The sequence below is a fragment of the Lagopus muta genome, unplaced genomic scaffold, assembly GCF_023343835.1.
Source record: "Lagopus muta isolate bLagMut1 unplaced genomic scaffold, bLagMut1 primary scaffold_121, whole genome shotgun sequence".
Lineage (NCBI taxonomy): Eukaryota > Metazoa > Chordata > Aves > Galliformes > Phasianidae > Lagopus > Lagopus muta.
Window position 1 is genome coordinate 1 of NW_026040187.1, and position 107,566 is coordinate 107,566.

The following is a 107,566-nucleotide window of genomic DNA, read 5'->3' on the forward strand; positions in this document are numbered from 1 at the left end:
TGGGGCACAATGGGACTGAATGGGGCACAGTGGGACACAAAGGGACACTATGGGACACTATGGGGCATAGTGGGACACTGTGGGACTGAATGGGGCACAATGGGGCACAGTGGGACTGAATGGGGCAACAATGAGACACAAAGGGACACTATGGGGCACAATGGGACACTATGGGGCACAGTGGGACTGAATGGGGCAACAATGAGACACAAAGGGACAAATGGGGCACAATGGGACACTATGGGGCACAGTGGGACTGAATGGGGCAACAATGAGACACAAAGGGACAAATGGGGCACAATGGGACACTATGGGGCACAATAGGACACAGTGGGGCACAATGGGGACACAATGGGACACAATGGGGCACAATGGGACAGTATGGGGCACAGTGGGGCACAATGGGGCACTATGGGGCACAGTGGGACTCTGTGGGACTGAATGGGACACAATGGGGCACAGTGGGGCACAGTGGGGCACAGTGGGACTCAGTGGGACTCAATGGGGCACAGTGGGACATGAAGGGACACAAAGGGACTGAATGGGGCACAATGAGACACAAAGGGACACTATGGGGCACAGTGGGGCACTATGGGGCACAGTGGGGCACTATGGGGCACAGTGGGATGCTGTGGGGCACAGTGGGACTGAATGGGGCACAGTGGGGCACTATGGGGCACAGTGGGACACTATGGGACACCATGGGACACAGTGGGACACAATGGGACACAATAGGACACAATGGAGCACAATGAGGCAGAATGGACACAATGGGACACAATGGGGCACAATGGGACACAATGGGGTACAGTGGGACACAATGGGGCACAATGGGGTACAGTGGGGCACAATGGGACACAGTGGGACACAATGGGACTCAGTGGGGCACAATGGGACACAATGGGGCACAAAGGGACACAGTGGGGCACAATGGGACACAGTGGGGCACAATGGGACACAATGGGACAAAATGGGACACAATGGGACTCAGTGGGGCACAATGGGACACAGTGGGACACAATGGGACACAATGGGACTCAGTGGGGCACAATGGGGCACAGTGGGGCACAATGGGGCACAAAGGGACACAATGGGACACAATGGGGCACAGTGGGACACAATGGGACACAATGGGGCACAGTGGGACACAATGGGACACAGTGGGGCACAATGAGGCACAATGGGGCACAGTGGGACACAGTGGGACACAATGGGGCACAATGGGGTACAGTGGGACACAATGGGGACACAATGGGGCACAATGGGACACAGTGGGACACAATGGGGACACAATGGGGCACAGTGGGACACAATGGGACACAGTGGGACACAATGGGGCACAATGGGACACAATGGGGCACAATGGGGCACAATGGGACACAGTGGGACACAATGGGGGACACAATGGGGACACAATGGGACACAGTGGGACACAATGGGGACACAATGGGGCACAATGGGACACAATGGGGACACAATGGGGCACAATGGGGCACAGTGGGACACAATGGGACACAGTGGGACACAATGGGGACACAATGGGGACACAGTGGGACACAATGGGACACAATGGGGCACAATGGGGCACAGTGGGACACAGTGGGACACAATGGGACACAATGGGGCACAGTGGGACACAATGGGGCACAATGGGACACAAAGGGGCACAATGGGGCACAATGGGGCACAATGGGGCACAAAGGGACTGAATGGGACACAATGGGGCACAATGGGGCACAAAGGGACACAATGGGGCACAATGGGGCACAATGGGACACAATGGGACACAGTGGGACACAATGGGACACAATGGGGCACAATGGGGCACAAAGGGACTGAATGGGACACAATGGGGCACAATGGGGCACAAAGGGACTGAATGGGGCACAATGGGGCACAATGGGACACAATGGGACACAATGGGACACAATGGGGCACAATGGGACACAGTGGGACACAAAGGGACTGAATGGGACACAATGGGACACAATGGGGTCACAAGAGGCACACAATAGGACCCCCCAACCCCCCCCCCCATTTAACCCCTCCCTGCCCCCCATCGCAGGGCATTGGCTGCTACATGTTCCGCATCGACGACGCCGAGGTGGTGGGGGGCACTGTGGGGCACAATGGGGTTACAGTGGGTCTGAATGGGCCCCTATGGGAGTCATTGGAGTCACACCAGGGACACAGTAGGACCCCCCAACCCTACCCCATTTAACCCCCTTGCCCCCCATTGCAGGGCATCCATGTTCTGCATCGATGCCACCGAGGTGGTGGGGGGCACTGTGGGGCAGAATGGGACACAGTGGGACACAATGGGACTCAGTGGGGCACAATGGGACACAATGGGGCACAATGGGACACGGTGGGGCACAATGGGACACAATGGGGCACAATGGGGCACAGTGGGACACAGTGGGACACAATGAGGCACAATGGGGCACAGTGGGACACAATGGGGACACAATGGGACACAGGGACACAATGGGCCCCTATTGGACTCAATGGGGTCACAACAGGGACACAACAGGACCCCCCCCCCCAACCCTACCCCATTTAACCCCCTTGCCCCCCATTGCAGGGGATCCATGTTCTGCATCGATGCCACCGAGGTGGTGGGGGACACTGTGGGGCAGAATGGGGACACAATGGGCCCCTATGGGAACACAGTGGGGTCACAACAGGGACACAACAGGACCCAACCCGCCCCATTTAACCCCTCCTGCCCCCCATCGCAGGGCATCGGCTGCTCCATGTTCCGCATCGATGCCACCAAGGTGGTGGGGCACAATGGGCCCCTATGGGGACTGAATGGGGCACAATGGGACACAATATGGACCCCCCCTCCCCCTTTAACCCCCCCCTTTAACCCCTCCCTGCCCCCCATCGCAGGTCATCGGCTGCTCCATGTTCCGCATCGATGACGCCAAGGTGGTGGGGGGCACTGTGGGGCAGAATGGGGTTACAGTGGGTCTGAATGGGCCCCTATGGGACACATTGGGGTCACACCAGGGACACAATAGGACCCCCCAACCCTACCCCATTTAACCCCCTTGCCCCCCATTGCAGGGCATCCATGTTCTGCATCGATGCCACCGAGGTGGTGGGGGGGCACTGTGGGGCAGAATGGGACACAGTGGGACACAATGGGACTCAGTGGGGCACAATGGGACACAATGGGGCACAGTGGGACACGGTGGGGCACAATGGGACACAATGGGGCACAATGGGGCACAGTGGGACACAGTGGGACACAATGGGACACAATGGGGCACAATGGGGCACAGTGGGACACAATGGGGACACAATGGGGACACAATGGGACACAGGGACACAATGGGCCCCTATTGGACTCAATGGGGTCACAACAGGGACACAACAGGACCCCCCCCCCCAACCCTACCCCATTTAACCCCTCCTTGCCCCCCATCGCAGGGCATCGGCTGCTACATGTTCCGAATCGATGCCACCAAGGTGGTGGGGCACAATGGGCCCCTATGGGGACTGAATGGGGTCACAACAGGGACACAATAGAACCCCCCCCCCAACCCTACCCCATTTAACCCCCTTGCCCCCCATTGCAGGGCATCCATGTTCTGCATCGATGCCACTGAGGTGGTGGGGGACACTGTGGGGCAGAATGGGACACAATGGAGCACAATGGGGCACAATGGGGTACAGTGGGGCACAATGGAGCACAATGGGACACAATGGGACACAATGGAGCACAATGGGACACAATGGGACACAATGGGACTCAGTGGGGCACAATGGGACACAATGGGACACAGTGGGACACAATGGGACACAATGGGACACAATGGGACTCAGTGGGGCACAATGGGACTGAATGGGACACAATGGGGCACAATGGGACACACTGGGGCACAATGGGACACAATGGGACAAAATGGGACACAATGGGACTCAGTGGGGCACAATGGGACACAATGGGACACAGTGGGACACAATGGGACACAATGGGGACACAATGGGGCACAGTGGGGCACAATGGGACTGAATGGGACACAATGGGACACAATGGGGCACAATGGGACACAATGGGACACAATGGGACACAAAGGGACTGAATGGGACACAATGGGGCACAGTGGGACACAATGGGGCACAATGGGACTCAGTGGGGCACAATGGGACTGAATGGGACACAATGGGACACAATGGGGCACAGTGGGACACAATGGGACACAGTGGGGCACAATGAGGCACAATGGGGCACAGTGGGACACAGTGGGACACAATGGGGCACAATGGGGTACAGTGGGACACAATGGGGACACAATGGGGCACAATGGGGACACAATGGGGACACAATGGGACACAGTGGGACACAATGGGGACACAATGGGGCACAATGGGACACAATGGGACACAATGGGACACAATGGGACACAATGGGGCACAATGGGGCACAGTGGGACACAATGGGACACAGTGGGACACAATGGGGCACAATGGGGCACAGTGGGGCACAATGGGGCACAAAGGGACACAATGGGACACAATGGGGCACAGTGGGACACAATGGGACACAATGGGGCACAGTGGGACACAATGGGACACAGTGGGGCACAATGAGGCACAATGGGGCACAGTGGGACACAGTGGGACACAATGGGGCACAATGGGGTACAGTGGGACACAATGGGGACACAATGGGGCACAATGGGACACAGTGGGACACAATGGGGACACAATGGGGCACAGTGGGACACAATGGGACACAGTGGGACACAATGGGGCACAATGGGACACAATGGGGCACAATGGGGCACAATGGGACACAGTGGGACACAATGGGGACACAATGGGGACACAATGGGACACAGTGGGACACAATGGGGACACAATGGGGCACAATGGGACACAATGGGACACAATGGGGCACAATGGGGCACAGTGGGACACAATGGGACACAGTGGGACACAATGGGGACACAATGGGGACACAGTGGGACACAATGGGACACAATGGGGCACAATGGGGCACAGTGGGACACAGTGGGACACAATGGGACACAATGGGGCACAGTGGGACACAATGGGGCACAATGGGACACAAAGGGGCACAATGGGGCACAATGGGGCACAATGGGGCACAAAGGGACTGAATGGGACACAATGGGGCACAATGGGGCACAAAGGGACACAATGGGGCACAATGGGGCACAATGGGACACAATGGGACACAGTGGGACACAATGGGACACAATGGGGCACAATGGGGCACAAAGGGACTGAATGGGACACAATGGGGCACAATGGGGCACAAAGGGACTGAATGGGGCACAATGGGGCACAATGGGACACAATGGGACACAATGGGGCACAATGGGACACAGTGGGACACAAAGGGACTGAATGGGACACAATGGGACACAATGGGGTCACAAGAGGCACACAATAGGACCCCCCAACCCCCCCCCCATTTAACCCCTCCCTGCCCCCCATCGCAGGGCATTGGCTGCTACATGTTCCGCATCGACGACGCCGAGGTGGTGGGGGGCACTGTGGGGCACAATGGGGTTACAGTGGGTCTGAATGGGCCCCTATGGGAGTCATTGGAGTCACACCAGGGACACAGTAGGACCCCCCAACCCTACCCCATTTAACCCCCTTGCCCCCCATTGCAGGGCATCCATGTTCTGCATCGATGCCACCGAGGTGGTGGGGGGCACTGTGGGGCAGAATGGGACACAGTGGGACACAATGGGACTCAGTGGGGCACAATGGGACACAATGGGGCACAATGGGACACGGTGGGGCACAATGGGACACAATGGGGCACAATGGGGCACAGTGGGACACAGTGGGACACAATGAGGCACAATGGGGCACAGTGGGACACAATGGGGACACAATGGGACACAGGGACACAATGGGCCCCTATTGGACTCAATGGGGTCACAACAGGGACACAACAGGACCCCCCCCCCCCAACCCTACCCCATTTAACCCCCTTGCCCCCCATTGCAGGGGATCCATGTTCTGCATCGATGCCACCGAGGTGGTGGGGGACACTGTGGGGCAGAATGGGACACAATGGGCCCCTATGGGAACACAGTGGGGTCACAACAGGGACACAACAGGACCCAACCCGCCCCATTTAACCCCTCCTGCCCCCCATCGCAGGGCATCGGCTGCTCCATGTTCCGCATCGATGCCACCAAGGTGGTGGGGCACAATGGGCCCCTATGGGGACTGAATGGGGCACAATGGGACACAATATGGACCCCCCCTCCCCCTTTAACCCCCCCCTTTAACCCCTCCCTGCCCCCCATCGCAGGTCATCGGCTGCTCCATGTTCCGCATCGATGCCACCAAGGTGGTGGGGCACAATGGGCCCCTATGGGGACTGAATGGGGTCACAACAGGGACACAATAGAACCCCCCCCCCAACCCTACCCCATTTAACCCCCTTGCCCCCCATTGCAGGGCATCCATGTTCTGCATCGATGCCACTGAGGTGGTGGGGGACACTGTGGGGCAGAATGGGACACAATGGAGCACAATGGGGCACAATGGGGTACAGTGGGGCACAATGGAGCACAATGGGACACAATGGGACACAATGGAGCACAATGGGACACAATGGGACACAATGGGACTCAGTGGGGCACAATGGGACACAATGGGACACAGTGGGACACAATGGGACACAATGGGACACAATGGGACTCAGTGGGGCACAATGGGACTGAATGGGACACAATGGGGCACAATGGGACACACTGGGGCACAATGGGACACAATGGGACAAAATGGGACACAATGGGACTCAGTGGGGCACAATGGGACACAATGGGACACAGTGGGACACAATGGGACACAATGGGACACAATGGGGCACAGTGGGGCACAATGGGACTGAATGGGACACAATGGGACACAATGGGGCACAATGGGACACAATGGGACACAATGGGACACAAAGGGACTGAATGGGACACAATGGGGCACAGTGGGACACAATGGGGCACAATGGGACTCAGTGGGGCACAATGGGACTGAATGGGACACAATGGGGCACAATGGGACACAATGGGGCACAATGGGACACAATGGGACACAATGGGACACAATGGGGCACAAAGGGACTGAATGGGACACAATGGGGCAGAGTGGGACACAATGGGACACAATGGGGCACAGTGGGACACAATGGGGCACAATGGGACACAATGGGGCACTGGGGCACAGTGGGACACAATGGGACACAATGGGGCACAATGGGGCACAGTGGGACACAATGGGACACAATGGAGCACAATGGGACACAATGGGACACAAAGGGACTCAATGGGACACAATGGGGCACAATGGGGGCACAATGGGACACAATGGGACACAATGGGGCACAATGGGACACAATGGAGCACAATGGGACACAATGGGGCACAGTGGGGCACAAAGGGACGCAATGGGACTCAGTGGGGCACAATGAGACACAGTGGGACACAATGGGACACAATGGGAAACAAATGGACTGAATGGGACACAATGGGGCACAATGGGACACAATGGGGCACAATAGGACACAGTGGGGCACAATGGGATGCAATGGGACACAATGGGACACAGTGGGACTCGTTGGGACACAATGGGGACAATGGGACACAATGGGGTCACAACAGGGACACAATAGGACCCCCCCTCCCCCTTTAACCCCCCCCTTTAACCCCTCCCTGCCCCCCATCGCAGGGCATCAGCTGCTCCATGTTCCGCATCGATGCCACCGAGGTGGTGGGGGGCACTGTGGGACACAATGGGACACAATGGGACACAATATGACCCCCAACCCCCCCCATTTAACCCCTCCCTGCCCCCCATCGCAGGGCATCGGCTGCTACATGTTCCGCATCGACGACGCCGAGGTGGTGGACGCGACGATGCACGGCAGCGCGGCGCGCTTCATCAACCACTCTTGCGAGCCCAACTGCTACTCGCGCGTCATCCACGTGGAGGGCCACAAGCGCATCGTCATCTTCGCCCTGCGCCGCATCCTGCGCGGCGAGGAGCTCACCTACGACTACAAGTTCCCCATCGAGGAGCCCGCCGCCAAGCTGCCCTGCAACTGCGGGGCCAAGCGCTGCCGCCGCTTCCTCAACTGAGGGGGGGGAGATGGAAAAGGGGGGGGGAATGGGGAGGGGGGGGTGTTGAAGAGGAAGAGGGGGTTGGGAGGGGGGGGGTGGGAAGGGAGGGGGGGCGGGCTTGGAAGCAGTTGTGGATCGGCGGCCAGCCGGCGTTGGGATCGGACTTTGGCTTGTGGGGTCGCCCGGTGGATAATGGGATCGTCCAGTGATCATTGGGATCAGGCATTGGCTGATGGAATCGTCCAGTGGTCATTGGGATCGTCTACTGCTTTATGGGATCGTCCGGTGGTCATTGGGATCAGCCACTGATTTGTGGGATCACCCAGTGGTCATTGGGATCAGCCACTGGTTTATGGGATCATCCGGTGGTTAATGGGATCAGACTTTGGTTTGTGGGATCGCCTGGTGATTAATGGGGCCGTCCAGTGGTCATTGGGATCAGCCACTGGTTTATGGGGTCGTCCAGTGATCATTGGGATCAGGCATTGGCTTATGGAATCGTCCAGTGGTCATTGGGATCGTCTACTGCTTTATGGGATCGTCCGGTGGTCATTGGGATCAGCCACTGCTTTATGGGATCGCCCAGTGGTTAATGGGATCAGACTTTGGTTTGTGGGATCGCCCAGTGATTAATGGGATCGTCCAGTGGTCATTGGGATCAGGCATTGGCTTATGGGATCGTCCAGTGGTCATTGGGATCAGCCACTGCTTTATGGGATCGCCCAGTGGTTAATGGGATCAGACTTTGGTTTGTGGGATCGCCCAGTGGTTAATGGGGTCATCCAGTGATCATTGGGATCAGGCATTGGCTTATGGGATCCTCCGGTGGTCATTGGGATCGTCTACTGCTTTATGGGATCGCCCAGTGGTTAATGGGGTTGTCCAGTGATTAATGGGATCAGCCACTGCTTTATGGGATCGCCCAGTGGTCATTGGGATCAGCCACTGCTTTATGGGATAGCCTGGTGGTTAATGGGATCAGACTTTGGTTTGTGGGATTACCCGGTGGTTAATGGGATCATCCAGTGATCATTGGGATCAGGCATTGGCTTATGGAATCGTCCAGTGGTCATTGGGATCGTCTACTGCTTTATGGGATCGTCCGGTGGTCATTGGGATCAGCCACTGATTTGTGGGATCGCCCAGTGGTCATTGGGATCAGCCACTGCTTTATGGGATCATCCGGTGGTTAATGGGATCAGACTTTGGTTTGTGGGATCGCCTGGTGATTAATGGGGCCGTCCAGTGGTCATTGGGATCAGCCACTGGTTTATGGGGTCGTCCAGTGATCATTGGGATCAGGCATTGGCTTATGGAATCATCCAGTGATCATTGGGATCGTCTACTGCTTTATGGGATCATCCAGTGCTCATTGGGATCAGCCACTGCTTTATGGGATCATCCAGTGATCATTGGGATCAGGCATTGGCTTATGGGGTCGTCCAGTGGTCATTGGGAACAGCCATAGGCTTATGGAATCGTCCAGTGGTCATTGGGATCGTCTACTGCTTTATGGGATCGCCCAGTGGTTAATGGGATCAGACTTTGGTTTGTGGGATCGCCCAGTGGTTAATGGGGTCATCCAGTGATCATTGGGATCAGGCATTGGCTTATGGGATCCTCCGGTGGTCATTGGGATCAGCAACTGGTTTATGGGATCATCCAGTGGTTAATGGGGTCATCCAGTGATCATTGGGATCAGGCATTGGCTGATGGAATCATCCAGTGATCATTGGGATCGTCTACTGCTTTATGGGATCGCCCGGTGGTCATTGGGATCAGCCACTGCTTTATGGGATCGTCCAGTGATCATTGGGAACAGCCATAGGCTTATGGAATCGCCCAGTGGTCATTGGGATCGTCTACTGCTTTATGGGATCGTCCAGTGGTTAATGGGATCGTACAGTGATGATTGGGATCAGCCACTGCTTTATGGGATCGTCCAGTGGTCATTGGGATCAGCCACTGCTTTATGGGATAGCCTGGTGGTTAATGGGATCAGACTTTGGTTTGTGGGATTGCCCGGTGGTTAATGGGATCGCCCGGTGGTCATTGGGATCAGGCATTGGCTTATGGGATCCTCCGGTGGTCATTGGGATCAGCCACTGGTTTATGGGATCGCCCAGTGGTCATTGGGATCAGCAACTGGTTTATGGGATCGCCCAGTGGTCATTGGGATCAGCCACTGGTTTATGGGATCATCCGGTGGTTAATGGGATCAGACTTTGGTTTGTGGGATCGCCTGGTGATTAAGGGGGCCGTCCAGTGGTCATTGGGATCAGCCACTGGTTTATGGGGTCGTCCAGTGATCATTGGGATCAGGCATTGGCTTATGGAATCATCCAGTGATCATTGGGATCGTCTACTGCTTTATGGGGTCGTCCAGTGCTCATTGGGATCAGCCACTGCTTTATGGGATCATCCAGTGATCATTGGGATCAGGCATTGGCTTATGGAATCGTCCAGTGGTCATTGGGATTGTCTACTGCTTTATGGGATCGTTCGGTGGTCATTGGGATCAGCCACTGGTTTATGGGATCGCCCAGTGGTTAATGGGATCAGACTTTGGTTTGTGGGATTGCCCGGTGGTTAATGGGATCGCCCGGTGGTCATTGGGATCAGGCATTGGCTTATGGGATCCTCCGGTGGTCATTGGGATCAGCCAGTGGTTTATGGGATCGCCCAGTGGTCATTGGGATCAGCAACTGGTTTATGGGATCATCCAGTGGTTAATGGGATCATCCAGTGGCCATTGGGATCAGCCATTGGCTTATGGGATCATCCAGTGGTTAATGGGATCAGACTTTGGTTTGTGGGATCGCCCGGTGGTTAATGGGGTTATCCAGTGATCATTGGGATCAGGCATTGGCTGATGGAATTGTCCAGTGGTCATTGGGATCGTCTACTGCTTTATGGGATCGTCCGGTGGTCATTGGGATCAGCCACTGCTTTATGGGATCGTCCAGTGATCATTGGGAACAGCCATAGGCTTATGGAATCGCCCAGTGGTCATTGGGATCGTCTACTGCTTTATGGGATCGTCCAGTGGTTAATGGGATCGTCCAATGATGATTGGGATCAGCCACTGCTTTATGGGATCGTCCAGTGATCATTGGGATCAGCCACTGGCTTGCAGGATCGTCTGGTGGTTAATGGGATCATCCAGTGATTAATGGGATCAGCCACTGCTTTATGGGATCGCCCAGTGGTTAATGGGATCAGACTTTGGCTTGTGGGATCGCCCGGTGGTCATTGGGATCAGCCACTGGCTTGTGGGATTACCCAGTGATTAATGGGATCACACATTGGCTTGTGGGATCATCCAGTGGTTAATGGGGTCATCCAGTGATTAATGGGGTCAGCCACTGCTTTATGGGATCGTCCGGTGGTTAATGGGATCAGACATTGGCTTATGGGATCATCCAGTGGTTAATGGGGTCATCCAGTGATTAATGGGGTCAGCCACTGCTTTATGGGATCGTCCGGTGGTTAATGGGATCAGACATTGGCTTATGGGATCATCCAGTGGTCATTGGGATCAGCTGTTAGTTTATGGGATCGCCCAGTGGCCTTTGGGATCAGCTGTTGGTTTATGGGATCATCCAGTGGTCATTGGGATCAGCCATTGTTTAATGGGATTGTGCAGTGGATAATGGGATCATCCTTTGGTTTATGGGATCACCCAGTGGTCATTGGGATCAGCTGTTCATTTGTGGGATCTTCTAGTGGTTAATGGGATCAGACATTGGCTTATGGGATCATCCATTGGTTAATGGGATCGTCCAGTGGTCATTGGGATCAGCTGTTGGTTTATGGGATCGTCCAGTGATCATTGGGATCAGCCATTGTTTAATGGGATTGTGCAGTGGATAATGGGATCATCCTTTGGTTTATGGGATCACCCAGTGGTCATTGGGATCAGCTGTTGGTTTATGGGATCGTCCAGTGGTTAATGGGATCAGACATTGGCTTATGGGATCATCCATTGGTTAATGGGATCATCCAGTGGTCATTGGGGTCAGCTGTTGGTTTATGGGATCATCCAGTGGCCTTTGGGATCAGCTGTTGGTTTATGGGGTCACCTGGTGGTTTTGGGATCACGTGCCATCAGTGGGATCTGCTGCCGTTCTTGGGGTCCCCCGTTGGTCTTTGGGGTCGTCCCTCAGTCTTTGGGGTCAGCCATCATTGGGATCCCCCATTAATCACCGGGATCAGCCATCAATTAATGGGGTCCCCTAATAATCACTGGGATCAGCTATCAGTTAATGGGATCCCCCATTAATCACCAGGATCTTCCATCCGTCTTTGGGGTCGCTCATCAACGGGATCCCCCATTAACCACTGGGATCGGCCATCGATTAATGGGATCCCCCATTAATCATTGGGATCATCCGCCGTTGTTTGGGATCAGACATCAATTAGTGGGGTCCCCCATTAATCACCGGGATCATTCGTTGTTCTTTGGGGTCGCTCATCAATGAGATCCCCTATTAATCACTGGGATCAGCCATCAATTAATGAGATCCCCCATTAATCACTGGGATCAGCCATCAATTAATGGGATCCCCCGTTAATCATTGAGATCAGCCGCCGTCCTTTGGGATCAGCCATCAATTAATGAGATCCCCCATTAATCACTGGGATCAGCCATCAATTAATGGGGTCCCCCATTAATCACCGGGATCATTCATCGTTCTGTGGGGTCGCTCATCAATGGGATCCCCTTTAATCACTGGGATCAGCCATCAATTAATGAGATCCCCCATTAATCACTGGGATCAGCCATCGATTAATGGGATCCCCTATTAATCACCAGGATCTTCCATCCGTCTTTGGGGTCGCTCATCAACGGGATCCCCCATTAACCACTGGGATCGGCCATTGATTAATGGGATCCCCCATTAATCATCGGGATCATCCACCGTTCTTTGGGATCAGCCATCAATTAGTGGGGTCCCCCATTAATCACCGGGATCCCCCATCAATTAATGGGGTCTCTATTAATCACTGGGATCATCTGCTGTTCTTCAGGATCGGCCATCAGTGGGGTCCCCCATTAATCGCTGGGATCATCCACCATTATTTGGGATCAGCCATCAATTAATGAGGTCCCCTATTAATCATCGGGGTGGCCCATCGTTCTTTGGGGTCAGCCATCAATTAATGGGATCCCCTTTAATCACTGGCCATCAATTGGCCATCAATTAGTGGGGTCCCCTATAAATCATTGGGATCATCCATCGTACTTTGGGATCAGCCATCAATTAATGGGATCCCCCATTAATCACCGGGATTGGCCATCGTTCTTTGGGGTTGCTCATCAGTGGGATCCCCCATCAATCTTTGGGGTCGGCCATCAATTAATGGGGTCCCCCATTAATCACTGGGATCATCTGTTGTTCTTCGGGATCGGCAATTAATGGGATTCCCTATTAATCATTGGGATCCCCATTCAATTAATGGGATCCCCCATTAATCATTGGGATCGGCCATCAATTAATTTGATCCCCCATTAATCATTGGGATCATCCGTTTTCCTTTGGGGTCGGCCATCAATTAGTGGGGTCCCCCATTAATCATCGGGATCGTCTGTCGTTCTTTGGGGTCACTCATCAACGGGATCCCCCATTAATCATTGGGATCAGCCACCAATTAATGCGATCCCCTATTAATCACCTGGGTCGGCCATCAATTAATGGGGTCCCCCATTAATCACTGGGATCGTCCATATTCCTTTGGGATCCACCGTCAATTAATGGGATCCCTATTAATCACTGGGATCATCTGCTGTTCTTTGGGATCAGCCATCAATGGGATCCCCTGTTAATTATTGGGATCAGCCATCAATTAATGGGATCCCCCATTAATCACCGGGATCATCCGCCATTATTTGGGATCAGCCATCAATTAATGGGGTCCCCTATTAATTATTGGGATCGTCCATCGACCTTTGGGATCTGCAATCAATTAATGGGATCCCCCGTTAATCACCGGGATCTGCCATCAATTAATGGGATCCCTATTAATCACTGGGATCGACCATCAATTATTGGGATCCCCTATTAATCACCGGGATCATCTGCTGTTCTTTGGGATCAGCCCCCAATTAATGGATCCCCCATTAATCACCGGGATCGACCCCAATTTATGGATCCCCCGTTAATCACTGGGATCGGCCCCCAATTAATGGATCCCCCATTAATCACCGGGATCAGCCACCAATTAATGGATCCCCCGTTAATCACCGGGATCGGCCATCAATTAATGGATCCCCCATTAATCATCAGGATCATCTGCCGTTCTTTGGGATCAGCCACCAATTAATGGGATCCCCCATTAATCACTGGGATCGGCCATCAATTAATGGGATCCCCCGTTAATCACCGGGATCGTCTGTCATTCTTTGGGGTCGCTCATCAATGGGATCCCCTGTTAATCATTGGGATCAGCCCCCAATTAATGGATCCCCCATTAATCACTGGGATCGACCATCAATTAATGGATCCCCCATTAATCACCGGGATCAGCCACCAATTAATGGATCCCCCGTTAATCACTGGGATCAGCCACCAATTAATGGGATCCTCTATTAATCACTGGGATCGGCCATCAATTAATGGGATCCCTATTAATCATTGGGATCATCCGTCGTCCTTTGGGATCAGCTATCAATTAATGGGATCCCTATTAATCATTGGGATCGGCCATCAATTAATGGGATCCCCCGTTAATCACCGGGATCGTCTGTCATTCTTTGGGGTCGCTCATCAATGGGATCCCCTATTAATCATTGGGATCAGCCACCAATTAATGGATCCCCCGTTAATCACCGGGATCGGCCCCCAATTAATGGGATCCCTATTAATCATTGGGATCAGCCATCAATTAATGGGGTCCCCTATTAATTATTGGGATCATCTGCCATTCTTTGGGATCAGCCCCCAATTAATGGATCCCCCGTTAATCACCGGGATCGACCCCCGATTACCGGATCCCCATTCATCACCTTTGGGGCCCCCCGCCGCCATTTTGGGGGCCGGCCGCCATTTTGGGGCCCCCCGCCGCCATTTTGGTTCCCCCCCCCCCCCCCCCCCCCATTTTGGGTCCCCGCTCTGTAGATGCTGTGCAGCCCCTTTTTTTCTATGCACTTTTGGGGTCAGATTTGGGGTTTTTTTTTGGGGGGGGGGGGGGGGGGTGTTGTAATTTTTTGGGGTCGTTTTTGGGGTTTTTTGGTTGTTTTTTATTTAAGGTGGGGGCGGAGCGGCCCCAAATAAAGAGGAGCTTTGGAGAGCGGCGTGGGGGGCTGCGAATGGGGGGTGGGAGCCCAAATCCCATCGAGGTCGGCCCCAAATCCACCCACATTGACCCCAAATCCCATCAAGGTCGGCCCCAAACCCCACAGATCCACAACATTGACCCCAAATCCTACAGCATTGACCCCAAATCTCTCAGACCCCCAACATTGGCCCCAAATCCCATAAATGTCAGCCCCAAATCCACCAATGTTGACCCCAAATCCCATAAAGGTCGGCCCCAAACCCCACAGATCTTGACCCCAAATCCTACAGCATTGACCCCAAACCCCACAGATCCACAACTCAGACCCCAAATCCCACAAATGTCGGCCCCAAATTAACCAACATTGACCCCAAATCCCACAACATTGACCCCAAACCCCACAAATATTCGTCCGAAACCCCACAGACCCCCAACATTGACCCCAAATCCCAGAAAGGTCGGCCCCAAACCCCACAGATCTGCAACATTGACCCCAAATCCCACCAATGTCGACCCCAAATCCCACAAATCTTGACCCCAAATCCTACAGCATTGACCCCAAATCCCTCAGACCCACAACATTGACCCCATATCCCACAAATGTCAGCCCCAAATCCACCAACATTGACCCCAAATCCCATAAATGTTCACCCCAAATCCCACAGATCCACAACATTGACCCCAAATCCCATAAAGGTCGGCCCCAAACCCCACAAATCTTGACCCCAAATCCCCAAATAACGACCCCAAATCCCACAGTATTCAACCCAAATCCCACAACAACCCCAAACCCCAAAAATGAGGACCCCAAATCCCCCAGCATTGACCCCAAATCCACAACTCTGACCCCAAATCCCACCAATGTTGACCCCAAATCCCCCAACATTGACCCCAAATCCTATACATCTTGACCCCATATCTCACATCGACCCCAAACCCCACAAATGTTGGTCCCAAACACCACAGACCCCCAACATTGACCCCAAATCCCAAAGCGCTGACCCCAAATCCACAACTCTGACCCCAAATCCCATAAATGTCAGCCCCAAATCTCCCAAGATTGGACAAAATCCCACCAATGTTGACCCCAAATCCTACAGCATCGGCCCAAAATCCCATAAATGTTGGCCCCAAACCCCACAGATTTCACCCAAATCCTATAAATCTTGACCCCATGTCTCACATTGACCCCAAATCCCACAGCTCTGACCCCAAATCCTTCAACGTCGACTCCAAACCCCGCAAATGTTGGTCCCAAACCCCACAGATCCACAACTCAGACCCCAAATCCCACATTGACCCCAAATCCCAAAGCGTCAACCCCAAATCCTGCAGCATTGGCCCCAAATCCCACAAATGTTGACCCCAAACCCCACAGCATTGACCCCAAGTCCCAAAGTTTTGACCCCAAATCCCACAAATGTTGGCCCCAAACCCCACAGATCCACAAATGTTGACCCCAAATCCCAAAGTTTTGACCCCAAATCCCACAACGACCCCGAATCCCCAGAACAACAACCCCAAATGTCACAACATTGACCCCAAATCCCAAAGCGTTGACCCCAATCCCACAAATGTGGACCCAAATCCTAGAAATCCTGACCCCAAATCCCCCAACATCGACCCCAAATCCCCGAAATCTTGACCCCATGTCGCACATCGACCCCAAATCCCATCAATGTTGGCCACAAACCCCACAGCGTTGACCCCCAAATCCCCCCAATTTTGGACCAAATCCCACAAATATTCACCCCAAATCCTACAGCGTCGGCCAAAATCCCATAAATGTTGGCCCCAAATCTCTCAGATCCACAACATTGACCCCAAATCCCATAAATGTCAGCCCCAAATCTCCCAAGATTGGACAAAATCCCACAGATGTTGACCCCAAATCCTACAGCATCGGCCCAAAATCCCACAAATGTTGACCCCAAATCCCAAATCTCACAGTATTGACCCCAAATCCTTCAACATTGACCCCAAATCCCATAAATGTCAGCCCCACATCCACCAACATTGACCCCAAATCCCACAAATCTTGACCCCAAATCCAACAGCATTGACCCCAAATCCCACAGACCCCCAACATTGACCCCAAATCCCAAAGCGTTGACCCCAAATCCACAACTCTGACCCCAAATCCCACCAATGTTGACCCCAAATCTCACAGTGTTGACCCCAAATCCCCAAATAACGACCCCAAATCCCACCAACATTCAACCCAAATCCCACATTGACCCCAAATCCCACCAATGTTGACCCCAAACCCCACAAATCTTGACCCCAAATCCACCCACATTGACCCCAAACCCCACAAATATTCGTCCCAAACCCCACAGATCCGCAACAATGACCCCAAATCCCATAAAGGTCGACCCCAAACCCCACAAATCTTGACCCCAAATCCTGCAGCATTGACCCCAAATCTCTCAGACCCACAACATTGACCCCAAATCCCACAAATGTTGACCCCAAATCCTGCAGTGTCGCCCCAAATCCCATCAAGGTCGGCCCCAAACCCCACAGATCCACAGCATTGACCCCAAATCCCAAAGTTTTGACCCTAAATCCCACAGCATTGACCCCAAATCTCCCAGACCCACAACATTGACCCCAAATCCCATAAATGAGGACCCCAAATCCTACAGCATTGACCCCAAATCCCACAAATGTTGAACCCAAACCCCACAGACCCCCAACATTGACCCCAAATCCCAAAGCGCTGACCCCAAATCCACAACTCTGACCCCAAATCCCACCAATGTTGACCCCAAATCCCCAAATAACGACCCCAAATCCCACATTATTCAACCCAAATCCCACATTGACCCCAAATCCCAAAAATGAGGACCCCAAATCCCCCAACATTGACCCCAAATCCACCAACATTGACCCCAAATCCCACAAATCTTGACCCCAAATCCACCAACGTTGGCCCCAAATCCCACCAATGTCGACCCCAAACCCCACAGGTCTTCACCCCAAATCCTACAGCATTGACCCCAAATCCCACTAATTCACAACTCTGACCCCAAATCCCACAAATGTTGACCCCAAATCCTTCAACATTGACCCCAAATCCCACAGATCCACAACATTGACCCCAAATCCCATAAATGTCAGCCCCACATCCACCAACATTGACCCCAAATCCCACAAATCTTGACCCCAAATCCTACAGCGTTGACCCCAAATCCCAAAGCGTTGACCCCAAATCCACAACTCTGACCCCAAATCCCACCAATGTTGACCCCAAATCTCACAGTGTTGACCCCAAATCCCCAAATAACGACCCCAAATCCCACACTATTCAACCCAAATCCCACATTGACCCCAAATCCCAAAAATGAGGACCCCAAATCCCCCAACATTGACCCCAAATCCCAACAATGTTGACCCCAAATCCCAAAGTTTTGACCCCAAATACCAAAGTTTTGACCCCAAATCCCACAGATCCACAACATTGACCCCAAATCCTACAGATTTCACCCCAAATCCACAACTCTGACCCCAAATCCCACAAATCTTGACCCCAAATCCACCAACATTGACCCCAAATCCCACAGCATTGACCCCAAATCTCTCAGACCCACAACATTGACCCCAAATCCCATAAATGTCAGCCCCAAATCCACCAAGGTTGACCCCAAATCCCATAAATGTTGACCCCAAACCACACAGATCTGCAGCATTGACCCCAAATCCCACCAATGTCGACCCCAAACCCCACAAATCTTGACCCCAAATCCTACAGCATTGACCCCAAATCCCTCACATCCACAACATTGACCCCAAACACCACAACGTTGACCCCAAATCCTTCAACATTGACCCCAAATCCCACAAATCTTGACCCCAAATCCACCAACATTGACCCCAAATCCCACCAATGTCGACCCCAAACCCCACAGGTCTTCACCCCAAATCCCACAGCATTGACCCCAAATCCCACAGATCCACAACTCAGACCCCAAATCCCACATTGACCCCAAATCCCAAAGCGTCAACCCCAAATCCTGCAGCATTGGCCCCAAATCCCACAAATGTTGGCCCCAAACCCCACAGATCCACAAATGTTGACCCCAAATCCCACAGCATTGACCCCAAATCCCAAAGTTTTGACCCCAAATCCCACAGCATTGACCCCAAATCCCACAAATGTTGACCCCAAATCCCACAACGACCCCGAATCCCCAGAACAACAACCCCAAATGTCACAACATTGACCCCAAATCCCAAAGCGTTGACCCCAATCCCACAAATGTGGACCCAAATCCTAGAAATCCTGACCCCAAATCCCCCAACATCGACCCCAAATCCCCGAAATCTTGACCCCATGTCGCACATCGACCCCAAATCCCATCAATGTTGGCCACAAACCCCACAGCGTTGACCCCCAAATCCCCCCAATTTTGGACCAAATCCCACAAATATTCACCCCAAATCCTACAGCGTCGGCCAAAATCCCATAAATGTTGGCCCCAAATCTCTCAGATCCACAACATTGACCCCAAATCCCATAAATGTCAGCCCCAAATCTCCCAAGATTGGACAAAATCCCACAGATGTTGACCCCAAATCCTACAGCATCGGCCCAAAATCCCACAAATGTTGACCCCAAATCCCAAATCTCACAGTATTGACCCCAAATCCTTCAACATTGACCCCAAATCCCATAAATGTCAGCCCCACATCCACCAACATTGACCCCAAATCCCACAAATCTTGACCCCAAATCCAACAGCATTGACCCCAAATCCCACAGACCCCCAACATTGACCCCAAATCCCAAAGCGTTGACCCCAAATCCACAACTCTGACCCCAAATCCCACCAATGTTGACCCCAAATCTCACAGTGTTGACCCCAAATCCCCAAATAACGACCCCAAATCCCACCAACATTCAACCCAAATCCCACATTGACCCCAAATCCCACCAATGTTGACCCCAAACCCCACAAATCTTGACCCCAAATCCACCCACATTGACCCCAAACCCCACAAATATTCGTCCTAAACCCCACAGATCCGCAACAATGACCCCAAATCCCATAAAGGTCGACCCCAAACCCCACAAATCTTGACCCCAAATCCTGCAGCATTGACCCCAAATCTCTCAGACCCACAACATTGACCCCAAATCCCACAAATGTTGACCCCAAATCCTGCAGTGTCGCCCCAAATCCCATCAAGGTCGGCCCCAAACCCCACAGATCCACAGCATTGACCCCAAATCCCAAAGTTTTGACCCTAAATCCCACAGCATTGACCCCAAATCTCCCAGACCCCCAACATTGACCCCAAATCCCATAAAGGTCAGCCCCACATCCACCAACATTGACCCCAAATCCCACAGATCTTGACCCCAAATACAACAGCATTGACCCCAAATCCCACAGACCCCCAACATTGACCCCAAATCCCAAAGCGCTGACCCCAAATCCACAACTCTGACCCCAAATCCCACCAATGTTGACCCCAAATCCCCAAATAACGACCCCAAATCCCACATTATTCAACCCAAATCCCACATTGACCCCAAATCCCAAAAATGAGGACCCCAAATCCCCCAACATTGACCCCAAATCCACCAACATTGACCCCAAATCCCACAAATCTTGACCCCAAATCCACCAACGTTGGCCCCAAATCCCACCAATGTCGACCCCAAACCCCACAGGTCTTCACCCCAAATCCTACAGCATTGACCCCAAATCCCACTAATTCACAACTCTGACCCCAAATCCCACAAATGTTGACCCCAAATCCTTCAACATTGACCCCAAATCCCACAGATCCACAACATTGACCCCAAATCCCATAAATGTCAGCCCCACATCCACCAACATTGACCCCAAATCCCACAAATCTTGACCCCAAATCCTACAGCGTTGACCCCAAATCCCAAAGCGTTGACCCCAAATCCACAACTCTGACCCCAAATCCCACCAATGTTGACCCCAAATCTCACAGTGTTGACCCCAAATCCCCAAATAACGACCCCAAATCCCACACTATTCAACCCAAATCCCACATTGACCCCAAATCCCAAAAATGAGGACCCCAAATCCCCCAACATTGACCCCAAATCCCAACAATGTTGACCCCAAATCCCAAAGTTTTGACCCCAAATACCAAAGTTTTGACCCCAAATCCCACAGATCCACAACATTGACCCCAAATCCTACAGATTTCACCCCAAATCCACAACTCTGACCCCAAATCCCACAAATCTTGACCCCAAATCCACCAACATTGACCCCAAATCCCACAGCATTGACCCCAAATCTCTCAGACCCACAACATTGACCCCAAATCCCATAAATGTCAGCCCCAAATCCACCAAGGTTGACCCCAAATCCCATAAATGTTGACCCCAAACCACACAGATCTGCAGCATTGACCCCAAATCCCACCAATGTCGACCCCAAACCCCACAAATCTTGACCCCAAATCCCACAGCATTGACCCCAAATCTCTCACATCCACAACATTGACCCCAAATCCCACATTGACCCCAAATCCCAAAGCGTCAACCCCAAATCCTGCAGCATTGGCCCCAAATCCCACAAATGTTGGCCCCAAACCCCACAGATCCACAAATGTTGACCCCAAACCCCACAGCATTGACCCCAAATCCCAAAGTTTTGACCCCAAATCCCACAAATGTTGACCCCAAATCCCACAACGACCCCGAATCCCCAGAACAACAACCCCAAATGTCACAACATTGACCCCAAATCCCAAAGCGTTGACCCCAATCCCACAAATGTGGACCCAAATCCTAGAAATCCTGACCCCAAATCCCCCAACATCGACCCCAAATCCCCGAAATCTTGACCCCATGTCGCACATCGACCCCAAATCCCATCAATGTTGGCCACAAACCCCACAGCGTTGACCCCCAAATCCCCCCAATTTTGGACCAAATCCCACAAATATTCACCCCAAATCCTACAGCGTCGGCCAAAATCCCATAAATGTTGGCCCCAAATCTCTCAGATCCACAACATTGACCCCAAATCCCATAAATGTCAGCCCCAAATCTCCCAAGATTGGACAAAATCCCACAGATGTTGACCCCAAATCCTACAGCATCGGCCCAAAATCCCATAAATGTCGGCCCCAAACCCCAAATCTCACAGTATTGACCCCAAATCCTTCAACATTGACCCCAAACCCCACAGATCCACAACATTGACCCCAAATCCCATAAATGTCAGCCCCACATCCACCAACATTGACCCCAAATCCCACAAATCTTGACCCCAAATCCTACAGCATTGACCCCAAATCCCACAGACCCCCAACATTGACCACAAATCCCAAAGCGTTGACCCCAAATCCACAACTCTGACCCCAAATCCCACCAATGTTGACCCCAAATCTCACAGCGTTGACCCCAAATCCCCAAATAACGACCCCAAATCCCCCAACATTCAACCCAAATCCCACATTGACCCCAAATCCCACCAATGTTGACCCCAAACCCCACAAATCTTGACCCCAAATCCACCCACATTGACCCCAAACCCCACAAATATTCGTCCGAACCCCCACAGATCCACAACATTGACCCCAAATCCCAGAAGGGTCGACCCCAAACCCCACAAATCTTGACCCCAAATCCACCAACATTGACCCCAAATCCCACCAATGTTGACCCCAAACCCCACAGACCACCAACATTGACCCCAAATCCCATAAAGGTTGGCCCCAAATCCCACAGATCCGCAGCATTGACCCCAAATCCCACCAATGTCGACCCCAAACCCCACAAATCTTAACCCCAAATCCTACAGCATCGACCCCAAATCCCACCAATGTCGACTCCAAACCCCACAAATGTTGGTCCCAAAACCCCCAGATTCACAACGTTGACCCCAAATCCCACAAATGTTGACCTCAAACCCCACAGATCCACAACATTGACCCCAAATCCTACAGGATCGACCCCAAATCCCATAAATGTTGACCCCAAACCACACAGATCTGCAGCATTGACCCCAAACATCCACCAATGTCGACCCCAAACCCCACAAATCTTGACCCCAAATCCTACAGCATTGACCCCAAATCCCTCACATCCACAACATTGACCCCAAACACCACAACGTTGACCCCAAATCCTTCAACATTGACCCCAAATCCCACAAATCTTGACCCCAAATCCTTCAACATTGACCCCAAATCCCACAAATCTTGACCCCAAATCCTTCAACATTGACCCCAAATCCCACAAATCTTGACCCCAAATCCTACAACGTTGACCCCAAACCCCACAGATCCACAACTCTGACCCCAAATCCCACCAATGTTGACCCCAAATCTCACAGTGTTGACCCCAAATCCCCAAATAACGACCCCAAATCCCACATTATTCAACCCAAATCCCACATTGACCCCAAATCCCAAAAATGAGGACCCCAAATCCCCCAACATTGACCCCAAATCCACAACTCTGACCCCAAATCCACCAACATTGACCCCAAATCCCACAAATCTTGACCCCAAATCCTACAGCGTTGACCCCAAATCGCTCACATCCACAACATTGACCCCAAATCCCACAATGTTGACCCCAAATCCTTCAACATTGACCCCAAATCCCATAAATGTTGACCCCAAACCACACAGATCTGCAGCATTGACCCCAAATCCCACCAATGTCGACCCCAAACCCCACAAATCTTGACCCCAAATCCTACAGCATTGACCCCAAATCCCACAGATCCACAACATTGACCCCAAATCCCATAAATGTTGAACCCAAACCCCACAGATCCACAACATGGACCCCAAATCCCACCAATGTTGACCCCAAACCTCACAGGTCTTGACCCCAAATCCCACAGCATTGACCCCAAATCTCTCACATCCACAACATTGACCCCAAATCCCACATTGACCCCAAATCCCAAAGCGTCAACCCCAAATCCTGCAGCATTGGCCCCAAATCCCACAAATGTTGGCCCCAAACCCCACAGATCCACAAATGTGGACCCAAATCCCACAACGACCCCGAATCCCCCAACATTGACCCCAAATCCCAGAAATCTTGACCCCATATCACACATCGACCCCAAATCCCACCAATGTTGACCCCAAATCCCCCCAGTTTTGGACCAAATCCCACAAATATTCACCCTAAATCCTACAGCGTCGGCTGAAATCCCATAAATGTTCACCCCAAACCCCACAGATCCACAACATTGACCCCAAATCCCATAAAGGTTGGCCCCAAATCCCACAGATCTGCAACATTGACCCCAAACCCCACAAATCTTGACCCCAAATCCTACAGCATTGACCCCAAATCCCACAGATCCACAACTCAGACCCCAAATCCCACATTGACCCCAAATCCCAAAGCGTCAACCCCAAATCCTGCAGCATTGGCCCCAAATCCCACAAATGTTGGCCCCAAACCCCACAGATCCACAAATGTTGACCCCAAATCCCACAGCATTGACCCCAAATCCCAAAGTTTTGACCCCAAATCCCACCAATGTTGACCCCAAATCCCACAACGACCCCGAATCCCCAGAACAACAACCCCAAATGTCACAACATTGACCCCAAATCCCAAAGCGTTGACCCCAATCCCACAAATGTGGACCCAAATCCTAGAAATCCTGACCCCAAATCCCCCAACATCGACCCCAAATCCCCGAAATCTTGACCCCATGTCGCACATCGACCCCAAATCCCATCAATGTTGGCCACAAACCCCACAGCGTTGACCCCCAAATCCCCCCAATTTTGGACCAAATCCCACAAATATTCACCCCAAATCCTACAGCGTCGGCCAAAATCCCATAAATGTTGGCCCCAAATCTCTCAGATCCACAACATTGACCCCAAATCCCATAAATGTCAGCCCCAAATCTCCCAAGATTGGACAAAATCCCACAGATGTTGACCCCAAATCCTACAGCATCGGCCCAAAATCCCATAAATGTCGGCCCCAAACCCCAAATCTCACAGTATTGACCCCAAATCCTTCAACATTGACCCCAAACCCCACAGATCCACAACATTGACCCCAAATCCCATAAATGTCAGCCCCACATCCACCAACATTGACCCCAAATCCCACAAATCTTGACCCCAAATCCTACAGCATTGACCCCAAATCCCACAGACCCCCAACATTGACCACAAATCCCAAAGCGTTGACCCCAAATCCACAACTCTGACCCCAAATCCCACCAATGTTGACCCCAAATCTCACAGCGTTGACCCCAAATCCCCAAATAACGACCCCAAATCCCCCAACATTCAACCCAAATCCCACATTGACCCCAAATCCCACCAATGTTGACCCCAAACCCCACAAATCTTGACCCCAAATCCACCCACATTGACCCCAAACCCCACAAATATTCGTCCGAACCCCCACAGATCCACAACATTGACCCCAAATCCCAGAAGGGTCGACCCCAAACCCCACAAATCTTGACCCCAAATCCACCAACATTGACCCCAAATCCCACCAATGTTGACCCCAAACCCCACAGACCACCAACATTGACCCCAAATCCCATAAAGGTTGGCCCCAAATCCCACAGATCCGCAGCATTGACCCCAAATCCCACCAATGTCGACCCCAAACCCCACAAATCTTAACCCCAAATCCTACAGCATCGACCCCAAATCCCACCAATGTCGACTCCAAACCCCACAAATGTTGGTCCCAAAACCCCCAGATTCACAACGTTGACCCCAAATCCCACAAATGTTGACCTCAAACCCCACAGATCCACAACATTGACCCCAAATCCTACAGGATCGACCCCAAATCCCATAAATGTTGACCCCAAACCACACAGATCTGCAGCATTGACCCCAAACATCCACCAATGTCGACCCCAAACCCCACAAATCTTGACCCCAAATCCTACAGCATTGACCCCAAATCCCTCACATCCACAACATTGACCCCAAACACCACAACGTTGACCCCAAATCCTTCAACATTGACCCCAAATCCCACAAATCTTGACCCCAAATCCTTCAACATTGACCCCAAATCCCACAAATCTTGACCCCAAATCCTACAACGTTGACCCCAAACCCCACAGATCCACAACTCTGACCCCAAATCCCACCAATGTTGACCCCAAATCTCACAGTGTTGACCCCAAATCCCCAAATAACGACCCCAAATCCCACATTATTCAACCCAAATCCCACATTGACCCCAAATCCCAAAAATGAGGACCCCAAATCCCCCAACATTGACCCCAAATCCACAACTCTGACCCCAAATCCACCAACATTGACCCCAAATCCCACAAATCTTGACCCCAAATCCTACAGCGTTGACCCCAAATCGCTCACATCCACAACATTGACCCCAAATCCCACAATGTTGACCCCAAATCCTTCAACATTGACCCCAAATCCCATAAATGTTGACCCCAAACCACACAGATCTGCATTGACCCCAAATCCCACCAATGTCGACCCCAAACCCCACAAATCTTGACCCCAAATCCTACAGCATTGACCCCAAATCCCACAGATCCACAACATTGACCCCAAATCCCATAAATGTTGAACCCAAACCCCACAGATCCACAACATGGACCCCAAATCCCACCAATGTTGACCCCAAACCTCACAGGTCTTGACCCCAAATCCCACAGCATTGACCCCAAATCTCTCACATCCACAACATTGACCCCAAATCCCACATTGACCCCAAATCCCAAAGCGTCAACCCCAAATCCTGCAGCATTGGCCCCAAATCCCACAAATGTTGGCCCCAAACCCCACAGATCCACAAATGTGGACCCAAATCCCACAACGACCCCGAATCCCCCAACATTGACCCCAAATCCCAGAAATCTTGACCCCATATCACACATCGACCCCAAATCCCACCAATGTTGACCCCAAATCCCCCCAGTTTTGGACCAAATCCCACAAATATTCACCCTAAATCCTACAGCGTCGGCTGAAATCCCATAAATGTTCACCCCAAACCCCACAGATCCACAACATTGACCCCAAATCCCATAAAGGTTGGCCCCAAATCCCACAGATCTGCAACATTGACCCCAAACCCCACAAATCTTGACCCCAAATCCTACAGCATTGACCCCAAATCCCACAGATCCACAACTCAGACCCCAAATCCCACATTGACCCCAAATCCCAAAGCGTCAACCCCAAATCCTGCAGCATTGGCCCCAAATCCCACAAATGTTGGCCCCAAACCCCACAGATCCACAAATGTTGACCCCAAATCCCACAGCATTGACCCCAAATCCCAAAGTTTTGACCCCAAATCCCACCAATGTTGACCCCAAATCCCACAACGACCCCGAATCCCCAGAACAACAACCCCAAATGTCACAACATTGACCCCAAATCCCAAAGCGTTGACCCCAATCCCACAAATGTGGACCCAAATCCTAGAAATCCTGACCCCAAATCCCCCAACATCGACCCCAAATCCCCGAAATCTTGACCCCATGTCGCACATCGACCCCAAATCCCATCAATGTTGGCCACAAACCCCACAGCGTTGACCCCCAAATCCCCCCAATTTTGGACCAAATCCCACAAATATTCACCCCAAATCCTACAGCGTCGGCCAAAATCCCATAAATGTTGGCCCCAAATCTCTCAGATCCACAACATTGACCCCAAATCCCATAAATGTCAGCCCCAAATCTCCCAAGATTGGACAAAATCCCACAGATGTTGACCCCAAATCCTACAGCATCGGCCCAAAATCCCATAAATGTCGGCCCCAAACCCCAAATCTCACAGTATTGACCCCAAATCCTTCAACATTGACCCCAAATCCCATAAATGTCAGCCCCACATCCACCAACATTGACCCCAAATCCCACAAATCTTGACCCCAAATCCAACAGCATTGACCCCAAATCCCACAGACCCCCAACATTGACCACAAATCCCAAAGCGTTGACCCCAAATCCACAACTCTGACCCCAAATCCCACCAATGTTGACCCCAAATCTCATAGTGTTGACCCCAAATCCCCAAATAACGACCCCAAATCCCACCAACATTCAACCCAAATCCCACATTGACCCCAAATCCCACCAATGTTGACCCCAAACCCCACAAATCTTGACCCCAAATCCACCCACATTGACCCCAAACCCCACAAATATTCGTCCCAAACCCCACAGATCCGCAACAATGACCCCAAATCCCATAAAGGTCGACCCCAAACCCCACAAATCTTGACCCCAAATCCTGCAGCATTGACCCCAAATCTCTCAGACCCACAACATTGACCCCAAATCCCACAAATGTTGACCCCAAATCCTGCAGTGTCGCCCCAAATCCCATCAAGGTCGGCCCCAAACCCCACAGATCCACAGCATTGACCCCAAATCCCAAAGTTTTGACCCTAAATCCCACAGCATTGACCCCAAATCTCCCAGACCCACAACATTGACCCCAAATCCCATAAATGAGGACCCCAAATCCTACAGCATTGACCCCAAATCCCACAAATGTTGAACCCAAACCCCACAGACCCCCAACATTGACCCCAAATCCCAAAGCGCTGACCCCAAATCCACAACTCTGACCCCAAATCCCACCAATGTTGACCCCAAATCCCCAAATAACGACCCCAAATCCCACAACATTGACCCCAAATCCACCAACATTGACCCCAAATCCCACCAATGTCGACCCCAAACCCCACAAATCTTGACCCCAAATCCCACAATATTGACCCCATCTCTCACACTGACCCCAAATCCCACAACGACCCCGAATCCCCAGAACAACAACCCCAAATGTCACAACATTGACCCCAAATCCCAAAGCGTTGACCCCAATCCCACAAATGTGGACCCAAATCCTAGAAATCCTGACCCCAAATCCCCCAACATCGACCCCAAATCCCCGAAATCTTGACCCCATATCGCACATCGACCCCAAATCCCATCAATGTTGGCCACAAACCCCACAGCGTTGACCCCCAAATCCCCCCAATTTTGGACCAAATCCCACAAATATTCACCCCAAATCCTACAGCGTCGGCCAAAATCCCATAAATGTTGGCCCCAAATCTCTCAGATCCACAACATTGACCCCAAATCCCATAAATGTCAGCCCCAAATCTCCCAAGATTGGACAAAATCCCACAGATGTTGACCCCAAATCCTACAGCATCGGCCCAAAATCCCATAAATGTTGGCCCCAAACCCCAAATCTCACAGTATTGACCCCAAATCCCACTAATTCACAACTCTGACCCCAAATCCCACAAATGTTGACCCCAAATCCTTCAACATTGACCCCAAACCCCACAGATCCACAACATTGACCCCAAATCCCATAAATGTCAGCCCCACATCCACCAACATTGACCCCAAATCCCACAAATCTTGACCCCAAATCCAACAGCATTGACCCCAAATCCCACAGACCCCCAACATTGACCACAAATCCCAAAGCGTTGACCCCAAATCCACAACTCTGACCCCAAATCCCACCAATGTTGACCCCAAATCCCCAAATAACGACCCCAAATCCCACACTATTCAACCCAAATCCCACATTGACCCCAAATCCCAAAATAACGACCCTAAATCCCACAACTCTGACCCCAAATCCCACCAACATTGACCCCAAATCCCACCAATGTTGACCCCAAATCCCAAAGTTTTGACCCCAAATCCCACAGATCCACAGCATTGACCCCAAATCCTACAGATTTCACCCCAAATCCACAACTCTGACCCCAAATCCCACCAATGTTGACCCCAAACCCCCAAACCTTGACCCCAATCCCACAAATGCTGACCCCACACAATGGGGAAATTTCCCAGTTGGGGGAAATGAGGCAAAAAATGGGGGAAATTGGGGAAAAAAGGGGAAAAATGGGGGAAATGGGGGGGAAATGGGGGAAAATCAGAGGAAATGGGGAGGAAATGAGGAGGAAAAAGGGGGGAAAGGGGAGAAATGGGGGGAAATGGGGGAAATTGTGGGGAAATGAGGGGGAAAATGGGGGAAATTGGGATCAAAATGGGGAGATGGGGGGAAAATAGGAGGAAAATGGGGAAATGGGGGGGAAATGAGGTGGGAATTGGAGGAAGTTGGGGGAAATGGGGGGAAAATGGGAGGAAAGAAGGAAAAAAATGGGGGAAATGAGGGGGAAATGAGGGAAAAATGGTGGAAATGAGGAGAAATTGGGGAAATTTGGGAGAAAATGGGGGGAAATTGGAGTCAAAATGGGGAAATGGGGGGGAAATGAGGTGAAAAATGGCGGAAATGAGGGAGAAATGGGGGAAATTATGGGGAAAATGTGGGGAATTGGGGTCAGAATGGGGAAATTTGGAGGAAAAAGAGAGGAAATAAGGGGAAAATGGGGAAATGTGGGGGAAAATTGGGGGGAAAGGGGGGGAAATGTGGTGGAAAATGGTGGAAATGAGGAGAAATTGAGGAAATTGGGGGGAAATTGGGGTCTAAATGAGGAGATGGGGGAAAGTAGGGGGAAAATGGGGAAATGGGGGGGAAATGAGGTGGGAATTGGAGGAAGTTGGGGGAAATGGGGGGAAAGAATTGAAAAAATGGGGGAAATGAGGGGGAAATGGGGGAAAAATGGGGGAAATTTGGAGAAAAAAGGGAAACCTGGGGGGAAATGGGGGGAAATTGAGGTGGGAATTGGAGGAAATGAGGAGAAATTGGGGAAATAAGGGGGGAAATGGGGGGAATTGGGGTCAAAATGGGGAAATGGGGGAAAAAAGAGAGGAAATAAGGGGAAAATGGGGAAATGTGGGGGAAAATGGGGGGAAAATGGGGAAATGAGGGAAAGTTGGGGGAAAATGGGGGGGGAAATGAGGTGGAAAATGGTGGAAATGAGGTGGAAATGAGGGATATTTGGGGGAAAATGGGGGGAATTGGGGTCAAAATGTGGAAATGGGAGAAAAAAGAGAGGAAATAAGGGGAAAATGGGGAAATGGGGGGAAATGGGGAAAATGGGGAGAAATGAGGGAAATGGGGGGGAATTGGGGTCAAAATGGAGAGATGGGGGTAAAATAGGAGGAAAATGGGGAAATGGAGGGGATATGAGGTGGGAATTGGAGGAAGATGGGGGAAATTTGGGGGAAATGGGAGGAAAGATGGAAAAAATGGGGGAAATGAGGGGGAAATGGGGGAAAAGAAGTGAAAAATGGGGGAAATTGAGGGGAAAGGTGGTAAAAACGGGGGAAATTTGGAGAAGAAAGGGAAACCTGGGGGGAAATGAGAGGGAAATGGGGGGGGGGAATGGCGGAAATGAGGAGAAATTGGGTAAAATTGAGGGGAAAATGGGGGGAATTGGGGTCAAAATGGGGAGATGGGAGAAAAAGGAAAGGAAAGAAGGGGAAAATGGGGAAATGTGGGGGAAAATGGGGAGATGGGGGGGAAAAGAGGTGAAAAATGGTGGAAATGGGGGAAAAATGGGGGAAATTATGGGGAAAAATGTGGGAAATTGGGGTCAGAATGGGGAAATTTGGAGGAAAAAGAAAGGAAAGAAGGGGAAAATGGGGAAATGTGGGGGAAAATTGGGGAAAATGGGGAGAAATGGGGGAAATTTGGGGGAAAGGGGGGAAAATGAGGTGGAAAATGGTGGAAATGAGGAGAAATGGAGGGAATTTGGGGGAAATTTGGGGAAAACGGGGGGGAATTGAGGTCAAAATGGGGAAATGAGGTGAAAAAATAGAGGAAATAAGGGGAAAATGGGGAAAATAGGGGAAAAATGGGGGAAATTGGGGAAATGAGGGAAAGTTGGGGAAAGGGGGGGAAATGAGGGGGAAAATTTGGGGGAAATGAGGGAGAAATCGAGGGAATTTGGGGGAAATGGGGGGGAATTGGGGTCAAAATGGGGTGAAGGGGGGAAAACGGGGAAATGATGGGGAAATGAGGGGGAAATGAGGTGGGAATTGGAGGAAGATGGGGGAAATTTGGGGGGAAAGAGGGAAAAAATGGGGGAAATGAGGGGGAAATCGGTGGGAAAATGGTGGAAGTGAGGCGGAAATGAAGTGAAAAATGGGGGAAATGATGAGAAATTGGGGAAATTTGGGTGAAAATGGAGGGAATTGGGGTCAGAATGGGGAAAATTGGAGGAAAAATTGAGGAAATAAGGGGAAAATGGGGAAATGTGGGCGAAAATTGGGGGAAAATGGGGAAATGAGGGAAACTTGGGGGAAAGGGGGGAGGAAATGAGGGGGAAAATGAGGAAACGAGGAGAAATTGGGGTCAAAATGGGGAAATGGGGGGAAAATGGGGGAAAGCGGGGGAAATTAGGGGGAAATGGGGGGGAGATGAGGAGAAATTGAGGAAATTTGGGGGGAAATGGGGGGGAATTGGGGTCAAAATGGGGAAATCTGGAGGAAAAAGAGAGGAAATAAGGGGAAAATGGGGAAATGTGGGGAAAAATGGGGGAAATGGGGAGAAATGAGGGAAAGTTGGGGGAAAGGGGGGAAAATGAGGTGGAAAATGGTGGAAATGAGGAGAAATGGAGGAAATTTGGGGGAAATTTGGGGAAAACGGGGGGGAATTGAGGTCAAAATGGGGAAATGAGGTGAAAAAATAGAGGAAATAAGGGGAAAATGGGGAAAATAGGGGAAAAATGGGGGAAATTGGGGAAATGAGGGAAAGTTGGGGAAAGGGGGGGAAATGAGGGGGAAAATTTGGGGGAAATGAGGGAGAAATCGAGGAAATTTGGGGGAAATGGGGGGGAATTGGGGTCAAAATGGGGAAATGTTGGGAAAAGAGGGGGAAAATGGGGAAATGGGGAGAAATGAGGTGAAAAATGGCGGAAATGAGGGAGAAATGGGGGAAATTATGGGGAAAATGTGGGGAATTGGGGTCAGAATGGGGAAATGTTGGGAAAAGAGGGGGAAAATCGGTGGGAAATGGGGAGAAATGAGGAGGAAATGAGGGAAATTTGGGGGAAAATGGGCGGAATTGGGGTCAAAGTGGGGAAAATTGGAGGAAAAAGAGAAGAAATAAGGGGAAAATGGGAAAATGGGGGGGGAAATGGGGGAAATGGGGAGAAATGAGGGAAAGTTGGGGGAAAGGGGGGAAAATGAGGTGGAAAATGGTGGAAATGAGGAGAAATTGGGGAAATTTGGGGGAAAACGGGGGGAATTGGGGTCAAAATGGGGAAATGGGGGGAAAATAGAGGGAAAATGGGGAAATGGGGGGGAAATGAGGAGAAAAATGGCGGAAATGAGGGAGAAATGGGGGAAATTATGGGGAAAATGTGGGGAATTGGGGTCAGAATGGGGAAATTTGGAGGAAAAAGAGAGGAAATAAGGGGAAAATTGGGAAATGTGGGGGAAAACAGGGGGAAAATGGGGAAAATGGGGAGAAATGAGGGAAATTTGGGGGAAATGGGGGGGAAATGAGGGGGAAAATTGTGAAAATGAGGAGAAATTGAGGAAATTGGGGGGGAAATGGGGGTCTAAATGGGGAGATGGGGGAAAATAGGTGGAAAATGGGGAAATGAGGGGGAAATGAGGTGGGAATTGGAGGAAGATGGGGGAAATGGGGGGAAAGAATTGAAAAAATGGGGGAAATGAGGGGGAAATGGGGGAAAAATGGGGGAAATTTGGAGAAAAAAGGGAAACCTGGGGGGAAATGGGGGGAAATTGAGGTGGGAATTGGAGGAAATGCGGAGAAATTGGGGAAATAAGGGGAAAATGGGGGGAATTGGGGTCAAAATGAGGAAATGGGAGAAAAAAGCGAGGAAATAAGGGGAAAATGGGGAAATGTGGGGGAAATGGGGGGAAATTGGGGAAATGAGGGAAAGTTGGGGGAAAATGGGGGGGGAAATGAGGGGGAAAATGAGGAAATGAGGAGAAATTGGGGTCAAAATGGGGAAATGGGGGGAAAATGGGGGAAATGGGGGGAAAATGGGGGAAATGAGGGGGAAATGAGGGGAAATGAGGGGGAAATGAGGTGGGAATTGGAGGAAGATGGGGGAAATTTGGGGGGAAAGAGGGAAAAAATGGGGGAAATGAGGGGGAAATCGGTGGGAAAATGGTGGAAATGAGGCGGAAATGAAGTGAAAAATGGGGGAAATGATGAGAAATTGGGGAAATTTGGGCGAAAATGGAGGGAATTGGGGTCAGAATGGGGAAATTTGGAGGAAAAATTGAGGAAAGAAGGGGAAAATGGGGAAATGTGGGCGAAAATTGGGGGAAAATGGGGAAATGAGGGAAACTTGGGGGAAAGGGGGGGAGGAAATGAGGGGGAAATGGGGGGGAGATGAGGAGAAATTGAGGAAATTTGGGGGAAAATGGAGGGGAATTGGGGTCAAAATGGGGAAATGGGGGGAAAATAGAGGGAAAATGGGGAAATGGGGGGGAAATGAGGTGAAAAATGGCGGAAATGAGGGAGAAATGGGGGAAATTATGGGGAAAATGTGGGGAATTGGGGTCAGAATGGGGAAATTTGGAGGAAAAAGAGAGGAAATAAGGGGAAAATGGGGAAATGTGGGGGAAAATTGGGGGGGAAAAGGGGGAAATGTGGTGGAAAATGGTGGAAATGAGGAGAAATTGAGGAAATTGGGGGGAAATTGGGGTCTAAATGGGGAGATGGGGGAAAATAGGGGGAAAATGGGGAAATGGAGGGGAAATGAGGTGGGAATTGGAGGAAGTTGGGGGAAATGGGGGGAAAGAATTGAAAAAATGGGGGAAATGAGGGGGAAATGAGGGAAAAATGGTGGAAATGAGGAGAAATTGGGGAAATTTGGGAGAAAACGGGGGGAAATTGGAGTCAAAATGGGGAAATGGGGGGAAAATAGGGGGAAAATGGGGAGAAATGGGGGAAATTTGGGGGAAAGGGGGGGAAATGAGGTGGAAAATGGTGGAAATGAGGAGAAATTGGGGAAATTTGGTGGAAAACGGGGGGAAATTGGGATCAAAATGGGGAGATGGGGGAAAAATAGGGGGAAAATGGGGAAATGGGGGGGAAATGAGGTGAAAAATGGCGGAAATGAGGGAGAAATGGGGGAAATTATGGGGAAAATGTGGGGAATTGGGGTCAGAATGGGGAAATTTGGAGGAAAAAGAGAGGAAATAAGGGGAAAATGGGGAAATGTGGGGGAAATTTGGGGGGAAAGGGGGGGAAATATGGTGGAAAATGGTGGAAATGGGAGAAATTGAGGAAATTGGGGGGAAATTGGGGTCTAAATGAGGAGATGGGGGAAAATAGGGGGAAAATGGGGAAATGGGGGGGAAATGAGGTGGGAATTGGAGAAAGTTGGGGGAAATGGGGGGAAAGAATTGAAAAAATGGGGGAAATGAGGGGGAAATGGGGGAAAAATGGGGGAAATTTGGAGAAAAAAGGAAAACCTGGGGGGAAATGGGGGGAAATTGAGGTGGGAATTGGAGGAAATGAGGAGAAATTGGGGAAATAAGGGGAAAATGGGGGGAATTGGGGTCAAAATGGGGAAATGGGAGAAAAAGGAGAGGAAATAAGGAGAAAATGGGGAAATGTGGGGGGAAATAGGGGGAAAATGGGGAAATATGGGGGAAATGAGGTGGGAATTGGAGGAAGATGGGGGAAATGGGGGAAAATGGGAGGAAAGATGGAAAAAAATGGGGGAAATAATGGAGAAATTGGGGGAAAGAGGGGGAAATTTGGACAAAAAAGGGAAACCTGGGGGAAATGATGGGGAAATGAGGGGGAAAATGGGGGAAAGTTGGGAGAAATTGGGGAAAATGGGGGGAAAATGGGGGGAATTGGGGTCAAAATGGGGAAATGGGAGAAAAAAGCGAGGAAATAAGGGGAAAATGGGGAAATGTGGGGGAAAATGAGGGGAAATGGGGGAAAATGGGGAGAAATGAGGGAAATTTGGGGGAAATGGGGGGGAAATGAGGTGGAAAATGGTGGAAATGAGGTGGAAATGAGGGATATTTGGGGGAAAATGGGGGGAATTGGGGTCAAAATGTGGAAATGGGAGAAAAAAGAGAGGAAATAAGGGGAAAATGGGGAAATGGGGGGAAATGGGGAAAATGGGGAGAAATGAGGGAAATGGGGGGGAATTGGGGTCAAAATGGAGAGATGGGGGTAAAATAGGAGGAAAATGGGGAAATGGAGGGGATATGAGGTGGGAATTGGAGGAAGATGGGGGAAATTTGGGGGAAATGGGAGGAAAGATGGAAAAAATGGGGGAAATGAGGGGGAAATGGGGGAAAAGAAGTGAAAAATGGGGGAAATTGAGGGGAAAGGTGGTAAAAACGGGGGAAATTTGGAGAAGAAAGGGAAACCTGGGGGGAAATGAGAGGGAAATGGGGGGGGGGAATGGCGGAAATGAGGAGAAATTGGGTAAAATTGAGGGGAAAATGGGGGGAATTGGGGTCAAAATGGGGAGATGGGAGAAAAAGGAAAGGAAAGAAGGGGAAAATGGGGAAATGTGGGGGGAAAATGGGGAGATGGGGGGGAAAAGAGGTGAAAAATGGTGGAAATGGGGGAAAAATGGGGGAAATTATGGGGAAAAATGTGGGAAATTGGGGTCAGAATGGGGAAATTTGGAGGAAAAAGAAAGGAAAGAAGGGGAAAATGGGGAAATGTGGGGGAAAATTGGGGAAAATGGGGAGAAATGGGGGAAATTTGGGGGAAAGGGGGGAAAATGAGGTGGAAAATGGTGGAAATGAGGAGAAATGGAGGGAATTTGGGGGAAATTTGGGGAAAACGGGGGGGAATTGAGGTCAAAATGGGGAAATGAGGTGAAAAAATAGAGGAAATAAGGGGAAAATGGGGAAAATAGGGGAAAAATGGGGGAAATTGGGGAAATGAGGGAAAGTTGGGGAAAGGGGGGGAAATGAGGGGGAAAATGGTGGAAATTAGGAGAAATAGAGGGAATTTGGGGGAAATGGGGGGGAATTGGGGTCAAAATGGGGAAAATTGGAGGAAAAAGAGGAAATAAGGGGAAAATGGGGAAATTTGGGGAAAAATGGGGGAAAATGGGGTTAAAATGGGGAGATGGGAAGAAAAATAGAGGAAATAAAGGGGAAATTGGGGGAGAAATCAGGGGTAAAAACCCAAAAATGGCACTTTGGGGGGGGGAAGGGGAGGGGGGGCTGCCCTATATGCCCTTATATGGGCAGAAACCGTTGGGCTTTGGGGGGGGGGGGATCCCAAAAATAGGCCCCTGGGGGGGGGGGGGGGGGGACGGGGACAAAGGGACAAGGACAGAACCCCCCCCCCCCCACCCCCCCCACCCCACACCTGTCCTTTGTCCGTCTGTCCTTCCCTCCCCCCCCCCCCCCCCCCCCCGCGATCCTTTTGTCTGCTCTCATCCATCCCACTATAGAGCCTTGGGGGGGGGGCGGGGGGGGGGCAAGGGGCCCCTATGGGGTCCTATGGGGTACTATGGGGTTCTATGGGGTTCTATGGGGTGCTATGGGGTTCTATAGGGTGCTATAGGGCGCTGTGGGGGGTGGGGGCTGGGGAAGTCCTATGGGGTGCTATGGGGTGCTATGGGGTCCTATGGGGTGCTATGGGGTCCTATAGGGCGCTGTGGGGGTGGGGAGGTCCTATGGGGTGCTATGGGGTGCTATGGGGTGCTATGGGGTCCTATGGGGTGCTATTGGGTTCTATAGAGCGCTGTGGGGGGTGGGGAGGTCCTATGGGGTGCTATGGGGTGCTATGGGGTGCTATGGGGTCCTATTGGGTCCTATGGGGTTCTATGGGGTCCTATGGGGTGCTATGGGGTGCTATGGGGTGCTATGGGGTCCTATAGGGCGCTGTGGGGGGTGGGGAAGTCCTATGGGGTCCTATGGGGTCCTATGGGGTGCTATGGGGTCCTATGGGGTGCTATGGGGTCCTATAGGGCGCTGTGGGGGTGAGGAAGTCCTATGGGGTGCTATGGGGTGTTATGGGGTGTTATGGGGTGCTATGGGGTCCTATAGGGCGCTGTGGGGGGTGGGGAAGTCCTATGGGGTCCTATGGGGTCCTATGGGGTCCTATGGGGTGCTATGGGGTTCTATGGGGTGCTATGGGGTTCTATGGGGTTCTATGGGGTCCTATGGGGTCCTATAGGGTGCTGTGGGGGGTGGGGAAGTCCTATGGGGTCCTATGGGGTGCTATGGGGTCCTATAGGGCGATGTGGGGGATGGGGAAGTCCTATGGGGTCCTGCGGGGGGGTGTGCGGTTCAATGGGGTGCAATGGGGTCCTATGGGGGGTTCTATGGGGTGCTATGGGGTGCTATGGGGGGTATGGGGTCCTATGGGGTGCTATGGGGTCCTATAGGGCGCTGTGGGGGTGGGGAGGTCATATGGGGTCCTGCGGGGGGTGTGGGGTTCTATGAGGTGCAATGGGGTCCTATGGGGGGTATGGGGTTCTATGGGGTACTATGAGGTGTGGGGGGTTCTATGGGCTCCTATAGGGTGCTGTGGGGGGCGGTGGGGTTCTATGGGGTGCTATGGGGTGCTGTGGGATGCTCTGGAGACTGGGGGGTCCTATAGGGTCCTGTGGGGTCCTATGGGGACCTATAGGGTGCTGTGGGGGGTGAGGAGGTCCTATGGGGTGCTATGGGATCCTATGGGGTGCTATGGGGTGCTCTGGAAGGTGTGGGGTTCTATAGGATCCTATAGGGGGTATAGGGTTCTATGGGGTCCTATAGGGTCCTGTGGGGTCGGGGGGATCCTATGGGGTGCTATGAGGGGTTCTATGGGGTCCTATGGGGTTCTACGGGGTCCTGGGTGGGGGAGGGGGAGTCCTATGGGGGTTCCTATGGGATTCTATAGGGTCCTGTGGGGGGGCGGAGGTGTCCTATGGGATGTTATAGGGGATGTGGGGTTCTTATGGGGTTTTATCGGGTTCTATGGGGCCCTGTAGGGTCCTGTAGTGTCCTATGGGGGGAGGGGAAGTGAACGGGATCCTATGGGGTTCTTAGGGGGGGAATGGGTTCCTACAGGGTCCTATGGGGTGAGGGGTCCTATGGGGTCCTGGGGGGGTGGGGGGGGATCCTATGGCGTTCTATAGGGTCTATGGGGAGGAAAATGTGATCCTATGGGGTCCTATGGAGTCAGGGGGAGCAAGGGAGTGTGCCTATGGGGCAGGGGGTCCCTATGGGGCAGGGGGGGTCCCTAAGGGGCAGGGGGATTTCACTATGGGGCAGGAGGTGTCCATATGGGGCAGGGGGGTCCCTATGGGGCAGGAAGTCCCTATGGCACAGGGGATGCCCCTATGTGGTTGGGGTCTCCTTATGGGGCAGGGGGGTTCCTATGGGGTAGGGAGGTCTCCCTGTGGGGCAGGAGGGTCCCTATGGGGCAGGGGGTCCCTATGGGGCAGGGGTCCCCTATGGGGTAGGGGGGTCCTTATGGGGCAGGGGGTCCCTATGGGGCAGGGGTTCCCTATGAGACTGGCAGCTACCATATAGGGCAGGGATATCCCTATGGGGCAGGGGGTTGCTATGGGGCAGGGGGATCTCCCTATGGGGCAGGGGGGTCTCTATGGGGCAGAGCAGTGTTCCAATGGGTTTGGGGGTCTCCCTATGGGGCAGGGGGGTTCCTATGGGGTAGGGAGGTCTCCCTATAGGGCAGAGGGGTCCTATGGGGCAGGAGGTGTCCATATGGGACAGGGGGGTCCTTATGGGGCAATGGAGTGTCCCTATGGGGCAGGGGGGTGTCTATGGAGCAGAGGGTGTCCCCATAGGGCAGAGGGGTCCCTATGGGGCAGGGGGGTCTCTATGGGGCAGAGCAGTGTTCCAATGGGGTTGGGGTCTCCCTATGGAGCAGGGGGGTTCCTATGGGGTAGGGAGGTCTCCCTATGGGGCAGAGGGGTCCCTATAGGGCAGAGGGGTCCTATGGGGCAGGAGGTGTCCATATGGGACAGGGGGGTCCTTATGGGGCAATGGAGTGTCCCTATGGGGCAGGGGGGTGCCTATGGAGCAGAGGGTGTCCCTATAGGGCAGAGGGGTCCCTATGGGGCAGGGGATGCCACTATGGGGCAGAGCGACGTTCCTATGGGGTTGGGGTCTCCCTATGGGGCAGGGGGGGTTCCTATGGGGCAGGGGTGTCGCTATGGGGCAGAGCGACGTTCCTATGGGGTTGGGGTCTCCCTATGGGGCAGAGGGGCTCCCTATGGGGCAGGGGTGTGGCTATGGGGCAGAGCGACGTTCCTATGGGGTTGGGGTCTCCCTATGGGGCAGGGGGGCTCCCTATGGGGCAGGGGAGATGGGGGGGAAGGGAAAGGGAGGGGGGGGGGAGGTGGGTCCGTGTGGCCCCGCCCCCTTCGATGACGTCATTTTTTGGGGAGGGGGGGGGGATAAAAGGAGCCCCCCCAGCACCGACAGCAGCAGAGACTGCAGGTGGGAGTGAGGAACTGGGAGGGACTGGGAGGAACTGGGAGGAAACTGGGAGGAACTGGGAGGGACTGGGAGGAGATATGGGGAAACTGGGAGGGACTGGGAGTGTCTATAGGGAGACTGGGAGGGGATACTGGGAGGGACTGGGAGGAAACTGGGAGGGACTGGGAGGACTGGGAGGAGATATGGGGAAACTGGGAGGGACTGGGACGAAACTGGGAGGGACTGGGAGTGTCTATAGGGAGACTGGGAGGGGATACTGGGATACTGGGAGGGACTGGGAAGAAACTGGGAGACACTGGGAGTGTCTATGAAGGAGACTGGGAGGAACTGGGAGGGACTGGGAGGGGATACTGGGATACTGGGAGGGACTGGGAGAGACTGGGAAGGACTGGGAGGGACTGGGAGGGACTGTAGGGAGACTGGGAGGGGATACTGGGAGGGACTGGGAGGAAACTGGGAGGAAACTGGGCATGTCTATAGGGATACTGGGAGGGAATATGGGGAAACTGGGAGGGACTGGGAGGAAACTGGGAGGGACTGGGATGGACTGGGATTGTCTATAGGGAGACTGGGAGGGGATACTGGGATACTGGGAGGAACTGGGAGGGGATCTGGAGAGGGACTGGGAGGAGATATGGGGAAACTGGGAGAGACTGGGAGGGACTGGGAGGGGATACTGGGATACTGGGAGGGACTGGGAAGAAACTGGGAGGCACTGGGAGTGTCTATTAAGGAGACTGGGAGGAACTGGGAGGGACTGGGAGGAACTGGGAGTGTCTATAGGGAGACTGGGAGGGGATACAGCGATACTGGGAGGGACTGGGAGGAAACTGGGACGGACTGGGAGAGACTGGGAGGGACTGGGAGGGACTGTAGGGAGACTGGGAGGGGATACTGGGGATACTGGGAGGAACTGGGAGGAAATATGGGGATACTGGGAGGAACTGGGAGTGACTGTAGGGACACTGGGAGGGGATACTGGGAGGGACTGGGAGGGACTGGGAAGAAACTGGGAGGCACTGGGAGTGTCTATTAAGGAGATTGGGAGGAACTGGGAGGAACTGGGAGGGGATACTGGGATACTGGGAGAGACTGGGAGGAAACTGGGAGGACTGGGAGTGTCTGTAGGGAGACTGGGAGGGGATACTGGGGATACTGGGAGGAACTGGGAGGAAATATGGGGATACTGGGAGGAACTGGGAGTGACTGTAGGCAGACTGGGAGGGGATACTGGGATACTGGGAGGGACTGGGAGGGGATACTGGGATACTGGGAGGAAACTGGGGAGACTGGGAGGAAACTGGGAGTGTCTGTAGGGAGACTGGGAGGGACTGGGAGGGACTGGGAGGGGATACTGGGATACTGGGAGGGACTGGGAGTGACTGGGAGTGTCTATAGGGAGACTGGGAGGGAATATGGAGAAACTGGGAGGGGCCGGGAGGGGATACTGGGAGGAAACTGGGAGGGACTGGGAGAGACTGGGAGGGACTGTAGGGAGACTGGGAGGGATACTGGGAGGGACTGGGAGGAAACTGGGAGGAAACTGGGCATGTCTATAGGGATACTGGGAGGGAATATGGGGAAACTGGGAGGGACTGGGAGGAAACTGGGAGGGACTGGGATGGACTGGGATTGTCTATAGGGAGACTGGGAGGGGATACTGGGATACTGGGAGGAACTGGGAGGGGATCTGGAGAGGGACTGGGAGGAGATATGGGGAAACTGGGAGAGACTGGGAGGGACTGGGAGGGGATACTGGGATACTGGGAGGGACTGGGAAGAAACTGGGATGAACTGGGAGGGACTGTAGGGAGACTGGGAGGGGATACTGGGAGGGACTGGGAGGAAATATGGGGAAACTGGGAGGAACTGGGAGTGTCTGTATGGAGACTGGGAGGAGATACTGGGAAACTGGGAGGGACTGGGAGGAAACTGGGAGGCACTGGGAGTGTCTGTTAAGGAGACTGGGAGGGGATACTGGGGATACTGGGAGGAACTGGGATTGACTGTAGGGAGACTGGGAGGGGATACTGGGATACTGGGAGGGACTGGGAAGAAACTGGGAGGCACTGGGAGTGTCTATAGGGAGACTGGGAGGAACTGGGAGGGACTGGGAGGAACTGGGAGAGATTGGGAGGAACTGGGAGTGTCTATAGGGAGACTGGGAGGGGATACAGCGATACTGGGAGGGACTGGGAGGAAACTGGGAGGGACTGGGAGAGACTGGGAGGGACTGGGAGGGGATACTGGGGAGACTGGGAGGGACTGGGAGGAAACTGGGAGGGACTGGGAGGGACTGTAGGGAGACTGGGAGGGGATACTGGGGATACTGGGAGGAACTGGGAGGAAATATGGGGATACTGGGAGGAACTGGGAGGGACTGGGAGTGACTATAGGGTGACTGAGAGGGGATACTGGGATACTGGGAGGGGATACTGGGATACTGGAAGGGACTGGGGGGAAACTGGGAGACACTGGGAGTGTCTATTAAGGAGACTGGGAGGAACTGGGAGGGGATACTGGGGAGACTGGGAGGAAACTGGGAGTGTCTGTAGGGAGACTGGGAGGGACTGGGAGGAAACTGGGAGGGACTGGGAGTGACTATTAAGGAAACTGGGAGGAACTGGGAGGGACTGGGAGGGGATACTGGGATACTGGGAGGAAACTGGGAGGGACTGGGAGTGTCTATAGGGAGACTGGGAGGGGATACAGCGATACTGGGAGGGACTGGGAGGAAACTGGGAGGGACTGGGAGAGACTGGGAGGGACTGGGAGGGGATACTGGGGAGACTGGGAGGGACTGGGAGGAAACTGGGAGGGACTGGGAGGGACTGTAGGGAGACTGGGAGGGGATACTGGGGATACTGGGAGGAACTGGGAGGAAATATGGGGATACTGGGAGGAACTGGGATGGACTGGGAGTGACTATAGGGTGACTGAGAGGGGATACTGGGATACTGGGAGGGGATACTGGGATACTGGAAGGGACTGGGGGGACTGGGAGGAGATACTGGGAAACTGGGAGGGACTGGGAGGAAACTGGGAGACACTGGGAGTGTCTATTAAGGAGACTGGGAGGAACTGGGAGGGGATACTGGGGAGACTGGGAGGAAACTGGGAGTGTCTGTAGGGAGACTGGGAGGGACTGGGAGGAAACTGGGAGGGACTGGGAGGGGATACTGGGATACTGGGAGGAAACTGGGAGGGACTGGGAGTGTCTATAGGGAGACTGGGAGGGGATACAGCGATACTGGGAGGGACTGGGAGGAAACTGGGAGGGACTGGGAGAGACTGGGAGGGACTGGGAGGGGATACTGGGGAGACTGGGAGGGACTGGGAGGAAACTGGGAGGGACTGGGAGGGACTGTAGGGAGACTGGGAGGGGATACTGGGGATACTGGGAGGAACTGGGAGGAAACTGAGAGGGACTGGGAGTGTCTATGAAGGAGACTGGGAGGAACTGGGAGGGACTGGGAGGGGATATAGACAAACTGGGAGTGACTGGGAGCTACTGGGAGGGCCTACATTTGGACTGGGAGAGGGGACTGGGATATACTGGGATGAACTGGGATGAACTGGGATGAACTGGGATGAACTGGGAGCTCACAGCGCTGTCCTGGACCAGAATTCACCGAGTGAAAGAGAGCAGAGGTGAGGGGGAACTGGGAGCAAACTGGGAGCACTGGTGCCATACTGGTGCCATACTGGTCCTTACTGGTGCCATACTGGTGCCATACTGGTGCCATACTGGTCCTTGCTGGTGCCATACTGGTGCCTTACTGGTGCCATACTGGTCCTTGCTGGTGCCATACTGGAGCCATACTGGTGCCATATTGGCCCTTACTGGTGCCATACTGGTGCCACACTGGTGCCATACTGGTGCCATACTGGTGCCATACTGGTCCTTACTGGTGCCATACTGGTGCCATACTGGTGCCATACTGGTCCTTGCTGGTGCCATACTGGAGCCATACTGGTGCCATACTGGCCCTTACTGGTGCCATACTGGTGCCATACTGGTGCCATATTGGTGCCATACTGATGCCACACTGGTGCCATACTGGTGCCATACTGGTGCCATACTGGCCCTTACTGGTGCCATACTGGTGCCATACTGGTGCCATACTGGCCCTTACTGGTGCCATACTGGTGCCATACTGGTGCCATACTGGTGCCATACTGGCCCTTACTGATGCCATACTGGTGCCATACTGGTGCCATACTGGTGCCATACTGGCCCTTACTGGTGCCATACTGGTGCCATACTGGTGCCATACTGGTGCCATACTGGCCCTTACTGGTGCCATACTGGTGCCATACTGGTGCCATACTGGTGCCATACTGGTGCCATACTGGCCCTTACTGGTGCCATACTGGAGCCATACTGGTGCCATACTGGCCCTTACTGGTGCCATACTGGTGCCACACTGGTGCCATACTGGTGCCATACTGGTCCTTACTGGTGCCATACTGGTGCCATACTGGTGCCATACTGGTCCTTGCTGGTGCCATACTGGTGCCTTACTGGTGCCATACTGGTCCTTACTGGTGCCATACTGGTGCCATACTGGTGCCATACTGGTCCTTGCTGGTGCCATACTGATGCCATACTGGTGCCATACTGGTGCCATACTGGTGCCATACTGATGCCACACTGGTGCCATACTGGTCCTTACTGGTGCCATACTGGTGCCATACTGGTGCCATACTGGTCCTTGCTGGTGCCATACTGGTGCCTTACTGGTGCCATACTGGTCCTTACTGGTGCCATACTGGTGCCATACTGGTGCCATACTGGTCCTTACTGGTGCCATACTGGTGCCATACTGGTGCCATATTGGCCCTTACTGGTGCCATACTGGTGCCATACTGGAGCCATACTGGTGCCATATTGGCCCTTACTGGTGCCATACTGGTGCCACACTGGTGCCATACTGGTGCCATACTGGTGCCATACTGGTCTTTACTGGTGCCTTACTGGTGCCATACTGGTGCCATACTGGTCCTTACTGGTGCCATACTGGTGCCATACTGGTGCCATACTGATGCCATACTGGTGCCATACTGGTCCTTGCTGGTGCCACACTGGTGCCACACTGGTGCCATACTGGTGCCATACTGGTGCCATACTGGCCCTTACTGATGCCATACTGGTGCCATACTGGTGCCATACTGGTGCCATACTGGCCCTTACTGGTGCCATACTGGTGCCATACTGGTGCCATACTGGTGCCATACTGGCCCTTACTGGTGCCATACTGGTGCCATACTGGTGCCATATTGGCCCTTACTGGTGTTACTGGCATCTCACAGGTGTGCCTGGTGCCTTACTGGTCCCTTACTGGTGTCACTGGTCCCTTACTGGTGTCACTGTCCCCTTCCTGGCCCCTTACTGGTGTTACTGGTGTCACTGGTCCCTTCCTGTCCCCTTCCTGGTGTCACTGTCCCCTTGCTGTCCACTTCCTGTCCCCTTACTGGTATCACTGGTCCCTTCCTGACCCCTTACTGGTGTTACTGGTCCCTTACTGGTGTCACTGTCCCCTTCCTGACCCCTTCCTGACCCCTTACTGGTGTCATTGGTCCCTTATGGGTGTTACTGGTCCCTTTCTGACCCCTTACTGGTGTCACTGGTCCCTTACTGGTGTTACTGGTGTTACTGGCCCCTTACTGGTGTCACTGTCCCCTTGCTGTCCCCTTCCTGTCCCCTTACTGGTGTCACTGTTCCCTTACTGGTGTTACTGGTGTTACTGGTGTCACTGGTCCCTTCCTGACCCCTTACTGGTGTCACTGGTCCCTTATGGGTGTCACTGGTCCCTTCCTGTCCCCTTACTGGTGTCACTGGTCCCTTACTGGTGTCACTGTCCCCTTCCTGTCCACTTCCTGGCCCCTTACTGGTGTCATTGGTCCCTTATGGGTGTTACTGGTCCCTTTCTGACCCCTTACTGGTGTCACTGGTCCCTTACTGGTGTCACTGGTCCCTTACTGGTGTTACTGGTCCCTTACTGTCCCTTCCCGGCCCCTTCCTGGCCCCTTACTGGTGTGACTGGTGTTACTGGTGTTATTGGTCCCTTCCTGACCCCTTCCTTTCCCCTTACTGGCGTCACTGGTTCCTTCCTGGTCCCTTACTGGTGTCACTGGTCCCTTCCCTACCCCTTCCTGTCCCCTTACTGGTGTCACTGGTCCTTTACTGGTGTCACTGTCCCCTTCCTGTCCCCTTCCTGTCCCCCTACTGGTGTCACTGGTCCCTTACTGGTGTCACTGTCCCCTTCCTGTCCCCTTCCTGTCCCCTTACTGGTGTCACTGTCCCTTACTGGTGCTATTGGTCCCATCCTGACCCCTTCCTGGTGTCACTGTCCCCTTCCTGTCCCCTTACTGGTGTCATTGGTCCCTTCCTGTCCCCTTACTGGTGTCACTGGTCCCTTACTGGTGTTACTGGTCCCTTCCTGTCCCCTTCCTGGCCCCTTACTGGTGTCATTGGTCCCTTATGGGTGTTACTGGTCCCTTTCTGACCCCTTACTGGTGTCACTGGTCCCTTACTGGTGTCACTGTCCCCTTCCTGACCCCTTCCTGTCCCCTTACTGGTGTCACTGGTCCTTTACTGGTGTCACTGTCCCCTTCCTGTCCCCTTCCTGTCCCCTTACTGGTATCACTGGTCCCTTCCTGGTGTTACTGGTCCCTTCCTGTCCCCTTACTGGTGTCACTGGTCCCTTCCTGTCCCCTTACTGGTGTCACTGGTCCCTTACTGGTGTCACTGTCCCCTTCCTGTCCTCTTCCTGTCCCCTTCCTGGTCCCTTACTGGTATCACTGGTCCCTTCCTGTCTCCTTCCTGGTGTCACTGTCCCCTTGCTGTCCCCTTCCTGTCCCCTTGCTGTCCCCTTCCTGTCCCCTTCCTGTCCCCTTACTGGTGTCACTGGTCCCTTACTGGTGTTACTGGTCCCTTCCTGTCCCCTTACTGGTGTCACTGGTCCCTTACTGGTGTCACTGTCCCCTTGTTGTCCCCTTCCAGTCCCCTTCCTGACCCCTTCCTGGTGTCACTGTCCCCTTCCTGTCCCCTTACTGGTGTTACTGGTCCCTTCCTGTCCCCTTACTGGTGTCACTGGTCCCTTACTGGTGTCACTGTCCCCTTCCTGTCCTCTTCCTGTCCCCTTCCTGGTCCCTTACTGGTATCACTGGTCCCTTCCTGTCTCCTTCCTGGTGTCACTGTCCCCTTGCTGTCCCCTTGCTGTCCCCTTGCTGTCCCCTTCCTGTCCCCTTCCTGTCCCCTTACTGGTGTCACTGGTCCCTTACTGGTGTTACTGGTCCCTTCCTGTCCCCTTACTGGTGTCACTGGTCCCTTACTGGTGTCACTGTCCCCTTGTTGTCCCCTTCCAGTCCCCTTCCTGACCCCTTCCTGGTGTCACTGTCCCCTTCCTGTCCCCTTACTGGTGTTACTGGTCCCTTCCTGTCCCCTTACTGGTGTCACTGTCCCCTTCCTGACCCCTTCCTGTCCCCTTACTGGTGTCACTGGTCCTTTACTGGTGTCACTGTCCCCTTCCTGTCCCCTTCCTGTCCCCTTCCTGTCCCCTTCCTGTCCCCTTCCTGTCCCCTTACTGGTATCACTGGTCCCTTCCTGGTGTTACTGGTCCCTTCCTGTCCCCTTACTGGTGTCACTGTCCCCTTGTTGTCCCCTTCCAGTCCCCTTCCTGACCCCTTCCTGGTGTCACTGTCCCCTTCCTGTCCCCTTACTGGTGTCACTGTCCCCTTGCTGTCCCCTTCCAGTCCCCTCCCTGTTCCCTCCCCAGCCCCTGACCGCTGTCCCCGTTGCCCCCAGCCCGCCATGCCGTCCCCATGCCCGGATCTGGCCGAGTTCGGCGAGGCGGCGCCGTTCCTTCGCAAGTCGGAGCAGGAGCGAATCGCGGCGCAGACGCGGCCCTTCGACCTCAAGCGCGACATCTTCGTCCCCGATGAGCGCGAGGAGTTCGTCAAGGCCACCATCGTCAGCAGGGAGGGGAACAAAGTCACCGCCCAGACCGAGCGCGGCAAGGTGGGACTGGGGGAGCCCCAGAGCTGCCCCACATTGGGATGGGAGTGGGGATGGAGGGGAGGAAATGGGACGGGATTGGTTCCAAATGGTTGGAATTGGGCAAAATGTGCAACAAAATGGTCAGGATTGGGGCTGAACGGAGCCAAAATGGATCAAATCCACCCCAAAATGGATCAAATCCATCCTAAAATGGTCAGGATTGGGGCTGAACAGAGCGAAAATGGATCAAATCCACCCCAAAATGGTCAGGATTGGGGCTGAACAGAGCGAAAATGGATCAAATCCACCCCAAAATGGATCAAATCCACCCCAAAATGGTCAGGATTGGGGCTGAACAGAGCCAAAATGGATCAAATCCATCCTAAAATGGTCAGGATTGGGGCTGAACAGAGTCAAAATGGATCAAATCCACCCCAAAATGGATCAAATCCATCCAAAAATGGTCAGGATTGGGGCTGAACAGAGCCAAAATGGATCAAATCCACCCCAAAATGGATCAAATCCACCCCAAATGGTCAGAATTAGCATTTTTCAGCCCTCAAATGGCCCAAATCTGCCCCAAATGCTCATCTTAGGCCCAAATCAGACCCAAAATGGTCGAAATCCGCTCCCAAATGAGCAAACTTGGCCCAATTCTGCTCCGTAATGCCCCAAGTCACTTCCAAAATGGCTAAAATTGGCATTTATCAGCTCCAAAATGACCAAAATTGGCTCAAATCAGCCCCAAAATGACCAAAATTGATCATAATCAGCCCCTAAATGTCCCAAACCTGCCCCAAAATGGTCACAACCAGCTTTTATCAGCTCCAAAATGGACATAATCAGCACAAAATGGTCAAAAATGGTCCATAGCAGCTCAAAAATGGGCAAAATTGGATCAAATCAGCCCCAAATGGTCAGAATTGGATCAAATCCACCCCAAAATGGTCAGAATTGGGGCTGAACAGAGCCAAAATGGATCAAATCCACCCCAAAATGGTCAGAACTGGGGCTGAACAGAGCCAAAATGGATCAAATCCACCCCAAAATGGTCAGAATTGGAGCAAATTCACCCCAAAATGGTCAGAATTGGGACTTGACAGCTCCAAAATGGATCAAATCAAATCCTAAAATGGTCAGAATTGGGATTGGTTGGGAGAAAATGGGACGGATCTGATCCCAAAGGGTTGGAAATGGCCAAAATCAGCTCCAAAATGGACAGAATTGGGACTGAACAGCATCAAAATGGATCAAATCCCCCCCAGATGGACAGAATTGGACCAAATTGGTCCCAAAATTGGACCAAATCCTCCCCAAAATGGTTACAATTGGACCCTATCAGCCCCAGATGGCCCAAATCCGCACCCAAATGGTCAGAATTGGAGCAAATCCACCCCAAAATGGTCAGAATTGGGACTGAACAGAGCCAAAATGAATCAAATCCACCCCCAAATGGTCAGGATTGGGGCTGAACAGCCCCAAAATGGATCAAATCCACCCCAAAATGAACAGAAATCAGACTCAGCAGCTTCAAAGTGGCCCAGATCAGCCCCAAAATGGTCAGAATTGGAGCAAATTCACCCCGAAATGGTCAGAATTGGGCCAAATCCACCCCCAAAATGGTCAGAATTGGGCCAAATCCGCCCCAAAATGGTCAGAATTGGGACTGAACAGCCCTAAAATGGTCAGAATTGGGCCAAATCCACCCCCAAATGGTCAGAATTAGCATTTTTCAGCCCCCAAATGGCCCAAATCTGCCCCAAATGCTCATCTTAGGCCCAAATCAGCCCCAAAATGGTCGAAATCCGCTCCCCAATGATCAAACTTGGCCCAATTCTGCTCCGTAATGCCCCAAGTCACTTCCAAAATGGCTACAATTGGCATTTATCAGCTCCAAAATGACCAAAATTGGCTCAAATCAGCCCCAAAATGACCAAAATTGATCACAATCAGCCCCTAAATGTCCCAAACCTGCCCCCAAATGGTCACAACCAGCTTTTATCAGCTCCAAAATGGCCTTAATCAGCACAAAATGGTCAAAAATGGTCCATGGCAGCTCAAAAATGGTCAGAATTGGATCAAATCAGCCCCAAATGGTCCGAATTGGATCAAATCCACCCCAAAATGGTCAGGATTGGGGCTGAACAGAGCCAAAATGGATCAAATCCACCCCAAAATGGATCAAATCTGCCCCCAAATGGACAGAATTCAGACTCAACAGCCCCACAGTGGCCCAGATCAGCCCCAAAATGGTCGGAATTGGAGCAAATCCACCCCAAAATGGTCAGGATTGGGGCTGAACAGAGCCAAAATGGATCAAATCCACCCCAAAAAGGATCAAATGCACCCCAAAATGGTCAGAATTGGGACTGAACAGCCCCAAAATGGATCAAATCCACCCCAGAATGGTCAGGATTGGGGCTGAACAGAGCCAAAATGGATCAGATCCATCCTAAAATGGTCAGAACTGGGGCTGAAATGAGCCAAAATGGATCAAATCCACCCCAAAATGGACAGAATTCAGACTTATCAGCCCCAAAGTGGCCCAGATCAGCCCCTAAATGGTCAGAATTGAAGCAAATTCACCCCAAAATGGTCAGAATTGGGACTGAAAAGCCCTAAAATGGATCAAATCAAGTCATGAAATGGTCAGAATTAGGACTCAACAGCCCCAAAATGCATCAAATCCAGCCCAAAATGGACAGAATTGGGATTGGTTGGGAGAAAGTGGGACGGATCTGATCCCAAGTGGTTGGAATTGGAACAAATCTGCAACAAAATGGTCAGGATTGGGACTGAATGGCCCCAAAATGGACAGAATTGGGCCAAATCCACCCCAAATGGTCAGAATTAGCATTTTTCAGCCCTCAAATGGCCCAAATCTGCCCCAAATGCTCATCTTAGGCCCAAATCAGACCCAAAATGGTCGAAATCCGCTCCCAAATGAGCAAACTTGGCCCAATTCTGCTCCGTAATGCCCCAAGTCACTTCCAAAATGGCTAAAATTGGCATTTATCAGCTCCAAAATGACCAAAATTGGCTCAAATCAGCCCCAAAATGACCAAAATTGATCATAATCAGCCCCTAAATGTCCCAAACCTGCCCCAAAATGGTCACAACCAGCTTTTATCAGCTCCAAAATGGACATAATCAGCACAAAATGGTCAAAAATGGTCCATAGCAGCTCAAAAATGGGCAAAATTGGATCAAATCAGCCCCAAATGGTCAGAATTGGATCAAATCCACCCCAAAATGGTCAGAATTGGGGCTGAACAGAGCCAAAATGGATCAAATCCACCCCAAAATGGTCAGAACTGGGGCTGAACAGAGCCAAAATGGATCAAATCCACCCCAAAATGGTCAGAATTGGAGCAAATTCACCCCAAAATGGTCAGAATTGGGACTTGACAGCTCCAAAATGGATCAAATCAAATCCTAAAATGGTCAGAATTGGGATTGGTTGGGAGAAAATGGGACGGATCTGATCCCAAAGGGTTGGAAATGGCCAAAATCAGCTCCAAAATGGACAGAATTGGGACTGAACAGCATCAAAATGGATCAAATCCCCCCCAGATGGACAGAATTGGACCAAATTGGTCCCAAAATTGGACCAAATCCTCCCCAAAATGGTTACAATTGGACCCTATCAGCCCCAGATGGCCCAAATCCGCACCCAAATGGTCAGAATTGGAGCAAATCCACCCCAAAATGGTCAGAATTGGGACTGAACAGAGCCAAAATGAATCAAATCCACCCCCAAATGGTCAGGATTGGGGCTGAACAGCCCCAAAATGGATCAAATCCACCCCAAAATGAACAGAAATCAGACTCAGCAGCTTCAAAGTGGCCCAGATCAGCCCCAAAATGGTCAGAATTGGAGCAAATTCACCCCGAAATGGTCAGAATTGGGCCAAATCCACCCCCAAAATGGTCAGAATTGGGCCAAATCCGCCCCAAAATGGTCAGAATTGGGACTGAACAGCCCTAAAATGGTCAGAATTGGGCCAAATCCACCCCCAAATGGTCAGAATTAGCATTTTTCAGCCCCCAAATGGCCCAAATCTGCCCCAAATGCTCATCTTAGGCCCAAATCAGCCCCAAAATGGTCGAAATCCGCTCCCCAATGATCAAACTTGGCCCAATTCTGCTCCGTAATGCCCCAAGTCACTTCCAAAATGGCTACAATTGGCATTTATCAGCTCCAAAATGACCAAAATTGGCTCAAATCAGCCCCAAAATGACCAAAATTGATCACAATCAGCCCCTAAATGTCCCAAACCTGCCCCAAAATGGTCACAACCAGCTTTTATCAGCTCCAAAATGGCCATAATCAGCACAAAATGGTCAAAAATGGTCCATGGCAGCTCAAAAATGGTCAGAATTGGATCAAATCAGCCCCAAATGGTCCGAATTGGATCAAATCCACCCCAAAATGGTCAGGATTGGGGCTGAACAGAGCCAAAATGGATCAAATCCACCCCAAAATGGATCAAATCTGCCCCCAAATGGACAGAATTCAGACTCAACAGCCCCACAGTGGCCCAGATCAGCCCCAAAATGGTCGGAATTGGAGCAAATCCACCCCAAAATGGTCAGGATTGGGGCTGAACAGAGCCAAAATGGATCAAATCCACCCCAAAAAGGATCAAATGCACCCCAAAATGGTCAGAATTGGGACTGAACAGCCCCAAAATGGATCAAATCCACCCCAGAATGGTCAGGATTGGGGCTGAACAGAGCCAAAATGGATCAGATCCATCCTAAAATGGTCAGAACTGGGGCTGAAATGAGCCAAAATGGATCAAATCCACCCCAAAATGGACAGAATTCAGACTTATCAGCCCCAAAGTGGCCCAGATCAGCCCCTAAATGGTCAGAATTGAAGCAAATTCACCCCAAAATGGTCAGAATTGGGACTGAAAAGCCCTAAAATGGATCAAATCAAGTCATGAAATGGTCAGAATTAGGACTCAACAGCCCCAAAATGCATCAAATCCAGCCCAAAATGGACAGAATTGGGATTGGTTGGGAGAAAGTGGGACGGATCTGATCCCAAGTGGTTGGAATTGGAACAAATCTGCAACAAAATGGTCAGGATTGGGACTGAATGGCCCCAAAATGGACAGAATTGGGCCAAATCCACCCCAAATGGTCAGAATTAGCATTTTTCAGCCCTCAAATGGCCCAAATCTGCCCCAAATGCTCATCTTAGGCCCAAATCAGACCCAAAATGGTCGAAATCCGCTCCCAAATGAGCAAACTTGGCCCAATTCTGCTCCGTAATGCCCCAAGTCACTTCCAAAATGGCTAAAATTGGCATTTATCAGCTCCAAAATGACCAAAATTGGCTCAAATCAGCCCCAAAATGACCAAAATTGATCATAATCAGCCCCTAAATGTCCCAAACCTGCCCCAAAATGGTCACAACCAGCTTTTATCAGCTCCAAAATGGACATAATCAGCACAAAATGGTCAAAAATGGTCCATAGCAGCTCAAAAATGGGCAAAATTGGATCAAATCAGCCCCAAATGGTCAGAATTGGATCAAATCCACCCCAAAATGGTCAGAATTGGGGCTGAACAGAGCCAAAATGGATCAAATCCACCCCAAAATGGTCAGAACTGGGGCTGAACAGAGCCAAAATGGATCAAATCCACCCCAAAATGGTCAGAATTGGAGCAAATTCACCCCAAAATGGTCAGAATTGGGACTTGACAGCTCCAAAATGGATCAAATCAAATCCTAAAATGGTCAGAATTGGGATTGGTTGGGAGAAAATGGGACGGATCTGATCCCAAAGGGTTGGAAATGGCCAAAATCAGCTCCAAAATGGACAGAATTGGGACTGAACAGCATCAAAATGGATCAAATCCCCCCCAGATGGACAGAATTGGACCAAATTGGTCCCAAAATTGGACCAAATCCTCCCCAAAATGGTTACAATTGGACCCTATCAGCCCCAGATGGCCCAAATCCGCACCCAAATGGTCAGAATTGGAGCAAATCCACCCCAAAATGGTCAGAATTGGGACTGAACAGAGCCAAAATGAATCAAATCCACCCCCAAATGGTCAGGATTGGGGCTGAACAGCCCCAAAATGGATCAAATCCACCCCAAAATGAACAGAAATCAGACTCAGCAGCTTCAAAGTGGCCCAGATCAGCCCCAAAATGGTCAGAATTGGAGCAAATTCACCCCGAAATGGTCAGAATTGGGCCAAATCCACCCCCAAAATGGTCAGAATTGGGCCAAATCCGCCCCAAAATGGTCAGAATTGGGACTGAACAGCCCTAAAATGGTCAGAATTGGGCCAAATCCACCCCCAAATGGTCAGAATTAGCATTTTTCAGCCCCCAAATGCCCCAAATCTGCCCCAAATGCTCATCTTAGGCCCAAATCAGCCCCAAAATGGTCGAAATCCGCTCCCCAATGATCAAACTTGGCCCAATTCTGCTCCGTAATGCCCCAAGTCACTTCCAAAATGGCTACAATTGGCATTTATCAGCTCCAAAATGACCAAAATTGGCTCAAATCAGCCCCAAAATGACCAAAATTGATCACAATCAGCCCCTAAATGTCCCAAACCTGCCCCCAAATGGTCACAACCAGCTTTTATCAGCTCCAAAATGGCCTTAATCAGCACAAAATGGTCAAAAATGGTCCATGGCAGCTCAAAAATGGTCAGAATTGGATCAAATCAGCCCCAAATGGTCCGAATTGGATCAAATCCACCCCAAAATGGTCAGGATTGGGGCTGAACAGAGCCAAAATGGATCAAATCCACCCCAAAATGGATCAAATCTGCCCCCAAATGGACAGAATTCAGACTCAACAGCCCCACAGTGGCCCAGATCAGCCCCAAAATGGTCGGAATTGGAGCAAATCCACCCCAAAATGGTCAGGATTGGGGCTGAACAGAGCCAAAATGGATCAAATCCACCCCAAAAAGGATCAAATGCACCCCAAAATGGTCAGAATTGGGACTGAACAGCCCCAAAATGGATCAAATCCACCCCAGAATGGTCAGGATTGGGGCTGAACAGAGCCAAAATGGATCAGATCCATCCTAAAATGGTCAGAACTGGGGCTGAAATGAGCCAAAATGGATCAAATCCACCCCAAAATGGACAGAATTCAGACTTATCAGCCCCAAAGTGGCCCAGATCAGCCCCTAAATGGTCAGAATTGAAGCAAATTCACCCCAAAATGGTCAGAATTGGGACTGAAAAGCCCTAAAATGGATCAAATCAAGTCATGAAATGGTCAGAATTAGGACTCAACAGCCCCAAAATGCATCAAATCCAGCCCAAAATGGACAGAATTGGGATTGGTTGGGAGAAAGTGGGACGGATCTGATCCCAAGTGGTTGGAATTGGAACAAATCTGCAACAAAATGGTCAGGATTGGGACTGAATGGCCCCAAAATGGACAGAATTGGGCCAAATCCACCCCAAATGGTCAGAATTAGCATTTTTCAGCCCTCAAATGGCCCAAATCTGCCCCAAATGCTCATCTTAGGCCCAAATCAGACCCAAAATGGTCGAAATCCGCTCCCAAATGAGCAAACTTGGCCCAATTCTGCTCCGTAATGCCCCAAGTCACTTCCAAAATGGCTAAAATTGGCATTTATCAGCTCCAAAATGACCAAAATTGGCTCAAATCAGCCCCAAAATGACCAAAATTGATCATAATCAGCCCCTAAATGTCCCAAACCTGCCCCAAAATGGTCACAACCAGCTTTTATCAGCTCCAAAATGGACATAATCAGCACAAAATGGTCAAAAATGGTCCATAGCAGCTCAAAAATGGGCAAAATTGGATCAAATCAGCCCCAAATGGTCAGAATTGGATCAAATCCACCCCAAAATGGTCAGAATTGGGGCTGAACAGAGCCAAAATGGATCAAATCCACCCCAAAATGGTCAGAACTGGGGCTGAACAGAGCCAAAATGGATCAAATCCACCCCAAAATGGTCAGAATTGGAGCAAATTCACCCCAAAATGGTCAGAATTGGGACTTGACAGCTCCAAAATGGATCAAATCAAATCCTAAAATGGTCAGAATTGGGATTGGTTGGGAGAAAATGGGACGGATCTGATCCCAAAGGGTTGGAAATGGCCAAAATCAGCTCCAAAATGGACAGAATTGGGACTGAACAGCATCAAAATGGATCAAATCCCCCCCAGATGGACAGAATTGGACCAAATTGGTCCCAAAATTGGACCAAATCCTCCCCAAAATGGTTACAATTGGACCCTATCAGCCCCAGATGGCCCAAATCCGCACCCAAATGGTCAGAATTGGAGCAAATCCACCCCAAAATGGTCAGAATTGGGACTGAACAGAGCCAAAATGAATCAAATCCACCCCCAAATGGTCAGGATTGGGGCTGAACAGCCCCAAAATGGATCAAATCCACCCCAAAATGAACAGAAATCAGACTCAGCAGCTTCAAAGTGGCCCAGATCAGCCCCAAAATGGTCAGAATTGGAGCAAATTCACCCCGAAATGGTCAGAATTGGGCCAAATCCACCCCCAAAATGGTCAGAATTGGGCCAAATCCGCCCCAAAATGGTCAGAATTGGGACTGAACAGCCCTAAAATGGTCAGAATTGGGCCAAATCCACCCCCAAATGGTCAGAATTAGCATTTTTCAGCCCCCAAATGGCCCAAATCTGCCCCAAATGCTCATCTTAGGCCCAAATCAGCCCCAAAATGGTCGAAATCCGCTCCCCAATGATCAAACTTGGCCCAATTCTGCTCCGTAATGCCCCAAGTCACTTCCAAAATGGCTACAATTGGCATTTATCAGCTCCAAAATGACCAAAATTGGCTCAAATCAGCCCCAAAATGACCAAAATTGATCACAATCAGCCCCTAAATGTCCCAAACCTGCCCCCAAATGGTCACAACCAGCTTTTATCAGCTCCAAAATGGCCTTAATCAGCACAAAATGGTCAAAAATGGTCCATGGCAGCTCAAAAATGGTCAGAATTGGATCAAATCAGCCCCAAATGGTCCGAATTGGATCAAATCCACCCCAAAATGGTCAGGATTGGGGCTGAACAGAGCCAAAATGGATCAAATCCACCCCAAAATGGATCAAATCTGCCCCCAAATGGACAGAATTCAGACTCAACAGCCCCACAGTGGCCCAGATCAGCCCCAAAATGGTCGGAATTGGAGCAAATCCACCCCAAAATGGTCAGGATTGGGGCTGAACAGAGCCAAAATGGATCAAATCCACCCCAAAAAGGATCAAATGCACCCCAAAATGGTCAGAATTGGGACTGAACAGCCCCAAAATGGATCAAATCCACCCCAGAATGGTCAGGATTGGGGCTGAACAGAGCCAAAATGGATCAGATCCATCCTAAAATGGTCAGAACTGGGGCTGAAATGAGCCAAAATGGATCAAATCCACCCCAAAATGGACAGAATTCAGACTTATCAGCCCCAAAGTGGCCCAGATCAGCCCCTAAATGGTCAGAATTGAAGCAAATTCACCCCAAAATGGTCAGAATTGGGACTGAAAAGCCCTAAAATGGATCAAATCAAGTCATGAAATGGTCAGAATTAGGACTCAACAGCCCCAAAATGCATCAAATCCAGCCCAAAATGGACAGAATTGGGATTGGTTGGGAGAAAGTGGGACGGATCTGATCCCAAGTGGTTGGAATTGGAACAAATCTGCAACAAAATGGTCAGGATTGGGACTGAATGGCCCCAAAATGGACAGAATTGGGCCAAATCCACCCCAAATGGTCAGAATTAGCATTTTTCAGCCCTCAAATGGCCCAAATCTGCCCCAAATGCTCATCTTAGGCCCAAATCAGACCCAAAATGGTCGAAATCCGCTCCCAAATGAGCAAACTTGGCCCAATTCTGCTCCGTAATGCCCCAAGTCACTTCCAAAATGGCTAAAATTGGCATTTATCAGCTCCAAAATGACCAAAATTGGCTCAAATCAGCCCCAAAATGACCAAAATTGATCATAATCAGCCCCTAAATGTCCCAAACCTGCCCCCAAATGGTCACAACCAGCTTTTATCAGCTCCAAAATGGCCATAATCAGCACAAAATGGTCAAAAATGGTCCATAGCAGCTCAAAAATGGTCAAAATTGGATCAAATCAGCCCCAAATGGTCCGAATTGGATCAAATCCACCCCAAAATGGGCAGAATTGGGACTGAACAGAGCCAAAATGGATCAAATCCATCCTAAAATGGTCAGGATTTGGATTGGTTGGGCGAAAATAGGACGGATCTGATGCCAGAGAGCTGGAATTGGCCAAAATCTGCAACAAAGTGGTCAGAATTCGAACTGAACAGCCCCCAAATGGCCCAAATCTGCCCCAAAATGTTCAGAATTGGGACTGAACAGAGCCAAAATGGTCAGAATTGGAGCAAATCGACCCCAAAATGGACAGAATTGGGACTGAACAGCCCCAAAGTGGCCAAAATCAGCCCCAAAATGGTCAGAAGTGGAGCAAATTCACCCCAAAATGGTCAGGATTGGGGCTGAACAAAGCCAAAATGGATCAAATCCACCCCAAAATGGTCAGAATTGGGGCTGAACAGAGCCAAAATGGATCGAATCCACCCCAAAATGGACAGAATTCAGACTCAACAGCCCCAAAGTGGCCCAGATCAGCCCCAAAATGGACAGAATTGGTGCAAATTCACCCCAAAATGGTCAGAATTGGGACTGAAAAGCCCTAACATGGATCAAATCAAGTCATGAAATGGTCAGAATTAGGACTCAACAGCCCCAAAATGGATCAAATCCATCCCAAAATGGACAGAATTGGGATTGGTTGGGAGAAAATGGGACGGATCTGATCCCAAGTGGTTGGAATTGGAACAAATCTGCAACAAAATGGTCAGGATTGGGACTGAATGGCCCCAAAATGGTCAGAATTGGGCCAAATCCTCCCCAAAATGGTCAGAATTGGGACTGAACAGCCCCCAAATGGCCAAAATCAGCCCCCAAACGGTCAGAATTGGACCAAATTGGTCCCAAAATTGGACCAAATCCTCCCCAAAATGGTTAAAATTGGACCCTATCAGCCCCAGATGGCCCAAATCCACACTGAAATGGTGAGAATTGGAGCAAATCCACCCCAAAATGGTCAGAATTGGGGCTGAACAGAGCCAAAATGGATCAAATCCACCCCAAAATGGTCAGGATTGGGGCTGAACAGAGCCAAAATGGATCAAATCCACCCCAAAATGGTCAGGATTGGGGCTGAACAGAGCCAAAATGGATCAAATCCATCCCAAAATGGTCAGGATTGGGGCTGAACAGAGCCAAAATGGATCAAATCCACCCCAAAATGGTCAGGACTGGGGCTGAACAGCCCCAAAATGGATCAAATCCACCCCAAAATGAACAGAATTCAGACTCAACAGCTTCAAAGTGGCCCAGATCAGCCCCAAAATGGTCAGAATTGGAGCAAATTCACCCCGAAATGGTCAGAATTGGGCCAAATCCACCCCCAAAATGGTCAGAATTGGGCCAAATCCGCCCCAAAATGGTCAGAATTGGGACTGAACAGCCCTAAAATGGTCAGAATTGGGCCAAATCCACCCCCAAATGGTCAGAATTAGCATTTTTCAGCCCCCAAATGGCCCAAATCTGCCCCAAATGCTCATCTTAGGCCCAAATCAGCCCCAAAATGGTCGAAATCCGCTCCCAAATGAGCAAACTTGGCCCAATTCTGCTCCGTAATGCCCCAAGTCACTTCCAAAATGGCTACAATTGGCATTTATCAGCTCCAAAATGACCAAAATTGGCTCAAATCAGCCCCAAAATGACCAAAATTGATCACAATCAGCCCCTAAATGTCCCAAACCTGCCCCCAAATGGTCACAACCAGCTTTTATCAGCTCCAAAATGGCCATAATCAGCACAAAATGGTCAAAAATGGTCCATAGCAGCTCAAAAATGGTCAAAATTGGATCAAATCAGCCCCAAATGGTCCGAATTGGATCAAATCCACCCCAAAATGGTCAGAATTGGGGCTGAACAGAGCCAAAATGGATCAAATCCACCCCAAAATGGTCAGGATTGGGGCTGAACAGAGCCAAAATGGATCAAATCCACCCCAAAATGGTCAGAATTGGGACAGAACAGCCCCAAAATGGTCAGAATTGGAGCAAATTCACCCCAAAATGGACAGAATTGGGACTGAACAGCCCCAAAGTGGCCAAAATCAGCCCCAAAATGGTCAGAATTGGAGCAAATTCACCCCAAAATGGTCAGAATTGGGACTTGACAGCCCCAAAATGGATCAAATCAAATCCTAAAATGGTCAGGATTGGGATTGGTTGGGAGAAAATGGGACGGATCTGATCCCAAGTGGTTGGAAATGGCCAAAATCAGCTCCAAAATGGACAGAATTGGGACTGAACAGCATCAAAATGGATCAAATCCCCCCCAAAAGTTCAGAATTGGACCAAATTGGTCCCAAAATTGGACCAAATCCTCCCCAAAATGGTTACAATTGGACCCTATCAGCCCCAGATGGCCCAAATCCGCACCCAAATGGTCAGAATTGAAGCAAATCCATCCTAAAATGGTCAGAATTGGGGCTGAACAGAGCCAAAATGGATCAAAACCACCCCAAAATGGTCAGAATTGGGACTGAAAAGCCCTAAAATGGATCAAATCCATCCTAAAATGGACAGAATTGGGGCTGAACAGAGCCAAAATGGATCAAATCCACCCCAAAATGGTCAGCATTGGGATTGGTGGGGCGAAAAAGGGACGGATCTGATCCCAGAAAGTTGTAATTGGCCAAAATCTGCAACCAAGTGGTCAGAATTGGGATTGGTTGGGTGAAAATAGGGTGGATCTGATCTCAAAAAGCTGGAATTGGCCAAAATCCGCCCCAAAATGGTCAGAATTGGGGCTGAACAGCCCCAAAATGGATCAAATCCACCCCAAAATGGACAGAATTCAGACTTATCAGCCCCAAAGTGGCCCAGATCAGCCCCTAAATGGTCAGAATTGGGGCTGAACAGAGTCAAAATGGATCAAATCCATCCTAAAATGGTCAGGATTGGGGCTGAACAGAGCCAAAATGGATCAAATCCACCCCCAAATGGTCAGGATTGGGGCTGAACAGAGCGAAAATGGATCAAATCCACCCCAAAATGGATCAAATCCACCCCAAAATGGTCAGGATTGGGGCTGAACAGAGTCAAAATGGATCAAATCCACCCCAAAATGGATCAAATCCATCCTAAAATGGACAGAATTGGGGCTGAACAGAGCCAAAATGGATCAAATCCACCCCAGAATGGACAGAATTCAGACTCAACAGCCCCAAAGTGGCCCAAATCAGCCCCGAAATGGTCAGAATTGGAGCAAATTCACCCCAAAATGGTCAGAATTGGAGCAAATCCACCCCAAAATGGATCAAATCCACCCCAAAAAGGTCAGAATTGGGGCTGAACAGAGCCAAAATGGATCAAATCCACCCCAAAAAGGTCAGAATTGGGGCTGAACAGCCCCAAAATGGATCAAATCCACCCCCAAATGGTCAGAATTAGCATTTTTCAGCCCCCAAATGGCCCAAATCTGCCCCAAATGCTCATCTTAGGCCCAAATCAGCCCCAAAATGGCCGAAATCCGCTCCCAAATGATCAAACTTGGCCCAATTCTGCTCCCTAATGCCCCAAGTCACTTCCAAAATGGCTAAAATTGGCATTTATCAGCTCCAAAATGACCAAAATTGGCCCAAATCAGCCCCAAAATGACCAAAATTGATCACAATCAGCCCCTAAATGTCCCAAACCTGCCCCAAAATGGTCACAACCAGCTTTTATCAGCTCCAAAATGGCCTTAATCAGCACAAAATGGTCAAAAATGGTCCATAGCAGCTCAAAAATGGTCAAAATTGGATCAAATCAGCCCCAAATGGTCCGAATTGGCCCAAATGGGTCCTGAAATGGACAAAATCAGGTCCCAGACGGTCAAAATCGGAGCAAGTCGTCTCCAAAATGGTTGTAATCAGCACCAAAACGGGCAAAATTGTCCCAGATCCACCCCAAAATGGGCAAAATCTGCCCCCAAATGATCTCAAGTTGTCCTGAAATGGCCCAAATCAGCCCCAAAATGGCCCCAATTGGCCCCGAAATGGACAAAATCAGCAACAAAAGGGCAAAAATTGGCCAAGTGAGCCCTGAAATCGTCCAAATCAGCCCTGAAATGATCCGAGTCAGCCCTAAAATGGCCCAAATCAGCCCCAAAAGAGCAAAAACTGGCCCAAATCTGACCCCAAAATGGCCAAAATCCGGCCTGAAACGATCAAAATCGCCCTCGAAATGTCTGCACTCAGTCCTGCCTCACCCCTAAAAAAGCCCCAAATGGCCCCCAAAAGTCTCTTCCGTCCCCTTTGGGACACCTGGAGCCCCCCAAAATACCTCCTCCAAAATCCCATACGATACCTGGACCCCGAAAACCTTCTCCCATCACCTTTTGGGGTTCCAGGTGTCCCAATGTCTTCTCCAAAATCCCATCGGATATTTGGGGCCTAAATGCCCATCCCATCACTTTTGGTCCACCCGGAACCCCCAAAATACTTCCTCCAAAATCCTATAGGGCATCTGGAACCCCAAGCACCTCCTCCATCACCCATGGGACACCTAGAACCCAAATACTTCCTCTATCATCCATGGGACACCTAGAACTCCTAAAATACCTCCTCCAAAATCCCATGGGACACCTAGAACCCCAAATACCTTCTCCACAATCCCATAGGATATCCAGACCCCAAGCACCTCCTCCACCACCCATGGGACATCTAGAACCCAAATACTTCCTCTATCATCCGTGGGACACCTAGAACCCCCAAAATATCTCCTCCAAAATCCTATAGGGTATCTAGAACCCCAAGCATCTCCTCCATCACCCGTGGGACACCTCGAACCCAAATACTTCCTCCATCACCCATAGGAGACCTGGAATCTCCGAAATACCTTCTCCAAATTCCTACAGGGCATCTGGAACCCCAAGCACGTCCTCCATCACCCATGGGACACCTAGAACCCAAATACTTCCCCTATCACCCATGGGACACCTAGAACCCCAAATACCTTCTCCAAAATCCTATAGGGCATCTGGAACCCCAAAATACCTCCTCCATCACCAATGGGGCACCTCGAACCCAAATACTTCCCCTATCACCCATGGGACACCTAGAACCCCCAAAATACCTCCTTCATCACCCATGGGACACCTAGAACCCCAAATACCTCCTCCAAAATCCTATAGGGCATCTGAAACCCCAAACACCTCCTCCATCACCCGTGGGACACCTAGAACCCAAATACTTCCTCTATCACCCATGGGACACCTAGAACCCCAAATACCTCCTCCAAAATCCCATGGGACACCTAGAACCCCAAATACCTCCTCCAAAATCCTATGGGACACCTAGAACCCCAAATACCTTCTCCACAATCCCATAGGATATCCAGACCCCAAGCACGTCCTCCATCACCCATGGGACACCTAGAACCCAAATACTTCCCCTATCACCCATGGGACACCTAGAACTCCTAAAATACCTCCTCCAAAATCCCATGGGACACCTAGAACCCAAATACCTCCTCCAAAATCCTATAGGGCATCTAGAACCCCAAGCACCTCCTCCATCACCCATGGGACACCTAGAACCCAAATACTTCCCCTATCAGCCATGGGACACCTGGAATCCCCAAAATACCTTCTCCAAAATCCTATGGGACACCTAGAACCCCCAAAATACCTCCTTCATCACCCATGGGACACCTAGAACCCCAAATACCTTCTCCAAAATCCTACAGGGCATCTGGAACCCCAAGCACGTCCTCCATCACCCATGGGACACCTAGAACCCAAATACTTCCTCTATCACCCATGGGACACCTAGAACCCAAATACCTCCTCCAAAATCCTATTGGGCATCTGGAACCCCAAGCACCTCCTCCATCACCCATGGGACACCTCGAACCCAAATACTTCCCCTATCACCCATGGGACACCTAGAACCCAAATACCTCCTCCACCACCCATGGGACACCTAGAACCCAAATACTTCCTCTATCACCCATGGGACACCTAGAACCCCAAATACCTCCTCCAAAATCCTATAGGGCATCTAGAACCCCAAGCACCTCCTCCATCACCTATGGGACACCTAGAACCCAAATACTTCCTCTATCACCCATGGGACACCTAGAACCCCCAATATACCTTCTCCACAATCCCATGGGACACCTAGAACCCCAAATACCTTCTCCACAATCCCATAGGATATCCAGACCCCAAGCACCTCCTCCACCACCCATGGGACACCTAGAACCCAAATACTTCCCCTATCAGCCATGGGACACCTGGAATCCCCAAAAATACCTCCTCCAAAATCCTATGGGACACCTAGAACCCCCAAAATACCTCCTCCAAAATCCCATGGGACACCTAGAACCCCAAATACCTTCTCCAAAATCCTACAGGGCATCTGGAACCCCAAGCACGTCCTCCATCACCCATGGGACACCTAGAACCCAAATACTTCCTCCATCACCCATAGGACACCTAGAACCCCCAAAATACCTCCTCCAAAATCCCATGGGACACCTAGAACCCCAAATACCTCCTCCAAAATCCTATTGGGCATCTAGAACCCCAAGCACCTCCTCCATCACCCATGGGACACCTAGAACCCAAATACCTTCTCCAAAATCCCATAGGATATGCAGACCCCAAACACCTCCTCCACCACCCATGGGACACCTAGAACCCAAATATTTCCCCTATCACCCATAGGACACCTGGAAGCCCTAAAATACCTCCTCCAAAATCCCATGGGACACCTAGAACCCCCAAAATACCTCCTTCATCACCCATGGGACACCTAGAACCCCAAATACCTTCTCCAAAATCCTACAGGGCATCTGGAACCCCAAGCACGTCCTCCATCACCCATGGGACACCTAGAACCCAAATACTTCCCCTATCACCCATGGGACACCTCGAACCCCCCCAGGTCCCTTCTCCCAAACCCCACAGGGCACCCCGACCCCATTGCTGCCCCACGGCCTCCCTACCGCCACCCCACAGCCTCCCTTCCTTCCCACGCAGACGGTGACGGTGCGCGAGGACCAAATCATGCAGCAGAACCCCCCGAAATTCGACCGCATTGAGGACATGGCCATGCTGACGTTCCTCCACGAGCCCGCCGTCCTCTACAACCTCAAGGAGCGCTACGCCTCCTGGATGATCTACGTGAGTCTTCCCAGCAGCCCCTGGGCTGACCCCACGACCCATAGGGCGACCCCACGACCCGTAAGGTGGCCCTACAACCTATAGGGTGGGTTATAGAACAGAGGCAATTCCATCTCAAGGTCTTTTGAGACACCTAGAACCGAGACAGCCCACATCCAGATGCCTTGAGACACCCAGAACTGGGGTGACCCACATCCCACGTCCAGATCCCTTGAGACACCCAGAACTGGGGTGACCCACATCCCATGTCCACATCCCTTGGGATACCTAGAACTGGGGTGACCCACAACCCACATCCAGATGCCTTGAGACACCCAGAACTGGGGTGACCCACATCCCACGTCCAGATCCTGTGAGACACCCAGAACTGGGGTGACCCACATCCCACGTCCAGACCCTGTGAGACACCCAGAACTGGGGTGACCCACATCCCATGTCCACATCCCTTGGGATACCTAGAACTGGGGTGACCCACATCCCACATCCAGACCCTGTGAGACACCCAGAACTGGGGTGACCCACAACCCACATCCAGATCCCTTGAGACACCCAGAACTGGGGTGACCCACAGCCCAAGTCCAGATCTCTTGAGACACCCAGAACTGGGGTGACCCACAGCCCATATCCAGACCCTGTGAGACACCCAGAACTGGGGTGACCCACAACCCACATCCAGATGCCTTGAGACACCCAGAACTGGGGTGACCCACATCCCACATCCAGATCCTGTGAGACACCCAGAACTGGGGTGACCCACATCCCACGTTCAGATCCCTTGAGTCACCCAGAACTGGGATGACCCACATCCCACGTCCAGACCCTGTGAGACACCCAGAACTGGGGTGACCCACATCCCACGTCCAGATCCCTTGGGATACCTAGAACTGGGGTGACCCACAACCCACATCCAGATCTCTTGAGACACCCAGAACTGGGGTGACCCACATCCCACGTCCAGATCCTGTGAGACACCCAGAACTGGGGTGACCCACATCCCACGTCCAGACCCTGTGAGACACCCAGAACTGGGGTGACCCACATCCCATGTCCACATCCCTTGGGATACCTAGAACTGGGGTGACCCACATCCCACATCCAGACCCTGTGAGACACCCAGAACTGGGGTGACCCACAACCCACATCCAGATCCTGTGAGACACCCAGAACTGGGGTGACCCACAGCCCAAGTCCAGATCTCTTGAGACACCCAGAACTGGGGTGACCCACAGCCCATATCCAGACCCTGTGAGACACCCAGAACTGGGGTGACCCACAACCCACATCCAGATGCCTTGAGACACCCAGAACTGGGGTGACCCACATCCCACATCCAGATCCTGTGAGACACCCAGAACTGGGGTGACCCACATCCCACGTTCAGATCCCTTGAGTCACCCAGAACTGGGATGACCCACATCCCACGTCCAGACCCTGTGAGACACCCAGAACTGGGGTGACCCACATCCCACGTCCAGATCCCTTGGGATACCTAGAACTGGGGTGACCCACATCCCACATCCAGATCTCTTGAGACACCCAGAACTGGGGTGACCCACATCCCACGTCCAGACCCTGTGAGACACCCAGAACTGGGGTGACCCACAACCCACATCCAGATGCCTTGAGACACCCAGAACTGGGGTGACCCACATCCCACGTCCAGATCTCTTGAGACACCCAGAACTGGGGTGACCCACATCCCATGTCCAGATCTCTTGGGATACCTAGAACTGGGGTGACCCACATCCCACGTCCAGATCCCTTGGGATACCTAGAACTGGGGTGACCCACATCCCACATCCAGACCCTGTGAGACACCCAGAACTGGGGTGACCCACAACCCACATCCAGATCTCTTGAGACACCCAGAACTGGGGTGACCCACATCCCACGTCCAGATCTCTTGAGACACCCAGAACTGGGGTGACCCACATCCCACGTCCAGATCCCTTGAGACACCCAGAACTGGGGTGACCCACATCCCACGTCCAGATCCCTTGAGACACCCAGAACTGGGGTGACCCACATCCCACATCCGGATCTCTTGAGACACCCAGAACTGGGATGACCAGGCTCCTTGAGATACCTAGAACCAACATCTCAGGACCCTTTGGGCCTCCTAGAAGTGGGTTGCCCCATCTTTGGACCCCCTGAGACACCCAGAATCAAGATTTGAAGACCCTTTGGGCCACGAGGAGATGGGACATCCCATATCAGATCCTTTGGGTTACCTAGAACTGGGATGTCAGTTATGTTCAGCCATCTTTGGAACACCTAGAACAAGATTGTCCCACCTGGAACACCTCAGATAACTCCAGACCCATTGGGCCACGTGGAACCTGGATGTCCCACTAAGGCTGAGAGCTCTGGGCCCGTTGTTCCACCTGGAACCAGGATGTCCCAGTAGGACTGGGAGCCTTGAACCCACTGGGCCACCTGGAACCATGATGTCCCACATGGAACACCTGGAGCCAAGAGCTCCATGCCCATTGGGCCTCTGAAATGGGGATTTCCCTGTAGGACCGAAAGCTCTGAACCCATTGGGCCACCTAGAACCGGGGATGTTCCGGTAGAAATGCCTAGGGCTGAGAGCTCCAAACTCATTGGTGCATCTAGAACCTGGATATCCCAGTAGGACCAAGAGCTCTGGGCCCATTGTTCCACCTAGAACCAGGATTTCCCAATAGGAACGAGAGCTCCAGACCCGTTGGTCCACTTAGAACCAGGATTTCCCAGTAGGAACAAGAGCTCCAGGCCCATTGGGCCACCTGGAACCAAGATGTCCCACATGCAACGCCTAGAACCAAGAGCTCCAGGCCCATTGGGTCACCTGGAACCAGGATTTCCCTGTAGGACTGAGAGCCTTGAACCCACTGGGCCACCTGGAACCAAGATGTCCCACATGGAACACCTGGAACCAAGAGCTCCAGGCCCATTGGGACACCTAGAACCAGGGACGTTCTGCTAGGAATGCCCAGGACTGAGAGCTCCAAACTCATTGGGCCACCTGGAACCAGGATGTCCCAGTAGGACCAAGAGCTCCAGACCCATTGGTGCACCTAGAACTGTGGACATTCCTGCCTAGGACTGAGAGCTCTGGACCCATTGGTGTACCTAGAACCACGATGTCTCAGTAGGACAGAGAGCTCCAGACCCATTGGGCCACCTAGAACCAGGGACGTTCCTCTAGGAATGCCTAGGGCTGAGAGCTCCAAACTCATTGGTGCACCTAGAACCAGGATGTCCCAGTAGGACCAAGAGCTCTGGACCATTGTTCCACCTAGAACCAGGATTTCCCAATAGGAATGAGAGCTCCAGACCCGTTGGTCCACTTAGAACCAGGATTTCCCAGTAGGACCAAGAGCTCTGGGCCCATTGGGCCACCTGGAACCAAGATGTCCCACATGCAACGCCTAGAACCAAGAGCTCCAGGCCCATTGGGCCTCTGAAATGGGGATTTTCCTGTAGGACCAAGAGCTCCGGACCCATTGGACCACCTAGAACCGGGGATGTTCTGCTAGGAATGCCTAGGGCTGAGAGCTCCAAACTCATTGGTGCACCTGGAACCAGGATGTCCCAGTAGGAACAAGAGCTCCAGACCCACTGGTGCACCTAAAACCAGGATGTCCCACATGGAATGCCTGGAACCAAGAGCTCCAGGCTCATTGGGAAACCTAGAACCAGGGATATTCTGCTAGGAATGCCCGGGACTGAGAGCTCCAAACTCATTGGTGCACCTAGAACCAGGATTTCCCTGTAGGACTGAGAGCCTTGAACCCACTGGGCCACCTGGAACCATGATGTCCCACATGGAACACCTGGAACCAAGAGCTCCAGACCCATTGGGCCACCTAGAACCAGGGACGTTCTGCTAGGAATGCCCAGGACTGAGAGATCCAAACTCATTGGGTCACCTGGAACCAGAATGTTGCAGTAGGACCAAGAGCTCCAGACCCATTGGGCCACCTAGAACCGGGGACATTCTGCTAGGAATGGCCAGGACTGAGAGCTCCAAACTCATTGGGTCACCTGGAACCAGGATGTCCCAGTAGGAACAAGAGCTCCAGACCCACTGGTGCACCTGGAACCAGGATGTCCCACATGGAACACCTGGAACCAAGAGCTCCAGGCTCATTGGGCCACCTAGAACTGTGGACATTCCTGCCTAGGAACAAGAGCTCTGGACCCATTGGTGTACTTAGAACCACGATGTCTCAGTAGGACAGAGAGCTCCAGACCCACTGGTGCACCTGGAACCAGGATTTCCCTGTAGGACTGAGAGCCTTGAACCCACTGGGCCACCTGGAACCATGATGTCCCACATGGAACGTCTGGAACCAAGAGCTCCAGGCCCATTGGGACACCTAGAACCGAGGATGTTCTGCTAGGAATGCCTAGGGCTGGGAGCTCCAAACTCATTGGTGCACCTAGAACCAGGATGTCCCAGTAGGACCAAGAGCTCCAGACCCATTGGTGCACCTAGAACCAGAATGTTGCAGTAGGACCAAGAGCTCCAGACCCATTGGGCCACCTAGAACCGGGGACATTCTGCTAGGAATGGCCAGGACTGAGAGCTCCAAACTCATTGGGTCACCTGGAACCAAGATGTCCCACATGGAACACCTGGAACCAAGAGCTCCAGGCCCATTGGGACACCTAGAACTGGGGAAGTTCTGCTAGGAATGGCCAGGACTGAGAGCTCCAAACTCATTGGGCCACCTGGAACCAGGATGTCCCACATGGAACACCTAGAACCAGGAGCTCCAGACCCATTGGGCCACCTAGAACCGTGGACATTCCTGCCTAGGACTGAGAGCTCTGGACCCATTGGTGTACCTAGAACCACGATGTCTCAGTAGGACAGAGAGCTCCAGACCCATTGGGCCACCTAGAACCAGGGATGTTCCTCTAGGAATGCCCGGGACTGAGAGCTCCAAACTCATTGGTGCATCTAGAACCTGGATATCCCAGTAGGACCAAGAGCTCTGGGCCCATTGTTCCACCTAGAACCAGGATTTCCCAATAGGAATGAGAGCTCCAGACCCGTTGGTCCACTTAGAACCAGGATTTCCCAGTAGGACCAAGAGCTCTACACCCATTGGGCCACCTGGAACCAAGATGTCCCACATGCAACGCCTAGAACCAAGAGCTCCAGGCCCATTGGGACACCTAGAACCGAGGATGTTCTGCTAGGAATGCCCAGGACTGAGAGCTCCTGACTCATTGGGCCACCTGGAACCAGGATGTCCCAGTAGGACCAAGAGCTCCAGACCCATTGGTGCACCTAGAACCAGAATGTTGCAGTAGGACCAAGAGCTCCAGACCCATTGGGCCACCTAGAACCGGGGACATTCTGCTAGGAATGCCCAGGACTGAGAGCTCCAAACTCATTGGGTCACCTGGAACCAGGATTTCCCACATGGAACACCTAGAACCAGGAGCTCCAGACCCATTGGGCCACCTAGAACCGTGCACATTCCTGCCTAGGAACAAGAGCTCTGGACCCATTGGTGTACTTAGAACCACGATGTCTCAGTAGGACAGAGAGCTCCAGACCCATTGGGCCACCTAGAACCAGAATGTTGCAGTAGGAACAAGAGCTCCAGACCCACTGGTGCACCTGGAACCAGGATGTCCCAGTAGGACTGGGAGCCTTGAACCCACTGGGCTACCTGGAACCATGATGTCCCACATGGAATGCCTGGAACCAAGAGCTCCAGACCCATTGGGACACCTAGAACCAGGATGTCCCAGTAGGACTGAGAGCCTTGAACCCACTGGGCTACCTGGAACCATGATGTCCCACATGGAACGTCTGGAACCAAGAGCTCCAGGCCCATTGGGACACCTAGAACCACGATGTCTCAGTAGGAACAAGAGCTCTGGACCCATTGGGCCACCTAGAACCAGGGATGTTCTGCAAGGAACGCCTAGGGCTGAGAGCTCCAAACTCATTGGGCCACCTGGAACCAGGATTTCACAGTAGGACTGGGAGCCTTGAACCCACTGGGCCACCTAGAACCAGGATGTCCCACATGGAACACCTGGAACCAGGAGCTCCAGGCCCATTGGGCCTCTGAAATGGGGATTTCCCTGTAGGACCGAGAGCTCTGAACCCATTGGGCCACCTAGAACCACAGATGTTCCTCTAGGAATGCCTAGGGCTGAGAGCTCCAAACTCATTGGTGCATCTAGAACCTGGATATCCCAGTAGGAACAAGAGCTCTGGGCCCATTGTTCCACCTAGAACCAGGATTTCCCAATAGGAATGAGAGCTCCAGACCCGTTGGTCCACTTAGAACCAGGATTTCCCAGTAGGACCAAGAGCTCTACACCCATTGGGCCACCTGGAACCAAGATGTCCCACATGCAACGCCTAGAACCAAGAGCTCCAGGCCCATTGGGCCTCTGAAATGGGGATTTTCCTGTAGGACCAAGAGCTCTGAACCCATTGGACCACCTAGAACCGGGGATGTTCTGCTAGGAATGCCTAGGGCTGAGAGCTCCAAACTCATTGGTGCATCTAGAACCAGGATGTCCCAGTAGGAACAAGAGCTCCAGACCCACTGGTGCACCTAAAACCAGGATGTCCCACATGGAATGCCTGGAACCAAGAGCTCCAGGCTCATTGGGAAACCTAGAACCGTGGACATTCCTGCCTAGGACTGAGAGCTCTGGACCCATTGGTGTAACTAGAACCAGGATGTCCCAGTAGGACCAAGAGCTCCAGACCCATTGGGACACCTAGAACCAGGGATATTCTGCTAGGAATGCCCGGGACTGAGAGCTCCAAACTCATTGGTGCACCTAGAACCAGGATTTCCCTGTAGGACTGAGAGCCTTGAACCCACTGGGCCACCTGGAACCATGATGTCCCACATGGAACACCTGGAACCAAGAGCTCTGGACCCATTGGGCCACCTAGAACCAGGGACGTTCTGCTAGGAATGCCTAGGGCTGAGAGCTCCAAACTCATTGAGCCACCTGGAACCAGGATGTCCCAGTAGGACCAAGAGCTCCAGACCCACTGGTGCACCTAAAACCAGGATGTCCCACATGGAATGCCTGGAACCAAGAGCTCCAGGCCCATTGGGACACCTAGAACCAGGATTTCCCTGTAGGACTGAGAGCCTTGAACCCACTGGGCCACCTGGAACCATGATGTCCCACATGGAATGTCTGGAACCAAGAGCTCCAGGCCCATTGGGACACCTAGAACCACGATGTCTCAGTAGGAACAAGAGCTCTGGACCCATTGGGCCACCTAGAACCAGGGATGTTCTGCAAGGAACGCCTAGGGCTGAGAGCTCCAAACTCATTGGGCCACCTGGAACCAGGATTTCACAGTAGGACTGGGAGCCTTGAACCCACTGGGCCACCTAGAACCAGGATGTCCCACATGGAACATCTGGAACCAAGAGCTCCAGGCCCATTGGGCCTCTGAAATGGGGATTTCCCAGTAGGACCAAGAGCTCTGAACCCATTGGGCCACCTTGAACCAGGGACGTTCTGCTAGGAATGCCTAGGGCTGAGAGCTCCAAACTCATTGAGCCACCTGGAACCAGGATGTCCCAGTAGGAACAAGAGCTCCAGACCCACTGGTGCACCTAGAACCAGGATGTCCCACATGGAATGCCTGGAACCAAGAGCTCCAGACCCATTGGGCCACCTAGAACTGGGAACATTCCTCTAGGAATGCCCAGGACTGAGAGCTCCGCACCCATTGGTGCACCTAGAACCAGGTTTTCGCAGTAGAACTGAGAGCTCTGCACCCATTGGTGCATCCAGAACCAGGGATGTCACCTGGTGACCCCCATTTCCCCCCCCAGACCTACTCGGGTCTCTTCTGCGTTACCGTCAACCCCTACAAGTGGCTGCCAGTCTACAACGCTGAGGTGGTGGCCGCCTACCGGGGCAAGAAGCGGAGCGAAGCTCCTCCTCACATCTTCTCCATCTCGGATAACGCCTACCAGAACATGCTGACGGGTAGGGAGCTCCCCCCAGGGCCGTCCTCAGCCCCATAGCTTCACCCCCATCCCCTTTTTGTGGGGGGTGCCGGGGTGGGAGGTGGAGCTGTGGGGCCTGACGTCGCTCTTCTCATCCCACCAGACCGGGAGAACCAGTCCATCCTCATCACGTGAGTTCGACCCCACGTGTGGAGGCTGACCCCCCCCCCCATGCCCTCCCCCTCCCCAAATTCACTCTCATCACCACTCCGACCCCCCAGCGGAGAATCCGGGGCGGGGAAAACCGTCAACACCAAGCGGGTCATCCAATACTTCGCCGTCATCGCTGCCATCGGCGACCGCGGCAAGAAGGAGACGGGGACGCCGGGGAAGGTGAGGACAAGGAGGGGACGTCCCGGGTTTCTGTCCGTTTGTCTGTCCGCCCGTTTTGACTCCCATCGGCCCCCTCCCCAGGGGACCCTGGAGGATCAAATCATCCAGGCCAACCCTGCCCTGGAGGCTTTCGGCAACGCCAAGACCGTCCGCAACGACAACTCGTCGCGATTTGTGAGTGGTGGGAACATCGGGTGGAGGAGGGGGGGGAAACAGGGGGTGTGGGGTCACCCCACAACCTGACGTCGGGGTCCTCGCAGGGCAAATTCATCCGCATCCACTTTGGGGCCACTGGGAAGTTGGCGTCGGCTGACATCGAGACCTGTGAGCGGGGCTGGGGACGCAGCCTGGGCGCATGAGACACGGCGACGCCCCCCCTCTGCCCATCTCCTCCCCCACCCATCTCCTCCCCTCCCCACCCATCTTCTGCCACCCATCCTCTCCATCTTCACCCCTACCCACCCACCTTCTCTCCCACCCATCTTCTCCCCCACCCATCTTCTCCCACCCATCTTCTCCCCCATCCATCTTCACCCATCTTCACCCCTACCCACCCATCTTCTCCCCCACCCATTTTCTGCCCCATCCATCTCTCCATCTTCTCCCCCATCCATCTCTCCATCCATCTACTCCCCTACCCCCCATCTCCACCCCCACCAACCCATCTTCTCCCCTCCCCACCCATCTTCTCTCCCACCCATCTTCTCTCCCATCCATCTCCTCCCCCATCCATCTTCACCCATCTTCTCCCCCACCCACCCATCTTCTCTCCCACCCATTTTCTGCCCCATCCATCTTCTCTCCATCTTCTCCCCCATCCATCTCTCCACCCATCTCCTCCCCTACCCACCCATCTTCTCTCCCCACCCATCTTCTTCCCCTCCCATCTTTTCCCCCACCCATCTCCTCCCCTCCCCACCCATCTTCTGCCACCCATCTTCTCTCCATCTTCACCCCTACCCACCCATCTTCTCCCCCACCCATTTTCTGCCCCGTCCATCTTCTCTCCATCTTCTCCCCCGTCCATCTCTCCCTCAATCTCCTCCCCCATCCACCCATCCTCTCTCCCCACCCATCTCCTCCATCACCAACCCACCATCTCCCCTATCCACCCATCTTCTCCCCACCCATTTTCTCCCCACCCACCTTCTCTCCCACCCATCTCCTCCCCCATCCATCTTCACCCATCTTCTCCCCTATCCACCCATCTTCTCCCCACCCATCTCCACCCCCACCAACCCATCTTCTCCCCCATCCACCCATCTCCTCCCCCACCAACCCATCTCCTCCCCTCCCCACCCATCTTCTTCCACCCATCTTCTCTCCATCTTCTCCCCCACCCATTTTCTGCCCCATCCATCTTCTCCCCCATCCATCTCTCCATCCATCTACTCCCCTACCCCCCATATCCTCCCCCACCAACCCATCTTCTCCCCTCCCCACCCATCTTCTTCCCCTCCCATCTTCTCCCCACCCATCTCCTCCATCACCAACCCATCTTCTCCCCCATCCATCTCTCCATCCATCTACTCCCCTACTCCCCATCTTCTCCCCCACCCACCTTCTCCCCCACCCATCTTCTCCCCACCCATCTTCTTCCACCCAACTAATCTCCATCTTCTCCCCTCCCCACCCATCTTCTCTCCATTTTCTCCCCACCCATCATCTCCCCCATCCATCTTCTCCCCCACCCATTTTCTGCCCCATCCATCTCTCCATCTTCTCCCCCATCCATCTCTCCCTCTATCTCCTCCCCCACCCACCCATCTTCTTCCCCTCCCATCTTCTCCCCACCCATCTCCTCCATCACCAACCCATCTTCTCCACCATCCATCTCTCCATCCATCTACTCCCATACGTGCCATCTCCTCCCCCACCAACCCATCTCCTCCCCACCCCACCCATCTTCTGCCACCCATCTTCTCTCCATCTTCACCCCTACCCACCCATCTTCTCCCCCACCCATTTTCTGCCCCATCCATCTTCTCCCCCATTCATCTCTCCATCCATCTACTCCCCTACCCCCCATCTCCTCCCCCACCAACCCATCTTCTCCCCTCCCCACCCATCTTCTCTCCCACCCATCTTCTTCCACCCATCTTCTCCCCACCCACCTTCTCTCCCATCCATCTCCTCCCCCATCCATCTTCACCCATCTTCTCCCCCACCCATTTTCTGCCCCATCCATCCATCTCTCCATCTTCTCCCCCATCCATCTCTCCCCACACATCTCCTCCCCCACCAACCCATCCTCTCCCCACCCATCTTCTCCCCCACCCATTTTCTCCCCACCCACCCATCTTCTCCTCACTCATCTTCTTCTCCACCAACCCACCTCCTCCCCCACCCACCCATCCATCTCTCCATCTTCTCCCCCATCTTCTCTCCCACCCATCTCCTCCACCACCAACCCATCTTCTCCCCTCCCCACCCATCTTCTCCCCACCCATCTTCTCCCCATCCATCTCCTCCCCCCATCCGCCCATCCATCTCCCCACCCATATTCTCCCCCATCCATCTTCACCCATCTTCTCCCCACCCATCTCCATCCCCACCAACCCACCTTCTCCCCTCCCCACCCATTTTCTCCCCACCCACCTTCTCTCCCACCCATCTCCTCCCCTCCCCACCCATCTTCTGCCCCCCTTCTTCTCTCCATCTTCACCCCTACCCACCCATCTTCTCCCCCACCCATTTTCTGCCCCACCCATCCATCTCTCCATCTTCTCCCCCATCTTCTCTCCCACCCATCTCCTCCCCCACCCATTTTCTCCCCACCCACCTTCTCTCCCATCCATCTCCTCCCCCACCCACCCATCCATCTCCCCACCCATCTTCTCCCCACCCATCTCCTCCCCCACCAACCCATCTTCTCCCCTCCCCACCCATCTTCTTCCCACCCATATTCTCCCCACCCATCTCCTCCCTCACCATCCCATCTTCTCCCCCATCCATCTCCCCATCCATCTCCTCCCTTACCCCCCCATCTTCTCCCCCACCCACTCATCTTCTCCCCACCCATTTTCTCCCCACCCACCTTCTCTCCCACCAATCTCCTCCCCTCCCCACCCATCTTCTGCCACCCATCTTCTCTCCATCTCCTCCCCTCCCCACCCATCTTCTCTGCCACCCATTTTCTGCCCCATCCATCCATCTCTCCATCTTCTCCCCCATCCATCTCTCCCTCTATCTCCTCCCCCACCCCCCCCATCTTCTCTCCCCACCCATCTTCTTCCCCTCCCATCTTCTCCCCACCCATCTCCTCCCTCACCAACCCATCTTCTCCCCCATCCATCTCTCCATCCATCTCCTCCCCTACCCCCCCATCTTCTCCCCCATCCACCCATCTTCTCCCCCACCCATCTTCTCTCCATCTCCCCCACCCACCCATCTTCTTCCCACCCATCTTCTCCCCCATCCGTCTTCTCCCCACCCATCTCCTTCCCCATCTGTCTTCTCTGCACCCATCTTCTCTCCCACCCACCAACCCACCTTCTCTTCACCCATCTTCTCCCCTATCCACCCATCTCCTCCCCCACCCGCTTTACCCCCCACTGATCTCCACCCTCCCACCCCCCACCTTCTCCCCCACTTCCCCCTCCCTCCCACCCACCCCACAACCTCCTCTCCCTCCTCCCCAGACCTCCTGGAGAAGTCGCGGGTCATCTTCCAGCTGAAAGCCGAGAGGAATTACCACATCTTCTACCAGATCCTCTCCAACAAGAAGCCCGAGCTTCTGGGTGAGCTCCTGCCCACCCTTCAGCCGCACGGACGCCCCAAACCCTTGGGCGGCCCTTCCAACCCCGCCGTCTCCCCGCAGACATGATGCTGGTGACCAACAACCCCTACGACTACGCCTTCATCTCCCAAGGAGAGACCACGGTGCCGTCCATCGATGACGGAGAGGAGCTGCTGGCCACCGACGTGAGCCGCAGGAACGCGGGCGGGGAGCTGCCAGGACGAGACCCCCGACCCCAAATTTGCCCCATTTCTCCCCTCAGAGCGCTTTCGACGTGCTGGGCTTCACCCCGGAGGAGAAGAACTCCATCTACAAGCTGACGGGAGCCATCATGCACTTCGGCAACATGAAATTCAAGCAGAAGCAACGCGAGGAGCAGGCGGAGCCGGACGGCACCGAAGGTCGGCTCTGTTTTGGCAGCAGAAGAAACAGGCGACCCCCCCCCCCCCCCCCCGGCTTCCCACCCTCACCTCCCATCTTCTGCGTCCCCAGAGGCGGACAAGTCGGCTTACCTGATGGGGCTGAACTCGGCCGACCTCCTGAAGGGGCTGTGCCACCCCCGGGTGAAGGTGGGCAACGAATACGTCACCAAGGGGCAGAACGTCCAGCAGGTAACGCGGCGCGCCGCCCTTCGTCCAGCCGTCCCCCTTTTTGAGCCCCGCTGTCACCGCGGTCCCCCCTGCAGGTCATCTACGCCGTCGGGGCCCTGGCCAAGGCCGTCTACGAGAAGATGTTCAACTGGATGGTGACCAGGATCAACAACTCGCTGGAGACCAAGCAGCCTCGCCAATACTTCATCGGCGTCCTGGACATCGCTGGCTTCGAGATCTTCGATGTGAGCATCTGGGGGGAGGGGGTGGGGGGTGCTGTGGGGCTGAGCCACCGGGGGGACGTGACGGAGCCATGGGTCGAGCCCACAGCAGGTCTTGTGGACCCACTTTGACTCCATAGGGCGATCGGGTGACTTCAGTGACCCCGTTCAACGCTCTTTGACCCCACAGTTGATCTCACTACTCCCTCTGGACACCCCACTGACCCCACTGTGTCCCCAGTTGTCCTCTTTCTTCCCACTGCACATCCCATTGACCCCACTGGGTCCCCACTTGACCTCACCTCTCCCACTGCACATCCCATTAACCCCAGTGAGCTTCCAGTTGACCTTGTTTCATCAGTTGACCCCACTGGCTCCATACTTGACCTCGTTCACCCCACTGCACACCCCACTGACCCCACTGGGTCCCCACTTGACCTCACCTCCCCCACTGAGCATCCCACTGACCCCACTGAGCTTCCAGTTGACCTTGTTTCATCAGCTGACCCCACTGTGTCCCCAGTTGTCCTCGTTCATCCCACTGCGCATCCCACTACCCCCACTGAGTTACCAGTTGACCTCGTTTCACCAGTTGACCCCATTGGGTCCCCACTTGACCACGTTCATCCCACTGCACATCACACTGACCCCACTGGGTCCCCACTTGACCTCACCTCTTCCACTGCACATCCCATCAACCCCACTGAGCTTCCAGTTGACCTTGGTTCACCGGTGGACCCCACTGCGTCCCCACTTGACCTTGTTCATCCCATTGGACGTCACACTGACCCATTGGGTCCCCACTTGACCTCATTATCCCACTGAACGTCACACTGACCCCACTGGGTCCCCACTTGACCTCTTTCATCCCACTGCACATCCCATTAACCCCAGTGAGCTTCCAGTTGACCTTGTTTCATCAGTTGACCCCACTGGCTCCATACTTGACCTCGTTCACCCCACTGCACACCCCACTGACCCCACTGGGTCCCCAGTTGGCCTCGTTCACCCCACTGCACATCCCATTAACCCCACTGAGCTTCCAGTTGACCTTGGTTCGCCGGTGGACCCCATTGCGTCCCCGCTTGACCTCGTTCATAACATTGGATGTCACACTGACCCCATTGGTTCCCCAGTTGTCCTCGTTCATCCCACTGCACATCCCACTGACCCCACTGAGTCCCCACTTGACCTCATTATCCCACTGAACGTCACACTGACCCCACTGGGTCCCCACTTGACCTCACCTTCCCCACTGCACTTCCCGTTCACCCCACTGAGCTTCCAGTTGACCTTGGTTCACCAGTGGACCCCACTGGCTCCATACTTGACCTTGTTCTTCACACTGCACATCCTGCTGACCCCACTGGGTCTCCAGTTGTCCTCTTTCATCCCACTGCACATCCCATTAACCCCACTGAGCTTCCAGTTGACCTTGGCTCACCAGTTGACCCCTCTGGGTCCCCACTTGACCTTGTTCATACCATTGGACGTCACACTGACCCTACTGGGTCCCCAGTTGACCTCACCTCTTCCACTGAGCATGCCACTAACTCCACTGGGTCCCCACTTGACCTCTTTCATCCCACTGCACATCCCATTAACCCCACTGAGCTTCCAGTTGACCTCGTTTCATCAGTTGACCCCACTGGCTCCATACTTGACCTCGTTCACCCCACTGCACACCCCACTGCCCCCACTGCATCCCCAGTTGGCCTCGTTCATCCCACTGCACATCCCATTAACCCCACTGAGCTTCCGGTTGACCTTGGCTCACCAGTTGACCCCACTGGGTCCCCACTTGACCTCTTTCATCCGACTGCACATCCCATTAACCCCACTGAGCTTCCAGTTGACCTTGGTTCGCCGGTGGACCCCATTGGGTCCCCACTTGACCTCGTTCATAACATTGGATGTCACACTGACCCCACTGGGTCCCCACTTGACCTCACCTCCCCCACTGAGCATCCCATTAACCCCACTGAGCTTCCAGTTGACCTTGTTTCATCAGCTCACCCCACTGGGTCTCCAGTTGACCTCGTTCACCCCACTGCGCATCCCACTGACCCCACTGGGTCTCCAGTTGACCCCATTCACCCCACTGGACGTCACACTGACCCCACTGGGTCCCCACTTGACCTTGTTCATCCCACTCCACATCCCATTAACCCCACTGAGCTTCCAGTTGACCTTGGTTCTCCGGTTGACCCCACTGGGTCCCCAGTTGACCTCATTCATCCCACTGGGCATCACACTGACCCCACTGCGTCCATCCTTGACCACGTTCATCCCACTACGCACCCCCACCCCACTGACCCCACTGGGTCCCCACTTGACCTCACCTCTTTTGCTGGGCATCCCATTGATCGCACTGAGTCCCCAGTTGACCTCGTTCATCCCACTGATCCCATCGAGGGCCTTGTTGACCCCACCGGGTTTCCGGCTGACCCTATAAACCCCGTTTTGCACCATGCAGACCCTGCTGAGGGCTGAGCTGACCTCTCTGACCCATGGGGTGCCCTGTCAAACCCACAGATCCCCCTGGCTCAGCCCAGTGACCCCGCGGGGCATCGCGCTGAGTTCTCCATCTCGCTCTCCTCTCCGCAGTTCAACAGCTTCGAGCAGCTCTGCATCAACTTCACCAACGAGAAGCTGCAGCAGTTCTTCAACCACCACATGTTCGTGCTGGAGCAGGAGGAGTACAAGAAGGAGGGCATCGAGTGGGAGTTCATCGACTTCGGCATGGACCTCCAGGCCTGCATCGACCTCATCGAGAAGGTGCCTCCTCCCCTGCAGTGATGTGGGGGCGCTCGCCCACACGGGGGGGACCCCAGAAGGGGCCCACAGGAGCTTTGTCCAACCACACCTTGTCCTCCGCAGCCGATGGGGATCATGTCCATCTTGGAGGAGGAGTGCATGTTCCCCAAGGCCACGGACATGACCTTCAAGGCCAAACTCTTTGACAACCACCTGGGGAAATCGGCCAATTTCGGGAAACCCCGCAACATCAAGGGCAAGCCGGAAGCTCACTTTGCCCTCGTGCACTACGCGGGCACGGTGGACTACAACATCATCGGCTGGCTGCAGAAGAACAAGGACCCCCTCAACGAGACGGTGGTGGGGCTCTACCAGAAGTCGGCCTTGAAGCTCCTTGCCAACCTCTTCGCCAACTACGCTGGAGCCGACGCGCGTAAGCGGCGCCGTTGACTCGCGCGGAGCGGAGAACCACGATCCAAACCCTGATGGACCCCATCTGTTTATTTTTTGTGTATTTTTTTTCTCATCCAACAGCTGTGGAGAAGGGGAAAGGAGCCAAGAAGAAAGGTTCCTCCTTCCAGACCGTCTCAGCCCTGCACCGGGTGAGGACGGTGGGATCCATCAGACACGGGGAGGGGGGCCTCGGTAGATCTCACTCTCTCGCATCTCTCATCTCCTCCAGGAGAATCTCAACAAGCTGATGACCAACCTCCGTTCTACCCACCCCCATTTCGTCCGCTGCATCATTCCCAACGAGACCAAGTCTCCCGGTAAGCCTACAGAACCATTTAGTGGGGTCAGAAGGCGCCCCGCAAACGGCTGCCAACGGTCCCCCATTTCCGCAACCAGGAGTGATGGACAACCCGCTGGTGATGCACCAGCTCCGCTGCAATGGGGTGCTGGAGGGCATCCGCATCTGCCGCAAGGGTTTCCCCAACCGCATCCTCTACGGGGACTTCCGTCAGAGGTGAGGGTGGCCGGTGGGGGCCCGAAGGTGGGACCAGAACCAACGCGGTGCTCATTTTGAGGTCGGTTCCCCCCGCTCTTTCCCAGGTATCGCATCCTGAACCCCACAGCCATCCCTGAGGGGCAGTTCATCGACAGCCGCAAGGGCGCCGAGAAACTCCTGGGCTCCCTGGATATTGACCACAACCAGTACAAATTTGGGCACACCAAGGTGAGGGCTGCCAGCTCTTGGCTCCCCACGGTGCCCCCGTCGCTGTGGCTGCTTGTGGTTCTGCCCCATAATCCATCAGGTCACCCAGCATTCAACCATTCCATGCAGCCGAACCCAACATCTGAGCCTTCCACCCAACGCATCCATTGACCCTTCACTCCAATCAAAAGCAACTTTCAACCCTTCCATCCAATCCCACCCTTCCTCCTTCCCATCCAATCCCAACCTTCAATCTTTCATCCAATCCCAATTTTCAGTCCTCCATCCAATCTCAACCTTCAACACTTCCATCCAATCCCAACCTTCCTCCCTTCCATCCAATCCCAACCTTTTCTCCTCCATCCACTCCTCCAACTCTTCCACCCAACCCAGCCGCTGACCCTTCAATCCAAACCAACTTTAACCCTTCCACCCAACCCAATTTTCCCCCCTTCCTTCCTTCCATCCAATCCCAACCTTCCTTCCTCCCATCCAATCCCTGCCTTCCTCCCTCCCATCCAATCCCAATCTTCAATCTTTCATCCAATCCCAACCTTCAATCCTTCCATCCAATCCCAACCTTCAATCCTTCCATCCAATCCCAACCTTCCTCCTTCCCATCCAATCCCAATCTTCAATCTTTCATCCAATCCCAACCTTCCTCCCTTCCATCCAATCCCAACCTTCCTCCCTCCCATCCAATCCCAACCTTCAACCCTCCTATCCAATCCCAACCTTCAATCTTCCATCCAATCCCAACCTTCAATCCTTCCATCCAATCCCAACCTTCCTCCCTCCCATCCAATCCCAACCTTCTCTCCTCCATCCACTCCTCCAACTCCAACTCTTCCACCCAACCCAGCCGCTGACCCTTCAATCCAAACCAACTTTAACCCTTCCACCCAACCCAATTTTCCCCCCTTCCTCCCTCCCATCCAATCCCAACCTTCACCCCTTCCATCCAATCCCAACCTTCAACCCTTCCATCCAATCCCAACCTTCACCCCTTCCATCCATTCCCAACCTTCACCCCTTCCATCCAATCCCAACCTTCAACCCTTCCATCCAATCCCAACCTTCAACCCTTCCATCCAATCCCAACCTTCACCCCTTCCATCCAATCCCAACCTTCAACCCTCCCATCCAATCCCAACCTTCCTCCCTCCCATCCAATCCCAACCTTCCTCCTTCCCATCCAATCCCAACCTTCCTCCTTCCCATCCAATCCCAACCTTCAATTCTTCCATCCAATCCCAACCTTCTTCCCTCCCATCCAATCCCAACCTTCCTCCCTCCCATCCAATCCCAACCTTCCTCCCTCCCATCCAATCCCAACCTTCCTCCCTCCCATCCAATCCCAACCTTCCTCCCTTCCATCCAATCCCAACCTTCCTCCCTTCCATCCAATCCCAACCTTCCTCCCTTCCATCCAATCCCAACCTTCCTCCCTCCCATCCAATCCCAACCTTCCTCTCTTCCATCCAATCCCAACCTTCAATCCTTCCATCCAATCCCAACTTTCACCCCTTCCATCCAATCCCAACCTTCCTCCCTTCCATCCAATCCCAACCTTCCTCCCTTCCATCCAATCCCAACCTTCCTCCCTCCCATCCAATCCCAACCTTCCTCCTTCCCATCCAATCCCAACCTTCCTCCTTCCCATCCAATCCCAACCTTCAATTCTTCCATCCAATCCCAACCTTCTTCCCTCCCATCCAATCCCAACCTTCCTCCCTTCCATCCAATCCCAACCTTCCTCCCTCCCATCCAATCCCAACCTTCCTCCCTCCCATCCAATCCCAACCTTCCTCCCTCCCATCCAATCCCAACCTTCCTCCCTTCCATCCAATCCCAACCTTCCTCCCTTCCATCCAATCCCAACCTTCCTCCCTTCCATCCAATCCCAACCTTCCTCCCTCCCATCCAATCCCAACCTTCCTCTCTTCCATCCAATCCCAACCTTCAATCCTTCCATCCAATCCCAACTTTCACCCCTTCCATCCAATCCCAACCTTCCTCCCTTCCATCCAATCCCAACCTTCCTCCCTTCCATCCAATCCCAACCTTCCTCCCTCCCATCCAATCCCAACCTTCCTCTCTTCCATCCAATCCCAACCTTCAATCCTTCCATCCAATCCCAACTTTCACCCCTTCCATCCAATCCCACCCTTCCTCCCTCCCATCCAATCCCAGCCTTCTCTCCTCCATCCACTCCTCCAACTCCAACTCTTCCACCCAACCCAGCCGCTCGCCCTTCAATCCAAACCAACTTTAACCCTTCCACCCAACCCAATTTTCCCCCCTTCCTTCCTTCCCCCCCTGCCCTCCCCTCCCTCCCATTCCACCCCATCTCACCGCTCTTCTTCCCCCCGCCAAGGTTTTCTTTAAGGCCGGGCTGCTGGGGCTGCTGGAGGAGATGCGCGACGAGCGCCTGGCTCGCATCATGACCCGCCTGCAGGCCCAAGTTCGTGGCTTCCTCTCCCGGCAGGAGTTCAAAAAGATCTTGGAGCGCCGGTGGGTTCCGCTGGCGGTGCTCAGTGGGGCGGCCGTGGGTCGGGGTCTGAGTTCCAAGCTCGCTCCATGTTGGCGCTCCACGCAGGGACTCGCTGCTGGTCATCCAGTGGAACATCCGTGCTTTCATGGGGGTGAAGAACTGGCCCTGGATGAAGCTGTACTTTAAGATCAAGCCCTTGCTGAAGAGCGCTGAGACTGAGAAGGAGATGCAGGTGGGAGGACGGGGGGGGGTGAAGGGGGCAAGGGCCAAAATGTGGGGGGAGAAGGGCTGCTGGGCGCAGGAACTGTTTGGTGATGGCATCTGATGGCGTCCGTCTGCTTCCCTCCTACGACGCAGACGATGAAGGAGGAATTTGGGCGCCTGAAGGAGGCCCTGGAGAAGTCAGAGGCGCGTCGGAAGGAGCTGGAGGAGAAGATGGTGTCCATGCTGCAGGAGAAGAACGACCTCCAGCTGCAAGTGCAGGCTGTACGCCATGGCCGCTTCCCAGCCCGGCTGCCTCCTGCTCCCTTCCTTCCCACCGCCGCTGATTTGTGCCCCTCCGTAGGAGCAAGACAATCTTGCTGACGCTGAGGAGCGCTGCGATCAGCTGATCAAGAACAAGATCCAGCTGGAGGCCAAGGCGAAGGAGATGTTGGAGAGGTTGGAGGAAGAGGAGGAGATGAACGCCGAGCTGACGGCCAAGAAGAGGAAGCTGGAGGACGAGTGTTCGGAGCTCAAGAAGGACATCGACGACCTGGAGCTGTCGCTGGCCAAAGTGGAGAAGGAGAAACACGCCACCGAGAACAAGGTGGGGGGCGGTTGAGAAGACCCACAGGTGGTTGGGTTGGGTTGGGTTGGGTTGAGAAGAACCAAGAGTCGTCGGTCTGGGTTCTCCCACATCTCCCGGCTTCTCTCCAGGCTGAGTGTGGGGCAGAAGGGCCTCTTGCTGACTGAGATGGAGGCCTGGTGCTTCTCCCCCACGCAGGTCAAGAACCTGACAGAGGAGATGGCCGGGCTGGATGAGACCATTGTCAAGTTGACCAAGGAGAAAAAGGCCCTTCAGGAGTCTCACCAGCAAACGCTGGATGACCTGCAGGCTGAGGAGGACAAGGTCAACACCTTGACGAAGGCCAAAGTGAAGCTGGAGCAGCAAGTGGACGACGTGAGTCCTGTTTCTCTCGTGCTGGTTGGAAAAGATTCTTCTTGGGAGTCGCTGGAGGTCTCCTCTGTCTTGTTTTCAGCTTGAGAGCTCGCTGGAGCAGGAGAAGAAGATCCGGATGGACCTGGAAAGAGCCAAGAGAAAGCTGGAAGGGGATTTGAAGCTGGCCCAGGAGAGCATCATGGACCTGGAGAATGACAAGCAGCAGCTGGAGGAGAGGCTGAAAAAGTAGGGGCCTGCCCTCCGCTTCTGCCACCCCCTTTTCCCTTGCCCTAAACTCGCTCTGCTCTGCAAAGTGGGGCTGACAAAGGGGGTTTCTCCTTCTCCAGGAAAGACTTTGAGCTCAACGCACTCAATGCTCGAATTGAGGATGAACAAGCAATTGCTGGCCAACTTCAGAAGAAGCTCAAAGAGCTGCAGGTGAGGCTGGGGTGGAAAGGAGCTGATGAGGCCCCAGTTGGTTGGGTTGGTGGAGCAGGGTCAGGTGGAAGAGTCTCCAGTTGGGTTGGGTCGAGTTGGGTGGAAGAGTGTGGGGTTGAGTTGGGTTGTATTGGGTGGAAGAATCCTCAGCTGGTTGGGTTGGATTGAAGGATCTCCACTGCGATTGGGCAGGAGGGGGGGACGGGTCTCTGACCTGTTGGGTTGAGCTGAACTGGTTTAAAAGCGTCTCCAGTTTATTTCGGGTTGGGTGAAGTTGGGTCGAAGGGTCTCCAGTGGGGTGTGAGCTGTTGGGTTAAGCTGGGTTAAGTTGGGGTGGGTTAAATTGGGTTGGATTACGTTGGGTTGGGTTAAGTTGGGTTGGGTTAAGTTGGGTTGAGTTGGGTTAAGTTGGACTAAAGGGTCTGTGAGCTGTTGGGTTAAGTTGGGTTGGGTTGGGTTAATTTGGACTAAAGGGTCTGTGAGCCGTTGGGTTAAGTTGGGTTGGGTTAAGTTGGGTTGAGTTGGGTTAAGTTGGGTTGAGTTGGGTTAAGTTGGACTGAAGGGTCTGTGAGCTGTTGGGTTAAGTTGGGTTGGGTTAAGTTGGGTTGGGTTGGGTTAAGTTGGACTAAAGGGTCTGTGAGCTGTTGGGATAAGTTGGGTTGGATTGGGTCGAAGGGTCTCCAGTGGGTTGCAAGCTGTTGGGTTAAGTTGGATTTATCTGGGTTAAGTTGGGGTGGGTTAAGTTGGGTTGAGTTGGGTTAATTGGACTAAAGAGTCTGTGAGCTGTTGGGTTAAATTGGGTTGGGTTGGGTTGGGTTGAGTTGGGTTAAGTTGGACTAAAGGGTCTGTGAGCTGTTGGGTTGGGTTGGGTTGGGTTAATTTGGACTAAATGGTCTGTGAGCCATTGGATTAAGTTGGGTTGGGTTGGATTAAGTTGAGTTAAGATGAGTTAAGTTGGGTTGGGTTGAAAGGTCTCCGATGGGTTTTGAGTTGTTGTGCGGTGCTGGGTTGGGATAAGTTGGGTTGGGTTGGGTTAAGTTGGACTAAAGGGTCTGTGAGCCGTTGGGATAAGTTGGGTTGGGTCGAAGGGTCTCCAATGGGTTGCGAGCTGTTGGGTTAAGTTGGGTTTATCTGGGTTAAGTTGGGGTGGGTTAATTTGGATTGAGTGAAACTGAATTGGGTTGGATTAAGTTGGATTGAAAGATCTCCAGTGTATTTTGAGTAGTTGGGTTGTGTTGGGTTGTGTTGGATTAAGTTGGGTTGGCTTACGTTGGGTTGGGTTAATTTGGATTAAAGGGTCTGTGAGCTGTTGGATTAAGTTGGGTTGGGTTGGATTAAGTTGAGTTAAGATGAGTTAAGTTGGGTTGGGTTGAAAGGTCTCCGATGGGTTTTGAGTTGTTGTGCGGTGCTGGGTTGGGATAAGTTGGGTTGGATTGGGTCGAAGGGTCTCCAATGGGTTGCGAGCTGTTGGGTTAAGTTGGGTTTATCTGGGTTAAGTTGGGGTGGGTTAATTTGGATTGAGTGAAACTGAATTGGGTTGGATTAAGTTGGATTGAAAGATCTCCAGTGTATTTTGAGTAGTTGGGTTAAGTTGGGTTGTGTTGGATTAAGTTGGGTTGGGTTGAGTTGGGTTGGGTTGGGTTGGGTTAATTTGGATTAAAGGGTCTGTGAGCTGTTGGGTTAAGTTGGGTTGGGTTAAGTTGGGTTGGGTTGGGTTAAGTTGGACTAAAGGGTCTGTGAGCTGTTGGGTTGGGTTGGGTTAAGTTGGGTTGAGTTGGGTTAATTTGGACTAAAGGGTCTGTGAGCCGTTGGGTTAAGTTGGGTTGGGTAAAGTTGGGTTGAGTTGGGTTAATTGGACTAAAGGGTCTGTGAGCCACTGGATTAAGTTGGGTTGGGTTGGATTAAGTTGAGTTGGATTACATTGGGTTGGGTGAAGTTGGGTTGGGTTGGGTTAATTTGGACTAAAGGGTCTGTGAGCCGTTGGATTAAGTTGGGTTGGGTTGGATTAAGTTGAGTTAAGATGAGTTAAGTTGGGTTGGGTTGAAAGGTCTCTGATGGGTTTTGAGTTGTTGTGCGGTGCTGGGTTGGGATAAGTTGGGTTGGGTTGGATTGAAGGGTCTCCAGTGAGGTGTGAGGTGTTGGGTTAAGTTGGGTTTATCTGGGTTAAGTTGGGGTGGGTTAATTTGGATCGAGTGAAACTGAATTGGGTTGGATTAAGTTGGATTGAAAGATCTCCAGTGTATTTTGAGTAGTTGGGTTAAGTTGGATTGGGTTGGATTAAGTTGGGTTGGGTTAAGTTGGGTTGAGTTGGGTTAATTTGGATTAAAGGGTCTGTGAGCCGTTGGGTTAAGTTGGGTTGGGTTGGATTAAGTTGGGTTGGGTTAAGTTGGGTTGGGTTGGATTAATTTGGACTAAAGGGTCTGTGAGCTGTTGGGTTAAGTTGGGTTGGGTTAAGTTGGGTTGGGTTAAGTTGGACTAAAGGGTCTGTGAGCTGTTGGGTTGGGTTGGGTTAAGTTGGGTTGAGTTGGGTTAATTTGGACTAAAGGGTCTGTGAGCCGTTGGGTTAAGTTGGGTTGGGTAAAGTTGGGTTGAGTTGGGTTAATTGGACTAAAGGGTCTGTGAGCCACTGGATTAAGTTGGGTTGGGTTGGATTAAGTTGAGTTGGATTACATTGGGTTGGGTGAAGTTGGGTTGAGTTGGGTTAATTTGGATTAAAGGGTCTGTGAGCTGTTGGGTTAAGTTGGGTTGGGTTGGATTAAGTTGGGTTGGGTTAAGTTGGGTTGGGTTGGATTAATTTGGACTAAAGGGTCTGTGAGCTGTTGGGTTAAGTTGGGTTGGGTTAAGTTGGGTTGGGTTAAGTTGGACTAAAGGGTCTGTGAGCTGTTGGGTTGGGTTGGGTTAAGTTGGGTTGAGTTGGGTTAATTTGGACTAAAGGGTCTGTGAGCCGTTGGGTTAAGTTGGGTTGGGTAAAGTTGGGTTGAGTTGGGTTAATTGGACTAAAGGGTCTGTGAGCCACTGGATTAAGTTGGGTTGGGTTGGATTAAGTTGAGTTGGATTACATTGGGTTGGGTGAAGTTGGGTTGAGTTGGGTTAATTTGGATTAAAGGGTCTGTGAGCTGTTGGGTTAAGTTGGGTTGGGTTGGATTAAGTTGAGTTAAGATGAGTTGGGTTGGGTTGAAAGGTCTCTGATGGGTTTTGAGTTGTTGTGTGGTGCTGGGTTGGGATAAGTTGGGTTGGGTTGGGTTGAAGTGGGGTGTGAGGTGTTGGGTTAAGCTGGGTTAAGTTGGGGTGGGTTAATTTGGATTGGTTTGGGTTAAGTTGGGTTGAAGGGTCTCCAATGGATTGCGAGCAGTTGGGTGAAGTTGGATGAAGTTGGATCAAAGTGTCTCCACTGCGTGAGTTGGGTTACGTTGGATCGGGTTGGTGTGAGTTGAGTTGGGTTGGGTTGGGTTGGGTTGGGTTGGGTTGGGTTGTGTTGGGTTGGGTTAAGTTCAGTTACGTGCTGAAGGGTCTCCAATGGGTTGTGAGTGGCGTTGGGTCGGGTAGGAGATCCCCCCATTGGTTGGATTGAGTCAAATGGAGTCCCTGGACCGCAGGCACGAATTGAGGAGCTGGAGGAGGAGCTGGAGGCGGAGCGGACGGGCCGGGCCAAGGTGGAGAAGCTGCGCTCAGATCTGTCGCGGGAGCTGGAGGAGATCAGCGAGCGGCTGGAGGAGGCGGGTGGAGCCACCTCAGTGCAGCTCGAGCTCAACAAGAAGAGGGAGGCTGAATTCCAGAAGCTGCGGCGCGACCTGGAGGAGGCGACGCTGCAGCACGAGGCCACGGCCGCTGCGCTGCGCAAGAAGCACGCCGACAGCGTGGCTGAGCTGGGCGAGCAGCTGGACAACCTGCAGCGCGTCAAGCAGAAGCTGGAGAAGGAGAAGAGCGAGCTGAAGCTGGAGCTGGATGACGTCAGCTCCAACATGGAGCAGCTCATCAAGGCCAAGGTAGGAGGACGGGGGGACGCCAGGTGGGACGGCTCCCCCTCCGGTCTCCTGGTGTTCCCTCGCACCTCCCTTCCCTTTCTTCCTCCAGGCCAACCTGGAGAAGATGTGCCGCACCACGGAGGACCAGATGAACGAGCACCGCAGCAAATCGGAGGAGGCCCAACGCATGGTTGCGGACCTCAGCACCCAGCGAGCCAAGCTCCAGACGGAGAATGGTGAGCTCTTTGCTCCCTCTGCCCCATCTGGGACCATGGGGGGGTTGTGGAGGGGTCCCCCAGGAATGACTGCCCCAATTTGTGCCCTGTAGGTGAGCTCTCAAGGCAGCTGGAGGAGAAGGAAGCCTTCATCAACCAGCTGATGCGTGGGAAACTCACCTACACCCAGCAGCTGGAGGACCTGAAGAGGCAGTTGGAGGAGGAAGCCAAGGTGTGAAAGGCTTTGGAGGCCTGGGGGCTTGGGGGTGAGGCAACGCAAGGGCAGGAGGGAGATGGAGGAACTCAGGAAGATTGGCTGTAGTCATGGAGGTTGGGTTGGGTTGCGTTGGATTTGCTTGGATTGAGTTGTGTTTGGTTGAGTTGGGTTCATTTGGATTGGGTTGGATTTGGTTGTGTTGGGTTGGACTGGGTTGGATTGGGTTGGGTTGTGTTGGGTTGAGTTGGGTTCATTTGGATTGGGTTGGATTTGGTTGTGTTGGGTTGGATTGGGTTGGATTGGGTTGGGTTGTGTTGGGTTGAGTTGGGTTCATTTGGATTGGGTTGTGTTGCGTTGGATTGGGTTGATTTGGGCTGCGTTGGGTTGGTTTGGGTTGGGTTGTGCTGCGCTGTGTTGGATTGGGTTGTGTTGGGTTGGATTGGGTTGGATTGGGTTGGGTTGTGTTGTGTTGGATTGGGTTGTGTTGGGTTGGCTTGGGTTGGGTTGGGTTGTGCTGGATTGGGTTGGATTGGGTTGTGTTGTGTTGTGTTGTGTTGGATTGGGTTGGTTTGGGTTGGTTTGGGCTGCGTTGTGTTGGTTTGGGTTGGGTTGTGTTGGTTTGGTTTGGGTTGGGTTGTGCTGCATTGTGTTGGTTTGGGTTGGGTTGGGTTGGGTTGGGTTGTGTTGGGTTGGATTGGGTTGGTTTGGGCTGATTTGAGCTGCGTTGTGTTGGTTTGGGTTGGTTTGGGCTGCATTGTGTTGGTTTGGGTTGGTTTGGGCTGCGTTGTGTTGGTTTGGGTTGGGTTGTGTTGGTTTGGGTTGATTTGGGCTGCGCTGTGTTGGTTTGGGTTGGGTTGGTTTGGGTTGTGTTGGATTGGTTTGGGTTGGTTTGGGTTGGGTTGTGTTGGTTTGGGTTGATTTGGGCTGCGTTGTGTTGGTTTGGGCTGCGTTGTGTTGGTTTGGGTTGGGTTGTGTTGGTTTGGGTTGGTTTGGGTTGGGTTGTGTTGGATTGGGTTGGGTTGTGTTGGTTTGGGTTGGTTTGGGCTGCGCTGTGTTGGTTTGGTTTGGGTTGTGTTGGTTTGGGTTGGTTTGGGCTGCGCTGTGTTGGTTTGGGTTGGGTTGTGCTGGTTTGGGTTGGGTTGTGCTGCGCTGTGTTGGATTGGGTTGTGTTGGGTTGGATTGGGTTGGATTGGGTTGGGTTGGGTTGTGTTGTGTTGGATTGGGTTGCTTTGGGTTGGTTTGGGCTGCGTTGTGTTGGTTTGGGTTGGGTTGTGTTGGTTTGGGTTGATTTGGGCTGCGCTGTGTTGGTTTGGGTTGGGTTGGTTTGGGTTGTGTTGGATTGGTTTGGGTTGGTTTGGGTTGGTTTGGGTTGGTTTGGGCTGCGTTGTGTTGGTTTGGGCTGCGTTGTGTTGGTTTGGGTTGGTTTGGGTTGGGTTGTGTTGGTTTGGGTTGGGTTGGTTTGGGTTGGTTTGGGTTGGGCTGCGCTGTGTTGGTTTGTGTTGGGTTGTGTTGGTTTGAGCTGGGTTTTGTTACGCTGAGTTGAGCTGAAGCGGGCTGAGCTGTACTGAGATCACTTGGATTGAGTTGAGAGGAGCTGGGTTGGCTGAGATGGGTTGCTCTAAGGAAGATCTGGCTGCGTTGAGGCCATTTTCACCAGCACTCGTTGGACTGGAGAACCTCAGGCTGTCCCAGCTGACGCTGCCCTGCCTTCTCCTCACCCCAGGCCAAGAATGCGCTGGCCCACGCCCTGCAATCAGCCCGGCACGACTGCGACCTGCTGAGGGAGCAGTACGAGGAGGAGACGGAGGCCAAGGCTGAGCTGCAGCGCGCCCTCTCCAAGGCCAACTCGGAGGTGGCCCAGTGGAGGACCAAGTACGAGACGGACGCCATCCAACGCACCGAGGAGCTGGAGGAGGCCAAGTGAGTCGTCCTCCGTGGGCGCGGAGGTTCTTGGAGGAGTCCTTCGGGGCCACGAGTGGCACCTGGCCGTCCCTCCATCAGGAAGAAGCTGGCGCAGCGGCTGCAGGAAGCAGAGGAGGCGGTGGAGGCGGTCAACGCCAAGTGCTCCTCCTTGGAGAAGACCAAGCACCGGCTGCAGAACGAGATCGAGGACCTGATGGCCGACCTGGAGAGGTCCAACGCCGCGGCTGCCGCTCTGGATAAGAAACAAAGGAACTTCGATAAGGTGGGAGCAGCAGCACGCGCTTGGGGTGAGGAGGTGGGAGAGCTTCTGTGTGGGAGAAGAGATTTGTAAGCAAGGCCCTGGGGGCGTCCCCTGCAGATCTTGTCGGAGTGGAAGCAGAAGTTCGAGGAGTCGCAGACGGAGCTGGAGGCGTCACAGAAGGAGTCGCGGTCCCTCAGCACTGAGCTCTTCAAGCTGAAGAATGCCTACGAGGAGTCGCTGGAGCACCTGGAGACCTTCAAGAGGGAGAACAAGAACCTGCAAGGTGAGAGCGCGGCCACCCCCAGCGTCACCCGGCGACTCCTGCATGCTCTGATGGCTTCCCACCCCCGCAGAGGAGATCTCGGATCTGACGGAGCAGCTGGGAGCCAGCCACAAGACCATCCATGAGCTGGAGAAGGTCCGCAAGCAGCTGGATGCTGAGAAGCTGGAGCTGCAAGCGGCGCTGGAGGAGGCCGAGGTGAGCACAACTGCATCCATGCAGCTCTCTCCATCCCCACGCGTCCCCCGTGGCCACCAACGCTTCCACGTCCTCCCCAGGCGTCCCTGGAACACGAGGAGGGGAAGATCCTGAGGGCCCAGTTGGAGTTCAACCAAGTGAAGGCAGACTACGAGCGCAAGCTGGCAGAGAAGGAGGAGGAGATGGAGCAAGCGAAGCGCAACCACCTGCGGGTCGTGGACTCGCTGCAGACGTCGCTGGACGCCGAGACGCGGAGCCGCAACGAGGCTCTGAGGCTGAAGAAGAAGATGGAGGGCGACCTGAACGAGATGGAGATCCAGCTGAGCCACGCCAACCGCCTCGCGGCTGAGGCCCAGAAGCAAGTCAAGGCGCTGCAGGGATCCCTCAAGGTGGGGTGGCTGTGGGGTGACTGAAGATGGCTGCTGGGTCGGCATTCAGGTCCCAGGGGGAAATGGGCAGGTGGGCGCTGGGGGGAAGTCGGGGGCTTCCTGGGTGCCCATTGGGCGGCCATCGGTTGCCCATTGGTTGGCCAGATGGTGATCATCCAATGGCCATTGGCTGTCCATTGGGTGGCAATTTGTTGCCCATTGGTTGGCCAGACGGTGATCATTCCATGGCCATTGGTTGCCCATTGGTTGGCTGGTTGCTGATCATCCCATGGCCATTGGCTGTCCATTGGGTGGCAATTTGTTGCCCATTGGTTGGTCAGATGCTGATCATCCCATGGCCATTGGCTGTTCATTGGGTGGCGATTTGTTGCCCATTGGTTGGTCAGGTGGTGATCATCCCACGGCCATCGGTTGCCCATTGGTTGGTCAGATGGTGATCATCCCATGGCCATTGGTTGCCCATTGGTTGGCCAGGTGGTGATCATTCTGTGGCCATTGGCTGTCCATTGGGTGGTGATTTGTTGCCCATTGGTTGGTCAGATGGTGATCATTCCATGGCCATTGGTTGCCCATTGGCTGGCCAGGCGGTGATCATCCAATGGCCATTGGTTGCCCATTGGTTGGCAATTTGTTGCCCATTGGTTGGCCAGGTGGTGATCATCCAATGGCCATTGGCTGTTCATTGGGTGGCGATTTGTTGCCCATTGGTTGGTCAGGTGGTGATCATCCCATGGCCATTGGTTGCCCGTTGGTTGGCCAGGTGGTGATCATTCCGTGGCCATTGGTTGCCCATTGGTTGGCCAGGTGGTGATCATCCCATGGCCATTGGTTGCCCATTGGTTGGCCAGGTGGTGATCATTCCGTGGCCATTGGTTGCCCATTGGTTGGCTGGTTGCTGATCATCCCATGGCCGTTGGCTGTCCATTGGGTGGCAATTTGTTGCCCATTGGTTGGCCAGTTGCTGATCATTCCTTGGCGATTCGTTGCCCATTGGTTGGCCAGTTGCTGATCCCTCAGTGGCCACTTGTTGCCCATTGGTTGGCCGGTTGCTGATCATTGTTCGCCCATTGGCTGTCCATTCCATGACCCTTCGGTTGGCCAACTATTGATCACTTGGTGGCCATTGGTGGCCTCTGTGCAATCATGACGTAGTCACCCAAATCCCCCCCTCAGTTGCTCCCCCCCCCACTCACACCCCTCTCCACGTGGCCCGGCAGGACGCCCAATTACAGCTGGACGACGCGGTGCGCGCTAACGAGGACCTGAAGGAGAACATCGCCATCGTGGAGCGGCGGAACAACCTCCTCCAATCGGAGCTGGAGGAGCTGCGCGCGGCGCTGGAGCAGAGCGAGAGGGCTCGCAAGTTGGCCGAGCAGGAACTGATCGAGGCCAGCGAACGAGTCCAGCTCCTCCACTCCCAAGTGAGGGCGCCGCGGCGAAGGCTCGGCTTCTTTCCTGCAACGCCCCACCGCAGGGAGGCGGGTGAAATCCCTCCGCTCCTCTCTTCCAGAACACCAGCCTCATCAACCAGAAGAAGAAGATGGAGGCCGACGTCTCCCAGCTGCAGACGGAGGTGGAAGAAGCCATCCAGGAGTGCCGGAACGCCGAGGAGAAGGCCAAGAAGGCCATCACCGACGTGAGTGGCGCTGTGGACGCGGCTGGGGGACGTTGGAGGCCCTCAGTCCTTCTCCTGCCAATGGAGGAGATGGAATTCCACCTTCCTCCACCTCTCCCCGCCCTCTGACGTGTCCCTTGACTCACATTTCTCCACCTCTCCCATCTCTCCCATTCCTCCACCTCTCCCATCTCTCCCATTCCTTCCATTCCATCTCTCCCATTCCTCCATGTCTCCCCATCTCTCCCATTCCTCCACCTCTCCCATCTCTCCCATTCCTTCCATTCCATCTCTCCCATTCCTCCACCTCTCCCCACCTCTCCCATTTCTCCTCCTCTCCCATCTCTCCCATTCCTCCACCTCTCCCATCTCTCTCATTTCTCCACCTCTCCCCACCTCTCCCATCTCTCCCATTCCCTCACCTCTCTCCCATCTCTCCCATTCTTCCATCTCTCCCCAACATTTTCCATCTCTCCCATTCCTTCCATTCCATCTCTCCCCTTTCTCCACCTCTCCCCACCTCTCCCATCTCTCCCATTCCTCCACCTCTCCCATCTCTCTCTTTTCTCCACTTCTCCCCACCTCTCCCATCTCTCCCATTCCTCCATCTCTCCCATTCTTCCACCTCTCCCCACCTCTCCCATTTCTCCACCTCTGTCCATCTCTCCCATTCCTCCACCTCTCCCATCTCTCCCATTCCTCCACCTCTCCCCAACCTCTTCCATCTCTCCTATTCCTTCCATTCCATCTCTCCCATTCCTCCACCTCTCCCATCTCTCCCGTTCCTTCACCTCTTCTCATCTCTCACATTCCCTCACCTCCTCATCTCTCCAATCTCTCCCGTTCCTCCATCTCTCCCATCTCTCCCATTTCTCCACCTCTCCCATCTCTCCCATTCTTCCACCTCTCCCCAACATTTTCCATCTCTCCCATACCTTCCATTCCATCTCTCCCCTTCCTCCACTTCTCCCATCTCTCTCATTTCTCCACCTCTCCCCACCTCTCCCATCTCTCCCATTCCTCCATGTCTCTCCATCTCTCCCACTCTTTCACCTCTCCCCAACCTCTCCCATCTCTCCCATTCTTCCACCTCTCCTCATCGCTCCCATTTCTCCACCTCTGTCCATCTCTCCCATTCTTCCACATCTCCTCAACCTCTCCCATCTCTCCCACACCTCCATCTCTCCCCATCTCTCCCATTCCTCCTCCTCTCCCATCTCTCACATTCCTCAACCTCTCCAATCTCTCCCGTTCCTCCATCTCTCCCATCTCTCCCATTTCTCCACCTCTCCCCATCTCTCCCATTCTTCCACCTCTCCCCAACCTCTTCCTTCTCTCCCATACCTTCCATTCCATCTCTCCCATTCCTACACCTCTCTCATCTCTCTCATTTCTCCACCTCTCCCCATCTCTCCCATCTCTTCCATTCCTCCATGTCTCTCCATCTCTCCCATTCTTCCACCTCTCCCCAACCTATTCCATCTCTCCCATACCTTCCATTTCATCTCTTCCATTCCATCTCTCCCATTCCTCCACCTCTCCCATCTCTCCCATTCCTCCACCTCTCCCCACCTCTTCCCATCTCTCCTGTTCCTCCATCTCTCCCATTCTTCCATCTCTCCCATACCTTCAATTCCATCTCTCCCATTCCATCTCTCCCATTCCATCTCTCCCATTCCTCCACCTCTTCCATCTCTCCCATTTCTCCACCTTTCTTCACCTTCTCCCATCTCTCTCTTTCCTCCACCTCTCCTCATCTCTCACATTCCCTCACCTCTCCCCATCTCTCCCATTCCTCCACCTCTCCCATCTCTCCCATTTCTCCACCTCTCCCCACCTCTCCCCATCTCTGCCGTTCCTCCATCTCTCCCATTCTTCCTCCTCTCCCCATCTCTCCCATTCCCTCACCTCTCCCATCTCTGTCCATCTCTCCCATTCTTCCACATCTCCTCAACCTCTTCCATCTCTCCCATCTCTCCCATTCCATCTCTCCCATTCCTCCACCCCTTCCATCTCTCTCATTTCTCCACCTTTCTTCACCTTCTCCCATCTCTCTTTTCTCCACTTCTCCCCACCTCTCCCCATCTCTCCCGTTCCTCCATCTCTCCCATTCTTCCTCCTCTCCCCATCTCTCCCATTCCCTCACCTCTCCCATCTCTCCCATTTCTCCCACTCTTCCACATCTCCCCAACCTCTTCCATCTCTCCCATACCTTCCATTCCATCTCTCCCATTCCATCTCTCCCATTCCATCTCTCCCATTCCTCCACCTCTTCCATCTCTCTCATTTCTCCACCTTTCTTCACCTTCTCCCATCTCTCTCTTTCCTCCACCTCTCCTCATCTCTCACATTCCCTCACCTGCCCCATCTCTCCTGTTCCTCTACCTCTCCTCACCCTCCACTGCACCCCATCTCTCTCCTAGGCGGCCATGATGGCGGAGGAGCTGAAGAAGGAACAGGACACGAGCGCCCACCTGGAGCGGATGAAGAAGAACATGGAGCAGACCATCAAGGACCTGCAGCTACGGCTGGACGAGGCGGAGCAGCTGGCCCTCAAAGGCGGCAAGAAGCAGCTGCAGAAGCTGGAGGCTCGCGTGCGGGAGCTGGAGAACGAGCTGGAGGCAGAGCAGAAGCGCAACGCCGAGAACGTCAAAGGGCTGCGCAAGTCGGAGCGGCGCGTGAAGGAGCTCAGCTACCAGGTGGGGCAGCACAGCTGAGGGCAGAAGGGCAGAGGGGACACAGAACGTCAGCGCCTCTTCCACCCATCCAGAGGGATGCAGTGGGAATGAGAAAGAGGGTGGCTGGGTGGCTGTGGGAACAAGGGGGACCAAGAACGTAGTTGACCTGGGGGCTGCAGAGACTAGAGTGACCTAGAACATGGCCGACCTGGTGGCTGTAGGGACAAGAGTGACCTAGAACATGGCTGACCTGGTGGCTGTAGGGACATGAGTGACCTAGAACATGGCCGACCTGGTGGCTGTAGGGACATGAGTGACCTAGAACATGGCTGACCTGGTGGCTGTAGGGACATGAGTGACCTAGAACATGGCTGACCTGATGGCTGTAGGGACATGAGTGACCTAGAACATGGCTGACCTGGTGGCTGTAGGGACATGAGTGACCTAGAACATGGCCGACCTGGTGGCTGTAGGGACATGAGTGACCTAGAACATGGCTGACCTGGTGGCTGTAGAGACATGAGTGACCTAGAACATGGCTGACCTGGTGGCTGTAGGGACATGAGTGACCTAGAACATGGCTGACCTGGTGGCTGTAGGGACATGAGTGACCCAGAACATGGCTGACCTGGTGGCTGTAGGGACTTGAGTGACCTAGAACATGGCTGACCTGGTGGCTGCAGGGACATGAGTGACCTAGAACATGGCTGACCTGGTGGCTGTAGGGACATGAGTGACCTAGAACATGGCTGACCTGGTGGCTGCAGGGACATGAGTGACCTAGAACATGGCTGACCTGGTGGCTGTAGGGACAAGAGTGACCTAGAACATGGCTGGCCTGGTGGCTGTAGGGACATGAGTGACCTAGAACATGGCCGACCTGGTGGCTGTAGGGACTTGAGTGACCTAGAACATGGCTGACCTGGTGGCTGTAGGGACATGAGTGACCTAGAACATGGCCGACCTGGTGGCTGTAGGGACATGAGTGACCTAGAACATGGCCGACCTGGTGGCTGTAGGGACATGAGTGACCTAGAACATGGCTGACCTGGTGGCTGCAGGGACAAGAGTGACCTAGAACATGGCTGACCTGGTGGCTGTAGGGACATGAGTGACCTAGAACATGGCCGACCTGGTGGCTGTAGGGACATGAGTGACCTAGAACATGGCTGACCTGGTGGCTGTAGGGACTTGAGTGACCTAGAACATGGCTGACCTGGTGGCTGCAGGGACAAGAGTGACCTAGAACATGGCTGACCTGGTGGCTGTAGGGACAAGAGTGACCTAGAACATGGCTGACCTGGTGGCTGTAGGGACATGAGTGACCTAGAACATGGCCGACCTGGTGGCTGTAGGGACATGAGTGACCTAGAACATGGCTGACCTGGTGGCTGTAGAGACAAGAGTGACCTAGAACATGGCTGGCCTGGTGGCTGTAGAGACAAGAGTGACCTAGAACATGGCTGGCCTGGTGGCTGTAGAGACAAGAGTGACCTAGAACATGGCTGACCTGGTGGCTGCAGGGACATGAGTGACCTAGAACATGGCTGACCTGGTGGCTGTAGGGACATGAGTGACCTAGAACATGGCTGACCTGGTGGCTGCAGGGACATGAGTGACGTAGAACATGGCCGACCTGGTGGCTGTAGGGACATGAGTGACCTAGAACATGGCTGACCTGGTGGCTGTAGAGACAAGAGTGACCTAGAACATGGCTGACCTGGTGGCTGCAGGGACATGAGTGACCTAGAACATGGCTGACCTGGTGGCTGCAGGGACATGAGTGACGTAGAACATGGCCGACCTGGTGGCTGTAGGGACATGAGTGACCTAGAACATGGCTGACCTGGTGGCTGTAGAGACAAGAGTGACCTAGAACATGGCTGACCTGGTGGCTGTAGGGACATGAGTGACCTAGAACATGGCTGACCTGGTGGCTGTAGAGACAAGAGTGACCTAGAACATGGCCGACCTGGTGGCTGTAGGGACATGTGTGACCTAGAACATGGCTGACCTGGTGGCTGTAGGGAGATGAGTGACCTAGAACATGGCCGACCTGGTGGCTGCAGGGACATGAGTGACCTAGAACATGGCTGACCTGGTGGCTGTAGGGACAAGAGTGACCTAGAACATGGCCGGCCTGGTGGCTGTAGGGACATGAGTGACCTAGAACATGGCTGACCTGGTGGCTGTAGAGACATGAGTGACCTAGAACATGGCCGACCTGGTGGCTGTAGGGACATGAGTGACCTAGAACATGGCTGACCTGGTGGCTGTAGGGACATGAGTGACCTAGAACATGGCTGACCTGGTGGCTGTAGGGACTTGAGTGACCTAGAACATGGCTGACCTGGTGGCTGTAGGGACATGAGTGACCTAGAACATGGCTGACCTGGTGGCTGTAGGGACATGAGTGACGTAGAACATGGCTGACCTGGTGGCTGCAGGGACATGAGTGACCTAGAACATGGCTGACCTGGTGGCTGTAGGGACATGAGTGACCTAGAACATGGCTGACCTGGTGGCTGCAGGGACAAGAGTGACCTAGAACATGGCTGACCTGGTGGCTGTAGGGACATGAGTGACCTAGAACATGGCTGACCTGGTGGCTGTAGGGACATGAGTGACCTAGAACATGGCCGACCTGGTGGCTGCAGGGACATGAGTGACGTAGAACATGGCTGACCTGGTGGCTGTAGGGACATGAGTGACCTAGAACATGGCTGACCTGGTGGCTGCAGGGACAAGAGTGACCTAGAACATGGCTGACCTGGTGGCTGTAGGGACAAGAGTGACCTAGAACATGGCTGACCTGGTGGCTGTAGGGACAAGAGTGACCTAGAACATGGCTGACCTGGTGGCTGTAGGGACATGAGTGACCTAGAACATGGCTGGCCTGGTGGCTGTAGGGAAATGAGTGACCTAGAACATGGCTGACCTGGTGGCTGCAGGGACAAGAGTGACCTAGAACATGGCTGACCTGGTGGCTGTAGGGAAATGAGTGACCTAGAACATGGCTGACCTGGTGGCTGTAGAGACATGAGTGACCTAGAACATGGCTGACCTGGTGGCTGCAGGGACATGAGTGACCTAGAACATGGCTGACCTGGTGGCTGTAGGGACATGAGTGACCTAGAACATGGCTGACCTGGTGGCTGTAGGGACAAGAGTGACCTAGAACATGGCTGACCTGGTGGCTGCAGAGACTTGAGTGACCTAGAACATGGCTGACCTGGTGGCTGCAGGGACATGAGTGACCTAGAACATGGCTGACCTGGTGGCTGCAGGGACATGAGTGACGTAGAACATGGCTGACCTGGTGGCTGCAGGGACATGAGTGACCTAGAACATGGCTGACCTGGTGGCTGCAGGGACATGAGTGACCTAGATCATGGCCGACCTGGTGGCTGTAGGGACATGAGTGACCTAGAACATGGCTGACCTGGTGGCTGTAGGGACAAGAGTGACCTAGAACATGGCTGACCTGGTGGCTGTAGGGACATGAGTGACCTAGAACATGGCTGACCTGGTGGCTGTAGGGACAAGAGTGACCTAGAACATGGCCGACCTGGTGGCTGCAGGGACAAGAGTGACCTAGAACATGGCTGACCTGGTGGCTGTAGGGACAAGAGTGACCTAGAACATGGCTGACCTGGTGGCTGTAGGGACAAGAGTGACCTAGAACATGGCTGACCTGGTGACTGTAGGGACAAGAGTGACCTAGAACATGGCTGACCTGGTGGCTGTAGGGACACGAGTGACCTAGAACATGGCTGACCTGGTGGCTGTAGGGACATGAGTGACGTAGAACATGGCCGACCTGGTGGCTGTAGGGACAAGAGTGACCTAGAACATGGCTGACCTGGTGGCTGTAGGGACTTGAGTGACCTAGAACATGGCTGACCTGGTGGCTATAGGGACATGAGTGACCTAGAACATGGCTGACATGGTGGCTGCAGGGACTTGAGTGACCTAGATCATGGCTGACCTGGTGGCTATAGGGACATGAGTGACCTAGAACATGGCTGACCTGGTGGCTGTAGGGACATGAGTGACCTAGAACATGGCTGACCTGGTGGCTGTAGGGACAAGAGTGACCTAGAACATGGCTGACCTGGTGGCTGTAGGGACATGAGTGACCTAGAACATGGCTGACCTGGTGGCTGTAGGGACAAGAGTGACCTAGAACATGGCCGACCTGGTGGCTGCAGGGACAAGAGTGACCTAGAACATGGCTGACCTGGTGACTGTAGGGACAAGAGTGACCTAGAACATGGCTGACCTGGTGGCTGTAGGGACACGAGTGACCTAGAACATGGCTGACCTGGTGGCTGTAGGGACATGAGTGACGTAGAACATGGCCGACCTGGTGGCTGTAGGGACAAGAGTGACCTAGAACATGGCTGACCTGGTGGCTGCAGGGACATGAGTGACCTAGAACATGGCTGACCTGGTGGCTGTAGGGACAAGAGTGACCTAGAACATGGCTGACCTGGTGGCTGTAGAGACTTGAGTGACCTAGAACATGGCTGACCTGGTGGCTGCAGGGACATGTGTGACCTAGAACATGGCTGACCTGGTGGCTGTAGGGACATGAGTGACGTAGAACATGGCTGACCTGGTGGCTGTAGGGACATGAGTGACCTAGAACATGGCTGACCTGGTGGCTGCAGGGACATGAGTGACCTAGAACATGGCCGACCTGGTGGCTGTAGGGACATGAGTGACCTAGAACATGGCTGACCTGTTGACTGTATGGACATGAGTGACCTAGAACTTGGCTGACCTGGTGGCTGCAGGGACATGAGTGACCTAGAACATGGCCGACCTGGTGGCTGTAGGGACAAGAGTGACCTAGAACATGGCCGACCTGGTGGCTGCAGGGACATGAGTGACCTAGAACATGGCTGACCTGGTGGCTGTAGGGACATGAGTGACCTAGAACATGGCTGACCGGGTGGCTGTAGGGACATGAGTGACCTAGAACATGGCTGACCTGGTGGCTGTAGGGACAAGAGTGACCTAGAACATGGCTGACCTGGTGGCTGTAGGGACATGAGTGACCTAGAACATGGCCGACCTGGTGGCTGCAGGGACATGAGTGACCTAGAACATGGCTGACCTGGTGGCTGTAGGGACATGAGTGACGTAGAACATGGCTGACCTGGTGGCTGTAGGGACAAGAGTGACCTAGAACATGGCTGACCTGGTGGCTGCAGGGACAAGAATCACCTAGAACATGGCTGACCTGGTGGCTGCAGGGACATGAGTGACCTAGAACATGGCTGACCTGGTGGCTGTAGGGACATGAGTGACGTAGAACATGGCTGACCTGGTGGCTGTAGGGACAAGAGTGACCTAGAACATGGCTGACCTGGTGGCTGCAGGGACAAGAATCACCTAGAACATGGCTGACCTGGTGGCTGCAGGGACATGAGTGACCTAGAACATGGCTGACCTGGTGGCTGTAGAGACAAGAGTGACCTAGAACATGGCTGACCTGGTGGCTGTAGGGACATGAGTGACCTAGAACATGGCCGACCTGGGGGCTGTAGGGACATGAGTGACCTAGAACATGGCTGACCTGGTGGCTGTAGGGACATGAGTGACCTAGAACATGGCCGACCTGGTGGCTGTAGGGACATGAGTGACCTAGAACATGGCTGACCTGGTGGCTGTAGGGACAAGAGTGACCTAGAACATGGCTGACCTGGTGGCTGTAGGGACAAGAGTGACCTAGAACATGGCTGACCTGGTGGCTGCAGGGACATGAGTGACCTAGAACATGGCCGACCTGGTGGCTGTAGGGACATGAGTGACCTAGAACATGGCTGACCTGGTGGCTGCAGGGACATGAGTGACCTAGAACATGGCCGACCTGGTGGCTGTAGGGACATGAGTGACCTAGAACATGGCCGACCTGGTGGCTGTAGGGAGATGAGTGACCTAGAACATGGCTGACCTGGTGGCTGTAGAGACAAGAGTGACCTAGAACATGGCCGACCTGGTGGCTGTAGGGACAAGAGTGACCTAGAACATGGCTGACCTGGTGGCTGTAGGGACATGAGTGACCTAGAACATGGCTGACCTGGTGGCTGTAGGGACATGAGTGACCTAGAACATGGCAGACCTGGTGGCTGCAGAGACAAGAGTGACCTAGAACATGGCTGACCTGGTGGCTGTAGGGACATGAGTGACCTAGAACATGGCTGACCTGGTGGCTGTAGGGACATGAGTGACCTAGAACATGGCTGACCTGGTGGCTGTAGGGATATGAGTGACATAGAACATGGCTGACCTGGTGGCTGTAGAGACTTGAGTGACCTAGAACATGGCCGACCTGGTGGCTGTAGGGACATGAGTGACCTAGAACATGGCTGACCTGGTGGCTGTAGGGACATGAGTGACCTAGAACATGGCTGACCTGGTGGCTGTAGGGACATGAGTGACCTAGAACATGGCTGACCTGGTGGCTGTAGAGACATGAGTGACCTAGAACATGGCTGACCTGGTGACACAGTCGGCCTAGCTGAAAAACTCCCATGAGCACCTTCTCCCCCTCTGCCCAGCACCGCACTCCCCTTGCAGTGCAGGCCGCCCCTCTTCCCAGCAACGCTCCTGACCAATCCCAACCCCGAACCGCCTCCATTCTACCCCAAAACATGGCGCCCTTTTGGGCTCTGTGGAGTTTGGGGCCTCACGTGTCCCACCTTGGTGTCCCCCCCCCCCCCCCCGGTGTCTCCCTGCAGACGGAGGAGGACAGGAAGAACATGGTGAGGTTGCAGGACTTGGTGGACAAACTGCAGCTGAAGGTGAAGGCGTACAAGAGGCAGGCGGAGGAGGCGGTGAGCGAGGGATGGAGGGGGAAATGGGGGGGGATGCAGAGAACGAATTGGGTGGAGAAAAAATGGAGGAAGGGATCGGGGGGTGGAGAAATGGGCAGAGAAATGGGGGGGGGGGGGGGAAGAGATTGAGGGGAAGATGGACGGATGGGGGGCAGGAGAAATGGGGGGAATGGTGGAGGAATGGAGAGCGGGGCAGGGAAGCGTTGGAGAAATCGGATGGGGGGAGATTGGAGTTGGACGGATGGAGAAATGGGTGCAGAAGTGCTGAGAAAGGGAAGGGGGGCAGAGAAAGGGATGGAGAAAAAAGTGGGGAATTGGGGGGGATAGAAAGGGATCGGTGAGAAGATGGACGGATGGAGGGATGGATGGAAAGATGGATGGGGAAAGGGGAGGAATGGGATGGGAGAAATGGATGATGGGAGAAAGGGGAGGAATGGGATGGGAGAAATGGATGATGGGAGAAATGGGGAGGAATGGGATGGGAGAAATGGATGATGGGAGAAAGGGGAGGAATTGGATGGGATGGGAGAAATGGATGATGGGAGAAAGGGGAGGAATGGGATGGGATGGGAGAAATGGATGATGGGAGAAAGGGGAGGAATGGGATGGGAGAAATGGATGATGGGAGAAAGGGGAGGAATGGGATGGGAGAAATGGATGATGGGAGAAAGGGGAGGAATGGGATGGGAGAAATGGATGATGGGAGAAAGGGGAGGAATGGGATGGGAGAAATGGATGATGGGAGAAAGGGGAGGAATGGGATGGGAGAAATGGATGATGGGAGAAAGGGGAGGAATGGGATGGGAGAAATGGATGATGGGAGAAAGGGGAGGAATGGGATGGGAGAAATGGATGATGGGAGAAAGGGGAGGAATGGGATGGGAGAAATGGATGATGGGAGAAAGGGGAGGAATGGGATGGGAGAAATGGATGATGGGAGAAAGGGGAGGAGGATTGATGGAGAAATGGAGCGAAGGGTAGAGAATTGGATGGGGAAAAGGAGAAAGGGATCAGCGAGAAGATGGATGGATGGAGAAAGGGGAGGAATGGATGATGGGAGAAATGGATGATGGGAGAAATGAATGGATGGAGAAATGGGAGGGGAAATGATGGAGAAAATGATGGGGGGTGGAGAAATGAGTGGGAAAATGGAGGAAGGGATTGATGAGCAGATAGAAGAATGGATGGAGGGATGGATGGATGGAGGGATGGATGGATGGATGGAGGGATGGAGGGATGGATGGATGGATGGAGGGATGGATGGATGGATGGATGGATGGATGGATGGATGGATGGATGGATGGATGGATGGATGGATGGATGGATGGATGGAGGGATGGATGGATGGAGGGATGGATGGATGGATGGAGGGATGGAGGGATGGATGGATGGAGGGATGGATGGAGGGATGGATGGATGGATGGATGGATGGATGGATGGATGGATGGATGGATGGAGGGATGGAGGGATGGATGGAGGGATGGAGGGATGGATGGATGGAGGGATGGATGGATGGAGGGATGGATGGATGGATGGAGGGAGGGATGGATGGATGGAGGGATGGATGGATGGATGGATGGATGGATGGATGGATGGAGGGATGGATGGATGGAGGGATGGATGGATGGAGGGATGGATGGATGGAGGGATGGATGGATGGATGGATGGATGGAGGGATGGATGGAGGGATGGATGGAGGGATGGATGGATGGATGGATGGATGGATGGATGGATGGATGGATGGATGGATGGAGGGATGGATGGATGGAGGGATGGATGGAGGGATGGATGGAGGGATGGATGGATGGATGGAGAGATGGATGGAGGGATGGATGGAAGGATGGAGGGATGGATGGAGGGATGGATGGATGGATGGATGGAGGGATGGAGAGATGGATGGAGGGATGGATGGAAGGATGGAGGGATGGATGGAGGGATGGATGGATGGATGGATGGATGGATGGATGGATGGAGGGATGGATGGATGGATGGATGGATGGAGGGATGGATGGAAGGATGGATGGAGGGATGGATGGATGGATGGATGGATGGATGGATGGATGGATGGATGGATGGATGGAGGGATGGATGGATGGATGGAGGGATGGATGGAAGGATGGATGGAGGGATGGATGGATGGA

The 107,566-nt window shown here is 53.1% G+C and overlaps 2 protein-coding genes across 2 annotated transcripts; both read left to right on the forward strand.

Moving 5' to 3' along the window:
- Positions 1-7,791: 7,791 nt before the first annotated feature.
- Positions 7,792-8,154, forward strand: LOC125687626 (histone-lysine N-methyltransferase 2B-like). Its single transcript, XM_048932850.1, has one exon. The coding sequence runs from the start codon at positions 7,800-7,802 to the stop codon at positions 8,133-8,135; it is 336 nt and encodes a 111-aa protein (XP_048788807.1). The 5' UTR covers positions 7,792-7,799; the 3' UTR covers positions 8,136-8,154.
- A 36,095-nt stretch (positions 8,155-44,249) lies between these two features.
- Positions 44,250-105,476, forward strand: LOC125687625 (myosin-7; the record flags this gene model as incomplete). The annotated part of the gene is made up of 38 exons (XM_048932849.1): positions 44,250-44,356; positions 48,516-48,728; positions 65,841-65,984; positions 73,814-73,970; positions 74,094-74,121; positions 74,212-74,323; positions 74,405-74,497; positions 74,584-74,647; positions 77,965-78,063; positions 78,144-78,247; positions 78,325-78,463; positions 78,555-78,673; positions 78,748-78,897; positions 81,481-81,651; positions 81,754-82,063; positions 82,165-82,232; positions 82,313-82,400; positions 82,480-82,597; positions 82,684-82,807; positions 85,164-85,300; positions 85,386-85,512; positions 85,638-85,766; positions 85,846-86,088; positions 86,266-86,442; positions 86,522-86,667; positions 86,769-86,859; positions 90,456-90,845; positions 90,934-91,060; positions 91,153-91,271; positions 92,980-93,176; positions 93,258-93,441; positions 93,538-93,703; positions 93,774-93,898; positions 93,979-94,287; positions 95,505-95,708; positions 95,798-95,923; positions 98,326-98,601; positions 105,330-105,476. Coding segments are annotated over exons 2-38 (5,715 nt in total), but the record flags the coding sequence as incomplete, so codon positions are not given.
- Positions 105,477-107,566: the final 2,090 nt, after the last annotated feature.

Coding starts and splice junctions, on each gene's coding strand:
- LOC125687626 (XM_048932850.1), top strand. CDS start 7,800: ATGGGACACAATATGACCCCCAACCCCCCCCATTTAACCCCTCCCTGC.